The sequence below is a fragment of the Vipera ursinii genome, assembly GCF_947247035.1.
Source record: "Vipera ursinii genome assembly, chromosome: 3".
In the NCBI taxonomy this organism is placed as follows: domain Eukaryota; kingdom Metazoa; phylum Chordata; class Lepidosauria; order Squamata; family Viperidae; genus Vipera; species Vipera ursinii.
The window spans coordinates 190,155,523-190,299,701 of NC_139516.1; the positions used below are offsets into that span (position 1 = coordinate 190,155,523).

The 144,179-nt window shown below is 40.1% G+C and overlaps 2 protein-coding genes across 6 annotated transcripts; one reads left to right on the forward strand and one right to left on the reverse strand.

Moving 5' to 3' along the window:
- Positions 1-467: 467 nt before the first annotated feature.
- SPAG1 (sperm associated antigen 1) lies at positions 468-41,480 on the forward strand (the record flags this gene model as incomplete). Its single annotated transcript, XM_083360798.1, has 18 exons — positions 468-592; positions 1,147-1,306; positions 2,374-2,499; positions 3,118-3,182; positions 8,333-8,442; positions 13,351-13,456; positions 14,550-14,680; positions 17,831-17,937; positions 26,344-26,497; positions 27,771-28,187; positions 28,613-28,712; positions 31,547-31,699; positions 35,788-35,963; positions 36,609-36,750; positions 37,326-37,452; positions 38,705-38,869; positions 40,758-41,132; positions 41,242-41,480. 18 exons carry the CDS (start codon positions 468-470, stop codon positions 41,371-41,373), a joined length of 2,871 nt encoding a protein of 956 aa, XP_083216924.1. The 3' UTR covers positions 41,374-41,480.
- A 2,766-nt stretch (positions 41,481-44,246) lies between these two features.
- RNF19A (ring finger protein 19A, RBR E3 ubiquitin protein ligase) lies at positions 44,247-90,875 on the reverse strand. 5 transcript variants are annotated; one of them, XM_083360803.1, is made up of 12 exons: positions 90,678-90,875; positions 87,210-87,333; positions 72,756-73,534; positions 69,187-69,395; positions 67,372-67,516; positions 65,838-66,000; positions 62,577-62,691; positions 59,334-59,495; positions 57,932-58,142; positions 55,044-55,187; positions 54,283-54,482; positions 44,247-44,339 (listed from the first exon to the last, which is right to left on the reverse strand). In XM_083360803.1, exons 3-12 carry the CDS (start codon positions 73,349-73,351, stop codon positions 44,308-44,310), a joined length of 1,977 nt encoding a protein of 658 aa, XP_083216929.1. In that variant the 5' UTR covers positions 73,352-73,534; positions 87,210-87,333; positions 90,678-90,875; the 3' UTR covers positions 44,247-44,307. The 5 variants fall into 5 exon arrangements, with proteins under 5 accessions (XP_083216929.1, XP_083216928.1, XP_083216925.1 ...); XM_083360802.1 differs by lacking the exon at positions 44,247-44,339 and adding an exon at positions 90,025-90,111 and having other exon boundaries at positions 52,384-54,482; positions 90,678-90,779; XM_083360799.1 differs by lacking the exon at positions 44,247-44,339 and having other exon boundaries at positions 52,384-54,482.
- Positions 90,876-144,179: the final 53,304 nt, after the last annotated feature.

The window sequence follows — 144,179 nt, forward strand, 5'->3', positions numbered from 1 at the left end:
CTTTATTTATTACAGTATAATTAAGGTCACATAGGCTTCCTTGAAAACATTTGAATAAAATATGCAGTTTTGCTTGACAGTATGCCCAGAATAAAAACTGGAAATAACTTGGAGTAGTAGAAAATATTTAGAGTGGAATATGGAGCAGTCTCACCTGTTTTCCTTGATTGATAAATGGTTGTTTATAATTAATCACATCTATACAGCTGTATTTTTGTGAGAACATCAAGTACATGTCTCAGATTTAGATGGAACTACGGATGCCAAAGGGTTATATACAGCTGTTGATCTAGGTCCAAATTAAGATTGAGATCGACACCTTTCTTCTATATTTGAAAATAGTTTCCAAAAAGCTTGGCCAGATTTATAGCATTTTATTTTATAACTTGGGCAATTTCATAAATAACATTGAGAAAATATATTGGAAATAATTAAATTCTATCTTTTTAGCTATAAGTTCTGGTCAAATGTCATCCTGGTTGGGCCATGAAACGACGAAAAGATACCAAATTCCTATTGACCATCTGGACTACAAATTCATTGAAAAATGCACTGATGTTAAGTATTTAGAAAAGATTCTTAAGATATTAAGGTAAGCATTTAAATGATGTTTCTTTCCCCCCCCCCAGTAAAAATAGATTAATAAAATGAACTGATGATCCTTGTAATGAACACTTTGCATTTAAGAAGGCCATCATTTATTTTTGTAGTTTATATAAATATATATAAGGATGTAACAATTTGTAATTAAAATTGTATCTGCCGTTAAAATGATAGATTTTTAAAAAATTCTTGCCAAACTCATTCGTGGTAGTAAGAACATTTAGGTTTGTACAAGTCTTATTTTTATTTAGTATAGGTGGAAGCTTTAAATCTGATTGTTAAAAAAAAGTAAAGGAAAATGTACAAAACAAGAACTATAGCAAAAGTAATTGGCAATAATTATAATAAATCAAATAATAATTGACTCTAGATAGGTTTGTGTGTGTTAAGAGTGATGATGTTACAGAAATTCCCCAAATTGAGGGGTTTTATTCATGATTGGAAGGGAAGGATAAATATTTCATGCTGGTGTTGGTATTTATGCTTTAATTATTGGAATAGTATTGTGTTCAAATGGTTATCTAATATCCTGTTTATCTTAAGGTCGGGTGAAGAGGGGTTTTTCCCTCAGCTTAATTCATTTTGTGAAAATCGCATTGAGTCTTTGGCTCCAAATAGCAGAGTACTTCGAAAAGAAAAACATGTAGCCAATGCTTCTGATTTTACTACTGAAGAATGGAAAAAAATAAATGATGACTTGACGGTAATTCATTCTGTAATTTGAGAATTTTATTTTAGGATTTTATCTAGTCCCTTGTTCAATTCCCCACACACACACCTTGTTCTCCTCAAATGACCACCTTCAGGAGACTAAGTTCATCCATAGTGAATTACAAAACTTTTATTAATTCTTGGTCTTAAATCTTAAGATTATTGTTAAACAAAGCACTTTGTCTGAGATCCTGTTTCTTATGAGATCTAGGAATATATTGCTTGTCCTTTTATTAGCTCTCCAGCTGTATTACCTTGCAAATTCTATATTAGCCAGGGGGGTATTAGAATTGTAGTATAGAATATCATCTCTATATATGCGCACACACAAGCATAGTATTGAGTCGGTTTATGTTCTTATTTTCTCTCTTGATGAAACTGCAGTAAAAATATTAGAAAGTCATTTGTGCATCTGTAAAACATGTTACCTAGAGCAGGGGTCTCCAACATTTCTGGGTTGGCAGCCCGGTGGGAGAGGGAGGGGCAGGCACCTTACACACACATGCGCAAAGGTGAATGTGGCCATACGTGCACACAAACAGGTTGCAAGCATGAGCAGCATGCAAATGGGGCTACGATTATGTGTGCAAGACTGTCAGCGACACTGGCACCTGTGTGGGGCTTGTGGTGCCTCCACTACCAGGCTCACAGAGATGCTACCACCAGCACAAGGATCGCACTGCCACCCCAGCAAGAAACTCATGCAGCAGCCCACCTGCTGCTTGCAGTGCTGCTGCCACCCACACAAGGTTCATGGCAATGCTGCATCTGTGTGGCGTGCCACTGCCCACCTGCTTCTCACAGAGCTGCCACTGCCCGTATAAGGTTCATGGCAATGCCGCCACCCGCTGCCACCATCCACGCAACACTCGCAGCAATAGTGGCATAATGGGGGGTTAACATGTGCATATGTGCACTGCCCAGCTACTCACGCAGCCCTGTGGCCAAGAGGCCAAGGCCCGGTAGTGGGCCGCGGCCCATAGGTTGGAGACCTCTGACCTAGAGTTTTTAGGCTGCAGATCTTCAATATAGCAAATCAAAGTTATCTGTTTGTTTTAGAGCTGGATTACAGAAATGAAAGAAGATGAGTATAAAATGCAATATGCTACAACTGAAGTTGTCAAGGAAAACGTGGAAAATTTACCACCAATTCGTAGTTCAGAGAACCATCTTTCCTTAAGTCAGGTTATGCAATATCAATATGTGAACTTTATACTGTAAGGGGCGAAGGGGAGACAAAGGGCCATTCTTCATTAGAATATGTGATATACTTCTAATTTAAAAATTTTTAAAAGCTCTTACATTGCATGTCTAATTTAATACATGTATATTAAGTCGACTAGCATGCATGTGCTGGGGAACCTTTACCTTTACCTTTTATATTAAGTTGTATTGTTAAAACAAATTCATTGATTCCCCAGAATTGTATCTTGAAACAATTGTTGAACATATTTGCTTATTTATGTTAGATTTATATTCAACTTTTCCTTTATGAGCTCAAGGCAACATACATGGCACTGGATCCTTCCCATTTTTTTCCTTAACCACTAAGAGTTGATAAGTGATAACAACTAAGTTAAAGTTATTCGGTAAAATTTCAGAGGGAGAGTGAAGTTGAATCAGTATCTACCCAGTTTCAACCAATACACTAAACACTAAAGAAACTTAATTTGGATCAAGAATTACTGGCAGATGTAAGCTAGCATGACCATGTAGTAAGAGAGTTGAGCTCAACTTGAGTGAATGTGCTGAACAATAGTAAATATATATATATATATATTTAATAATGTCTGACTGTTACAGAATAAAACTGCAAAAACAAAGCAAAAGAAGAAAAATATACCAAGGGACTACAGAGAATGGGATAAGTATGTTGGATACCTTCTACTCATTACTTGGTATGGAGAGATGCTTTTAGTTATTTAATTTAATTTAATTTAATAATATTTATATACCGCCCTTCTCCCTGAGGACTCAGGGCGGTTCACAGGGCAGAATAAAATACTAAATACAAACATTAAAACAAGATTAAATAATTGCCCATATTAAAACAGTTGGAATAAAATTCTAAAACACCTAGTTAAAATTAAAGCACAAAATTAAAAAACCCCACCAATCCCCATCAGGCTAGGCCGGCTTGAACAAACAGAAACGTCTTGAGATCGCGACGAAAGGAGCGAAGATCGGGCGCCATCCGGAGCTCTACCGGTAGCTGGTTCCACAACTCCGGAGCGCCCACAGAGAAGGATCTCCCCCTGGGGGCCACCAATCGACATTCTCTGATCGGTGGCACCCTGAGGAGGCCCTCTCTGTGGGAACGCACAGGGCGCAGGGAGCTTAATGCCGGCAGCAGATGTTCCCTAAGGTACTCCGGCCCCATGCCATGAAGGGCTTTAAACACTGTTACCAGTACCTTGAATCTCACCCGGAAGACAACTGGCAACCAATGCAGCTCACGGAGCAGCGGTGTAACGTGGAAGTATCGGGAGACTCCCAACACAACTCTCGCGGCTGCATTCTGTACCAGTTGGAGCTTCCGGGTGGTCCTCAAGGGCAGCCCCATGTAGAGAGCGTTGCAGTAGTCCAGACGAGAGGACACGAGCGCATGAGTGACCGTGCATAAATCATCCCGGCTAAGATAGGGCCGCAACTGGCGCACCAGGTGAACCTGGGCGAAGGCCCCCCTAGTCACAGCTCCTATATGGTCTTCCAAAGTGAGCCGTGAATCTAGGAGGACTCCCAAGTTGCGAGCCCTATCTACGGGGGGTAATAATTCACCCCCCATAGCCAGAGGTGGAACATCCGAATAAACCCGGGATGAAGGTATGCAAAGCCACTCAGTCTTGTCGGGGTTGAGCTGGAGTCTGTTCCTCCCCATCCAGACCCAAACCGCCTCCAGGCACCGGGACATCACGTTGAGGGCATCACTGGGGTGGTTTGGGGTCGAAAGGAAAAGTTGGGTATCATCATCATACTGATGATACCCAACTCCAAAGCCACGAATGATCTCACCCAGCGGTTTCATGTAGATGTTGAACAGGAGAGGCGAGAGGACCGACCCCTGAGGAACTCCACAAATGAGAGACCTCGCGGTCGACCTCTGTCCTCCTGCCAACACCGACTGCGAACGTCCCTGGAGATAGGAGGAGAACCACTGTAAAACTGTGCCTCCCACTCCCAATCCCCTGAGACGCCGCAGCAAGATACCATGGTCGATGGTATCGAAAGCCGCCGAGAGGTCTAATAGGACTAGGACAGAGGAATATCCCCTGTCCCGAGCCCTCCAGAGATCATTCACCAGCGCGACCAATGCCGTCTCCGTGCTGTGCCTGGGCCTGAAACCCGATTGGTACGGGTCTAGATAATCCGCTTCATCCAGGACCAGAGGGAGCTGATGCGCCACCACACTCTCAACAACCTTCGCAAGAAAGCGAAGGTTGGAGACAGGACGAAAGTTGTTTAATACAGCTGGGTCCAAGGCAGGCTTCTTGAGGAGGGGCCTCACCACCGCCTCTTTCAAGACGGGGAAGCTACCCTCACTCAGAGAAGCCGATATAACTGCCTGGAACCAGCTGCGTGTCCTCTCCCGGGCTGCATAAACCAGCCAGGAAGGGCACGGGTCCAATAAACACGTGGTGGTGCTCAGCCTCCCCATGATCCTGTCCACTTCCTCCGGAGTCACAGAATCAAACTCCTCCCAGATGATATCGACAAGACCGCCAGTGTCCTGATCGTCAGACTCTGCCCAGTCAGAGTCCAGACCGGTCCGAATCCGAGCGATTTTGTCCGACAGATGTTGGTTAAACTCCTCGGCACGACCCTGCAAGGGATCCTCCCTCACCTCCTGATTTAGGAGGGAGCGAGTCACCCTAAACAGGGCGGCCGGGCGATTATCTGCGGACGCGATAAGGGTGGCGAAGTGGTTAGACCTCGCCTCCCTTATCGCAGCGAGATAAGACCTAATGTAGGCTCTTAGTCGCAATCGGTCGGATTCGGATCGGCTGGACCTCCAACCGCTCTCTAGGCCCCGTCTCCGACGCTTCATCTCCCGAAGCTCCGCAGAGAACCATGGAGCTCGACGGGATCTGCACCGGGTCAGGGGCCGCAAGGGTACAACTCGGTCAAGAGCCTCAGTGGCCGTCCTTTCCCAGGCTTCCACTAAGGCATCTGCCGAGCTGTGAGCAAGGGAGGCAGGTGGGGACCCCAGCGCTGCCTGGAACCTCTGGGGATCCATTAAGCGTCTGGGGCGGTACCATTTAATTGGTTCCAAACACCCACGGCGGGGGGTGGCAAAACGGAAGACCAGCCGCAGGAGATGATGATCGGTCCATGACAGGGGCATAATAATTGGAGAGCCCCCACCAAGATCATCTAACCACCGTCCAGATAAGAAAACTAGGTCAAGGGTGTGGCCTCCCTCATGAGTCGGTCCCGAAATTACTTGCATCAGGTCCATGGCCGTCATGGAAGCCATGAACTCCCGAGCCAACTCAGATGATCCTCCCAGCGATGGTAGATTGAAGTCCCCCAAAACTATAAGTTTCGGGAACTCAACCACCAGCCCAGAGAGGACATCGAGCAGCTCAGGCAGGGCTGCTGCTGCGTGACTAGGCGAAAGGTACACCAGCAGCAAGCCCAACTGCGCACCAGGGCCGCATCTCAAAAAGAGAGACTCACACCCGACTATCTGAGGAACAGTGGCCTCCCGCGGACACAAGGTCTCCCTCATAACAACAGCCACACCCCCACCCCTACCCTGAGCCCGAGGCCGGTGCAGCACCCGGAAACCTGGTGGGCAAAGGTCAACCAGAGGAATCCCGCCCTCTGGGCCCAACCAAGTCTCCGTGATGCAAGCCAGGTCCGCCTGCTCACCCTCGACCAGATCACGAACGAGAGGAGCCTTATTAGAGACGGACCTGGCGTTCAAATACACCAGCCGGAGCTCAGGGGGCTGCACACCCTCACTCCTGGGACCTTGGGGTAGAGCCAGAGGGTCGGAGTGCCCCACCGCTTGTAAGCAGCGGAGAGGCCTTCCCTGAGATCGATACGGCCCTCTGCTCCTCCATCTGCTGCCATTCCCTGATGTCGTGGGAATAGGTAGCCCCACGACCAGCCCTGGAGCCCCGGAGGTGACCGACCCCCGCTCCTCCCCCCTGTGATCTCCATCGGCCCTAGCCAGAACAGCGGTAGTTGGATAGCCCCCCTTATCCAAACAACCAAAAGAACCCTCCCGCCTCCCTAACCCCCTAAAAAATTTTGAAAGAAAAATAATCAGGGGCCTCTTATTAGGTCTACGTCGAAGGCCCCTACCCGTGCCCAGCCAACTCTCAGGGTCCCAATAAATGGGCCCTTCCTCGAGGTTATAATCGGCTGGCAAGGCGGGTCGCACCCAGGAGGGGGGAGCACCCCTGAGGGCGCACAAGTCCGTGGAAGAATATTTAAAAGAAGGCATAAATAGCAGTCCGGATCGCAGGCAGTCCATAGATGATAGTCCATGAGGAGGATCTATTCGGAAAGGGAGTCCCAGGCCTCCGTCCAGCCGCTGCCACTCAGCTGGATAAGCCCCCCGGGCAGGCCTACCACCGTCCTCTCACTACGGCCACAGAGCCAATTCTCGGGGGGGATGGAAGTCTGGAGCAACCCCACTGGGTATGGCCTGCCCCATAGAGCTCTCACCTCTAGGGGCAGCAGATGTAAATTCGGCCATCCTCTCACAATGGCCAATACCCAGAGTTCTCTGTCCTTTGGGGTATAAGGGGCAATGCGCAGTCGATTGTAAAAGCAAAAACAAGCCATCATAGTCAATTCTGATAACAGCCAAGTCCCCCGTTGTCTCGTCATTCCTAGAGGTTGTAACTGACCACCAGTCCATAGGCCCTCAGTTTGATAATTATTGGGGCCTTCCAGACTGTGGTCAACAAAGATTGGCTCCCCCGGGTCCATTAAATTCCCCGCCGATCTTCCAAAGTCCTTCGAAATGGCCCAAGTCCACAAGGCTCCACTGGGCTCCACCGGGATCAACCGGCTAGCCCAGGAACCTTCAGGGTCATCAGAAGCAGTGGGGGTGCCAACCCATCTGGGATATGCAGAACCAACCGGGGGGCCGGCAAACCGGCCATAACGCCATCGCTGAATCATCGAAGCCGCTGCCGCTGGGCCGCTATGGACACCGCCGCCGCCATCACCGTAGCCACCGTAGCCACCGGAACGCCACCAAGACCGCAAACAATCCGGGGAGAGCCACCGCCACCGCCGATGAAAAACGGGCCAAAAAGGCCCAGGGGGCAGCGGGACAAACGGTTCGGTAAAAGCAGGCCAGACCACAATAGTCGATGGTAAAGTGGCCCGAAAACGGCCCGGGAACAACGCCGCCGCCGCCGTTGCCATTAGGCTGATGCAGGCAAAAAGCAGGCAGAAAGCAGAGGCAGGCCGGTCGAAAAGAAAACAATAGAAAAGGCGGGCCAAGCAGCTCACAAACAGCTCCGTCGCCGCCGCCGCAGCACCACCGCCGCCAGCCGCCGGGAACTCCAAACGCCGCCGAAGAAGCCAAGACCGCCCGACATAGCCGGAAACTCCCAACGACCAGCTGAGCAGCTGAGCAGATAGCAAACCGGCAGCCCAGCGAAACGCCGGTCAAGCTGGTAAAAAACCTAGACAATTGCAAAATTCATCGCTGCCACCCTTCCCCCAACCCAGGGCATAAAGGAAAAAGCCCTGAGGGGCTCCTGAGACGCCTATCTTCTCGGACCTGCAGAGCTCAACCTCACACGGCCGCCCGCACGTCCGCCATCTTAGAGTTTCAGTTATGGGTATAACCGTAGACAAAATGTCATCTTTAAGGCCCAGATTCAGTCTCTGATGTTGCTAGTAAAGACGGCTGCCTAGGATTGTGAGGGAACATTGCTTTAATTAGTTGGCAACATGGGCTTGTGATAGATCACTGGCTTTCAAATAAAGGATGTTGTTTTGCCCTTGATTACTGTAATCCAAACATATACTAAATCATTTTGAATTTAAGGTTTGATGTAGAAAAAGAATGTTCCAAAATTGAGGACCAGGAAGACAACTACTCTAAAACCAGCATTAACAATAACATAAAATTACCAAAAGCAGAGATAGACACAACAGGTAAGTAATTTCTAAGAAATATATAGTTTGATGTTAAAGTGTATGAGGTCAAATACCGTAAGAGCAGTACTTGTTTGAGAAATAATCAATGCCCTAAAACCTATGGTATTTTTGGAAACTTTGGATAATGATATTGTATATCCAGGGCTTTTTTTCTCATAGAACGCTCAGAATGGCGTTCCGGAACCTTTTTTTTTTTTTGCAAAAACAAACAAAACCCAGCTCCCTTATTGATTTTCCTAAGCCTATTGCAGGGCTAGCAATCTTGGCTCTTTTTTATGACTTGTGGACTTCAACTCCCAGAAATCCTGAGCCAGCCATGCTGAGGGGAAAGGGAGAGTTTTCCAAGCTGAGCCATGCTGGCTCAGGAATTCTGGGAGTTGAAGTCCTTGAGTCATAAAAGAGCCTGTACTAGAGGAGGACATTAAATTTATTTACAGGATTACTTCTTTAGGAACTAAACTTTTAGAATCTAAAACAGCTAATTCAGAAAAGCCAACAGGAAAGAACCTCACATTTTTCATCTGCTTCTGTCTTTTGGAAGGTAAAATTAGATAACAAAATAATCTATTTCTTATGTTAACATCTCTGCAATGAAATCAAAGGTAACAGGAAAGAAATGAGAAACTTTTTTCTCAATGTAATATGTCTAATTTAGCTGATTCTAGAAAAAAAAATAGTATCTTTTGTACACTCTTGAAAACTATTTTGAATCTAAACAATTCTTAAGAATGAAATATTCTTAATTTGGACTTTACTTTTACTGTTTGGACTGTTGTGTGTTTTGAAAAATAGATTATTTAGAATCTAATTATGTTGCACTTCAGTCTTTGAATAATTAACCTAGTATATACATAACAATATATGATGTTTTCCCTGGTGAGCTTAACATCAATAACAACATTTATTAAAAAGGCTAAAATAATTTCTCGGGGTATTATCTGTATAGTAAAATTTTGGACAAGCAGTGATCATGTTACATATGTGCATAATCATAGTCAGTAGCATATGCCTTTTTAAAAATATCAAACATGCAAAGAAACAAAAATAAGTCCAAAATATCTGTATTACATCCAGAAATGCCAACTTTACAACCAATATTTCTCATCCATAAGTATCGCACCCTAAGGATACCTGCATACATGCAAATGTTTCTCTGGGATCAGTAATGCAACAGGGATTGCTTTTTCCTTCCAATAACATATACCTAAAACCAGTTTATTGCATTTGGCAATTGTACTAAAAAAATCTCATTCATTTAATTTGAAAACAAGTGAAAAATTGATTTAAATTATTTTATTAAAACAAATTAATGGCAATTCTTTTATAAAAAGTTGCCTCAAAGAAAATGAGTTTGACATGCCTCCTGTAGATAGTTGAATGCTCCAAAATAAATTCTAGACCAGGCCTGTACATGCAGCTTACCAAGCACCCTTGGACAGAGCACAGACTTTTTAAAAAATAAAAATAAAATCGCCACCACTGCCCTGAAAGTCATGTTGCCTAGTGCCTCCATGGCTTACCATGACCACAAGCTCCAACACTGTAGATACTCCTCTAGTCACCAAATCATTGATTAGCCCACCAGCATTCCTTTTCAGACCACAAAGATTTTTAATTTATCAGTGTGGGCCTTTCCTTTCTACAAGATTAATAATAATAATAATAATAATAATAATAATAATAATAATAATAATAATAATAATAATAATAATAATAATAAAGTTGGAAGGGACCTTGGAGGTCATCTAGTCCAACACCCTGCTCAGGCAGGAAACCCTATACCATTTCAGACAAATGGCTATCCAGTCTCTTCTTAACAACTTCCAGTGTTGGAGCATTCACAGCTTCTGGAGGCAGGTTGTTCCACTAGTTAATTGTTCTAACTGTCAGGAAATTTCTCCTTAGGTTGCTTCTCTCCTTGACTAGTTTCCATCCGTTGCTTCTTGTCCTGCTTTCAGGTGCTTTGGAGAATAGCTTGACTCCCTCTTCTTTGTGGCAGCCCCTGAGATATTGGAATACTGCTATCATGTCACCCCTCACCCTTCTCTTCATTAAACTACACATACCCAATTCCAGCAACCGTTCCCTATATGTTTTAGCCTCCAGTCCCCCAATCATCTTTGTTGCTCTTCTCTGTACTCTTTCCAGAGTCTCGACATCTTTTTTACATAGTGGTGACCAAAACTGGATGCAATATTCCAGGTGTGGCCTTACCAAGGCATTGTAAAGTGGCATTAGTACTTCACGTGATCCCTCTGTTAATGCAGCCTAGCACTGTGTTGGCTTTTTTGGCAGCTGCAGCACACTGCTGGCTCATATTGAAGTGATTGTCCACTAGGACTCCGAGATCTCTCTCACAGTTGCTACTATTGAGCAAAGTACCACTATACCTGTGCATTTGATTTTTCCTGCCTAAATGTAGAACCTTACTTTTTTCACAATTGAATTTCATTTTGTTAGATAGTGCCCAGTGTTCGAGTCTTCTGGAGTATTGGCTATTCCTGCCAGCTTGGTGTTGTCTGCAAATTTGATGAGTTCCCCATCTATCCCCTCATCCAAATTGTTGATGAAGATGTTGAAGAGCTGCACAGACCTCTTCTAGATTTTCCTCTTGCCTTTCCAAGTTAACTCCTTGGTCTGTCATTGAGCAAGAATTGACTTTGTAGGGAAGCATATTATCATTTGATGTATATTTAACATATGTTCTACTTTTATTTACCCATTATATAATATTTGTATGCAGTCCACATGGCGAGGTTTGGGGAAACTTACAAGAGAAAAAAAATATTTTTAAAATCATAAGATTAAAACATCACATGGCCCGCACCGCCTCCGCTGCCCGCATTGCACAGCCCCGCCATATAGAGTGGGCTTTGCTGCTCCCACAGCACCAGCCGCGCCAGTTCTGGCCCCAGGGAGGGGAGCCCGCCGCCAACACCCTTCGCACCTGTGACTGCAGCAGCACCGCCCCCCCCACCTCCTGTGCCCACCAAGATGAGAGTTCTGGCACCTTTTTTTAGAAAAAAAGCACTGTGTATATCTTAATGGCATCTATACATATCAGATGTTTACATTCCCATTCTCAAAAATAGGTTCCTGCCACTTTCTTATGCTTTGCCTCTGAAGATATAATAATTTAATAATTTGATTTCTATACCGCCCTTCTCCCGAAGGACTCAGGGCGGTGAACAGGGCAATACACAATAAAAATCAAATTCAAAAATTAAAAAACCATTAAAAAACCATTAAACATCATGCCCATAAAATCAATACATATTAAGTTAAAAACTAATTTTAAAAACCCAACCCCATCCCGTCAGACCAGGCCAGCTTGTTAGAAAAAGAATGTTTTAAGATCGCGCCGGAAGGAGCGAAGGTCGGGGGCCGTCCAGAACTCAACTGGTAAGCGGTTCCAGAGGTCTGGCGCGCCCACAGAGAACGCTCTCCCCCTGGGGGTCACCAATCGGCATTCTTTGATCGGCGGCACCCTGAGGAGGCCCTCTCTGTGGGAGCGCACTGGACGGAGGGGAGTTGACGCCGGTCGCAGGTGTTGCCGTAGGTAATCCGGACCCATGCCATGAAGGGCTTTGTACGTCATAACTAACACCTTGAACCTCACCCGGAGAGCAACCGGTAGCCAATGCAGCTCGCGGAGCAGAGGTGTAACATGGGAGTATCGGGAAACTACCAAGACGACTCGCGCGGCTGCATTCTGCACCAGCTGGAGTCTCCGGGTGGACCTCAAGGGCAGCCCCATGTAGAGAGCATTACAGTAGTCTAGACGAGAGGTCACGAGCGCATGAGTGACTGTGCGCAAGGCATCCCGGTCTAGATAGGGCCGCAACTGGCGCACCAGGCGAACCTGGGCAAAGGCCCCCCTAGTCACAGCTCCAATATGCTCTTCCAAAGAGAGCTGTGAGTCTAGAAGGACCCCCAAGTTGCGGGCCCTATCTACGGGGGGTAATAGCTCACCCCCCATGGCCAATGATGGAATAATCGGAATTTCCCGGGATGCCGGCACGAACAGCCACTCAGTCTTGTCAGGGTTGAGTTGAAGCCTGTTCCTCCCCATCCAGACCCGGACCGCCTCCAGGCAACGGGACATCACGTCGAGGGCATCACTGGGGTGGTTTGGGGTCGAAATAAAAAGCTGGGTATCATCAGCATATTGGTGATACCCAACTCCAAAACCACGAATGATCTCACCCAGCGGCTTCATATAGATGTTGAACAGGAGAGGCGAGAGAACCGATCCCTGAGGAACTCCACAAATGAGAGGTCTCAGGGTCGATCTCTGCCCCCCTGCTAACACCGACTGCGAACGTCCCATATATAGCCTTGATCTCAGTAAAACAAATAAACAAAAAGAAAATATTTTCTGTGATTCCATATATTTACTACTGAAGTAATTAAACTACGTAGTAGTAGAAGCCAGGTACTTTGAAAATGAAATTTTAAAAATTATTTCTAACCTTACCATGTTGCAAATTACTAGATAAAAAAATAAAAGGTTTGAAAGAAGAGCATCAGCTCTTCTCATTTCAGTCCTGACAGAGTTCACTGGCTCAAAACGTCTTAAATACCGAATAAGCTCATAGGCTTCTAATTTGCAGTTCATTGGTTGACACTGTTCTCTAATGTCTCAGGCACAAGTACGTTCCACCTTTGCTACGTGAGAGCCTTTTAACTGGAGATTCTGAGAATTAAACCTATGACTCCCTCCAATGCAAAATCTATATCAAAATCTATATAAAATCTGTAGGATTATTGAAATGCAGGATTACTGCTTGCCAGATCAGTGCACTTTTTATAAGATACCTTCAGCTATGAAAGTTAAAATATTTTTATATAAGTGTTTTTGCCTGCAAATGTTATTCCTCTCATTTATAATAAGAATTATTCTAGGGATGACTACAAAAGAAAAGACATTTGCTGCTCATCGTGAAAAAGAAAAAGGTAATGAAGCATTTGCCATAGGTGACTATAAAGAAGCAATTGCCTACTACAGTCGGTAAGTTACTGCTCTTTGAATTTCCTTTCTGATGTATTAAAATAGTTTTACTTTGTCTTTGAACAAAGTAGGAACCTTAATTTGCTTTAAAAATAACTAGTTTCACAGATGGGAGTTCTTATGTTCCATAAAGAGTATCTATCAAATTAATATTCTGAAACTGTAAAAGTTTTAGGACTGAGAAAAGGCTACAGGCTTTACTAACAGACATCACAATATATAGAATCACTGTAAAGATTAAGGGGAGATTTGAGAATTTTCAGTAAAGAGCAGTATTTTTTTTTCCTAAGTGCCAAGTGCAAAAATAGGCAGCAAGAGCTTTCCCCTCCAATCTGAAGTTGGACACAACAGTGGGAAATTTCTGCAATATCTTGTATGATGAAGCTTAGTCAAATGCCAATAAATGATCTCTGCTCCTTCCCAATTCAGTGTTGGAGATGTCACTATCACTAAATAAATTAAAGATAAGAGATGAAATGGAATCAAACTAGGTCTGTTTTACACCTTCCTGAATGTTTATTTTGACAAAGCTAGTCAGTAGAACAGCACTCTGATGTGCTTTTCTGAATTTAGTCTTTGTTTTATGGTAAGATATTACATTAATGTTTATATTATGACAGAAATTCCATTGAAAGTTGAATTTATTCAGGCTCCTATATCAAGAAATACAGGAATGCTGATTTCGCTATAAAAAGTCATTTCTATCTTCAGACTTTTATGTGCCCTTTTCAATTTGCTTTTTCCTATTAATTGTTTCACCAGAGTTGATTGCATCCACTCTGATTGTGTTGTTAATTTCTTTCCTACTAAATCTTGCCCTTGAATTGCTATGCGTAGCAATATGCCTAAACTTTTCTTTTGCATTTCTAAACTATATTGGAATGCAATAACAGTTCCTTTCAACTCGTTCTGATTCTTCTTTCTGTAGTAATTCAAGTAAGGATTTGTAAACTCTAAATAATGTTGCTTAACATCTATTAAAGTGAATTTTTGGCTATAACATCTGATACAACAGTGAAATTATCAAGCATTAAGCTGCTAGTAACTATTTATTAAAGCGTCTGGACTGATTGATACATTTTGCTTTTTGAAGAAGCATATCTGCCCTCCCTACTGTGGCTGCATATAATAACAGAGCTCAGACAGAAATTAAACTCCAGAACTGGCAGAATGCGCTTCAAGACTGTGAGGCTGTGTTAAAAATGGAACCAGAAAATACAAAAGGTAGAATTTAATATATTTCTGAACACATTAAGTGCTAAAACAGGTGTTTTATAATTATGGAAATAAGGCTAGTATGGTGTATGTGGCAATTTTAAAGAAAGGGTGAATTGTTTTTGTATTGTCTTCGAGCCTTTACAAATAGATTTGGAGAGGGTAAGTGCAATCGCAGGGGGTCTATCAGTGTTTTTTCAAAAAAGATGCATTTTTATCTAACTGTGTCAACAGTTAGCCGATCCGAACCCGACCGGTTGCGGTTAAGAACCTATATTAGGTCTTATCTCGCAGCGATGAGGGTGGCAAGGTGTAATTACTTCTCGACCCTCATTGCGTCCGCAGATAATCGCCCAGCCGCCCTGTTTAGGGTGACTCGCTCACTTCTTAATCAGGAGGTGAGGGAGGATCCCTTGCAGGGTCGTGCCGAGGAATTTAGTCAACATCTGTCGGATAAAATCGCTCGGATTCAGACCGGTTTGGACTCCAGCTGGGCAGAGTCAGGCGATCAGGACACGGACGGTCTTGTCAATGTTATCTGGGAAGAGTTTGATTCTGTGACCCCTGATGAAGTGGACAGGATTATGGGGAGGCTGAGCTCCTCCACATGTTTGTTGGACCCGTGCCCTTCCTGGCTGGTTTATGCAGCTAGGGAGAGGACACGAGGCTGGCTCCAGGCGGTTATATCTGCTTCTTTGAGTGAGGGTTATTTCCCCACCGTCTTGAAGGAGGCGGTGGTGAGACCTCTCCTCAAGAAGCCTGCCTTGGACCCAGCTGTATTGAACAACTTTCGTCCGGTCTCCAACCTTCGCTTTCTTGCGAAGGTTGTTGAGAGTGTGGTGGCGCATCAGCTCCCTCTGGTCCTGGATGAAGCGGATTATCTGGACCCCTACCAATCGGGTTTCAGGCCCGGGTACAGCACGGATACGGCATTGGTCGCTCTGGTGAATGATCTCTGGAGGGCTCGGGACAGGGGATATTCCTCTGTCCTAGTCCTATTAGACCTCTCGGCGGCTTTCGATACCATCGACCATGGTATCTTGCTGCGGCGTCTCAGGGGATTGGGAGTGGGAGGCACGGTTCTTCGGTGGTTCTCCTCCTATCTCCTGGGACGTTCGCAGTCGGTGTTGGCAGGGGGGCAGAGATCGACCCCGAGGTCTCTCGTTTGTGGAGTTCCTCAGGGGTCGGTTCTCTCGCCTCTCCTGTTCAACATCTACATGAAACCGCTGGGTGAGATCATTCGTGGTTTTGGAGTTGGGTATCATCAATATGCCGATGATACCCAACTTTTCTTTTCGACCCCAAACCACCCCAGTGATGCCCTCGCTGTGATGTCCCGTTGCCTGGAGGCGGTTCGGGTCTGGATGGGGAGGAACAGACTTCAGCTCAACCCTGACAAGACTGAGTGGCTGTGCATTCCGGCATCCCGGGACATTCAAAATGTTCCATCTCTTTCTATGGGGGGTGAGCTCTTACCCCCCGTGGATAGGGCTCGCAACTTGGGAGTCCTCCTAGATTCACGGCTTACCCTAGAAGATCATGTAGTGGCCGTGACTAGGGGGGCTTTTGCCCAGGTTCGCCTGGTGCGCCAGTTGCGGCCCTATCTGGACTGGGATGCCCTGTGCACGGTCACTCATGCGCTCGTGACCTCTCGCCTTGACTACTGTAATGCTCTCTACATGGGGCTTCCCTTGAAGACCACTCGGAGGCTTCAACTGGTACAGAATGCGGCCGCGAGAGTTGTCTTGGGAGTTTCCCGGTACTCCCATGTTACACCTTTGCTCCGTGAGCTGCATTGGTTACCAGTTGTCTTCCGGGTGAGGTTCAAGGTCTTAGTTATGATCTTTAAGTCCCTACATGGTATGGGTCCGGGGTACCTCGGGGACCACCTGCTGCCGGCTTCAACTCCCCTCCGCCCTGTGCGTTCCCACAGAGAGGGCCTCCTCAGGGTGCCTCCGGTCAGGGAATGCCGACTGGCGGCCCCCAGGGGGAGAGCCTTCTCTGTGGGTGCCCCGGCTTTGTGGAACCAACTGCCGGTGGAGCTCCGGACGGCATCGGACCTCCGAACTTTCCGTCGTGGTCTGAAGACCCATTTGTTTGAATTGGCCGGTCTGGCCTGATGGGGGAGTTGGGTTTTAAATTGTCATTTTAGATTGTATTATTGTTTTTAATTGGGCACTGATTTAATCTTTGTTTTAACTTTTGTATAGTATTGTATTTTTATTTATATGCCCTGTGAACCGCCCTGAGTCCCCAGGGAGAAGGGCGGTATATAAATTAAATAAAACATAAACATAAACATAAACAGTTGCTACATGCCTGTCCTCAAATGATCCAAATTACCTTTTGTATTTCAATCTAGAACATACACAATCCTACATTCAAATAAAATAAATGTAATATTAGTAATTTATTACACAAATCTGTAAGGTAGAGTAGAAAATGTACATGCTTATTATTTAGAATTAATGAGAAATTATTTAATAGCTGAGATTTATAGACAGTTCCAAATGAAAATTATTTTAAATATTCACAAGTTTGTTGCTTAGTTTTCACATATTTCTTTGATGAGAAAAAGCAGTGACAGCATAAAAATATTGAGTATTTCCCTATTATTATCCTATGTTCACTTCAAAAGTTTATTTTATGCTTGATCTGAAACAATACTCACTAGACAATGAAGAGAAATACTCATTTAATACACCAGAAATTCATTTTGGTTATTTGTATAAATGATTTTTTTAAATTGTCCACAGTAATAAATGAAAAAAATTGAGGCCAGATTGAAATATGGGTTTCTTTAGCTTTATGCCAATATTTAATAGTGAGATTGCAAGTTATCATTCATACTTCTTTAATTCAAATGTCTTATCTGACACCCTCATTAGAAGATGAGATGTAAATAGTCATGATATATTTATACCCAAATCTCTTTTCTCCACCCTCTCCACTACAAAGAAACCCCAATCATTTTAATGAAATCTGAGTAGTCTTCAGATTATGCATATTATGTCAAATGAGACTTTTAAAAGCCATTTGCTATTGAGACTGATTGTATATAATGACTACATAATAACTTTACATTTACAGTATATATGCAGCACTAAAATCTTGTCATTCAAAAGAAAGTGATAACTATATTTATTAATTAATCTGTAGCTCTTATCCGTCGTTCCACTGTTTATAATAATCTACAGAATTTTAAAGCGGCTGCTGAAGACTTGAGGAAAGTATTACAAATTAATCCAAAAAATGCCATAGCTAAAGTAAGTATTAATACTTAGTTTGAGAATCATAGCATTAATATGTAATGGTACTTGCGTTGCACTTGTTTATTGTTGGACATAGGATTATAGCTGGTATATTAACCTTTATTTGAGTTCTGTTAACTTAGAGCCTGTTGGCAGAATTCTGTTGGAATGTGGAACCTGGGATTTCTGATCCAGATGTATTAGACAGGGACAGATGTATTCCAGGATTCCTTGAAATTCTATTAGCCTGATAACTGTTTAGAATTAGAATAGAATAGAGCTGAAAGGGACCTTGGAGGTCTTCTAGTCCAATCCTTGCCCAAACAGGATAATCTATACTATTTCAGACAAATGGTTTTCTAGCCTCTTCTTAAAAATCTCCAGTGATAGAGCACCAACAATTTCTGAAGGCAAGCTGTTCCACTGGTTAATTGTCCTAAATGTTAGGAAGTTTCTCCTTAATTCCAGGTTGCTTCTCTCTTTGGTCAGTTTCCAACCATTGTTTCTTGTCCTGCGTTCTGGTGCTTTGGAGAATAATTTGATGCCCTCTTCTTTGTGGCAGCCCCTCAAATACTGGAATACTGCTATGATGTCACCTCTATTTCTTCTTTTCTTTAGACTAGCCAAACCCAAATCCTGCAGCCATTCTTCATATGTTTTAGTTTCTTCATATGTTTTAGTTTCATTTTAGTTGCTCTTTCTTCTCTGAACTTTTTCCAGAGTCTCAATATCTTTTTGGTAGTATGGTGACCAAAATTGGTTGCAATATTCCAGGTGTGGTCTTACTAGGATTTTATAAATCAGCACTAATACTTTGCATGATCTTGATTCTATGCCTCTGTTTACACAACCTAGGATTGTATTAGCTTTTTTGCCTGCTGCTGCATACTGCTGGCTCATATTCAACTGATCGTCCACTAGGACTCCAAGGTCCCTCTCACAGTTTCTGTTTTTAAGCCAGGTCTCATCCAGTCTGTACTTGTGTCTTTGATTTTTCCTGCCTAAATGTAAAAGTTTGCTTTTTTCACATTAAAATTCATTTTATTGGATAGGGTCCATTGTTCAAGTTTGTCAAGATCTTTTTGTATCCTGAGCTTGTCTTCTGGGGTGTGGGCTATTCCTGCCAGTTTAGTGTCATCTGCAAATTTGATGAGTTCCCCATCTATTCCCTCATCTAAGTCATTTATGAAGATATTGAAGAGTACTCAGCCTAAGACGAAGCCTTGTGGTACCTCGCTGCTTACTTCTCTTCATGTGGATGTAATACCATTGAGGACTACTTGTTGAGTATGGTTTGTCAGCCAGCTACAAATCCATCTGGTGGTGATGTTGTCTATCCCACTTTTTTCTAGCTTACTAAGCATCAGGTCCCCCTTCATGGATTACTGCCTTGTCGTGGCGAAGGGGCTTGCGTAATTCAATGAAGCTATGAGCTATGCCGTGCAGGGCCACCCAAGACGGACAGGTCATAGCCGAGAGTTCTGACAAAACGTGATCCACTGGAGAAGGAAATGGCAACCCACTCCAGTATCTTTGCCATGAAAACCCTATGGACAGTACCAAAAGGCAAAACGATATGACGCTGGAAGATGAGCCCCTCAGGTCGGAAGGCGTCCAATATGCTACTGGGGAAGAGCAGAGGGCTAGTACTAGTAGCGCCAGAAAGAATGAAGCGAGTGGGCCAAAGCCGAAAGGACGCTCAGCTGTGGGTGTGTCTGGTGGTGAAAGGAAAGTCCGATGCTGTAAAGATTTTTTCTCCATAGGAACCTGGAATGTAAGATCCATGAATCAAGGAAAGCTGGACGTGGTCAAACAAGAGATGACAAGACTAAACATTGACATCTTAGGTATCAGCGAACTAAAATGGACAGGAATGGGTGAATTTAATTCAGATGACCATCAGGTATACTACTGCGGGCAAGAATCCCTCAGAAGAAATGGAGTAGCCTTCATAGTCAATAAAAAAATAGGAAAAGCAATACTGGGATACAATCCTCAAAATGACAGAATGATCTCAGTTCGAATCCAAGGCAAACCATTCAATATCACAGTAGTCCAAGTCTATGCCCCAACCACCAGTGCTGAAGATGATGAAATTGACCGGTTCTATGAAGCCCTACAGCACCTTATAGAACTAACACCCAGAAATGATGTCCTTATCATCATGGGGGATTGGAATGCTAAAGTAGGAAGCCAAAAGATAACTGGAATAACAGGCAAGTTTGGCCTTGGAGTACAAAATGAAGCAGGGCACAGGCTGATAGAATTTTGTCAACAGAATACGATGGTCATAGCAAACACTCTTTTACAACAACCCAAGAGACGGCTCTACACATGGTCATCACCAGACGGTCAACACAGAAATCAGATTGACTATATGCTTTGCAGCCAAAGATGGAGAAGCTCTATACAGTCAGTAAAAACAAGACCAGGAGCTGACTGTGGCTCAGACCATGAGCTTCTTGTTGCAAAGTTTAGGCTTAAATTAAAGAAAGTAGGGAAAAGCGCTAGGCCAGTCAGGTATGAATTAAATCATATCCCTGTTGAATATACAGTAGAGGTGACAAATAGATTTAAGGAATTAGATCTGATAGACAGAGTGCCTGAAGAACTATGGACAGAGGTTCGCAACATTGTACAACAGGTAGCAACCAAAACCATCCCAAAGAAAAAGAAATGCAAGAAAGCAAAATGGCTGTCTGAGGAAGCTTTGCAAATAGCTGAGGAAAGGAGGGAAGCGAAAGGCAAGGGAGAAAAAGAAAGATATGCCCAATTGAATGCAGAATTCCAAAGAATAGCTAGAAGAGATAAGAATGCCTTCTTAAATGAACAATGCAAAGAAATAGAAGAAAACAATAGAATAGGGAGGACCAGAGATCTTTTCAAGAAAATTGGAGAGATGAAAGGAACGTTTCATGCAAAAATGGGCATGATAAAGGACCAAAATGGCAGGGACCTAACAGAGGCAGAAGAGATTAAGAAGAGGTGGCAAAATTACACAGAAGAATTATACAAGAATGAGCTTAACGTCCCTGATAATCACAATGAGGTGGTCACTGACCTCGAGCCAGACATCCTAGAATGTGAAGTGAAGTGGGCCTTAGAAAAGCTGAGCAACAACAATGCTAGTGGTGGTGACAGTATTCCAGCTGAGCTATTCAAAATCTTAAAAGACGATGCAGTAAAAGTGCTACACTCAATTTGCCAGCAAATTTGGAAAACTCAACAGTGGCCACAGGATTGGAAAAGATCAGTTTACATTCCAATTCCAAAGAAAGGCAGTGCCAAAGAATGTTCAAACTATCGCACCATTGCACTCATTTCTCATGCTAGTAAAGTTATGCTTAAAATTCTACAAGCTAGACTCCAGCAGTATGTGGATCGAGAACTACCAGAAGTACAGGCAGGATTTCGAAGAGGCAGAGGAACTAGAGATCAAATTGCTAACATACGCTGGATCATGGAGAAAGCTAGAGAGTTCCAGAAAAACATCTACTTCTGCTTCATTGACTATGCTAAAGCCTTTGATTGTGTGGATCATAACAAACTGTGGCAAGTCCTTAAAGAGATGGGCATACCAGACCATCTTATTTGTCTCTTGAGAAATCTATATGCGGACCAAGAAGCAACAGTGAGAACTGGACACGGAACCACTGATTGGTTCAAAATTGGGAAAGGAGTCCAGCAAGGCTGTATACTGTCGCCCTGCCTATTTAACTTATATGCAGAGCACATCATGAGAAAGGCAGGGCTAGATGAATCAAAAGTTGGAATTAAGATTGCCGGAAGAAATATCAACAACCTAAGATACGCTGATGATACCACTCTAATGGCAGAAAGTGAAGAAGAACTAAAGAGCCTGGTGTTGCGGGTGAAGAAGGAGAGTGCAAAACTTGGGTTGAAACTAAACATTAAGAAAACCAAGATCATGGCATCTGGCCCTCTCAATTCCTGGCAAATAGATAGGGAAGAAATGGAGGTAGTGACAGATTTTATTTTCCTTGGCTCCAAGATCACTGCAGATGGGGACTGTAGCCAAGAAATTAAAAGACGCTTGCTCCTTGGGAGGAAAGCCATGGCAAATCTAAACAGCACACTAAAAAGCAGAGACATCACCCTGTCAACAAAAATCCGTACAGTCAAGGCTATGGTCTTCCCAATTGCAATGTATGGCAGTGAAAGCTGGACCATAAGAAAGGCTGAGCGCCAAAGAATTGAAGCCTTTGAACTATGGTGCTGGAGAAGACTCCTGCGAGTTCCTTGGACTGCAAGGCGATCAAACCGGTCAGTCCTAGAGGAGATCAACCCTGACTGCTCTTTAGAAGGCCAGATCCTGAAGCTAAAACTCAAATACTTTGGCCACCTAATGAGAAGGAAGGACTCACTGGAGAAGAGCCTAATGCTGGGAAAGATTGAGGGCAATAGAAGAAGGGGAAGACAGAGAATGAGGTGGCTGGATGGAGTCATTGAAGCAGTAGGCGTGAGCTTAGATGGACTCCAGAAGATGGTAGAGGACAGGAAGGCCTGGAGGAACATTGTCCATAGGGTCGCGATGGGTCGGACACGACTTCGCAACTAACAACAACAACAAGCATCAGGTCATAGTCTACTTTGTCAAATGCCTTACTGAAATCTAAGTATACTATGTCCACAGTATTTTGCTGGTCTACTAATTTAGTCACTTTAATTAGGGGTTCCTGTTGGAAATAAAAACTGATTATAAAAATGGCATCTAAGGAGATACTGCCACCATTGTCCCTCAAGATGACAGCCTCATATTGATAAATATGTAATGTTTCTCTTTTTAGTGATATTGGAGTGATATAAACATACAGGAATAAGTGTTAACTCTATAAGAACTTGTTTGGATGTGTCTAAGAATGGAATCTCACTGTTAGAAATCTGAGAAAATCTCTTGTCACATTTATTTTTTTAAAAATGACCTTGCAGTCAAGACCAGTTGAAGGGTTTAGGAGGGAATAGGGGAATGCAGAATTCCAGAGAATAGCTAGAAGAGATAAGAATGCCTTCTTAAATGAACAGTGCAAAGAAATAGAAGAAAACAATAAAATAGGGAGGACCAGAGATCTTTTCAAGAAAATTGGAGAGATGAAGGGAACGTTTAATGCAAAAATGGGCATGATAAAGGACCAAAACAGCAGGGACCTAACAGAGGCAGAAGAGATTAAGAAGAGGTGGCAAAATTACACAGAAGAACTATACAAGAATGAGCTTAACATCCCTGATAATCACAATGAGGTGGTCACTGACCTCGAGCCAGACATCCTAGAATGTGAAGTGAAGTGGGCCTTAGAAAAGCTGAGCAACAACAAAGCTAGTGGAGGTGACAGTATTCCAGCTGAGCTATTCAAAATCTTAAAAGATGATGCAATAAAAGTGCTACACTCAATTTGCCAGCAAATTTGGAAAACTCAACAGTGGCCACAGGATTGGAAAAGATCAGTTTACATTCCAATTCCAAAGAAAGGCAGTGCCAAAGAATGTTCAAACTATCTCACCTTTGCACTCATTTCTCATGCTAGTAAAGTTATGCTTAAAATTCTACAAGCTAGACTCCAGCAGTATGTGGATCAAGAACTACCAGAAGTACAGACAGGATTTCGAAGAGGCAGAGGAACCAGAGATCAAATTGCCAACATACGCTGGATCATGGAGAAAGCTAGAGAGTTCCAGAAAAGCATCTACTTCTGTTTCATTGATTATGCTAAAGCCTTTGATTGTGTGGATCATAACAAACTGTGGCAAGTTCTTAAAGAGATGGGTATACCAGACCATCTTATTTGTCTCTTGAGAAATCTATATGTGGGCCAAGAAGCAACAGTGAGAACTGGACACGAAACCACTGATTGGTTCAAAATTGGGAAAGGAGTCCGGCAAGGCTGTATACTGTCGCCTTGCCTATTTAACTTATATGCAGAGCACATCATGAGAAAGGCAGGGCTAGATGAATCAAAAATTGGAATTAAGATTACTGGAAGAAATAACAACCTAAGATATGCAGATGATACCAATCTAATGGCAGAAAGTGAAGAAGAACTAAAGAGCCTCTTGTTGCGGGTGAAGAAGGAGAGTGCAAAAGTTGGGCTGAAACTAAACATTAAGAAAACGAAGATCATGGCATCCGGCCCGCTCAATTCCTGGCAAATAGATGGGGAAGAAATGGAGGTAGTGACAGATTTTATTTTCCTGGGCTCCAAGATCATTGCAGATGGAGACTGTAGCCAAGAAATTAAAAGACGCTTGCTCCTTGGGAGGAAAGCCATGACAAATCTAGACAGCACACTAAAAAGCAGAGACATCACCCTGTCAACAAAAGTGCATATAGTCAAGGCTATGGTCTTCCCAGTTGGAATGTATGGCAGTGAAAGTTGAACCATAAGAAAGGCCAAGCGCCAAAGAATTGAGGCCTTTGAGCTATGGTGCTGGAGAAGACTCCTGCGAGTTCCTTGGACTGCAAGGCGATCAAACCAGTCAGACCTAGAGGAGATCAACCCTGACTGCTCTTTAGAAGGCCAGATCCTGAAGCTAAAACTCAAATACTTTGGCCACCTAATGAGAAGGAAGGACTCACTGGAGAAGAGCCTAATGCTGGGAAAGATTGAGGGCAATAGAAGAAGGGGACGACAGAGAATGAGGTGGCTGGATGGAGTCACTGAAGCAGTAGGCGTGAGCTTAAATGGACTCCAGAAGATGGTAGAGGACAGGAAGGCCTGGAGGAACATTGTCCATAGGGTCGCGATGGGTCGGACACGACTTCGCAGCTAACAACAACAACAAAGGGGAATGCAACACTAAAATTCTGTCCTGGTCCTACATATGGTAGCTTTAGCTGCTTGAAATTTAAATTAAGGTGAGAAGACCAGGACTTTCCAGACCCAATCTAAGTTAGCTCTAGTTGCTGTAATGTGTCTTTGGATCTGAATCTTGAACATAGGAAGAGTGAGCTAATAGAATATTCCTTTCCTGGTGTAAAAGCTTATTATAGAGCAAAGTAAAATCAAAACTTCTATAAAATTAGCTCTATCTACCAAAAGGATTTCCTTAGTCAAGCCTTCTCTAGCTGCCATTTTATACAGTTTTAAATCCAATGTTTTTAGTTACTAAAATTATTTGTGTATTTTTAATACTTTTAAGTGTGTATTCTGCTTCAAGATGTTTTTGACTTGGAAAAGTGGTATAAAATATAATAAATAAAAAAGCAATGAGATTTGTTCCTGTGGTAACCTGGTAGAAACTGACACAAAGGACCATATTTTGACTTTTTTTGATTTGGAAAAAAAACTGGGAGAAAGTGGCTCCCAGATATTGATGGTTTATGCTTACTAGCATTGTCAGACAAATGGCTAATATTGAGAATTGTACTTCAACAAAATTTGGAGCCTTCAAATGTAATTTTGCCTAAATTAAATGGATTTTTGGGGGGCAGGGAGCAGCATATAGATTTATTTTTGGTAACACAGAAAGTGGCACTAATTACATAGTAACTGGATTTTAATGGATTTAAGACAAAAAGTACAAAGCACATCTTGCTTTTTATAAATAATGGATTTTACCACCATGGTATGTTACAAACATTACAACTTTTTGAAAAAGGGAAAGCAAACTAAACCAAATTATAAAATATTTATGGAGGAACTAAATAGCTGTATATTGTGAGAAAAATTATAGAAATTCCATATTTTCTTGTAAAATACCGTACTGGCAGTTAATGGAACTATGATGTCTTATTTACATTAGTCGGGGTACATGTAGCTAAACATTGCAGGAGATTGTTCAACTTAATATTTTTTTATTTTCTTCTTGATGTTTTTGACTAATAACAAAAAAAATCCATCCTTGCTCCACCCAGAAGCAAAAACAAAAAATGCTAGTACCCACTTCCATTGTTCAAAATATCTATGGTTTGATGCAAGGAGAAACTATCTGCTTATGAAGATGTGATCTTTCTGGTTATAAATTTCCATCAGAGGTTGCTATGATAACTGCTTTTCTTGATGGCAAAGCTTTGGATTTGGGTTGCAAAATAAACTTTGTGTCTGTGAAAGAGTGTTCACTTTAGCTCATGAGACTGGCAGACAAAGTGAAGCAAGAATTCAGAATTGATTATACAGAAAAAAAGAATTGATGAACAGGTGCACTATAGAAATTGAAAAACCAGTTAGAAGTACTAACAATTCTGTCATGATTAAATGACATGGATCCAGATCTAAATTATGCTTAAAGAAACTCCATTAAAAGAAATTAATGTATTTTAATAAGGACTCCTACAAATTACTGGATTTCTATGGGCTTATAACCATAACTAAGTTTAAATCCAGTCCATACTAAGATTTGTACAGTTGAAAGTACAAATTGTAATATTTTGCACTAGTTAACTAAAATATTACTATTATTCTACAGAAAAAGCTATCAGATATTGATAAGAATCTGAAAGAATCAGAACCTGTATCTCAGACCCAAAGCAAAGGAAAAAGAATATTCATTGAAGAAATAGAAGAATCAGAAGAACAAGAGAGAAATGAAGGAGAATTTGTAAATGGTTCTAGAGATAGAAGTAAGCTTATTGAATGTTTCATTTCAGAAGCAGTGAGTAGATTGCACTGTGGTTTTTAAAACACTGTCATTTAATCTAGTTTAGGATTTTTACAAAGAGTATAAGAACTCTCCAAGATTTTGGAAATTTCTTTAAACCCTACCTAGTAATATCAGGGATTTGAATCTGAATGTTGCTATGTGCAAAGTATTAATCTCTTCTTGATCTAAGCTTGCGAAAATGATCACATGCCTATCGCTTTGATCTCCTTACAGTTTCAGTATCAATAGTTTTCCTTTGATGACTGTTCACATTGCTTGAATAACATTTGGAATATAATCAGCCCACTGCCTTGGTGGAGCAGTGGGCTAATGCCTCCTTAAGTAACACCAGCTGCCTGCAATTAGTGCAGGTTCGCATCCCACCAGGCTCAAGGTTGACTCAGCCTTCCATCCTTCCGAGGTAGGTAAAATGAGGACCCAGATTGTTGGGGGAAATTAAGCTGACTTTGTAATAATGCCGCTTGGGGTGTGTGTGAAAGCCCTAACAAGCAGGCATATACATAGAATGAAGGCTACTGCTAAACTTGTAAGCCGCCCTGAGTCTTCGGAGAAGGGCGGGATATAAATGTAATAAAAAAAATTAAAGCTAAGGGCAAAGTATTTCTGTTCACATTGGCATATTTAAATAATAGCTAAAAGTGTACAATTCAAAGCAATGATATTGATATATTCAAGTTTAGTGTTTTGTGCAAAATAATATTTGAAGGTGATGGTTCGGAATTTTTTTTTACTTTATAAAGCTTTTAAAAGCAAATAATTTATCAATAGTGGTATTTTCTTCAATAGAAGTGGGGAAAAACCTAGATTTTACAAAATAGTATATGTATTAAAATTGCCTTTTCTACTTGAGATAGTTCAGTAATGACACACAGTATGTTTACTAATATAGTTATGACTAGCTAATCCCATATAATCCAGTGAAGTATTTCTTTCACTGAATGCCTAGTATTTAGATAGTTAATTCCAGGTGAATTGGATGTCATTCAAAAACAGGGTCCCACTCATCTTGAAATAATAGCAGACTTGACAGTTTTAAATTTCTGTCAATAGCAGTTGTTTGGATTTTTATATTCACCTACAAGGGATACAAATGTTGGGTTAAGTGCTTTTCAGTAAGCTAAATATATTGTGAACTTTCTGATGAACATTTCGGTTCCCCCCCCCTGTTTTGTTCCGACAATTGTTCCTTCCGATGATGCACAGCCTAACCCAGCTGATTCACTTCCTCGTAGAGACTGCAGTGCTGGTGGGAAGGGAGAGCGCAAGCAAGCCGGCAGAAATGGGCAATGTACAAAAGAAGTTCAGTAGTCGAGGTGCCTGGAAACCAGACCCTAAAGAAGCCCACAAGCCCAGAGACCCTTCAGAGAAAACTATTAAAAAAGGCATATCGGAAGAAACGACACAGGAATCTCTGCAAGGTGGTGAAAAGGAAATAAATGGCTACCTGAGCAGCTGTATAAATGGAAATGAAATTGGGGAAGGAAAACCAAAGGATGTAGAATCATCAGTGGCTGGAATAAACAGTTCTACTCTGCTGCCTTCTAATGCCGCAAAACTGAAAACTGAAGGAAATGAATTATTTAAGACTGGGCAATTTGGAGAAGCTATGCTGAAATACTCCAGAGCAATTGAAAGTGTGCTCAGCTCAGGTGAGATACATATTTTATGTATAAATTTTTATATACAATGATTGGCATTTTTCCAGAGGTGATTTTCAAAATACCACTAAGCTTTTTTTTTAATATATATATATATATTTCCTCCTTTTTTGTTTTGTTCTAAGAACTAGCAGATGAAAGGGAACAGCTAATTATAAAACTGAATTCAAATTTGATAAGTGAAAGCGATTTTGCAATGTAGATTTCCTAGAAGCTGAATTAGGGTTACATATTTAAAGTTAACTGCATAAATAAATAAAAAAAATTCCTTGGGCCAACTGAATTACTGCAATTGTGCATTTTAAGCACAACTCTATTACTGCAGTGAAACTTGGGGACCTACTGAAGCATATTTTTATGGTATCAGCAACTGCATTTCACTAACCAATTTTCCCTATAATTATATGTAATTCTAGGAATCCAAACTCCAGAGGATTTAAGTATTTTGTATTCAAACAGAGCTGCATGTTACCTAAAAGAAGGGAATTGTGCTGATTGTATTCAGGATTGTAACAGGTAAATAACAGTTGTTAACAGGGAAAAAGAAACCTCATGATTACGACAGTATTTGAAGTAGATTTTTAATCTGATAATTTTTTAATAAATTGAAAGGTGTAGCCTGTATTAATGCTATCACACATTCCATTGGAATATATTGCATCTAACTTTTTTGTAAGGCAAAAGAAGGAAGATGATGAATAAGCTAGTTAATATTTCTTCCAAATTGCATCACAATGCCTAAAAGGTTTTAATGTTAAAGGAAGTTCATTATAGAATTTGGATGGGTATTTATGCATGAATTTCCTGTTTCATATTTAAACCTGCAATCATGTGCAGGGCATCTACAAAGAGTTGTATCATAATTACAACATAGTTGCAAATTATGTAGAAATGTTTCCTGATACACTAATACAACCATGAAGTCGTTGCTGAAAGATAGTGCCATTAGCATCTCCTCTACTCTCGAACATCCTGCCGTGTTCTTCCTATTTTTAAAAAATCTTCTGTTTTTGTGTTCTTAATTGTTGTCTAGTGAATCAGATCTCATGAGGTAGACATACATCAGGGGTGTCAAATTCAATTTCATTATGTGCCGCATCACCATTGTGTTTGCCCTTGAGCGGGGTGGGTGTGGCTGGGGTGGGTGCAGCCTACTGGGTGGGCATGGCTGGGGTGAGTGTGGCCTAGTGGGTGGGCATGGCCAGCTCGACATCACTTGCATCAGGGGTGCCTGTGGGGGCCTGGGCAGGACTGGGGCAAATCTGAGGGTCTCCAGCGGAGGGGTGGGTGGGACCGGGGTGAGCATCGGGAATGGTCCACTGGAGGAACTAACCTGACCACCCCCAGATGACCTCACCTTCCCGCTGGCCTTCTGCAAACTGCCTGGCATCTAGTCTTGTCATCTTGCTTCTCTTCCCTGCCGATGGCCATGGCTTTCCCACACAGGGGCGAGGAAAGAGAAGCACTTGCAGGCTGCGAGGCCGGGCAGGTGAGCGGGCCATGGAAGTGCTGGTGGTGGGGGTGGCACTGATCTAAACTTTGTGTCGGCCATCCAAAACATGATAAGTTTTAGATCCGCAGGGCCACCCTGGAGGAGGACCGAAAGAGGGGGCCCAGCCCACCCATCACCCAGCCTGTGGGACAAAAGGCAGTGAGATCGTAGTGCGCAATGGCACAAGCCAAGTGTTGGCTGGTTCCTGGTCGCACTCTCTGCTATGTGGTAGGGCCAGAGAGGGGACCGCTGCACTCACACCGGATGCAAAGCTATTTACACACAGTCTACCATATATTATTAAGAGCAATAGGCCTGCTAACATGAAAATTTTTAGTGCTTTGCTATATCATTCGTAAGTAGAGCAATGTAATGGAACTAGGATATGTGAATTCTTGTTTGTACTTTGCAAATGCAGTCACAGAAATGCTATCCTGTTAATATGCTGTATTTCAAAATATATACTAATGCCTTTATGGATATAGTGTACATTTAATTTAATCATATGGTAATTAAAAAAACATTGAAAATAAAGAAACAAAAAATGAAAACATAAAAGATGGAAAGTAAACAAAAGAAAAATATAATTTGGGAATGAGTACATTGAATGAATGAATGAACCTTTATTGTCAAAGTACAACATGTGTACAGTGAGATTGGCTGACCCTCCCTTCGTGCCCCCCCAACTCACAGTGACAACAAACCCGCCATCTTGTTACACCATGTGAGCTAATTGCACAACACACTGGCCGATCAGGAGCATGACAGCCCATGGATAGAAATTGTTCTTCAGCCTGCTGGTATGGCTGGCTATACTTCTATATCTCCTACCGAATGGTAGGAGAGTAAAGAGGTACTGACCAGTGTGTGAGTCGTCCCTGAGAATTTTCCTTTGTAATCTTGTTATATTTGTAATTTTAAATATTTGGCATGTTACTCTAAAAGGTGGAGTAATTTATTAAGAACAATTTTGCTGATGTAACTGTAACAGGAAAAAACAAATGTGAATCCAAAATCTTTAATTAAAGGCTTCTTAAAGGCTTTTTGTTGCAGTGTGAATTTTTTAGCCATGCAATTTCACACTTTAATTTTCCAATGTATCATTATAAGAAACTCTGGTAGTTAGCAACAAATAATTAATTTCCTGTGTTATATCATTTAATAAATCCTAGGGAATAACAACAATAAAGCTAGATTAGCATTAATAGCTGAAAATCTATTGTGCAGTCTTTTTATCCAGAAAGGGGAATTTCCAACCAAAAGGTTTCAGCGTCTTTATACAGTATACTAGCCGACAGAGTTTAGAACTTTGATTAATATAATTTAATGTCATATGGTAACCATAAAGAATTTATCTTTAGAAAATATAGTTGACTTGCCAAAATGCTTTTAAAAATGTTATTCTATAGAGTTTTGAGCTAATTCATCTGCTTCAAATTCCTAAGCTTTATTTTATGTAAGATTTTTATTAACTGTCAAAGGTGTTTCTTTGGTTTAAAATTCTATATAGACACCCCATTCTTCAAACTTTTTTAATGTACTTTGGTAATTTTAAGAAGAAATTATTGCTGCAGAACTTTACTGACTAAAACAAGAGTGGGCAGTTCTGCATAGAACAATTTTATCTTGTGAATAGAGCTCAACAAATTTCAGTAAGAGTATCATGTGAAATGGTAATAACACCATTTACCAACTGGTAAATCATTGTGCTTATCCACCCTCCCTCCCTCCTAAAATTTATTTCATTAGAATCTTGTGATTAAGATGAAATTAATGTTTAGAAAAGGTTAAACTCTGCATCTTTCCTATATGTTTTTTTTTGTCCCTGCATGTAATAATTTTAACATTTGTTCTTTAGTGCGTTGGAACTTCATCCATATTCTATTAAGCCTCTTCTACGTCGAGCAATGGCCTATGAGTCAATGGAACGATACCAACAGGCATATGTGGATTATAAAACTTTATTGCAAATAGATAGTGGAATCCAGGTTGCAAATGACAGTGTTAACAGGTAAATATTTATAATGTTTAAAAGAACACCAGTCTGGAGCACTTTGATAGATTATGTTATATACACACATTTATACAACAATTACTGTCATTATAATGATACGATTTCTTTTTTTTTATGTAGCTGTCCTGTCATATTTTTCTTTTAAATTTATTTATTTATTCTTGAGATTTGTAAGGCTGCCTAACTCAAATACTGTGACTTTGGGCAATGATACTTTTAGATGTTGGTATTCAGGTACTTAGCAATTGATTTTACACAAAACTGGGAATGCCTATCCATCTATATACTGACATATTAATGCATCTTAATCTGCAGAAGGTTAGCCAAGAAGCATTACTTGCAGTTTCTAAACATCTGGTAATAAAAAGAGAAATGTTGTAGCCAGTTGAATCAGTAAAGATTGTATACTCGTAATATGTATACCCCTGAGTATCATCAAGCCAGTGGCAGAACATTGCTTTTGTTATTTAACATGTCCCATTTTGTGTACTACAATATCCCCTTTGGCATCAGTAGTAATCTAGTATTCAAGAATAGACAATCAGAGTTGCATTAGCCTCTGATGCCATTTATCGAATGCCATGTCTGCCAGTAGTGTATATATTTTCATGAAATAGATTCTATAATAGAGAGGAACTGTTTTTATGGTAATAGTCTATAGCAGGCATGTCAAACTCGTGACATCATGTGGCGTCGCACGATGCATCGGGACTTTTTCCCATTGCCGGCAATAGGGTGGTGCGGTTTCGGCGTCACACATCCAGCCCATGGGCCGGCAGTTTGACATGCCTGGTCTATAGTGATTGGGATGGCAATACATTCTATCACAGTCTGCTCAGTATAGCTTTGGCCCATGGAGCTGTTATATCTGATTAGAATCCTAGCATTTCTGCTCTGGGAAAAGCAAATGAACACCTGGTAGGTTTTACAAAACCTTTCATGGATTATGCTGTAATTACAGAAATTTCTGAATACTTCTCTTAAGGTGTATATCATGATATTTTTTAAGTTCATGTCAGTTTAAGAAAGTATGTAGAAATATAAAGCAGTCTTTTCCATCCTTCCTAATTTAAAGAGCTAGAAGTATGAAAGTTTGTTAGATATATGAAAAAGTAAGTAGAAATGCATAATACTGTGGTGAGACTTTGCTTAAAGGCCATCCTTAGATACTACCAATTTGGACCATTTTTGGATTCAGTTTACCACAAATGGTATAGGTTTGACGTAAGAATATACTAGTCAGGTATTCCTGGATGATAGATAATCTGTATTATTAAGGACAAGTATCAAATAAAATAATAATCTCAGTCTCTTAATTTCCAGTATGATTTTGAGTCAAAGATAGTCTAATTTTCCCTGGTGGATGACAAGAGGGGATAATGTCTCTAGTGATTCTATGGAGTCTCTAGGTGACTTTTGATACTATGGACAATCACATTGTTCTGAACTGTCTAGCTGAGATATGATGGAAAAACAATGGTGTAGTAATGCTTGAAACATAGATTCTGAAGAGGGTACTAATAGTCTGCTTTTCAGTTTCACAATTATTGGCTAATGAAATTGTTCTCCATTCTACTTAGTATTGCTATAGAACAGCCTGAAGTAATCATCCAGCAAATTGGATCTGGGTGTCACAAAATCCCAGTGAGACCCATTCTCCATATTAATATTAGGCACCTACAGAGACTGTAGAAGTCCTGAACTGTTGCCATTTGGTAGCAATGTAATCCAGACATGATGACAAAATGCTAGTTGTAGAAAAACTAATCTGCAGTGAAATGCCTGGTTTGTGTGAGGTGGCACTTCTCTCAGCAAACCTGTTATTTAGCCCGGGAGCGCTCCTCAGCAGTGCTCTTAAATGTCTCAAGATACTTGCTGCTAAAAAGTTTGGCAGATCAGGCTGGGGTGCCAGGCACACCCTTTCTGGAGTATGCGAACGTATCCAGTGTTACACAAATGCTAATCATATCCAGGTCGAATGCTTTGCTGGGGATTTTGAAACATCAATTGGTGAAAAAACGCAATAGTCAGAATTCTGATTTTTTTTTTTCTGAATTCATGATTTAGGTTATTATTTTTGCTGTCTCGGTAATGTAAATGGACTCTGGGTGAAAGTACTTTTAAATTTGAATTTTTTAGTAATAGGATGCTTGAAAAATATCAAGTATCCCATATGATTCTGATGCTACTGCTGAGTAGAATGGAAAGCTTTTCTCAGGTGGGTTTCCAGCCTTTGAATCTTTGGGCCAGATAGCATTTGAATTTTTGTTTTGCTTTCTGTTGTTACAAACAAACTACAATCTGCTTTTTAGACTAAGGGGAAAAATATTCTATTTGCTATCATCCCATGGCATCTGATCTCTATTCCCTACCTTCCCTCCCAAAGACAATGTGAATAACTGTTAACTGATGCTAAAAATGATAGGGGGGGGGAAGAAAGGAAGGCGTGCAAACAACTTTTACATGGATGTTTGGTAGGACAAGCAAAGCAAAAGAATGGCTTAGCTATATTTGTTTTATTATGTAGTATTTTAAATATCTGGATTTAACTGATATTTAAATTTTGAATTTGTTGATTTAGTAGAATATAAATAATAAATACATTGATATTGCTTAGTTGTCATTTCAATGTGAGTAGTTATTTTTAAAGGATTTGCATTTGCCATAGTGGTAGATTAGGTGGCGTGTTTTTTTTTTGCTGTACACTAATCAATCAAGTTGTATTAATATTATACCACATCCCCCAAAATTAAAAGAAATTGTTATAAGCAAATCCAGAGCATCACTTTCTTCTTATTTCCACATATTGAATGTTGGAGATTTAACTGTCTTGACTAGAAAATGTGGCTTCCACCGTCCCCATGATCAATATAGTCACACCTTACTATTAAGTATTATGTAAATAAAGAAATATGCTTAGTCAGTATTTCCAAACAGCATAACTAATTTATATTGAAATAACTTTAAATTCTGGGCTTAGATGTGGTCATTAAGCGAGCACTACCTCTTGTGCCTTGAGATGCACAACTGAAATCGCCATTTGACTTAAATATAATGAAATGATAGATGACTGACTGCATACAGGAATCACATGAGTGAGATACAACATTATCCATCACCTTTTGAAAATATATTTCAGACTGACCTTTAAACAAAGAAAATGCTTTCTTTAGCATTTGCTCTAAGATCTCATAGCGTTGTGATACAAACTGAAAAATCTAAAGAACATGAATTATGATTTCCAAGTTTTTTTATTTTTATATTTCAATATACATGCTTTCAGAATTGTCCAGAACAGCCTAACTCCTCGTTTATTGACTGAGTTACATTCTAACAACCAGGTCATTAAACAAAATGGTGGCTAAGTGAACAGTAGATGCACTGTGAAGATCCTTGGTTCAGATATTTCCCTACAGCTACACCAGCATTATTTTCACTCTGGTCTGTGCTGTTGTCAGGCATTTACATTTGTTGTAAATATCTACATTGGTCAGAAAATGATTTTTTTTATTGCTGTCATATTTGCAAATAGTAATTGCTAAATGAAGAATGGGTATATTTTTGGTTTCTGGCTTGTTATTTAAAATTGTTTCTGTCTGTCGTGCTTAACCCAATGACTTTTTCCCCCTTTCCAGGTCTTATTTATACTTTTCCCTTCACTGCTTATTACTCTTTTCTTCCTGGCAACCCATCTCCTTATTTCAGCTGCTTCCTTCTCTTCCTCTTCCTCCTGCTGGTAATTCTTTTTTTTCAGCTTGCTAAGTATTTGTTTCTGGACTTTGTTAAACAGACCTAAATTAAATTGAAGTGACCTAGGTATCTCATTATGTTTAAAGTTTTTGAACTGATGTCTTATGATGTTCTTAGAGTTTCTTAAATGTTACTATTAACATTTGCACACCTAGTGAGAAATGAGACTAAGCATCTTAAGGATAGCATAATCTAAGTGGCCAATACTGATCTGAACAAAATAAAGGTTGGGAAGACTTTAAATTTGTACATGTATAGATCTGAGGTAACACTGAGTGTTGTGAGCATTTTAAATAAAATCAGTATTGTATATAATAAAACTTGTTTTACTTTAGGATAACGAGAACCTTAATAGATCTGGATGGTCCAAATTGGAGAGAGAAGATACCAACAATTCCTGTTGTCCCAGTTTCTGCTCAGTTACACTGGTGGGATGGAGAAAGCTTTACTTCAGAGTTAAAACAAAAGAAAGCTGCAAATATTTGCAGAAATCAACTGTCACAGATTCCAAGTATGTGCATATTATTTTAGTATATCAGTAGAATCGTTAGTGAACTATTAAGGAAAAAAGTCATATTTGAGATTTTGGTTCCATATCCACAGAGATTTTTATGCAGTGTTTCATTGTTTATGCTAAGGGATTCCTAAGCCGCCTTTTCCCTGCAATTTCTCATGCTACAAAAAAGCATCTCAGAAAATCAGAACAAGTTCTGGAGCTGACCAAATCCAACATGCTGTAGTAGTTAGAAGAAGTAGAAATTAAAACAATCTGCTAAATGCAGCATTTAAATGTAGAGTTTTTCGGGATCGCCTTCATATCTCCTTCGTTGGAAGTAAATGTTTACTACTGCACTCCGATTGATCACACACCACTTTTCAGCTCATATATTGTTTCATATTCCTCACGCAGCATTGGGAAGAGTGGCTATATGTATCTGTTTTAATATATCTTGAAAGTGTGGTGCTTAGTTTGACTTTTTGGTGGCAAAGAGGTCTTGTGAGATCATGAGGTTAGCCACACTGATAAGAGAATGTGAAACTCCCTTATTTAAGTAATCAAAGGAATGTTCTGTAACTATTTGAACTTGCTTTCTGACGGTAAAAATAGGTATAGATATTAATGAATGGGCATCTATTTATCTTTATTGGCAAATAGGTGATAATGCAGAAGAGAAATTCAAGCTATTTAAGAATCAAGGAAATGAATTTGTGAAAAAGGGTCAATATGAAGAAGCATTACTGAAATATGATGAGTGTATAAAATTAAATTCACAGGAAAAGACTATCTACACTAACAGGTAACAAGATATCTAACTGCATCCAAATCCTAGCCAGCTTTGTTCAGATTGTTAGGCAGTTATCATTAGTTTTAGTGGAGAAAAGCTGTTTATAGCTGTTTCATTTTTGTTAATGAAATTTAATTCCCATTTTGTAGACACCATATTTTATATTTCCTGCAGGAGCTCCAAGTAATATACATGGGTTTACTTTATCATTTTAATATCCCTTATAAGGTCAGTGAAGTAAGAGATAATAATTGGCCCAAAGCCATTGAATGGACTTCATTCTCCATGTAATATACTATCTATTATATTGCACTATTGCAAATTGTATATTCATATTACCTATAGCACCATATATCAATAGGAATATGGTATTTAGGTCCATAATTTGTTCAGCTGAAAATACTCTACAGAGTTGGGCAAATGACCACAAAATGCATTCTAATTGGAAATGTGACACTTAAATTCTTGCTCTTGAAATATACACATATTTATTTTTAGGTATAAAAAATAATAGGAGTATAAGGACCAAGCTGTTTTGAGTGTTGTAACACGATCTTACCCTCTTGTTTCTGATTGTACTATATTAGGGCTCTTTGTTTTTTGAAACTACTTAAGTATGAAGAAGCCAAAAAGGATTGTGATTATGTTCTCCAGATAGATGGCTCTAATATAAAGGCTTTATATAGAAGAGCTCTAGCATACAAAGGATTAGAGGTAAGAACAAAGAGTAATATATCTGTTAACCCATCAAATGTATGTAATGGATATGATAATAAAAATAATGCATTGAACATAGGTGATTATATAATAAGTAAACTTAGCTTGAAGATTTAAGAATGTCAAAATGAATAATGCTGAATTTGGGTGCCCAAAACAGTAAGAACTATTTTAATATAAACCAGGTGGGAGACATTTTTAAGGAAGTATTGGGAATCAAATATCTCCAGGACTTGCCCTTTCATTGGCAGGAAGGATTTAAGAGGCATAGCCATTACAGGTTCAATTGCTAGAGTTCAGTAGAAACCAAAAAGCAGTGGATACATTTGGCTGATTATATATGAAGAATTCCTGCAAATGGAGCAGCTGGAGTCCATAGGAGTGTAATCAGAGGCATGTAATCGGATTGGAGGCATGCTAGATAATAATTCTCAGGATGTAAAAGCCAAGGAAAGAGAGCATAGTGACAGGGCATTATTTGTAGAAATAATTGCTTCTACTTTCACATTTTTAATTATTGCTCTACAGGTAGTTCTCAACATTTGACCACAACTAGGAATGGAATTTAAATTATAAGTTGTTACGTATTTAAGTACCAAGTCACGTGGTTGTAAGTGGAAATCCAGCTTAGCTAATAGCACTTTTCCCTGGCAAAACTAGCAAAAAAAATCACAACCACATGACAGTAGCATGCTACAATCAGTGATAAATGCATGCCAGTTGCCAAGTGCTCAAATTGCAATTGTCACCATGGGGGCAGGGCAACAGTCATAAGTTTGAGCTCAGGTCATAAGTGACTTTTTTTTTTGCAGACTTCTGTTAATTCAAACCACTAAGTGAATAGACATGTCGAGGACTATATTGCTTTTGGAATGATTGTTGGAACCCTACTTAAATAAAATGAACCTTTAATATATTTGCCAGGGGACCTGGTATATATTTTTGTAAATTCCATGAGGTTTTGGTAAGAACAGAGATATGTATCTTCCTCCTTACTTTGATAACCAAAACCTTGTATAGCAGATCACTCATCACAGTAATGGATTCTTTAAGAACATAAGAATGCCCCTGCTGGATTAAAGATTAGTCCAGCAAATAGTTATAAATATAGTAACATTTAGAAAATGTTTGGAAAAAATAGAAAACATGAAAGTAAGAATCCAGTTTATTTTTTTGACCATTAAGTAAATAAGGTAACTTTTCCAACAATTTCTTATTTAAGCCAATGTTTGATTTTTCTAACTTTCAGAACTATGAAGCTAGTATTGAAGATCTGAATAAAGTCCTTCTAATTGATTCCGGTATTGGTGAAGCACAGAAGGAGCTAGATGAAACAACACAACTATTTAAACTTAAACGTGAATTTACAGCCAACAATCAGCCAAAGCAAAGGAAAAAAATTGAAATCCAAGAGGTATTTAAGAAAAACCACAGAAACTTAAAAGCTTTAAATTGCTAAATTTTATTCTTAGCTTTATTTTTAGCTTATACATTCTCTGAATACATTTGGCAGTTTGGAGATATTTTGTAAGAATGTACAGCATGAAATATAGAAGTTAGTTTGAACTGCACTTTTATGATTTTCCCCACCTTGTTCATGCTCCAGACCTACTGTGTTCAACTAGTAAAATTCTCCACTGGGAAATAAAATCCCCATGAAGAGTGTACAACTTTTCTGTTGTGAAATAACCCCAAAACAAATTTTCAGTGATAGAATGTTTTAAACACATTTAGATGATACAGCTGGAGAGCATTCCTGGTTGGAGACACTAGTAGTTGACTAATGACCTTGATAAGATGTAAGCAGAAACTGCCCTCCCTTCAGTCTGATTTCAGAAACGTGGTGATGGATGATATTAGTCATTGGTCTATGATGTCTCTCAGGATAATACCTTGCCTTTGTTTCCCTGATATTGTTTAATGTTTATTGAAACTGGTAAGTACATTTTGGATGTAGTATTCCCCATATGAAGGTGACAGTCACTTCCATGTTTTTTTACTGAAATTAGTGAGGCTATTCTAAATTCTGCTGCAATGGCTGAGATTAATAATGGACTAGATCAGGGTTGTCAAAGTCACAATGTCATGTGACATGTCATGACGTATTACTTTTTTTCCATTCCCGGCAAATGGGGTGGGCGTGGTTTCACAATGACGCATCCAGACCACGGGCCGGCAGTTTGACACCCCTGGACTAGAGGAATGCAAACAAAATGCATCCTAATCCTGATAAGACAGAATTTGCATATAGCTGGTCATGAGGGATTCTATCTATTTTAGAGGAAGTTGTACTTCTCTTGAAACCTCTTTCATAGCTAGGGAGTCTGTGTCTGGACACCCAATTTTTTATGGTGTTCAGGAGTCCACACTAAAACTAGCATGTTTATTCCTGTGCATGTGAGATTCAGTCATAATGTATAGATCCTGCTTACATTCCAGTTGTACTATTTTAACGTACTGCATGTGAGACACACACCCCCTCGAGAAACTTCAGTTTATACATAATGCAGGCTCAACTGCTAACTATAGCCAGTTATAAGCAGCTTATACTCTGTGATCAAAATAGGCACTAGTTTGTTTCTGATCTGGCATGATTCAAAGCTGATGATGCTTTTTATGACTTGGGAACCAGACCTTTTCAAATATCATATTCTAACCTACTAATCTGCCTAAGATTTAACATCTTTGAAATGGTTGGGTTGTTTTTTTGTTACTGTTATTTTATTCCTGACAGAAACAAATTTGGAGGAAAATAATAGATGGCCTCTGATGATTTTACCCAGACATTGATCTTTATTAATGCTCTGTCTATTCCTCTGAGCAGGACTTTGGCAACAAAACTGCTGAGTTGATTTTTTGGTTTGGTGTTTTATGGATGCTGTATTTATTTTTAATGTTTAGCTTTGCTTTCAATTAATTTGTGTATTTTTATTGTTATTATTGTTAGCCTCCTTGATTGACATTTTTGGAGAAAACTGAACTATAAATAAGTGACTACTACCAAGTCACTTGAGACATATCATATGGATCTTTTCCATGAAATTAGAGAATAATACAGTCAGCCTCTGTGTGATCAGCTGCAGGTTCTATATATGAGCAGGAACATTTTGGAAGATAATTTAGGAAGGAATAAATGAAAATCTGATCATTATGAATGAAATTTTCTCCAGAGACACATTTAAACCACAGTGGTGGCTGCAAAAGTTCTTATGGCTTGCCTCCTGCTTACTGTAATTATGAAATATTTTATGTTGAGTGTATTTATCAAGGCTGACCAAATGCATGGCTATTTCTTTGTGAAGGTAAACGAACAAGAGGAAGATGATACAGAAACGTGTTCTTCGAAGAATACAGCAATACACCCTTGCAGAGCTAAAGAGGAGCTTGAATCAACCGTGCCGTTGAATAGCTCAGAAAAGCTAATCATTTCTAAGCCATCAAATGCCTATGAATTTGGGCAGATAATGAACATTGTGAATGCCAATAAGGACATTGCTGCTTGTGCAGAGCTCTTAGCAATGATTGAGCCAAAAGATTTGCCAGTATTACTAAGCAACAAACTAGAAGGAGATGTTTTTCTCATCTTTATTCAAGCTCTGCAGTCTGATGTGTTCAGCCAAACCCCTAATCTGGTATACCAACATCTTTTCTACCTAAGTAAAGCTGAAAGATTTAAGGTAAGCAGAGTAATGTCTTCAGTGTAAATTATTTTTCAAATAACAAAGGTATTTAGATAAATGTTATTCCAAGTACTAATTAAGTGCACATACTTTTTTCCCCCCTTAGGTGGTGCAGACACTTCTTGGTAAGAATGAAATTGAACAGGTTCAGCAGCTCCTGGCTTCTCTGTTTAATGCGCAAGACCAACAATTTTCTTTGAATGATCTTGAGAATCTTAAAAAAAGCTTTGAACTGTAAACAGTTTTTTTTAAATTACTCCATGCAAATATGCATAGTGTTTATGTCCATCTTACACCAAGGGAAGGCAAATAGTTTTACCTGGGTTGTTTAATATGCTGCATATTTTACATACACTTCGATAATCAGCTCCTTCATCTTGTTGTAAATGTTTAATTCTACAATTATTTTATTTATGAGAATGTTCCCTACTCTTTGGCACCTGCACTTATATCAACAAATAGATTAGAAGTAGGACTGGGGCTTGAACAACTCATTTAGATAGGAAAGAAAAAGAATGAAAAATACTCTCGGTTTGCTTGAGAAAGAAAACCTTGAGCCCTAAAGACACAGTCCCAGAAGGCCAAGCAAATAGTCTAAAATGTTCCTTTTATGAAGGGATATAAAGCAAATGATAATACTTATTTGAAAAGTGTTCAGACAGTTATCTGTAGCTGTTTTTGATTTGCTGTTTTTGTTTCATTTTCTTCTAGCATAGGGGATTTTTCTAAAGAAAAACAATGTTCAAAAATGGTGACTGACACTGCAATGAAAATGTCTTTGAATAAGCCCCATTAAATAAGGAATTGTGATCTTATTTTAATTGGGCATGTGTTGAAAGACTTTAAAAGTGTAGCATGGTGATAGCACTTTGTTTTTGCAGCTGGAAAAAAAAACCTACAGCATATTTCAACTTCGGTTTTGCTGTTCCAGACAAATTCATCTGGCTTATATTGAGTATGGCTTTCAAGAAACCATGAGTCATTTCTTGTCTTACTCTTACAGAATTAACATGCTGGAGGGTTCTGAATGTGTACAGCTGTGTGAACCTTTTAGCAGCTGGTTGCAGCAGGAGATGTTTGAATCTCCTCTGAATTCCTTCCACTGAATATAATGGAGATTTCTCTGAGCTAGTGACTTACTACAGAACAGCAAAGATGAAGCAAAATATGTAATAAATAATAAAGTAATAAACGTTTTGAAGCAATACAGCTATTATATTTTAAACTGGAAACTAATTTATTAATAGTATGCAACCCAAATTATATTACAGGAAGTCTTATTTGGTACTTCTGCTATTTTGAATTAAATGTTTTCTTGGATTAGAAACTATAAAAAAAGGTTAAGAGTTTATCCACTTGAATTGTTTCCTTGAAAATTTTTTGTAATAAGGCATTGAGCTGATTGATATAAAAATACTTGTAAAGAATAAATATTTTAAAAGAAAGATATTGGGCATATTTTTATTATTTGTTAACAGCTTTGTTTTCCACAGTGCCCCAAATTATTTTTGTAAGATACTGCAGTTCTACAGTTCCTCTGAGGTGAACATTTGGCCTCTAACATAGAAACTGGTTTTGCTGCTTATGGATTAAAATATAACTTTGCTTCACAAAAATTGGTCACTTTAATTTGATACGTACCAGTTGTTTGCGGGGTGGGCAACTATGGCCCTTTTATGACTTGTACAGTTCAACTCCCAGAATTCCTGAGTCAGCCATACTGGCTCAGGACTTCTGGGAGTTGAAGTCCACAAGTCATAAAGGGGCCATAGTTCCCCACCTTTGTTTTAGGGGAGCCATCATAACCTAGTAAAAACACAATATGGACTATTAGGATTACTTCAAACTTGGCCTTGGCTATAGTAGTCTCTCCTAAATCAATGCATCTTTGATGTTCCATACATTAACATTGTGGCTTGTGAAACTTGTCTTTCCAAAGATGTCTTGTCTTAAGGTAGTTAAATAGGCAATTTTATTAGTAGCAAAGTTAGAACTTAGTATTCTTTCAAAGGCCCCACCATGGTTATGAGCAAGTTGGCTAATCCCAACATCTCCTGGTGGTCAAATCTATGGAAAACCTCTGTCCTGAGGTTTCCTTGTAAGAAGGAGTTTTCTGGAACACACGTGGGTGATCTCCTGTCTTCTCCGTCTCCAGAGAGGTTCCAAAAACAAGTATACTCGCTGTTTTTTGTTGTTGTTTTCTCTTGCTGCAGTTGTCATCTCTGCTCTCCATGGACAAGTACTGCTTTGCTTTCAAAAATAATATTTCTATCCTAACAGCATCCCTAAATCTTTCAGGCAGAGCTCAGCGAAGTATCAAAACCCAGAGAAAAATGGTTTCGGAAACAGCTAGCAGTAATATCCAATGTAATTCATTACTCATTCCTTGATTTATTAGATGCCTTTTGGGTTCATGATCATAGCATTTTTGATCGGTTGGAATAGAACTCTGTGCTTATTTTTTGTGACTGCTGGAGAAGAGGAGAGAGTACAATATTTTCCTTACATAGTTTACAGTATAAATCATCTTATTTACATATCAAGAATATCCAGATCTTAGCATTTTACATTTTAAAAAATTCAGTTGCTTTAGGCAGCATTTCTCAACCATCATCTTTAAGCTGTGTGGATTCCAACTCCCAGAACTGTCCCCAACATGCTGGCTGAGGAATTCTGAGAGTTGGAGGCCATGCATCTTGAAGTTGAGAAACACTGCTTTAACGAGTCCATTCCTTAAAGTTGATATGACTCCTCAAAATAGCTGCAGGAGAAACTGGAAAGTAGAGGGGCACTGTTAATGAATCACAGAATGTTGCCGTGCTCACATGAGATCTGTCTCTTGTTTTCAAGGTATGCACACCTCAACCACAAACCACAAGATTCTTTAGATAATGCAAACTATAAATATTGGCTGACCAAATACAGCACTGAAGCAAGAATAAGTTTAGGAGCCAAACCTGTACTTGTTCTAAAACATGACCTTACCAATCCAAGGTATTTTCAGAACAGCAGTTTTAATGTATAGCTTTGAAAAGCATGGGATGGAAATAATTGCTTAAAACAAATCCAAATCAAGAGCTATAAATTCAGACTCAATGCATTCTAGCACAAAGTCACGTGTCCTTCCATTTCGTCAGAGTAACAACGAAGAAAATACACAAACGTTTTCCAATTATGGCAGCAGCTTCTTTCCTAGCTTGGATCCTGCAGTCACATAAAAGTATACGTTTGTTTTAATAAAAATAAAGATATGTACATTTTATGATATCAAGTTAGAGATCAAAAACTAGGAATAAATAGCCAATAAATACCAAATGGGTGGAAATTTGTCAAAAGGAAGCCAATTCTTTATTGATATTCCAAGCTGCTTTCCAAACTTTCCAAATTATGTTATTGTATTAACTTTTTTATGTGATAAAAGAAGACTAAAACAAAATTCATCAGACCAGCTTGGGGCATTTAACAAAGGAACAATTAGAAGAAGCCTTGTTATTTCAAAGAGAACAATGGAACAACTCTTGGAGGAGAGATTCGCCAGAACAAGTTTGACTTTATTAAGTTCCTAATACAATTATATACATGAATTGTATTGAAGAAGGAAGCTGTCAAAAAACTGAGGAACTTTGTTGAAATTGGGTGACAGGTAAGTGAAGTAATATAATTGGTCGGTTTCCATCTGCAATGGATTCAAAATAAAGACTTTTTTTTAAAATCCCATTTATATCCCGCCCTTCTCTGAAGACTCAGGGCGGCTTACAATCTAAAGCACAAATCAATGTGCTTAGCAATAGCCTTCATTCTATGTATATGCCTGCTTATTATTAAGGCTTTCGGGGGGGGCAAGCGGCATTATTACAAAGTCAGCTTATTGCCCCCAACAATCTGGGTCCTCATTTTACCTACCTCGGAAGGATGGAAGGCTGAGTCAACCTTGAACCTGGTGGGACTCGAACCTGCACTAATTGCAGGCAGCTGGTATTACTTAAGGAGGCATTAGCCCACTGTTCCACCAAGGCACTAAGATACTTCCTTCTTAGTATCTAAAAGGCTTTCTCAAATTATAAATATCTGTTACAAAAATATGTAATATTTTAAAACGATGAGAGGATGCTGTATGGAGCCTGGAAAGATTACATATTAATTCCCCAAGATTTCACTTAACAGTAATATTTGAAATGTATATATTACTGGGTGACAATAGTCATTTAGCACAAACATAAGGCTCTATAGTCCATAGATGTTAAATTAACTACAACCTCAAGTGAGGGAGTGTTCCTAGAAGGCGAGGTATTGCCTGTTTCTGACTGACAAATGATTGTGGCTTCTTACGTTTGCTGTGAAGTGAACTTATACAATCAGGACAGGATATTACTTGAACACCAGGAGGCACTGTGCAAAGCAAGATGTGTCTAATTCAGTGTTTTTCAATCTTTTTTGGGCAAAGGCACACTTGTTTCATGAAAAAAATCACGAGGCACTCCACCATTAGAAAATGTCAAAAAAATTAACTCTGTGCCTATATTGACTATATATAAAGTAATTCTCTTGAATAGGAATCAAATAAACACAAAGAAAGTATTTTATAATTACTTTTCAATTTTCCCCACGGCACACCAGGCAACATCTCGCGGCACACTAGTGTGCCGCGGAACAGTGGTTGAAAAACACTGGTCTAATTGCATGCTAAGCCTTAGTAGCCAAACAATTCTTGGTCACCAAAAGGAGCCAATGGAAAAGCATTAATGGCATCTTTTCTAGTTGAATTGTGTGTTATTTTCTGCCCCTTATCTATTTCTGCCTCCTAAAAGGAGCAACAGTTTATTTCTTGGCTCTACTTTGAGGACCAGGAAAAAAGAAAGAACTGTGGCCAAGGAGTTTCAAGTACATATCCAGAAGATGGATATTCTGGCAGCCAGAAAAGTTACAGAAGCCATGTGGGCAAGCCCAGGCAGGCAAGTTGCAAAGTGTGTGGGAGATGTGCCAAAACATAAATGTCAAAGAACCAGCACTACAAAAATCACCAGGAATGCAGACAACAGACTCTGTCAATTCCAAGCACCTAAAAGGTGTGGCAAGTGGCATGCAAGAGGGACCGAAACAGAACAGCCCCAGTTGACCAATCCAGCAACTGTTTCCAGACACCAAAGCAAAACAATGGTCAATGTACCAGCTGGTATCAACTGCAGTGGCTTTCCAGCAAATATGAACATTGGGCAACATCAATAGAGGAGACCCTTACACTTTGGTTCGTATCAATAATGGCAACCATCTTACAACAGGATTCCTTGCAGAGGTTAACAAGACAGCATAGGAGTGGCAAGGATATGAGTTGGATCCTCCCTCTTCTTCTTACTAGAATGGCAATACTAGAATTGCTGAATATCAGGGATGGTGAGAGCCCTTTGGAGTGTAGACACAATCCAGCTTGATGGCTTTCATGAAATAAGTTCCTGTTGGGCACATCTACTCACACAAGACATGGGAAATTTCACCTTCATCTTTCTCCACAAGTAAGGCAGTTTCAACAGTAGCAGTATAACCAATTAACAGGGAGCAACAGCTGTTCCAGAGCATACAGGAAGAAAGGCAAGGAGGCTGTGTGCAGAAGCTCAAGTGGATCCGGCCCTTTTGCTACCTGTGCCTACCTGCAATCCTTTTCATTCTCAGCCTTTGTATTCAATGGGAAAACAAAGGAAAGAATCACAAGAGACATCAGAAGCCTAATTTTCATGACGCTTAGACCAAGAGGAAAATCCATTTACAGGTGATGATCACACAACCGGCACCTTCACATCAGTCACTGTACTAGTACTAGAATATTTGGAAGGAATCTTGGAGATTATTGAGTCCAAAGTCCTTCCCTGTGTAGGAATCCACTACTACAGCATGCCCAAGAAAGATCATCCATCCTCCATTCAAAGCTTCCAGTGAAACAGCCTACCACCTTCCAGAAATTCTATTCCATCATTCATTTAAAAAACTTTACGTCCATACAAAATCTGATTGGTTGTCATTCAAACATGTTCTAGTTTGTTAATGTGCATTCTGAATTTCAGTGTTCTAAACCGGTCACTATTTTAAGCAGGGAGTAATACAAATTGAAAGGAGCAATGGTTTCTTTTGATCTTTATATTAAACTCTATGCAGGCTTGGATTTCATTTCCCTTTCAGGAAACTGCATCATTCTATTGGCTCATGTTCAGCTTGTGATCCACCAGGACACCAAGATCCCTTGCGGCATACTGTAAACTGCTGCCTGGTATGGTTTCTGCCAATCCATTCCATTCTTGTCTTTTGATTTTTTTTTCTTCAAACACAAGATTTTTTGTTTGCCCGTTGAAATTCATCTTGCTAGATTCTACCCATTGTTCCAGCTTGTCAAAGTCCTTTTGAGTTTCCTCTGAGGGGTTTGGTATCTATATTTTTGTGTCATCTGCAAATGTGACTATACTTTTTAACCCTTCATCCAAATAATTTATAAATATGTATTGTTGTTGTTAGTTGCAAAGCCGTGTCCGATCCATCGCGACCCCATGGACAATGTTCCTCCAGGCCTTCCTGGCCTCTACCATCTTCTAGAGTCCATTTAGGCTCACGCCTACTGCTTCAGTGACTCCATCCAGCCACCTCATTCTCTGTCATCGCCTACTTCTCTTGCCCTCAACCTTTCCCAGCATTAGGCTCTTCTCCAGTGAGTCCTTTCTTCTCATTAGGTGACCAAAGAATTTGAGTTTCAACTTCAGGATCTGGCCTTCTAAAGAGCAGTCAGGGTTGATCTCCTCTAGGACTGACCGGTTTGATCACCTTGCAGTCCAAGGGACTCGCAGGAGTCTTCTCCAGCACCATAGTTCAAAGGCCTCAATTCTTTGGCGCTTAGCCTTTCTTATGGTCCAACTTTCACTGCCATACATTGCAACTGGGAAGACCATAGCCTTGATTATACGCACTTTTGTTGACAGGGTGATGTCTCTGCTTTTTAGTGTGCTGTCTAGATTTGCCATTGCTTTCCTCCCCAGGAGCAAGCATCTTTTAATTTCTTGGCTGCAGTCCCCATCTGCAGTGATCTTGGAGCCCAGGAAAATAAAATCTGTCACTACCTCCATTTCTTCCCCATTTATTTGCTAGGAATCGAGGGCTGGATTCCATGATCTTGGTTTTCTTAATGTTTAGTTTCAGCCCAACTTTTGCACTCTCCTTCTTCACTCGTAACAAGAGGCTCTTTAGTTCCTCTTCACTTTCTGCCATTAGAGTGGTATCATCTGCAAATATGTATTAAATCAACTAATAGGCTTGGTACAAAGTTGGCCACAGCCATAATAGTAGTAGGGACTGCAAAGTGGTATGGCAAGCTGCAATTGTATTTTCTTATCTAAAATCTCAGTGTCATGGTTCCGATTAATGAGACAGTTCAAACAGCATTCAGGCATTGTTTTTTCTAAAAGTCTATAATAATGAGAACGAAGCATCGGGACTCATGGATGCCAGAATCTGAATTCTCCTCCCCTTAACACATCATATCATACAGAATTCCCTCCCTTAATTAGACGTCATGAATCACATTCACCAATTAGTTTAACACACGAAGTTTCACTTCCCTTCTGAAGCGCACTATCCCTTATCTTCTCAAAACATCCGGGTTGAATCCCTCCTGCGCTTTAGTGATTCTAAGCGAAACAGTTAAAGCAAAAGGCTGCCTCTTATATTGTCAGTGCAAAAACATGTCAATGTTTCCAGCATTGACACTCAGATTTAGATTGTCAGCCAACTAGATGGATTGGGGGAGTCATATATTCAGCTGGAGCTTCCTGATTTCCCTAGAAATTTGGAAGCAGGCAAATCTGCCTTTTATTGTAAGATTTCTTAGAAAGTTTTGTGCTTTGGAATCTGCTACAGATGCATCATTAATCTCTACTGGCCCTCTCTAGGGATGCTATTGCAGAACATTCCTTTCCTGACAATTCCATCTTTGGTGATTGAAAACAGTAGAAGAACTTACCATGATCTACCATTCTGATCACTGAATGATAGACCTATTAGTCTGATCCTGCAGGAGAGAGAATTCATCAATGCGAACATTAAAAATCCACATTATTCAATCTTTCTGTTTTATTTTTATATATTATTTTTTCATTTTTCTGATGTTTTGCTTTAATTTTTATAAATTAAATTTAAACAAGTAATCGTCATTGAGCAACTGCCTCATTTAGCAACTATTCAGTTGTAGCAGTGATGAAAAAGTAATTTTGCTATCAGTCCTCATGTTTACAACTTTTGCAGGTCTGTAAAGCAAGGAAAACTGAAGTAAGATCATAACCACAAATGCAGTTTCACTTCGCTCCCACTTCATTTAAGATTCCAATCCCAACTGTGATCACTAAATGAGGACTATCTTGTCCTAACTCAGTATTCATGAATATAAGGGACTTTCCTTCTTAGAAGGATTTTTAATACCTGTCTTCCAGATCCATCCTTTAGTGATTCCAATGGTACTTCCTGTAACTATTGTTTTTGCTGTTTAATTTGATTTAAATTAGTTGCATGAATTAGTTCCATATGCAAATTAGAGGATGTTGTACAGACAGCTGGAACTTACTTTGATTTCTTGTTGAAATAGCTCTTAATTCTCAATACTTACCGTATTTTTCGGACCATAAGACGCACTTTTTCCCCCCAAAGTGGGGGGGAAAACAAGGGTGCGTCTTATGGTCCGAAGGTGATCTGTATGGCCAGCCCCAACCTCCGCAAATGAAAGCAAGGGAGATTGCAATTGGCTCCTGCAATCTCCCTGTGGCCCGGATTTCTCTTGCAGAAGGCAGGCTGAAACGGAGCAAGGAATGCGAATCGGCCAATCTCGCGCTCCTGCATTCTCCTCCGCTCGGTTTCAGCTTTTCTTGCTACAAGAGAAAGCAGGCTGAAACGGAGCGAGGGAATCTCCCTTGCTTTGTTTCAGCCTGCTTTCTCTTGTAGCAAGAGAAGCTGAAACCGAGCGGAGGAGAATGCAGAAGCACGAGATCGGCCGATTCGCATTCCTTGCTCCGTTTCAGCCTGCCTTCTGCAAGAGAAAGCCGGGCCGCAGGGCTGCCTCCGTAGGTACTGCTCTAACGCGGAGAGGGAAGGACAAAGAGGGAGGAAAGGAAGAAAGATGGAAGGAAGGAAAGAAGGAAGGGACAATGGGAGAGGGAGGGAGAAAGAGAAAAATAGAGAGAAAGAGGGAGAGAAGGAGAAAGAAAGGGAGGGAAACAGAGGAAGAGGGAAAAATAGAGGGAAAGAGAAAAATAGAGAGGGAGAGAAAGAGGGAGAGAGAGAAGCAGAAAGAAAGAGAGGGAAATAGAGGGAGAGAGAGAAAGAAGGAGAGGGAAAGAGGGAAAGAAAGGGAGAGAGAGACAAGGAGAAAGAAAGAGGGAAATAGAGGAAGAGGGAGAAATAGAGGGAAAGAGAAAAAGAGGGAGAGAAAGAGGGAGAAAGAGAAGGAGAAAGGGAGGGAAATAGAGGGAGAGAAAGAGGGAGAAAAAGAAAGGGAGAGAGAGACAAGGAGAAAGAAAGAGGGAGGGAAATAGAGGAAGAGGGAGAAATAGAGGGAAAGAGAAAAATAGAGAGGGAGAAGGAGAAAGAAAGGGAGGGAAACAGGGAGAGAGAGAAAGAGGAAGAAATAGAGGGAAAGAGAAAAATAGGGAAAGGAAAGGGAAAGAGAGAAAGAAGGAGAGGAGAAAGAAAGAGGGAGGGGGAGAGAGGGAGAGAAAGAGAAGGAGAGAGAGAAATTAAATTAGTAACATGATTGTTAAGTGAATCTGGTTTCCCCACTAACTTTGCTTGTCAGAAGGTTGCAAAAGGCAATCACATGACCCTGGAACAATGTGACCATCATAAATATGAATCGATTGCCAAGCATCAGAATGTAAATCACATGACCCTGGGGATGCTGCAACGATCATAAGTGTGAAAAATGGTCATAAGTCACTTTTTTCAGTGTCGTAACTTTGAACGGTCATTAAATGAATCATTGTAAGTCGAGGACTACCTGTACTTTATCATTTTTTCCTTTTTTAGGGGGGGCGTCAAGTTTTTGACACGTTGCTGGGTGACATTGCCTTGTCCTAAAAGTGGTACAATGGATGAAAAGGTTGAAAAGCCCTGTTTTAGTATACTGGTACCATTTGGTTCAGAATATTTTTTTCTTGTTTTCCTGCTCTAAAAACTGGGTGCGTCTTATGGTCAGGTGCGTCTTATGGTCCTAAAAATACGGTAATTCATTTATTTCTTTGGATATGGGAGATGTTGCAGAGAAATCATAATTAAGTCTGAATTGTAAATGAAACTTGCATAAAATTACATGTGACAGCAACCTAGTATATTAAGATGCAAAATATATTGTTCATTCTAATGTTGTTTCTGAAATGTGTTTAGATAGGGATATTTAAGAAGTTAGCATTTTATAATATTAAAATATATTATTGATAATTTATAATTTACATATTATAAAATATCATTTATCCTATGACCGGAAACTAGTACAGAATAGTATTTTGGCCCAGATTTATTGTAGTTAGCAACTTTTTAAAAGTAAAATACATTTAAAATGTGTTTTTTAACCACTTTATATGTTCAGCTGGTATGACACAAGCTGAAATTTTGCTCTACTTTTTCTTAACTTTTTAACACAGCAAAGAAACTTTTGAAAAAATATTACTTTCCAAATCAAGACAACCAAATATAAGACGTAAGATAAAATAAGACTGGCGGACCTTTTACAACAGAATGGATCTGGAAATACGGGCAACTAGTGAAAATCGTCTTCTCCCTGCAGCCAAATTTCAATTCAATTGCACAAAGAAAAGGGTGGTGATGTACATAGAATGGCAAGTCTGGATCCAATTAATTCCACGTCTTATGAGAATATACTTTGTAACAAGTATATGCACTCATCAATTCAGTTTGGCAAACTGGGTAGTGATCTTTTATTACATCTAACAAGGCATCTTCATAACACTAACAGTGGACAATTTTAACGGGAAAGAACTGGAATCTGGGCTCTTTCACTTTGGAAAGCTTATGTATGCTGAACAATCCTTCCCCAATACGAAACCTGATTCTTATAGAGAGGTTCTGCTCTTCTGACACCAATAAAGTAGATGTGAAAGATGTCTGGAGGAGAGAATATAATTCAGAACAATGCAACATAACATCAAAGTCTACAAGTGTTCCGTGCATTGTAAAAAGCCCTTTGTTCTAAGGAGAGAAGACAATAAAATAGTACTCAGACATTTATTTCAGGTATGTAGTTTACACACTCCACTGAGCAAACAAAAAATAGCAAATATACAAATATCATAACAAGCATTACCAAATAATGTATCTGACTCTAGTGTTATAAGCTGATTAAAGAAAATAATCGAGGAAGCCAGAGAAGATGGCTGTGGCCCATAACAACCTTCTTCTCGTAAATTTTCAGTAGCACCATAATGGCAATACTTACAAAAAAATGCCTCATTCACACATAGACACACAAAACCAAATTACTGAAGGCTTCTGTGCCAAAATCCAAATCATTTTCTCTCTCTCTTGTAGGAGGGGAAGAGAGCATACATCATTATGACTTGTGTGGCAAACATTTAACAGTGCAGGCGCTTAAGTGAGCTTCAACTCATGTGCAGCTGAACCATAAGCAGGACATGTGGCCCACCCCTTGCTGCAAGCCAGCCATTTTTAGAGCCCATTTTCAAAGATGTGCAAGCTCTGCACTGTGCTTTTTTTTCTGTGCATGTGATTTGCAAAATGATGTCAGAAAAGTTATCTGCTAAAAGCCTGAGTGAATCTTTGGTAGGCTAATACTTCAGTATTATGAATCCTATTAATCTACCACAGTTAGTTGATTCGCTGCAGTTTTCCTCCAGGTTCCAAGAAGGTGGCAACTGACAACATTCTAGAAAACTTAGCAGTGAAATCATGAGACCAGGCACTTATAAACCCAGTCTTTTTTCAAAGGCACCAAGAATTAAACAGCATAACTGAAGTCCCCTGGTGAAGGTGACTATATCAGGTTCTCTACCATGATAACAAATTAATTGCTCTTACATTGTACAAAAACGTTATACACCTTATATCGTAAACCTTTTATTTTGCTGTCAATTGCAAATATAATTAAATTACCCCCACTTTCTGATAAGGAGACGTCACTTTGCTACCTATTGTATATCAAGTACCAATTTCTTTTTAATTTAAAGTTATGCTATATGTCATAACCTTGCTTAAAGAATGTGTTTCAACATTACTTAACATAATGATATTCTTCTCCACACAAAATTATCAGAATGTATTTTTTGGTATGGTTACAGCAACTCATTTTGACAGAGATTGGTTTTTGTGCTGTATACCTGAAATCCATACTGAGGTTTTATATGAAGCCTACAAGTGGCCAATTTTTCCCATTCAAGTTCACCAAATACAGACTTTCAGCAAAGTTATGGCAAAAATACAAAACATCAATATAATGTTTTATTGTAATGCACTTGTTATAATCTTCATGTCACTTCACAAAGTGCCACGCAAGCCTTAATAGAGACATATATCCAAATGTATGTTACGCTGAGGCCTCGCTTCTTAAAGTGGCCTGGCAAGGCTCTTTAGTGGTAAATACATTTCTGCAGCACATAACAGGTTTAAATCTCAGTCTGAACTGAAGTGCTTAACTCCACAACCTGGGGTGAATGGTTGTTGTTTCTTTCTTTCAGTGTTTCACCATGATTCACCCCTGCACTATTGGAAGTCCCCTTGCAGGTGCATTCTTCAGCAATATAACTCAGCTGGGGAACCTCTGAGTATGGAGGAATTGGTGTAAACAGCAAACTGCTCCCCTGCTGAGGAGAGTTTTCTAGGTGGTCATTTTCAACCTCTGGCAGAATGCTCACGGTATTAAAGCGGCTGTGATAATCGCTGGAACCGTGGCTGCACGAGGTTTTCATACTCTCCAGATCAGAACAACTAAACTCAGAAAAATGACTTGAGTGAGAGTCAGCTACAGATGGGACACTATCACTGAGAGAGGGAGAGTCAAATTCACTGGAGTTGGTGCTTTGCTGCTCCAACAACTGAGCATCCATGTCCTCTCTCGTTTCATTTATCTTCATGCTATTCTTTTTTCTGAGTTTACCTTTGCATTTCTTCCCTGCTGATGATTCTTTGGACCACTTGGGAACACTTGATTTGTTATCAGACAAGCAGGCGGAAGAGCTACAAGTGTTACCGCGGCCTGCAGCACAACCTTCATCCACGCTGCTGCTCCCACTGTTGTGTCTGAATTTTGCAGGCTTTGATTCAATGTCTACTTGTACCTCCATGCTGCTACCATCTCTAAGTAAGAAAAAAGGATAACAGTTCTGTTTTAAGGTAGAACATGTCCCAACTCATAGTTAAATTCAGTTATAAACAGCATTTTAAAACATATGTGCAACAATTAATCCAAAGTTTGAAAAAAGATGCCATATCTTGCTAAGTATTCATCAATACTACTTTTAATACTTCTTTTTCAGAAACTAATCTGCAATGATATGGGGATGCTATATTATAGATCTGACCAGACTTCAAGGCAAATTTTGACTTTCAAATCATGATTTGACTTCAGAAGTTGACAGAGCTGAAATTTCATACAATATGATCCAAGATGCCTGAACTTCTGCATGCTATTAGACAAAATGCCTTCCTAGATAAATGGATGACAGAAGCTCATCAATTAAGTTAAATTAAAAACCAAAATATACTCTGCACTTGACATAGTTATTTATTGCTTTTACCAATATCTATGGTCATTTAAGAGTCAACATCAACTTGACAGTAAATAATCAATTATAATCATACCAGAAATTTCTTACACAGCATATAAATACTGATTTTACCAACATAGTTCAAACTTACCTGTCCAATGGGACATATGAATTTATAATGGACCCAGCCATTGCTTTGGTGCTGGCATTGTCACTCGCTGTTCCTAAACTAACAGTGCCAGATTCGCCACTCAAACTGCATCTTTCCTTCTGCACATCTGCTTGGACTTCCAACCTTGGTGAAAATTTAAGATTAAGATAAAGATAAGATAAACCTTTATTGTCATTTTTTTACTGTGGGCATGGCAGACATCAAAAATGAAAAGTAGTATTAGCTCAATAACTAACTTGCATTTTTCTTTTTTTTTTTTTTTATTGAAAAGTTTTATAAAATACAATTTTCCTTTAAAAAAACCCCCCTTCCCCCTCCCTCCTCCCCTCCCTACCTCCCCCCTATCTCCCCCCCTCCCCCTCCCCCTCCTCCCTCCCCTACCTCCCCCCCTCCACTTCCCCTCCTCCCCCCTCCCCCCCCCCCGACTTCCCAGAGCAAAATACAAGGTATATATCTAAAAGGCAATCATAAACAATCATATACTAACAATTATAAACTCTAAAATCCATCACTCTCTAGCTTGTATATAGTAAACCAATCCTTAATAATACTAAATATATATAAAAAAACTAAAATAAAAGAAAACTAGCATCATTCCCATCTATGTTCTTCCACAATTCACTATTACCTTAACATATTCTCATAGATAGTTCTTACACAAATTAACCCACATTAACCCACAAAACTTTCTTCCTCTTCCTCTGTAGTAAGTTGTCCATTAATTCCAAATTAAAAAAAAAAAATCTATTACCATACATAGCATCCCAAAACTTTTTTTTTTTTTTTTTTTTAAAAAACACAACTACCACTTAACTATAAATATTTTGTGGAAGTTCCATAGATTTCTACTGGTCTTATTTTTTTTCCTTTTTTGAGCGTTTTAAGGCAGCACGCGTCACTCTCTGTTCTCTAAGATCATCCAAAAGAGTTGCAGCTTGAACTCCTCCTGTACCCTTCTCGTCTATCTGTGCATCTTCATCCTCTTGATGTTCTCCTTCTCCAGATCCCTCTGCAGCTTCCAGAAGTGTTGATGGGGTTACTTTCAAGACATTATTATAAAAATCATGCGCTTGCTTCACATTACTCAAACAGTACCTTTTGCCATCATACATGAAGCTCAACCCAGCTGGGATCTCCCATCTGAACCTTATATCTCTTTGCTTGAGCTCTTGCACAAGAAATATAAAATCCTTCCTTCTCTTTAAAATCTTTGGAGGAATTTCTTTTAGAACCAAAACTTGTTGACCAGCAATCACAACTTTAGTATCGTAGGCAGCTTGTATAACTTCATCTCTAATTTCCCTTTTTACAAAATAAACCACCACATCTCTAGGCAACTTTCTCTGTTTAGCAATCCACGAATTCACACGAAACACTTTGTCCATACCTTGTTTTAATTCAGATGCTGGATGGTTCAATACTCCCTCAAAAGCCTCAGAAACCAGCTGCTTTAAATCTTCCTTAATATTCTCTTTTAGGCCTCTAATTCTCACAGCAAACTGCATCTGGTAAAATTGGGCCAAGCTCTGTTCACTGTCGATTTTGTCTTTTAGATCTTCAATTTCCAATACTTTTGCTTCTAATAATGCATTCTTTTGAATCAAATCTTGCACTTGATCATCCAGCACCTCCACACATTTAGCAACTTTTTGCACTGAGGACAAAATGTCTACCTTCATTTCTCTAAGTTTCTGTTCCATCCTTTTTTCCATTCTCTGCTCCAATTTCTCCAATTTCTCCTCCATCTGTAGAAATTTAACACCCATTGACTCCAAAATTAACTGGGTATGTTTTTCAAGATCCTTCGATGTCAATACATCAGGAGAATGCAACGCCTGCAGCAATGATTGTTGTTGCACCGGAGAATTTCCAGCACTCCGAAAAGTTCTAGGGGGAGGTTTAGCCGCCATCTTTTACTTACAATTGTGACGCACTTTCACTTTAAGTTTTAAGCAAAGTCCATCAAGCTTGAGAGTAAAATAAAATCTTCTTCATCTCTTCATCTTTCCCTCTTGTACTGCTCTGCCTGCTCTTTCCCTTTCATAGTCTCTCCTTCAAGCAGGGATGGTCGCAGACGCCTGGCTCTGCTCCATGAAGTCCGGAGCAGAGACGCTAGCCAGCTGGGAGCAGCCCAGGCTACGGGGGAGTTCAATCCTTCAGCCGCCCAAGCTCCAAGCTCAGGCGGCCCCGGAGAACTCAACCCCCACCTGGGGGCTCACCCCCTCCTCTTCTCCCGAGGAGGGGGCTTCAGATTCGCCCGAACAGCTGATCGGCGCTGTTTCGGGCGAAAAAACACCAGCTGAGCCGCGGGCAGCCCGGGAAGGCTCCCTCCGTCGCCGCGGAGCCACCGGAAATTTCACTAACTTGCATTTTTCATATCATATTGAAATCTTTTAAATGTTTACCAGCCACCCAGTGAAGGAAATAATTCTCACAGCAAATTAAGTGAAATACCCCTTTAAAAAGTATAGTAATAAATCCTCAAAAAATTACATATGAGAAATAGCCAGGATTAAATTATTTCCTTCTAAATAATATAAGCAGTTAACTTCTAGTGTAGTAGCATATTTACAACAATCCCATTTTCATGCAAGAATGTTTTATCCTAAACCATAATCCAATACTAAATATAAAAACCAAATATGCTAGAATTCCTATCCCTCCACACAGATTGCCATCATTGGAATTGGAGTTCTCCTTTAGTCCAATTCAATTTAATCACTGTTTTCAGACCCACAAACGGTCAAAAGACAGATATTAGAATTTACCACAACTGGCTAAAATATATACTTATTATTCCATTGTTAATTACAGCTTATGCATCAAATAGTCAATTAGAGTTTAATACCTGGAATGCATTATCTTACCGGTTGTAGCAGTTGACCATTGCACTTCCTGAAAGACTTCCTGTTATGCTAGCTCCAGCCAAGGCCATGGTGCTGGCTGTTTCACTCAGATTGTCTCGAATGGCTCCTATTCTGTCCATATGGCTACCACTTGCACTTAGGCTTCCAGTCAATCCAACACTTTCTTCCCCTATACTAGGATTGTGACGTGCCTCTGCTACTGATGTAGTGTCTAAAATGGAAAAGGAGAGGTAATGGAAGTCACTAAGGATTTATCATTTACTAAAGTTTCACATTATAGAAAGCTTTGCTTTTATGGAAGCTATAGTAATAAAAACTGTAGTTTTTCAATTGTTGAAGAATTGATGGGATGTTGGTCTTGGATTGATACAATTATGACAGAAAGAAAAAATGCTGTCATCTTTTGATTGTAGGCCTAAGCTAGTATAATGAGGAAATTGTATAAAATAATTTCCCAAATAGAATCGGATTTTCTCTTGAACAAGAAGAATGCCAACTGCAACATAATGATCCTTAACATTTTCTAATTCTATTGTTATTCCAGAATTGCTACTGGGAAATAATAAAGTTGTTCTCTAAAACTAGATTACAATTTGGGTCAATTCTATTTTCTGTCAGGAAAGTAACATTTCACTAGTTAACGTTATTTTATCCCCCACTTTCAATCAAAAGTTACAAAAACAAAATCACAGCATGGCAAATGACAGTAATATTGAATCAATGGCATTAGAACATTAAGAGAAGAAATAGTATCTAGAAAATGATTTTATCTATTAACTTTCCTGATAAATTAATACCAGGAAAGCTTAAGATACCATCAATAAAGGAAGGTATCTTTTAAGGCTGCTACTAACTGGTTTTTTTTTCTTGGAAGTGTAGGATTATGCAAATCACTATAAAACACAGCACACACTGCAAATAAAAAAAAACTCTGGATATTGACTATCTGTGAATAACAGTGAATATATTTTTCAAATATGCACATTTACATTCAAATATATTTTGAGCTGTGTGTGTATGTGGGTATACACATACACACACACACACACACACACACACACACACATACACACACACACACAAAACAACATGGCTATCTGTGAATTATGCTCTATGGAAGCCTGAAACTGGCTAATTCTAGCGCAGCAACTATCAAAAACATAAATATGCAAAATATTTCAAATCTGAAACTCCTCATTTCAAGGTGTGCTCTTTTTTGGTAGGATAACAAGAGCACAAGAATGCTTCCTATGATATCAAAAAGCTATTTTAAGACTGAATTATTTTCAGTTCGAAATGTTTTCTACATCTCTCCGAAAAGGTCTCTACACACTCCAAAATGCTTTTGTAGATAGAGCGAGCCAGACGAATGTGATAACTAAATAAAGGTCTTCTTTCTTACCTACTGCTGCATTTGTTCCACTCACAGTTATATCATTTTCATCATCAAATTCTATTCTGACACCCTTCCCATTGCCAGCTGATACTCCACAACCTCCACTTCGACAGAGAGAAATGGGAACTACTCCATACACATAGGCCAGCATAATAGGGACTCCTATGCCTACAGGGAAACAAAGTGTAATATTGTGATTAGCACAACTGTCTATTTTTAGTGATTGTATTTCTTAACTGCCAGTTTAGCAAAGATAGAACAATAGAACAAAAAGGTAATTCTTATCAAAGAAATTTAATTTTCATCACGGTTACAAAAAGATAATCAACCCAATTCTGTAAATTTATCCTGGTCTCAAGAATTCATATTTACACTGACGTCTTCTGGTTCTCTATTCATTTCAAACGCAATAAGGTCTGCATTCACAGTCTTTTATCCATGGATCAAGACTTTTAGTTTACATTAATAAGAATATAGATTTAAACACTACACAGACTCTAGTTTTCCAGAGAGGATTCTACCAAAGTTACACACCCACCTTCTAAACCAGTTACCCCAAACCTGAGCTCTGGGAGGCTTCTAGGTCTTAGACTGCTGTTGATCAATGCTGGATCTATGCAAAGTAAGATCTCATCCAGCCATAATATGGTGATAGCGAGACCTGGTTGGGCAGAGTTGGGAACCAGCAATGTGCTCTCCTGGGTCTCAGTCACAATGCTGAGGTTGGAGAAAATTTTATTTAAATTTATTGGTAACCGAACTTCCAGTGAATTCTAGATGGAGGATTGTGACTGGTTATAAGCAACCATGCATGAAACATAGTTGCAGAGATAAGCTAGGGCTGGTTATAAATACCATCTTGGAGTGATGTTGGAAGCCTCCCAAGGCTTTTAGGTGACCTAAACATGGGAAACTAGGGCAGTTTTAGAATTCATAGCTTCCGTGGGGGTGGGGGAATGCTTTTTTTTTTTTTTACTTTGGAGCAGATAAGATGGAAGACACTGAAAATCTGTCCCTTTACCATGGTCAGATCACATCGTGGTCAATCACAACAAAGGCAATGGGTTTATGAGAATGATCCAACACAGGCAACTAATGGATCCAGAAACTTTCCAAAGGGCACTTATTATCTCCCTGACAATTTGGTGGGTAGTTCTATCTTATGCCTGGTCATTTCTAGAATGTAGAGATACGCACATCGGTAGTTTGAACTTGTATCTTCAGTTTTACATCTCAAGCAGTTCCTTACTTTAATGGTTTGCTGAGGGAAATAAAGTGATTGAAAAGTCACCTAGAACAACTGCACACAATCTAAAGTGGAAGCAGTTAAGCACTGCCTAGACAGCGATGACAGAGGCAAGCATTGATTCTTTTCTATATTTAGTGTGTTTATAAATTCTTGCTAAGCAATTTTATTCATAATTACACAGATCCTTCTTGGGAAGAATGGGTGGAGCAAAATGCCTGAAGGCTCCTGGGATGGATTTACAGGTTTCCTTGCAGATGAAGTAGCTTATACCCTCTCTGATTTTGATCCCATTGGGCAGAGAGTCCTCTAAGACGAGCAAAGTAATTCCTTAGGATGTGATCTTGTGGAACATGATTAAGTGGAAAGGTTTCCTGTAGAGTGGGTCCTGAAATATCTATGGCCCTCCTGGCTTCTTCAAGCTGCCAAGCACTTCTAGACGTCTCCCTCAAGAAGATTCTGGATTTGCCAGATTCAAGAGATAGGTAATGCTTCTTACATATTATACTGGCTGGTAGCACTGTTTCCTGAAGGCGGCTTTGCATTGTTGATGGGGAAATCAATTACAAAAGATTCTAGGGGAAACAGATTTATTCCAGGCAGGTTCAGGTCCAAAGCATGAGACAGAAATGGTATCAAGTCACAGCATGTTAGGACCTTGGTGAGGGATGCTCCCTTCCTCCACGTTCCTAAAAGATTCTTTAGCAGTATTCAGTACTATTTAGTTTCCTTCTCGGTCACCTGTAAGAGTTGAGTACTACTTTTTTGTGGTTCCACTCCTATCAACGTGGACAGTTTCAAATGGTAGTCGTGGGGAAGAATCAAATCATTTAACATCTGTATGAAACTACTAAAACAGGTCATTCATCCATTTTGTGTGAGGCAAAATTAGTATGCAGATGGAGATGCCACAGAAATCCTAAATCAATAATTAGAGACTGTTAGGATGAGGCGAACCAGTAACATGGAGTTCCTGTGAGTCAGTCCTGTGGGGCACCTGAAAATTTTGGTACTGGCAGTTATTCTTGAAAGATTAATGCTTCCCTTGAAAGAACTGATCCACGTCTGGGGTTTTCTTGGACTTGCAGCTATTGCTTAAGATGTCCCTACCTAGAGCAAGAAGACTTGCCAATGATAATTCACAATCCAGTCACCATTCAGGTGGACTACTAAAGCTACCTTTAGAAGTGCATATAATACAGAAGCCAGAATGCTAGTAAAACAACCCTGCTATTATGGGGTAACTTTTAGCCCTACATAGCAGAGCACTGGGTTACAACTAGACATTATCTTCTAAAATGAATTCTGCCTGTCTGGTCTGAACTTCTGGGGAAACTCTGTTAAATGTCCACCACCAATGTGAAGTTAATGGGATCTGGATCTACCAGCCCTTGGAACATGTTCCCTCTGCACAGCCATAACTGGGTTTTTCAGCCCTTACATTCTGCAAAGTACTTTAGACCATTTTATTCTACTTTGTCTTTTGTTCTTATTAATGCTTAGGGACCATAGTTAGGATGTTGCTGCTGCTTTTGCTCTGGTATTTATTGCTGGTTGCTTAGCCACTCAGTTGATAGTGGTGATTGGCAAATATCATGAAATAAACAAGCAAACTTTGGAGGAAGAATTGCATTTTTTAAACTATTCAAACAAAAACTTTAAAAAATAGTGTCACTGGTAGTCCTGAATTATTCATCACTAATATTGTTATCAGTAATTTTTTAGTAAAATATAATGGTTTTGTGGTGATGCAGTAGTTAGAATGCAGTATTGCAGGCTAATTCTGCTGACTGAGGACTGACGGCAGTTTGGCAGTTCGATTCTCACTAGCTCAAGGTTGACTCAGCCTTCCATCCTTCCGAGGTTGGTAAAATGAGGACCCAGATTGTTGGGGGCAATACGCTGACTCCGTAAACCGCTTAGAGAGGGCTGTAAAGCACTGTTAAGCGGTGTGTAAGTATATAAGCATTGCTATTGCTAGACTTTTCAGAAACTATACTTACCCACAGTGACTGCAGCTACAACTGGTGAAACAATTACAGATAAGGTTACACCACCTGCAATGGCTAAGTTCCTCTTATGCTTTGACATGTCTTTGCCTTCGTAGCGATTATGAATCTTTATGAGAAAGAGGAAAAATGAAGATATTTTAGAGCAAATTCCATTTACCGTATATACTTGAGTATAAGCCGAATTTTTCAGCCCACTTTTTGGGCTGAAAAATCCACTTCGGCTTATACTCCAGTGAACAAAAAAAAAGAACTTCCACCCCCCAGTTTGGAGAGCTGCTGCTTTCATCAAACATGGACGAAGGCAGCAGCTCTCCAAACGGGCTGCGGCGGTTTGGAGAGCTGCGCGCACAGCTCCGCCGCCACCTCTGCAAGCCTCCGCTGAGAGAATGGGGCGGGGAAGCTTGCCACCCATTTTCTCGGCGAAGACTTCTTTCGGGGGATGCAGCCTCTGTCACCCCCTTCTCTCAGCTGCCTGGGCAGCTGAGAGAAGGGGGCGGCAGAGGCTGCATCCCCCGAAAGAAGTCTTCGCCGAGAAAATGGGTGGCAAGCTTCCCCGCCCCATACTTCGCGGAGCGCTCCAACGCCTCGTTCTGTCGTCTCAGCGGAGACTTGTTTCGGGGGATCCAGCCTCTGTCACCCCCTTCTCTCAGCTGGGCAGCTGAGAGAAGGGGGCGACAGAGGCTGGATCCCCCGAAACAAGTCTTCGCCGCTGAGAGAATGGGCGGCAAGCTTCCCCGCCCCATACTTCGTGGAGCGCTCCAACGCCTCGTTCTGTCGTCTCAGCGGAGACTTGTTTCGGGGGATCCAGCCTCTGTCACCCCCTTCTCTCAGCTGGGCAGATCTTGCAGATCTTGCCCTGCCTTTCCCCCCACGGTTACCTTCTGTTCTTGATGAGCTCACGAGTGCTCAAGGACAAAATAGGGCAGGGCAGAGCCGGCAGTTAAAAATAGGATGCAGATAAAAGGAAAGGTAAGGAGGGGTTCAGGTTGAGAGGAGAGGCTGCGTAGCCTTAGTGTAACTCCTGTTTGGGCTGATTGGGTTGCCTCCGATGGGCTCTGACAGTGGAACAGAATGGAATAGAAAATATGGAATGGAATGGAACAGAACGTAGAACAGAACAGAACAGAATAGAATAGAAATATAGAAAGTGAATAGAATAGAATAGAATAGAATAGAATAGAATAGAATAGAATAGAATAGAATAGAATAGAATAGAAATATAGAAAGTGAATGGAATAGAATAGAATAGAATAGAATAGAATAGAATAGAAATATAGAAAGTGAATAGAATAGAATAGAATAGAATAGAGAATGGTAATAAGAATAGAATAGAATAGAATAGAATAGAATAGAATAGAATAGAATAGAATAGAAATATAGAAAGTGAATAGAATAGAATAGAATAGAATAGAAATATAGAAAGTGAATGGAATAGAATAGAATAGAAATATAGAAAGTGAATGGAATGGAATAGAATAGAATAGAATAGAATAGAATAGAATAGAATAGAATAGAAATATAGAAAGTGAATGGAATAGAATAGAATAGAATAGAATAGAATAGAATAGAATAGAATAGAATAGAATAGAATAGAATAGAATAGAAATATAGAAAGAGAATAGAATAGAATAGAATAGAATAGAATAGAATAGAATAGAATAGAATAGAATAGAGAATGGTAATAAGAATAGAATAGAATAGAATAGAAGAGAAGAGAAGAGAAGAGAAGAGAAGAGAAGAGAAGAGAAGAGAAGAGAAGAGAAGAGAAGAGAAGAGAAGAGAAATATAGAAAGTGAATGGAATGGAATAGAATAGAATAGAAATATAGAAAGTGAATAGAATAGAATAGAATAGAATAGAATAGAATAGAATAGAATAGAATAGAGCTGGAAGGGACCTTGGAGGTCTTCTAGTCCAGCCCCTTGCTCAAGCAGGAGGACCTATACCAGTGGTGGTGAACCTATGGCACGCCTGCCAGAGGTGGCACTCAGAGCCCTCTCTGTTGGCACGTGCACCACCACCGCTGCCAGCAGCAGGTCCTTGTCGGTTGGTGGACTGGAAGAAAAGGGAGGGGGAAGCATTTTACATGCGTGCATGCGCGCACGGGGCCACGAGCAGGCACATGCTGCAAAGGGGGCAGGGCTAGTGCCTACGTGATACTCACTAGCCCAGCCCCGTTCTCACGTGGTGCAGTGCCTTGTATCTGCACCCTGCGGCGCGGAGGTTGGCGTTTTTGTGCCTTGCGGTACGGTGGCCCATTTTTTGCTCCCCCTTTTTTTTCGTGCCAGAGGCGGCACTCAGAGGCGCCTCCCTGTCCCCTCCCCCGAGGGCACCAGAATGCCGATGCTGCCTTGGCACTTTGTGATAAACAAGTGGGTTTTGGCTTGCGGTTTGGGCACTCGGTCTTTAAAAGTTTCGCCACCACTGACCGATACCATCTCAGACAGGTGAATGTCCAGTCTCTTCTTAAAAACCTCCAGTGATGGAGCACTCTTGATTTCTGGTGGCAAGCAGTTCCACTGGGCAGCTGAGAGAAAGGGGCGGCAGAAGCTGCATCCCCCGAAAGAAGTCTTCGCCGAGAAAATGGGCGCTGAGATTTTCTCGGTGAAGACTTCTTTCGGGGGATGCAGCTTCTGCCGCCCCTTTCTCTCAGCTGCCCTGGCAGCTGAGAGAAAGGGGCAGCAGAGGCTGCATCCCCCGAAAGAAGTCTTCACCGAGAAAATGGGCGCTGAGACGCCTCATTCTCTCGCTCAGCGGAGACTTCTTTCGCGAGATCCAGCCTCTGCCGTGCTGCACCGAGAGAACAGCAAGCTGCCCCATTCTCTCGGCGGAGCACTCCACCGCCCCATTCTCTCGGCGGCTTGCCACCCCGTTCTCTCATCTCAGCAGAGACGTCTTTCAGGGGATCCAGTCTCCAGCTGCTGCATTTCCCAGCCTCGGCTTATACTCGAGTCAATAACTTTTTCCAGTTTTTGGGGGTGAAATTAGGGGTCTCGGCTTATACTTGAGTCGGCTTATACTCAAGTATATACGGATAATAGCTGGTAGAAGAAATGATATACAGGAGCGATCAATATTATCTTTATCTATTTACTTGCCATTTTAAATTAATGAATTTAAAGATCCAATTGGTATAATTAAACAGAATGAGTAAACAAAGCAATGTAAAAAAATCTGATTTGGATTTCTTTTCCTTTCCTGTTCAAGTCCCATTGAAAAATATGCAAATTTCAAAATCAATTCGGTTCTTACCTTACGTCCCACATACACAGGAATTCCAATAATCATTGCTGGAATAGCAATGCCTGCTATTAAGGCAATTCCTACAGGTGCACCTACAAGTGTCCCAAGTTGCCAAAGAATTTTCTTCTTCCGACTCCATGGTTTTTTCCCCCAGAATGTACAGCCTGATGGACTGAGAATTTTCCAATATAAGATTAACCAGTGAACAATCGTACGTAATCAAACCCTTTAACTTAGACTATTACTAACCCACATGCTAACATATGAATATCCAATATCATCTCGATACGTAAGTTCTCAGAAAACAGCATTTTAAAATAGGGACATCAAATCATATTTTTTTGTCAGCTACACCCATTTCCAAAATTCAGCCCAAAGGTAGATTTTTTTAAGTCACATTGGCCTTCCTCTCTCTGGTGCCCAAAGACACAGGGATTGCAATTTTCAAAACTCTCGCCCAATATTAGGCAGGCTGGTTTGCAACCTAAATAAAAATCTCTTTAAATCTGGATAGTTAGTTAAGATTGGATTCGTCTAAAATTTAACCAATAAACAAGTGGCATGTTCTCAACCAATTCTCAAAATTTCTAATACTGCTTCTTGAGGGATGAGATAGGGTGGGGAGAATGGCCCTGAGTCAGTGTTTACTCCTGGCAATTGCGTAGACTAGATCTTGCAGGGGTTTTTAGGTACAATTTCTGGATGTGATTTGCCATTGCCTTCTTCTTAGGGCTGAGAATGAATGACTGGCTCAAGGTCATCCCGCTGGCTTTGTGCCTAAGATAGAAATAGAGGTCATATCCTCAGTTTCTAGCCCACTGCCCCAACCATTAGACCAAACTAGCTCTACCCCATGACCTCAACATTGCCATAGTCTGTTAACAGGAAGAATGACTAATTTGCAAAAGATTTCTCTGAACATGCAGAACAGGAATTTGAAGGGAAAGTATTGTGACGTACCGTATTCCCCTGCAGGAAGTTATTTGCGTATGTTCTGCTATAAATAGATGGGCCTTTCTGCATTTGCTCATCATACTATACAGCACTTTAATACACACAAAATCCTCAAAAACCACCATGCTTCATTTTACTAAATGCCTATGCAAAACAGATTTAAGAGACTTAAGAGGCCTTGGCCTTTTGCACCTTCTTGCAAGCTGCTAAAACCTGGCTTTCTCTCCAGGCATTAGGGACAGGATATTAGAAGAACCCAATATTACATATATATTTCTGTCAGCCTGATATAAAATGGACAATTGTACAAATATTTTAAATAAATATGTTGCCTCTATTAATTTTTTTGTACTGAATTATTTTAACTTTGGTATTAGAGTTGCTATGGGAGAGAAGCTGTAAATTGGTTGTTAGCTGCCTCGAGTTATGTATTAAATGGGCAGCCATAAAAGTTTTCTAAATAAATATTTTATCTAACTTCAAAAAAATAGCAGTTTTGAATTAGCCTAGCGTAGCTTCTATTACAAATTGGAATAAAAAGCATGTTAAACTTCTGTTACCAGAAAAAAGAATTCTTTCCCATATATACCTTAAGTAATGCAAGTCTGAGATCTCCTTCATGCATAACCAACAGAATTCACAACCACAGACAGCACAGGTCATGTGATTGCAACTTCCATCATTCATCTTTATTATATAAGCAGCACAGCGGGGGCATGGCTTTATGTCATCAGCTGTTTAAAATACAATAGCAATATTACTCCCTAGAAAAATAAAAACTGAAAAAATATCTCATCAGAGATTCAACAAAACCAAGAAAGACCCAGTACAGAAAGGTAATTAAGTGTACATAAATAAAACAAATGTAAACATTACACAGAACTTTACAAATTATTCTGCTTTAAAATAATAATCATTTAATGCAAAATTACTCTGATGAGATTTTTCAATATCCAATGTAAAAGCATAAAAGTTACAAAGGTGATAGTGCAAGCATGAAAAAAACCCTCTTTAAAAACAGTAAAAAATGCTTCTCATTCTATTTCAGTCAGGCCAGATAACATCAATTAATAGCGATTTTAGAAGGGAGTTTCAGTTCAGGTTATTTCCCATCTTTCACTCATTCATAGACAAAAGATTCTCTTAATGTCTTATTTCCTTTTCTTCATAGAGAACTTCTGCTGAGTTATATACAAAGTAACTACTCCCTCTTTTCATGTTTTAAGTGGGAGTATGCTCAGTGGGTTAGGACACTGAGCTTGTCGATCAGAAGGTCGGCAGTTTGGCAGGTCGAATCCCGAGTGCCGCGTAACAGAGTGAGCACCTGTTACTTGTCCCAGCTTCTGCCAACCTAGCAGTTCGAAAGCATGTAAAAATGCAAGTAGAAAAATAGGGACCACTCCGGTGGGAAGGTAACAGCGTTCCGTGCGCCTTTGGCGTCTAGTCATGCAGGCCACATGACCACGGAGACGTCCTCGGACAAGCGCTGGCTGTTCGGCTTTGAAACGGAGATGAGCACCGGCCCCTAGAGTCGGAAACAACTAGCACGCATGTGCAGGGGAACCTTTACCTTTACCTTATAAACAGATCAAGGGACTAGATTAGAAGTATGTGTGTCTAGTGGTTCCTTATCTCAGCTATAATAGGCTCTATCTCTTAAAATTCCTTCTTATTCTTATAGTTTAAACAACTCACTCCCCCATAACAAAACTTAAATTTGGGCATTAAGAAACCATAATTTTTTAGATTCACATAATAAATGAAGAGTGGGGGGGGAGGGGAAAAAAGGCCTGATATTCATATCCCTCCACTATAAAATGGTTTTCTTTTCAGCTTCTGGCAGAGTTTAGTGGACAAAGCCAATGCCTTAAGCCTTCCAGATAATTCAGCCACACATTTTAAGGCTGAAAACATTTCCTCCAGTAGAATCTTCGTCTTGCCTCACCTGTTGAATATGATTACTATTATGCTGTGCAAAACCTAGGGGTGCCTGGGAGCTAACATAAACTTTGCAAGCTTGTTCTGAATCAGAAAGTATGTTTTATAAACCTTCATGCTGGATTTATGCAACACGATAAGCCAAAACTAAGCAAACCATGTGTTTTATCCTAACATCTGAAATCAGCCAGTGTGTGGTCTGTTACTAGACATTTCAGACCAGGAGTTCTATCAGCAGTCAGATCTTTTCACCAACTGCATAAGCTAATTATATCCACCATGCCAAATACTAGCAGCACATTATTTCAGTACATTCTACATAACTGTACAATTTTGCATTAATATCAACATACGGAAGAAAAGATTTACATCTTCCTTTTTTCAGGGTCAGTAACTGATGAGTAATCTAGCAACTCAAGATATAATATAAAAATATTTCTAACATTTAGATTGAAAGAATAAATACCTGCAGCTCCAGATTCCTGACTATAGCTAATGGATGAAGAACGAATGGTTCGCAAACGTAGACTTTGTGCTCTTTCCTGACGAGCAGCATCACAAGTCTGGTTAGGATGCCAAATCTGCTTACAGTGGTAGCAAAATTCAGTTCCACAGCCTTCACGCCCACACATAAGTTTAGGACAGCTTGCACAGCCAAAAGCAATGACTGCATACCTTAAATATTCAAAAATAGATGGAAGAGTATTTATTCTCTGTACTAAGATAAAGCCTCCCTCAAGTCATTCTAGACATCTGGCAATTATGTGGGTAGATCCATGTTTTCTTGGCAACAATGTATAAATAGTCAAGAACTGCCTTCTTCTAAGATTTCCCCAAATCCCTAGTCTTCTCTAAGCTTGGAATTTCTTTGTAGTGTCTTATCATTATTAACTAGTTTTTTTCTTCTTAACTCTTCTGAAAACAGCCAAAGTCAACCAGATATTGTCGTACGCTGTGATTTTCTCAGGTCTACATATTGCTAATTAAAATAGCTGAGTTGCTATTAAGACACATCATCCTTTATAAAAGTAGAAACACAACAACATTTATAGAGCTCTAGTTAATTTTGTACGGTATATTTTAGGCTTAGATCCTATAGTAGAATTTAGCAAACTTCAAGTAACAGGCATCATTGTGCTATTCTGCAAGATTGAATCCAACTCTATTGTTTCAAATAAAATAAATTGAAATACAGTCTTCACTTAATGAGGGGCTCATAAAAACGTATGACCTGTTCTTGAAATTACACAGCACACACACCCATGGTCAGCACCATTCCAAAATACAAGGGCTCATTGAATGGTGGCTATGATCATTCCTTGGAGTTTCAATCCCCCAAACACCCTCCCAATCACATGATTGCAATCTGGATGCTTGACAACCTGTTTGCATTTATGACCAGTTGACATAGGGCCTTGTAAACATATGATCACAATCTGCAACATTCCCAGAAAGTCAATGTGGAAGGTCGCAGGTCACCGGGATAATCTTCCTCATCTACATACCTTCCCGTAGCCCTTCTGCTTGTCCCAGCCAAGCACACCTTCATACATCTCCCTGACGTTCGCTGCAGCTTCCTTTCACCCACTCTGGCCTGCACAGCACCTCTTGCATACCCCTCACACCCTCACCAACTCACATGGCACCTCTCATGTACTCTCACCAATGCATGCCTCTTGCATACCCTTCACACAAACATGCACCTTCTCCAACTCATGTGGTGCCTCTCATTCACCTACTTACATCCTCCTTGACTCACGGCTCTTGCATATCTCACATCTTTACCAATTCATGCCATAGCTTTTGTGCACCGGATCATATCTACCCTCACCCTTCCTCTCACCTTGCACACCTTCCTTCCCCACTCAGCAACAGCCATTTATCCACTTGTGGGCCTGGGACTCACTAATTTTGTAGGAAGCTGGCCGGAAGTTGCCTCACCTAATAACCAGGGGATTCAGTGTTTGTAACCAGGACTTCAGGAAAGGTCATCGCTAAGCAATGTGGTCATGTTTTATGGACTGTTATCAACAGATTCCAATTGCGGTTATAAATCTGGTTATAAATCAAGGACTGTCTGCAATCAACTTCAGCCTTGTCAATGACAATCCAGTATATTTGTGTATTAGTGACTGCATAACCTCTGTAGATGCCACTGGCTAAATAAAACCAAAAACTGAGAATTCTCATACAGGCATACCTGGTATTGTTATTGGTTGAACTTTAATTAAAAGTTCTATGAAAATATTACACAGTTCAACATACTAACAATAATGCATACATACATGCATTATTATTTATAAATGTCTTTACTGAAATGTGTTAGATAGCAATTATATTTTATCTACACTACAGTAGTAGGATTTTGCCTTAAATGTTATATCAAAATAAAATATTAAGGAACCACAATACTTTGGAACAAATTAACAAGTTCTCTTATAATTGTGTGCATGTGAATGAAATTCTGTGAATAAATTCACATGTGGTATTAGAACCATACACAAATGATAAAAGCACATAATTGCAGATCTGTGCAATATTTTGAAACAAGTATGATTATCTGAAGAGAAACGTGGTATACAAAATATAGGCAGCATGGATATGAATGTAATTTAATTGCTCTATTCAATCTCAAAATGTATTCTTTGTCATTCTGTATTTAAAAATCCTAACCTTCCCAGTTATCAATGTACTCCACATTTTATATACTTCTTCACATAGCTTCAAGAATTTTCTTTCCATATTCAGCTACACTTATCTTTGATCATATGGTGCTTCTGGACTTTACATGTGCTTTTAACATAGGTTAGATTAACAAGTTTCTTAATAAAAATGCAAAAGTGCGTATAGTCAAGGCTATGGTCTTCCCAGTTGCAATGTATGGCAGTGAAAGCTGGACCATAAGAAAGGCTGAGCGCCAAAGAATTGAAGCCTTTGAACTATGGTGCTGGAGAAGACTCCTGCGAGTCCCTTGGACTGCAAGGCGATCAAACCGGTCAGTCCTAGAGGAGATCAATCCTGACTGCTCTTTAGAAGGCCAGATCCTGAAGCTAAAACTCAAATACTTTGGCCACCTAATGATAAGGAAGGACTCACTGGAGAAGAGCCTAATGCTGGGAAAGATTGAGGGCAAGAGAAGAAGGGGACGACAGAGAATGAGGTGGCTGGATGGAGTCACTGAAGCAGTAGGCGTGAGCTTAAATGGACTCCAGAAGATGGTAGAGGACAGGAACGCCTGGAGGAACATTGTCCATAGGGTCGCGATGGGTCGGACACGACTTCGCAACTAACAACAACAAAGTATGTTTGAACTTGGTGAAGATAAACATGTTCTTTTAAAAAAAAACCTCTTAAGTGGTAAATTATATAATTAAGACCAAAAAAAGTTGCAACAATATGTAATATGTTTAATATTTAAATAAATTCCTCTGACATTAAGGAAAAAGCAGATTATGATCTCTTACATTTTTACTCAGAACTAACAGTTGGCTCTTTTATATGAATTTTTTTGTTGCCAATTACAATTATACCAACTTTCACAATTTATATTTAAAAAACTTTAAATTTACTATTTAAAAATAAAAAATGTGAAGTTAAAAATGTTTAAGCACTAAAGGTAAGCTAAAATACCACACAGATGAGGAGGTGGGTTGGTACAGTATATGAAGTACAGGAGAGGCAAATCCCTTTTTATGTGCTTAGTGTAGAAAGGCCTTCCTCCAGAATGCACCAAGTTAACAATCTGCATTGAAAGCTACCTACTTTGGAGGCTGCATTAAAACTTGACAACCCCCTTTAATATTCTGGAGCGTGAGGTACTGGCATTTGAGAAGATAGGAGAAGACAGGAATCTGTTTCTCAATTCTCTAATTTTTCTGCTATTAAAGTAACAACAAACTATTTTTGAATGTCAAAAGAGACAAAAACCTGAAATAAAAAATAAAACCTCTGGTAAAGACATTATATACTGTACAAGCAATTTAATAATCAAGAAAAGATAAAACAGGGCTATGGATACAAAAACACATCACTTACCCGCAGTCTGGAGCAGGACACCACCTACAATCAGGGTCTGCAACAAGCCACCGTCTAAGCATAAACTCTTCATATTTTTCCATCAAGATGTCGTCATTTAAAATTAGTCGAATGTCATGGGGATTAAATCGCTCAGAGCATTCTGGACAGCTGATATTAACTCTGCTCTCTGAGATTTCTATCCGGAGATACTGACGCAAGCAATCCACACAAGATCTATGGTGACAAGTCATTATTTCCGGAAACCTCTCCTTAGAGTGCCGCAAAAGGCACAAGGGACATTCTATGAAGTCTCCCATCTGCTTACTACAGATCGCAGTTCCACTGTCTGATGACATATAGGCAGATAAAATAGAGTTCATGTCTGGGCATATTTCTGAGTGTATAGTTTCAATACTTGCAATCCCATCAACGCCACCATTTGCATCCTTGGCTTTATGTTTCGTATCTCTTTTCCTTCGAAAGAGAGATCCCAGTGAGATTCTTCTTTTCTTTGGGGCCTTTTTAATTGAAGGCAAGCTTACAGAGGAGGCAGTAGATTGCAGATCCCTATCAGATCCCATTTGCCGATGTAAACTCATGGCCATAACATTCATCAGAAACGGATCAAAGAATACATGCAGCTATGACCGTTGTAAAGACAAAAGCACTATTGAAAAGCAGCATATTTAAGTCACAAAAGGAAAGGCAGCTTAAGTCTTGTTATGCATGGTCAGATCTTGTTCATTCAGCAAATTCTTCACAATATGTAATCCACCTCAAAATGCTCCTCAGCAATTCTGAAAAAGATGGAAGAGATACATAAAAATGACACCCCATTCATTCAGACCCATTATTTGCAAAGGACTGGTGTTAGTCTGCTTATTCGTTTTACAATTACCTAATATTCAACTACATCTGGTTTGCTTCATACACCTGTTGCATTTCGGTCAATTAGCAAGAGAGCAAGTAAACGTAATTTCCAGATTCCCAGTTGTCATTTTTAAAAAGGAAACCTATAGTTTTGGGCCAACATATATAGGTACTGTTCTATTTTGTAAGAAAAGGTTGCTCTCACTTTTCAGGATTTTTAACCAGTGAACTGCCAATCCTAAAACTGATGCTATCAGAGGAAGAAAAAAATCCAGGGAGACATTTCTTAAACTTTATAAATGGGAAATGTTTGCAGCATTAATTAAAATAAAAAAAAATCTAGTGTTCTGGCGATATGCCTAAAGTTAAAGACATCTTCAAGATTTCAATACTGCACCAATGCAGTATTCTTGGTAATGATATGAAAGTGGGTTGCCACAGCTTTCTCTCCAAAACTGAACAGAATGGGACCAAGTTTGGTGCAAACCAGAAAATGAAGACTTGGGGGGGGGGAGAATCTCCTAATATGTTATTATGTGACAGGCAGTTGAGCAATGGATCAGAAGCCTAGCAGCTTTTCAATCTACCCCCCCCCCCAACCTGCCTAACCCTTCACTTGGACAAAAGCAGAACACATGTAGCCTATCTTTCATTTACCAGTACCCACATATTAGCAAACACTTAGAAGTCATGCAATAGGAAACCAGAAACAAACGCGGAGACAGAATAAAATACAGATGTATTTGATAAAGAGGATGGAAAGAATTCCAGAAATTGTGCCCTGCATTATTTGAGACTTTTTGACAGTATAATTGTTTTTTTTAGGTGCTGCTTTCCTGAAAGATTTTCCACAAACTTACACAAAGTAATGTGTACATTTTTAGTTTCTGGCTTGTGGCTTTTCAGGTCAAGCTATCATTATAAGGAAAAAGTGATGTACAAGAAATAAATTTAATAGTGCCATCTAAAATGTCTATCATATAGTGAAAAAAAATTAAACTACTGATTTCTTCTATTACTCCTTCCAAAACAAAACCATAAAAATGTACAGCTATGAATTTGTGAAGAACAAATGTTTAGTTTAATTCTCTATGGAGGAAGGAAGGTAATTTAGAAATTCTAAGACACAACATGCTTCTAATCTAAAACAGTAATTAATCTTTACTTCTTACACCTAAAAATAACAGAAAATGTTTCCCTGCATTGGGATACAATAGATTACTTAAAGAAGTTAAACTTCCAAATAGTTCAATTGTTACAGTAGTAGTAATTGAAGTTCAGAAGTAAAGGGAGGAGACTACCATAATACATCCTTCCATACTATAGCCAAGAAATTACAAAAGCAATAATAGATAAATCGTATTTTGTGCAGGAACCAGATTCAACCTGTGAGAACATCTCCACGACTACAGAAAAGCTATTTGGCACTTATTTTAAGCCTGTAAGCCATGAAGGCTTGTTATATTTTCAGGAATAAATTGCACTCACACACACACCCCATTTAAAGTTGCATTTTAAAAGACCCCTTCATACACAATACATTGAATGTTGACATTTAATTATTATCTTAACATGCAGCATTTTAGAGTCCCTGAAACAAAATCAGAAAGGCTTCCATAGAAATGGGATGATGCAATTATTTTGATTCTTAACAGGCAAAGTGTAATTTTAAGAAGAATCTGCATTTAAATGTTCCTGTTCAAATTCAATGCAGCAGAAGCCACAATTACTAAGTGATAATTGTTTTAGAAATCACAACAATTCACTTAATACATTGGATCAGACATGTCAAACTCAAGTCTCGGAGCTTTTCTCCCATTGCTGGCAATGGGGTGGGTGCTGTTTCCTGATGATGCATCCGGCCAACAATTTGACACCCCTGCATTAGATTAAGTCAAAACCAAACATGTTTCTTTGTATTCTACAGCTAAAGAACTGAATAACTAGAATTAAACTGAAATCTGAAACTGCTGTAGTGAAAAAATAATTTTATTCAAATTGGAAGAATTTAAACAAGAGGGGTATAAGAGAACCATGTGGAACTCCTAAACAATAGTTAAGATATCTAGCATCTGTATTAAGTAAAAAGGATAAACATTAACCAGGTATATTCACTTAAAGAACATTATTCTTGTCTTTTGGCAGAAAAAGTTCTAAAAGAGTTTAGGAGCTAAAATAGTTAAGATGGGCTAATAAATCTGCTGCAGGTTTATTATTGCTGTTTTATATGGTGATTAAATATGAATAATTTTACTGTATTAATACAAACAAGCCTGAATCAGCTCAAACCCTTAGAATAGATCAAAAAGAAAAGCAGATACAATTTTAAGATATTTATTTTTAAACAGTGTTACAAAACATGAATCTTGTAAATATGAGTCCCTATTTAGGAAACTTAAATTCAAACCAATGTAAATATTGAGAAATTAGTACAGGCAAAAGAACAAAATTTTAAACCATTATTCAAATCAGTTTAAAAATCAACCATCACAAAAAGGAACATGAAAGGTAGACACCTATACTAAATAACTAAACAACCGTGTTATGTTATTTAGTTAACATAAATGCTTGCACATTAATAGAAACTATTCAATAAGAACTACGTTGAATGGATTGTAACTTATGAAATACAATGTCCCTGTGATGTCATATATATTTTTAGTAAAACAACAAATAATTTTTCCCCTTAGGAAAAAAAATTAAGCAGAAGGTAATTGAATATTATGCTTCTATTTGTTGAGTTCAAACAGATAATACAGATAATTCTTGAAATAAAAGTTTATCTTTCAAATTGGTGGATAAATCAAATGCCGTGCAAATACAACAGAATTTTCTCCTCTCCTGCCAAATTTATTTCCAATCTTAACCCGTGAGGACATGTTTTGAATTGCAGCCAGGGGGTGCGATTTACAGAATGCAACTAACCTGATTCTTTTTTATAGTATTCTACTTCAGTATATTTGCTAAAGTGATTTAAAAATTTAAAATGGTGATATCCCTTCTCTTAAAAATCTACTATGTGCAACTGTCTGAATATTTAAATTTTTTATATACCCCAGGTTCTTTTAAATGATTGGAAAATCCTTTGAGCAATTCAAATGAACAGTTTATATATCCGCTCTATGTAAACAGCTTGAAAACATCATATGCAATTGAATTCTATGACTAGCTAAACCTCTCTACTTGTGCAGTATAGATCAAAGAAACACAGTTCTCAGGCTAAGCATATTTCAGTAGTATGTGATAATCCTTTGGCTAATATGAACTGAGATTATTTGATATTAGAATACTCTTAAATTACAATACATAAAAAGTTTAGAAAGCTTTGCAAGCTCTTCTATCTAGATATTAATTTAAAAGAAAATCTTGAATTATTAAATTGCAATTTAAGAAACACTCAACAGCCAGCTATTATAAAGCAAGATTTTTTCTTAAAAAGAAGAATAAACCAAGTCTTTCATTTATGAAATTGTCTTGTGAAGGAAGTCAGGGCTGCTCTATTCCTAACTTGATTTTGTCTTTGATTTTAATATTAGTCTTACAGAATTATAGAATTGGAATGTTCTTTAGAGGCTATCTAATCTAACCCCAAAGGAACGCGGTGGCTCAGTGGGTTAGGACGCTGAGCTTGTCAATCAGAAGTTCGGCAGTTTGGCGGGTCGAATCCCGAGTGCCGCGTAACAGAGTGAGCGCCTGTTACTCGTCCCAGCTTCTGCCAACCTAGCAGTTCGAAAGCACATAAAAAATGCAAGTAGAAAAATAGGGACCACTACGATGGGAAGGTAACAGCGTTCCGTGCGCCTTTGCCGTCTAGTCATGCCAGCCACATGACCATGGAGACGTCCTCGGACAAGCGCTGGCTCTTCGGCTTTGAAACGGAGATGAGCACCGGCCCCTTGAGTCGGAAACGACTAGCACGCATGTGCGGGGGAAACTTTACCTTTACCTAATCTAACCCCATGCTTGGAGAATGTGACACTAAGCATCTCTGAGAGATGATTATCCAACTTATTTGAAGACCTCTGGTGAACTTTCATGTACAACCTCTTACACCAGCTTGTATAGCATTATACTATTGTTTTGGCTTGTTTAAATAATGCTGTTTTTATTTGTGCTTTTTTGTATTGCTGATTTGTTAGTTCTTATTAAATTGCTAATTTATTAATAATAATGTAGCTCAATTATTATGTGACACAGGTTACTGCTGTAAAAGTACATTCTTACCTTTTCTGTGCATAGAAAAAAATAGGTGGAAGATGGTTGTGTACTCAACTACTGTAGTCTACTATTAACACCGGGTATGATTACTACATAAAGGATAGAGCAAGCTACAAATTCTGCACATTCATCATAACAAACGCTTTTGAACTTGAGGCTGCCAGACAAATAAAAAGTCTGAAGTTTAATAATACTAACAAAGAATTAGGCATTCAGAGGTTAAAAGAATACTTTTAACAAAAATCAGGCTTCTTTGTTCTCATCTACTTTATTCTAATTTTAAGATTATTAGTTGGCACTTCTAGTGAATCCCATTTTAAGCAACACTTCAAAATTAAAAGACAAAACAATCATTAGAAATTCTGTTCACAATTAACAGTACTGTATTACTTGTAAGGTCTTTAAAAATGGCTGACCAGTCAGTTTCTACTCCTGGCAGCATAACAGCAGAAAAACAGGAAATGGCTCAGACTATAACTATTAAACCTAAAACACATGGATTGGAAAGTATGTGATCAGACATAAAAAGAAATTACTTTTATAAGGAAAGTGTTGATTATGAAAAAAAATACAGACAAGTGATCTATGAGTTATTTACAGTCAGATGCTGCTAAATCAATAATTAAGAAATAGTCTACTATAGATTGTTTCAGTCTTGTCTTTAAACCCCTGCTTCAGAATTCTACAGTGGGGAGCATTTGAAACAATGTAGTTTCTGGTAAAAAGAACAATCCAGTTCACCTTTGCAAATTCACTCAAACAAGCCACATAAAAATAACATTCTCATCTAGGACAGAAGGTTATTTCAGCTTTGTCAGCCCAAGCAACCTCTGTAGTATATATGAGTATCACATATTTTATGTTCAAAGGAAAAATGAGTTATGTACTGTAATCCCAATAATTTCTTACAATGGTCACACTGGAAGCAACACAACTAAAATGAATTCCTGCCACAGGAGAAATGGTTGCTGTTGAGGCAGTCAACGATAGTCTTCTATAAAGAAATGTTGATAGTATAGCTGCAAATACAAGGCAGAAAGCTGGAGGCTAAAACATATAGGGAACGGTTGCTGGAATTGGGTATGTGTAGTTTAATGAAGAGAAGGGTGAGGGGTGACATGATAGCAGTGTTCCAATATCTCAGGGGCTGCCACAAAGAAGAGGAAGTCAAGCTATTCTCCAAAGCACCTGAAGGCAGGACAAGAAGCAACGGATGGAAACTAGTCAAGGAGAGAAGCAACCTAGAACTAAGGAGAAACTTCCTGACAGTTAGAACAATTAACCAGTGGAACAACCTGCCTCCAGAAGTGGTGAATGCTCCAACACTGGAAGTTTTTAAGAAGAGACTGGAGAGCCATTTGTCTGAAATGGTATAGGGTTTCCTGCCTTAGCAGGGGGTTGGACTAGATGACCTCCAAGGTCCCTTCCAACTTATTATTATTATTATTATATTTAAACATCCCTGGTCAAACTATATGTTTCGATGAATTCCCGAGTAGCAGAAGGTGACACAACTTCTGCATGCGACAAAGCTAAACACAACTTTCTATACATTAAAATGCATATTTATTATTATATTTGTGTTTACTTGTTTCAAGATTCAAAATAAAAAAACCAGTGAATAAGGTAGATGAAGAGATTTATACACTCTTTGAGTGCAATACTTCCTTTGGAAAAAATAAGAGGTTCCAAAAATTTCCTTCGGACTCTATATTTTTTTTATACTTGCTTTTGAAAGTTTTCTTCACTGTTCATGTAAAAATCGTCTAGCTCTGAAAAATTCTTAGGTCTCATGATGTCAGGCAACTGGAAAATCACCTACAGCTCTTTCTATTAAATTTGTCCCTTATACAAAGAGTATGGCCTCATTGTCAATTATAATGATCAGAGTATAGCTACTTTGATAATCTTATATGATGCCATTATTGGAAAAGTGGTAGTATTGATAACAACCAAACTAAGTAATTCAAATACCTTGGATTTTCTTTTAAAACTGACATCTTAGAACAAATAGCCAAGAATCATCTATCTTCAGATGTGGTAGCTAATCAGGACCAGCTCTAGAGAGCTTCCAGTGTTTTCAAAAGAGAATATGCACCCCCACCACATATGTGGCTCAACAGAAAACTAGAAGATTAGGCAGCCACAAGCAGTAGCGAGCTTCTGGCAAACAGGAGGCATGCCGGGAAGGTAGATAAGATCATCACCCTCAATAGCAAGGCAGGTGAGGAGTAGTGATATTTTGTATCGAGATCTCATACATGCATGAAAATGGGTATTGCTAGTATACCTTTCCTCCTTGGCAAACTCCCTTCCCAACCAAGCTCCCTCTACCCCTAAAAGTTCAACTAGTCTCGATATTATTGGGATTCAAGAGACCAATTAAAACTTGGCTACCGTATTTTCCGGCGTATAAGACGACTGGGCGTATAAGACGACCCCCTACATTTCCTGTTAAATTATAGGGTTTGGGCTATACTCACCGTATAAGACTACTCCTCTTCCAACGCACACCAAATAAAAATTAAAAAACATCAGATTTGATTTTAATATGGTAATTTTAATTCAAATGCTTATGACATGCAGGTACTTAGTAGGAAAACTGCCACTTAAACATAAGGCTGTTTGTCATCAAACATGTAAACATAAAACAGTGCAAGTGGATTAAACATAATAATAATAATAATAATAATAATAATAATAATAATAATAAGAAGAAGAAGAAGAAGAAGAAGAAGAAGAAGAAGTAGTAGTAGTAGTAGTAGTAGTAGTAGTAGTTGGAAGGGACCTTGGAGGTCATCTAGTCCAACCCCCTGCTAAGGCAGGAAACCCTATACCATTTCAGACAAATGGCTCTCCAGTCTCTTCTTAAAAACTTCCAGTGTTGGAGCATTCACCACTTCTGGAGGCAGGTTGTTCCACTGGTTAATTGTTCTAACTGTCAGGAAGTTTCTCCTTAGTTCTAGGTTGCTTCTCTCCTTGACTAGTTTCCATCCATTGCTTCTTGTCCTGCTCTCAGGTGCTTTGGAGAATAGCTTGGCTCCCTCTTCTTTGTGGCAGCCCCTGAGATATTGGATCACTGCTATCATGTCACCCCTCACCCTTCTCTTCGTTAAACTACACATACCCAATTCTAGCAACCGTTTCCTATTTTCCTAATTCAGTTTTTCACTTTTCCTAATTCACTCTAAAGCTTTCCCTGCAATTAGTGCAGGTTCTCATCCCACCAGGCTCAAGGTTGACTCAGCCTTCCATCCTTCCGAGGTAGGTAAAATGAGGACTCAGATTGTTGGGAGCAATAAGCTGACTTTGTAATAATGCTGCTTGTGTGTGTGGGGGGGGTGAAAGCTCTAATAGGCAGGCATATACATAGAATGAAGGCTATTGCTAAGCACATTGATTTGTGCTTTAAATTGTAAGCCGCCCTGAGTCTTCGGAGAAGGGTGGGATATAAATGGGATTAAAAAAAAGACCAAATGGGAGATCCGCTCCAGGTTTTCCAGCCAGCCCGCCCAGTTCCTGAGTCAAATGTGTCCTTAGAGCTAAGCTGCTGCTCTTCTACGCATTCCCCACCTGCCTTTCAAATTGCTCTTGCATTCCCCACCTGCCTACAGCTGCTCTTCAACTTTAGAAGGAAAGAAGCCCAGACCCCAGCCTGTAAAAAATCACAGACTGCAGCTTCTACTCCAATTGGTCCCGCTTTCCCTGCGCAGACTAAATGGGAGATCCGCTGCAGGTTTTCCAGCCAGCCCTATCCCTAAAGTTTCAGCACCCGCGTATAAGACGACCCCTGACTTTTGAGAAGATTTTCATGGGTTAAAAAGTAGTCTTATACGCCGGAATCTATGGTACTTTAACAAGCCTCGTGGGAGATGATAACACAGTGATTTCTTTTATTTAAGAAAAAGCTCATATCTGATCCTACTCTGTGACAAAGCATTAATATGTCTCTATGCTGTTCCCATTGATATTTCTTTTCAGAAATTTGAGTCCAGAAGATCCTACTGCTGGACAAAATTGCTCACATTCTGTTATGAGTTTGATGTTGGATAACAGGGATCTCAAGAGATGGCTGAGGTAAGATCATATGAACACTTTTTTTGAACATGTGACAACTGAAGAAGTGGACAGAGTCCAGCCATCTGAATGTTACATTCATGTCCCTATCTAATATAAATGACCAGCAAAGAAAGTACAGCATGGATAGAGAAAATGACAAATGCACCTTTAAAAGAGGGATGGCACTGTCAGTCTTGAAGGAGGTAATGGTACAAAGCTCTTCAGGAAATAAATTCAGCTATCCTAAACAATTTTCAATCACTTCTTAAAGTTTTAGAGAAACTCTTTGGAATACACTCTTTAAGATGCTCAGAGGTTTGAGGAGTCAGGTGGCTTATAAATCATACAAACAACAACAAAACCCTAAATATCTAAAGAGGCCCCAGATGGCCATGTACATCATTCTTATTCAGAGTACAGATTGAGGCATGCAGTCTGAGCAGAAAATGCAATAGAAATCTTAGCTCGGTGCCCTGAAAATTGTGATGAACTGGTGGGTGGAATAGAATCATACAGAAACTCAGCAAAATAGATATGTTATTAAGAGAAAATCCAAACAGTTCCATGGAAGTTCCATTTATTACTGTTAATAGGGTTGCACTCCTCTCAAAGAGAACTTTGATCCGGGAGTCCTTTCAGACTTAAGATCCTGATAGAATAGCAAGTGGAAGCCATGCCCAGAAGATGCTTTGGCAGTTTCAGTTGCTCAGCCATTTCAAATTTGTCCTGGAGCAGATGATGATAAAGACACTGACTCAGACCATTGTCATGAAGAAGACAATGACTCATGCCCTTGGGTCAGCTTAGATTAATGCAATTCATTCAATATGGGACTGCCCTTGAAGATGACCCAGAAGTTGCAAATGGCACAAAATGCAGCTGCTCACCTACTGGCTTGCATTAATCAATTCAGTAGAATAATCTCTACTTTGGAGAGGGTATATCCGTACTAGCACTTAGATTTATATACCACTTCATAGCGTTTTACAGCCTTCTCTAAGTAGTTTACAGAGTCAGCATATTGCCCCCAACAATCTTGGTCTTTAATTTACCAATTTCGGAAGCCTGGAAGGCTGAGTCAACCTAGAGCTGGTCAGGATCGAACTCCTTGCTGTGGGCAGAATTAGGCTGCAATAATGCATTCTAACCACTGCACCACCAAGGTTCTATTCAAGGTGTTACTGGTTACCTATATAGGTTGACATCACTTGGGATGGTACCTTTTCGAAAGATGTCATATCAGTTGCATCTGCCTACCTGACATGGTTTAAGCCAGAAGAAGGATTGTGGGCACTTATCCAAAACATGAAGGAAACAAGAAACCAGAGGACAGCTTTTTCATTATCTCTCATGCATCTTAGTCTGCCCATTAAAGTCAAGATACCTGCTAACCTCATTTAGATGTGACAAAAACAGTTCTTTGTTGTAGTGCTTTTAGACTGGAAGGTCCTCAGTAGTTGACAGTAGGGAAAGATATTTTGGATAATACCGTATTTTCCGGCGTATAAGACGACTGGGCGTATAAGACGACCCCCCAACTTTTGAGATGATTTTCAAGATTTTTCATCTTATACGCCGGAAAATCAGCGAGCCCAGGAAGGCACGCCCTCCCCTCTCACTGTGGAGGAAGCAGGGCAGGCTGGTGTCTGGCGGGAGCCAGCAGGGCAGTCCTGTGCACGCGCGGGCTCCCCGGCTCCTAAGGAGTCCTCGGGGAGCCATGGCAGGCGCCTCACGCTCTTCCCTCTTGAGGCAGCATCGGCAGAGCCATCCGGCGTCGGGCGGGAGCCAGCAGGGCAGTCCTGCGCACGCGCACGCTCCCCGGCTGTTAAGGAGCACTCCTTAGCAGCCGGAGAGTGCGCGCGTGTGTAGGACTGCCCTGCCGGCTCCCACCCAATGCCGGACGGCTCCGCCGATGCTGCCTCAAGAGGGAAGAGCGTGAGGCGCCTGCCATGGCTCCCCGAGGACTCCTTAGGAGCCGGGGAGCGCGCGCGTGCACAGGACTGCCCTGCCGGCTCCCGCCAGACGCCAGCCTGCCCTGCTTCCTCCACAGTGAGAGGGGAGGGCGTGCCTTCCCGGGCTCGCTGACTTGCAGCCAAGCCGGAGCCAAAAGGGGCTTTTCCTTCCACCCACCCTTTGGAATAGACGCAAGAGCTCCCGGGGTCTGGCGTTTGCAAGGGGGAGGGGAAGGGGCTGAGAGGCTCTTGGGGGTGGGAAGGGAGTGTCACGTTGGAGGGGGGACTGGACTAAGGAGGTTTGAAGTTGCTTTGCAAGAACGGGGGCGCTCGATTGATTTATGTACTATTTTCCGGCGTATAAGACGACTGGTCGTATAAGACGACCCCCCAACTTTTGAGATGATTTTCATGGGTTAAAAAGTTGTCTTATACGCCGGAAAATACGGTACTTTATTTTATATGGAATTGTTTTATTACATTTTCTACACACACAGAATTGGCATGCTCCAGGTGCCATTCATTAAACAGAATCACCTGATGGGCCTAGGAAGGATGCCTTCTGTTAAAGCACCTGCCCTCTAGTCCTTCATGGTACTTAATGGTACTACATCTAAATGGAGGGAAGTAAGCAGTGGGGTACCACAAGGCTTCATCTTAGGCCCAGTACTCTTCAATATCTTCAAAAATGACTTAGGTGAGGGAATAAAAGTAGAACTCATCAAATCTGCAGATGACACTAAGCTGGAAAGAATAGCTAACACCCCAGAAGACAAGCTCAGGATCCAAAAAGATCTTGACAGACTTGAACAATGGGCTCTATCCAACAAAATGAAATTTAATGTGGAGAAAAGCAAGGTTTTACACCTAGGCAGGAAAAACCAAAAATACAAGTATAGATTAGGCTAAACATTGGCTCAAAAACAGTAACTGTGAGAGAGACCTTGGAGCCCTAGTGGAAGATCACTTAAACATGAACCAGCAGTGTGCGGAAGCAGCCAAAAAAGCTAATGCAATCCTTGTTTGTATTAACTGAGGCATAGAATCAAAATCACGTGAACTATTAGTACCACTAATACTTAACTAAATCCTTAGTTAAGACCTCACCTGGAATACTGCATCCAGTTTTGGTCACATTACAAAAAAGAAGTTGAGACTTTGGAAAAAGTGCAGAGAAGAGCAACTAAGATTATTAAAGGCCTGGAGACAAAAACATCTGAAGAACGGTTGTAGGAATTGGGTATGACTAGTCTAGAGCAGACATGTCAAACACAAGGCCCGGGCCAGATCCGGCCCGCGAAGTGGTTTCATGTGGCCCGCGAAGCCATCCTGGAAACAGTGAGGGAATGGCCCCCACTGCCTTGGCCCTGGCCCAGAGACCCTCCTTCTGCCAGAGACCCTCAGATCTATCCCACTCCTGCCCAGGCCCCCATAGGCACCCTTGATGCGAACGATGTAGAGCTGGCCATGCCCACCCAGTAGGCCATATGCACTCTAGCCACGCCCACCCAGTAGGCCACGCCCACCCAGGCCATACCCACCCGGTCCCCTGAGGGCAACTGCAATGCTGATGCGGCCCTCAATGAAATTGAGTTTGACACCCCTGGTCTAGAGAAAAGGACTAGGGGTGACATGATAACAGTATTCCAGTATTTGAGGGCCTACCACAAAAAAAGAGGGGATCAACTTATTTTCCAAAACACCAGAAGGCAACACAAGAAACAATGGATCGAAACTGACCAAAGAGAGAAGCAACCTGGAATTAAGGAGAAACTTCCTAACAATTAACCAGTGGAACAGCTTGCCTTCAGAAGTTGTAGGTGCTTCATCACTGGAGGTTTTTAAGAAGAGACTGGACAGCCATCTGTCTGAAATGGTACAGGTTCTCCTGCTTGAACAGACAGGTCGACTATAAGACCTCATCCTTCCGAGGTAGGTAAAATGAGGACCCAGATTGTTGGGGGCAATAAGCTGACTTTGTAATAATGCCGCTTGGGGGGGGGGGGCGAAAGCCCTAATAAGCAGGCATATACATAGAATGAAGGCTATTGCTAAGCACATTGGTTTGTGCTTAGATTGTAAGCCACCCTGAGTCTTCGGAGAAGGGCGGGATATAAATGGGATTAAAGAAAAAGTTCCCTTCCAGCTCTATTTTGATTGACTTATACTTGCAAATCCTATACCATCAGTTCTTAACTTAGGACTAGTTGTTTAACAACTGTTCAAAATTACAATGGCCACTAAAACAGATTTCGTAAAATCTCGCTCCACCAAGCCCACCATGACCTGACATTTTGGGCGCTTGGCAACTGGTTCACATCTGCAACCTGTTCCCAAGCACCCTGAAACCATGTGATCGCCATTTGCGACCTTCTCTATCAGCTTTCCCAGGAATTCAATGGAGAAACTGGTAGGGAAGGATGCAAGTGGAGGGGACCTGAATTCTTTCTACAAGCTACAAAAATAAAGTTCAAATCTTGTGAGGAGGGGAAATTCTTGGTGGGCTGGAGGATCAAAACTGAAGTCCTGAAGATTTCAGCTGGTTCCTGTAGCCCCATGAATGATGTTTGCAAAGAGGGGAAGGGAAATCCTTCATGGAATTGCAGGAACATTTCAGGGTGAAAACCTCTGGCATGCAGCTCTTTCCTCCATCTGCTTCACTATCCAGGAGTGGTAGGATTGTGGTTGCTGAGCAAAGCAATGATGCTTAATAACTGCTTTGCTCAACGACTAAGATCCTGGGCCCAATTATGTTATTAAGCAAGAACTACCTATAATGCTATAACCAGACTTGATAAGATGTTGATAGGGTTGAAAAGAGAAAACAGTAGGTTATAGGTATTTTATTTTTTACAATTTTTATACAATTTTACAATTTTTATACAATTTACCTATAAATATGCTAAAACTGTTTCACTTTGGGCATTGAATGAAATGCATGGTTCTTGTTGGATATAAAGGAAAGCTTGAGTACAGGACTTAAGAATTAGAAGAATGCTTGCTCAAAGCACCACAGTTGCTTTTTGATCATTTAGCTTGTGAGTTGGAAATCTAAATTATGGCTCTATATAGAGATTATGAGAACAAAGTGGTTAGTAAAATTTTGTTAACAATTTATTTTTTTTCTAAACTGTATTATTTATTCTATGTTTATTCTATGTTTAATTACTATATTATCAGAGACCTTGAAAAATGTTAAATTACAGAAGAAATTTGAATGAGAATAAATTTCATGTGTTTTGAACACAAATGTGTCACATTTTAGAAAAAGTACATTTACTCAACATATATCCTTTATTTCAAAACAGAAAATATAATATTTCTACATTCATGAAAATTAAGTATAATTAATATAATTAAATCAAGATATTACCTTAATGAATGAAATAAGCCTCCATGTGTCAGCCAGCAATAGAATCTTAAAGATCATGCTCAAATTTGTAGTGCAGCCATCTAATAAATTAGTTGGTTGTGTTTTAAGTTAACAAATCTTGTATCTGAAACAAAAACAAAGAAGTAAAATAGAAGTTTCCTTCTATCATTAAAAAATATTTGGATTGCTTTAAGAAAAAACCTGTCAAGTTACTGGACCTGTCAAAAGTTTGCTTTTTTAAAATTCTATACCTTATTAATTTTCCAAGCACAGACTGCAAGTGAAAATAACTATTCAGATAAAGAAAAAAAAATCCAAACAATACTGAAGCAATAACTTTATTGGTCCAGTTGGATAGCATTCAAGTTTTGAATAATTCTCTATCAGACAATATAGTAAAAACAAGGCAACAAATGCACACTGAAAATATGGAAAAAGTCATGACTGGTGTTCAAATAAACACTAAGTAAAACCTTTCCTCTTTTTTTCTTGGCATTTAATAAAAATGAAGATTGTGCTCACATTATTTTGAAGAATGGAAGTTTGAAAATGAGGCCTAAAAATAATCCTATCTTTCTGCAAAGTTGGCCATCTTCATCCAATCAAGCAAATACCTGTCAACAACCATGGAAAGCTAAACAATTAAGAGAAAGAAGGCCATAAACAGATGTGGACAATACAATCATGTGTCACATCAGAAAAAGATAAGAAAATATGCTTTCTCCCATTTGCCAATCACCTGATAAGGCTGCAAAATGAAGGAAGAAAAGAGAAAGACTATTCCATCTCCATATTGCAAACACCCAGCTTTGGTTCTCCATCAGCTATTACCTATGGACAATAATTCTAACAGACTACCTGTTTCCATATGTGGCCAGAATAAACACTGGTATCTAAGCTTCATTTCCCCCCTCCTTTCCCATTCATTTAACATTGTCATGTCTTTTAGATAAGCATTACAGGAGGGGCAGTCATATTGTACAGTGGGCATTAACCAACTAAAAACACTCTTTAATAAATGTGCAAGCAGATTTATTGTGCAAGTAGAAGGTAATACAAATTTAAAATAAAATGCATATGTCTCCAAAAAGAGATGTAATCAAATAACTGCTTCCAATTCAAACTTCACAATTTCAGTATTTTAATTTCTTTTCATAAGTCTTTTGTATTGTAGTTCTTAATAATGTAGTTCCAAAGACAAAGCACAGAAACATCCACCTTAAGAACCTCTTGCTTACATTTCCTTACAGGCTATGTAGGGAATTCTGACCACAATGACTTAAGTACAAATCCCAAGTATTTAAGACAATGTTTCTCAACCTTTCATTTCTTAAATCCCACCACCAATATCACTGTCGTCAGAACAAAAAGCCACTTTTCCAAGAATGTTAACATTCTGTTCTTATACTTATTAGTTACACTAAGTTTCAAGGGCATTTGTGTCAACAACTTACCCCCATTATACCGTTTTTTTAAGCCCATCTGATTATGCGTGCCACCAACAAACAAGGATTCTGAGATGTAGAGTTGATACTACAAATATGCTAATTCTGATTTAATTACTGTATTAACATATTATGACAAGTATAAATAACTAGTTTGTAGTTTGAGACTCATGATAGAATGTTTATTCCTGGGTACTCTTAAACTATATAAGCGTATGAATCCCACAGGGAACTGGAATAAAGAAATGATACACACTTGGCTTCAGTTCTACTATAGCAATCTGACAACAATCACTACTGCAAGGTTGTCTCCAAACCAACTACAAGTTTCCCAATTAACTATTCAAATCAGTAACTTGGTTTGAACCAGGCTTTCCACTTCTATTTTTCAACAATGCTTTGTCACTTTTAAAAAGAATGACAGGAACAAAACCATTTAAGATTCACCCTCACTCCCACATTTCTAGTCCTGTACAACCACCTCTGACTTTTTTTTTACCCACTTCTTTTACTCTCTTCTCAGTGACTATCAAGATGACCTATGTTGAGGAATTGACGCAATACACCAAAACTTACATTTTAAGGTGGTAAGGTTGATCTGCCAACAATAAGTTATACAATACCATTATGTGGATTTTCTCACTTACTCATACGCATACTCCTCCGATCACTGAAGGTACTTTCCTTAAACTTAGGTTCCTAACACAGAAGCTAGCAATAATTCCATTAAGCAGAACAGTCAATAGCTAACAGCTGTTGACTAATGAAAAGGAAAGGAAAATTCCACCTTATTTTATGCTGACATCCTTTGAATTTCAGAAACAGCTTTTTTGACCTAAGCTTTAAAAAACATTTACTGTAATAGTAGCATTAAAAATTCCCACACTGCATAATCTCTCTTGCCTTTTCAACGTCTGCTAGCCTGTCTCTGTAAAGCAATTTGAAACCACTACCATCTAAACCTGTGAAAAATATATTCAATTAACAGCATAGTAAAATGTCAACTATTGCAAGGGCTGGTCATAATCTATTTGCCTTTTGAGCACCAAATATTTCTCCATTAAAGTGTTACTGTACAATTACAGGAAAATATCGTTACTTAAGCATGCCCATTAGAGTTTAGTTTTCCAAAGAAATTACAACGACGGTTATACGTCGTTTTTTTAATTGGGAAAGTACCTGAATTCCTTTCAAGTAATTGTATTTTGGGGGGAGGGGAAGGAGAAGCCGTAGTCTTACAGCCTTTCTAGACATAAATGATTATTATGTCTCGCCCCCCCCCCGCCCATTAATATCTGTGGCTGAATGTGGAAAAAAACATTTTTCCCCCCGTCAGTTGGGAATGGACTTCCTTTTTTGGCCTGGGTTACCTTTCTATTTTGTAGGAAGCGCGGCTTTCCCACTTACTCGGAGGCTTCGGTTTAAGGTGGCGCTGCTTTACGCCGCCCTCCTCCTTTCTAGAGAAGCGAGAGGTGCCTCAGAGACTCGGCCGGGAAAAGAGGGCGTCGATTGCTGAGAAGTTCTTTCCGGGAAAAGTTATCGGGGGACTCCCGCGATCCGCAGGGACTGCTCGGTTTCCCCGAAGAGCCCCCTCGCATGCTCTGAGGGGAGGGTCGGGGCACAGCCCGAGGAACCTCTTCGGGACGGTCTGGGGGGATCTGCCCGGCGGCTTACGGCTAACAAGGCTGGCCCCACGGTTCGCGGCTGGTCCCCCCTCTGGCCGCCCAGCGGGCAGCTCAGGGGAGACAATGGCCACGATGACTTCACTCCCCAGCAATGTGAGGAGCCGCCGCCGCCGCCTAAGCCAACTCCGCGCCCGGGAGCCGAAAGCCAAACGTCCCTCCTTCCCAGCCGCCGCCGCCGCCGCCCGTTGGCTCGAGCAGCCCTCCTGCCTTCGCTGCCTGCCAGGCGGCTTCTGCTGGACTTCCCCCACCGCCCCGCGCCACCGTCAGCCCCGGACCACGGTGCAGCTAAGCCCCCGAAGCCCCGTCGGCATAATCCCTCCCGCCGCCCTTCCCGGTACCTTGAAGTCGGCGGCGGCGAGCCCCAAGCGGCCGGGCCCTCCTCGGCAGACCCGCGCCGCACAGGAAGGGCCTTTGAGGGGAGAAGAAAGCGAGCGTGTGAGGAAAGGAGGGAGAGCGGCGGGGAAGGGGGAGGAAGGGGAGGGGGAGGAGGAGAGGCTGCCAGGCCCCAGGCAAGGAAGGGTTGGGCTTGGCCCGCAGAGGGGGAAGATTTCCGCCTCGCTCCCCCGCTGAGCTCACAGCCGAGGCGGGGCCGCCTGGGGGGTTGAACCCGGTGTCTGTCCGCCGCCGGCGGCGAGGAAAGAGGAGGCCTGGTGCGCAGGGGAGGTAGCGCGGGCGGCATTTTCTCTCAAAGTTGCCTTCTCCCTGCAAGGCGGCGCGTCCAGGGGGAGGGCTTGGGGCCCCTTCGGGAACCAGGCAGCTCCGCTTTGCTCCTCAAGGAGGAAGGGGACTCGGGTGAAAGCGACTCCCTCGCGGAACACGGCCCTTCCCGTTGCCGACCGGCCGAGGGTCCCCCCCCCCCCCGGGCAAGAGCAAAGCCCTGCTTAATTCTTGCGAAGATCAGAGAGAAAGTGCCTTCCGGAGACCGTGGCTAGGCTTGTCTCCGCTCGCATAAATATAGCTAGGAGCTTTTGTGGGTTTAATCCAGGGGTCTTCAAACTTGGCCCTTTTATGACTTGTGGACTTCAACTCCCAGAATTCCTCAGCCAGCTTTGCTGGCTGAGGAATTCTGGGAGTTGAAGTCCACAAGTCATAAAAGGGCCAAGTTTGAAGACCCCTGGTTTAATCTTTGGCCAAGAAAAGAAGAGGGGGGCTACAAAGGACGAGCTGGCCCGGAAGCGGAGGCCTTTGGGGCCGCTCCCGCTAGTAAGTTGTGTGGTAATATTTGCTCCAGGGTGGAAAAACCGACAGGCAGCGTGAAATTTCCTGGGCCCTTTGCACTTGCTTTCTGATTTTCTTGGATCCCAGCAAGGGCTGGTAGCCTGATTTTCTTCCAAGATAAGGAATGACAAAGCCTAATAGATTTTAGAGAGCGTGGAGCAGACCTTATGGATGGCACCTGTGGAAAATATTACTTTAATCCAGTGTTTCTCAACCGTAATAACTTTAAGATAGGCGGACTTCAACTCCCAGGATTCAAGCGATATTGCTGTAATTCATGGGTTGGGACGAGAGGAAGGCAAGATCATGGAGAAATGACAAAAAGGTTTTAACAGGCCAGTTTCTGGTTTGGTAAAATGCAACTAGAGATGCAGCCTAGTACACATGTCTACTTATCCTACATTAGAATTTGTTCACCTTTTAAAAATATATACTAAATATGTATATTTTATACCCTGGCAACTTTGGCTTTAATCTGTATTATGTTAATATATTTATAGTAGTGTGATCCTATATATTCTATATGTATTTACAAATAAATCTTGTAGTATCTTTACAATTGCAATTGCAAGATTAGGTATACTGAATGCCAAGGACCATCTTGTCTCTTGGTAAAAAAAATTGGAATAATTCTCTCTTCTTTCTTACCTTCAGCTTGAATAAATTATTTTATCACTTGTTATCACTTATAGCTTGAATTTTATTTATTGCTTGTTCTCACCCAGCTGGATGAGAAGAGAAAAAAAGGAGCAAATTATAAATTGACACTTGAAATAGCTTGACTGTATTTTATTTAGTTATTAGCTATACTGTTACACTAGTAATTATCAGTTTTGGAACATGTTATAGAAACTTTCAAAACAGTATTTTCTCACTTTGATCTGAAATTGTGTTGCTTTTCTCATAAAAATATTAATTCTATTTAGGTTCTGCCTTTCCCTATCCTGAACATTTTCTCAGGAACTAAAAAAATCCAGATTATAAATTAAAGCCTGAATACTATTCAAGTCTAAATTCCCAGTACTGGGAATTGAAGATTTGAAAACACATTTGAATCCTCTGATTTATGAATAATCAACTATACAAGAACCCAATAGCTTCTGATTCTTTATCTGGAAATAAAGTCCTAGTAGGATTTGTGCTGAATTTACATTTTTAGACCAATTCTCTTATTGGCAGGGCAGCATCAAATTTCTTCATATAAATTAATTAAAATAACATAGTCAAGTAGCAGATCAGCAGTTTCTTATCTTATATCCAGCATAACTATAGTCCTGCCTCAACTCTCAGTTGCATAACAAATAGGGTTTACAGAATTTTTTGCCAAATTTTCTGTTTTTATTCCTACTGAAAATGATGGAGTTAAAGATTCCTTTGTTCATTTTTCATTGTCTTAGCCCTTCAACAATACCTGGAGTGGCCATATGCCCTACTTTCCTGAAGGCATACCTCTGCTGGAGAGTCTTTAGAGAACTGTCCTTTATTTGACAGCATTTTCTATTTTGAGTCCTGTCTGAAGTCTTATATAAAAGCATAGGCAGCAGATTAAGGAAGCACCAAAATGATCTAGTCACAGTCTTCCTCCACAATGGTGAGTTGTATTATATGTAAGTTATATTTATTCCTCAATTTGCATCTATACACAATAAATATTTGCAAATTAGGTAGAAATATGTGTCTTCTTTTTGTTAACCCATTTCCTCTTTGGCAAAGCAATTTCTGTTTTAATTTAGTTCAGTTAAAATGGTGGTTCAGCTGAAAGTTAATTGTGAACGAGTCATCTGGATAATCCCCCAAAATTTAGCTGTCAGTTGTTTTTATGGAATAAGATGATAAAGGTAATTAGATATTTCTTTCATTAGAACAGCAAAGGCAGTTTAGGAGATTCTAAAGATGGCTAACTTTATCTTGCCAGGTTAGAATTAATATATCAAATTCAAAGCCTGTATTTGGTTCTTACTACACTAACATATTTCAAACTATTAAAATAAAGGGAACATTTTCCTCCATTCCGCTTCAGCCCTCCTATTGCTGCTTTGAGAGATTTTGAGAAATGTTGATGTTAGTTAAATATATAGCTTATTTGTTAAACACAACATTACCAGAGATAGCAAGAATTCAAAGTAGCAGAGATTATTTTATGGCTCTGTCCTCTGAAATGTAGAAGCAGGATTAATTATTGATACACTTCAGTGAGGCAGCGCATTTCTCACTCAGGGCAACTCCATCTGGTTGCATTAATCCAGACAATCATTCGAGGGCAGAAACATAAAAAAAAACTTTCTTTGCTGTCATCTAACAGTCAGTAGAATTACTTGCAACCGTATCCAACCTACTGTATTTTCCGCCGTATAAGACGACCCCCCAACTTTTGAGATGATTTTCAAGATTTTTCATCTTATACGCCGGAAAATCGTGCGCGCGTGCGCAGGACTGCCCTGCTGGCTCCCACCCGACACCGGACGGCTCCGCCGATGCTGCTTCAAGAGGGAAGAGCGTGAGGCGCCTGCCATGGCTCCCCGAGGACTCCTTAGGAGCCGGGGAGCGCGCGTGTGTGCAGGACTGCCCTGTCGGCTCCCGCCAGACGCCAACCTGCCCTGCTTCCTCCACAGTGAGAGGGGAGAGCGTGCCTTCCCGGGCTCGCTGACTTGCAGCCAAGCCGGAGCCAAAAGGGGCTTTTCCTTCCACCCACCCTTTGGAATAGACACAAGAGCTCCCGGGGTCTGGCGTTTGCAAGGGGGAGGGGAAGGGGCTGAGAGGCTCTTCAGGGTGGGAAGGGAGAGTCACGGAGGGGGGACTGGACTAAGGAGGCTTGAAGTTGCTTTGCAAGAACGGGGGCGCTCGATTGATATATGTACTATTTTCCAGCGTATAAGACGACTGGGCGTATAAGACGACCCCCCAACTTTTGAGATGATTTTCATGGGTTAAAAAGTCGTCTTATACGCCAGAAAATATGGTATTTTTAAAATTCTAGTTGCATGTTGTATTATATGTCACTTTTTATTCTTCCGAATTATATTAGTAAGCAAAACATTTCAGAATTGTTCTGAAAGCTTGTTCCTTTAGGATTTTACTTGGACCACAGAATCAGATTTAATAACAAATATAAAAAGAATCAGATTTCTCAACAAAGGTTAGTTAGAACTATTTTTCCTTAATAAATGAAAAAAACATACAAAAACTAGGACTAATGTATTATGGTTAGATTTTAATTTTCATTTCACTGCAAATAAAAGCAATTGTTAAGTATAGGAATTAACTGATAACATGAATATGTACTGTTTTAGAGCTGGTGATGTACATGAAGGGAGAAATAGCAAGATAAGGGATTTTTGAGTAAATCATGCATGATTACACTTTGAAATAATTAAAATCAGCCAAATTTATATTTCTAAAGAATGAAAGAAGGTTTAAAAGAAAGCCCAAATAGTATCGAGACAAAGCAGTAGTGTAAGGGCAGGATATTACAAGCCACACAATATTTTAGAAACTCAAAAATAATATAATAAATACCTTGTATTTAGCTCTGGGAAGTCCGGGGGGGGAGGGGGGTTGGGGGGAGCTGGGGGGGGAGGAGGGAGGGGGGAGGGGGGGGAAGGGGGGAGGTAGGGAGGGGAGGAGGGAGGGGGAAGGGGGTTTTTTAAAGGAAAACTGTATTTTTAAAACTTTTCAATAAAAATAATATAAATTCGTTTAAAAAAACATTATAAAGAGAAGAAAGTAAAATCCTAAACTGCATTGCAGAATAGCTATAAGGGAACAAATAAAGCAGCAAAACAAGTAAACATTCACTCATGTTTGTAATCAGACTGGCATGTTTTACAAAGATACAGGCCATCACAGATTTGTTCGCAATCCATTGTATAACTTATTTCTGGATAACATGGGACTGCATGGTGGCAATGCAATTCTACCATGTTGTTGTTGTTGTTGTTAGCTGCGAAGTCGTGTCCGACCCATTGCGACCCTATGGACAACATTCCTCCAGGCCTTCCTGTCCTCTACCATCTTCTGGAGTCCATTTAAGCTCATGCCTACTGCTTCAGTGACTCCATCCAGCCACCTCATTCTCTGTCGTCCCCTTCTTCTATTGCCCTCGATCTTTCCCAGCATTAGGCTCTTCTCCAGTGAGTCCTTCCTTCTCATTAGGTGGCCAAAGTATTTGAGTTTCAGCTTCAGGATCTGGCCTTCTAAAGAGCAGTCAGGATTGATCTCCTCTAGGACTGACCGGTTTGATCGCCTTGCAGTCCAAGGGACTCGCAGGAGTCTTCTCCAGCACCATAGTTCAAAGGCCTCAATTCTTTGGCGCTTAGCCTTTCTTATGGTCCAACTTTCACTGCCATACATTGCAACTGGGAAGACCATAGCCTTGACTATACACACTTTTGTTGACAGGGTGATGTCTCTGCTTTTTAGTGTGCTGTCTAGATTTGCCATGGCTTTCCTCCCGAGGAGCAAGCGTCTTTTAATTTCTTGGCTACAGTCCCCATCTGCAGTGATCTTGGAGCCCAGGAAAATAAAATCTGTCACTACCTCCATTTCTTCCCCATCTAATTTGCCAGGAATTGAGAGGGCCAGATGCCATGATCTTGGTTTTCTTAATGTTAAGTTTCAACCCAAGTTTTGCACTCTCCTTCTTCACCCGCAACAAGAGGCTCTTTAGTTCTTGTTCACTTTCTGCCATTAGAGTGGTATCATCAGCGTATCTTAGGTTGTTGATATTTCTTCCGGCAATCTTAATTCCAACTTTTGATTCATCTAGTCCTGCCTTTCTCATGATGTGCTCTGCATATAAGTTAAATAGGCAGGGCGACAGAATACAGCCTTGCTGGTCTCCTTTCCCAATTTTGAACTAATCAGTGGTTCCGTGTCCAGTTCTCACTGTTGCTTCTTGACCCGCATATAGGTTTCTCAAGAGACAAATAAGATGGTCTGGTACTCCCATCTCTTTAAGAACTTGCCACAGTTTGTTATGATCCACACAATCAAAGGCTTTAGCATAGTCAATGAAGCAGAAGTAGATGTTTTTCTGGAACTCCCTAGCTTTCTCTATGTTCCAGCGTATGTTGGCAATTTGATCTCTAGTTCCTCTGCCTCTTCGAAATCCTGCCTGTACTTCTGGTAGTTCTTGATCCACATACTGCTGAAGTCTAGCTTGTAGGATTTTAAGCATGACTTTACTAGCATGAGAAATGAGTGCAATGGTGCGATAGTTTGTACATTCTTTGGCACTACCTTTCTTTGGAATTGGAATGTAAACTGATCTTTTCCAATCCTGTGGCCACTGTTGAGTTTTCCAAATTTGCTAGCAAATTGAGTGTAGCACTTTTACTGCACTGTCTTTTAAGATTTTGAATAGCTCAGCTGGAATACTGTGACCTCCACTAGCTTTGTTGTTGCTCAGCTTTTCTAAGGCCCACTTCACTTCACATTCTAGGATGTCTGGCTCGAGGTCAGTGACCACCTCATTGTGATTATCTGGGACGTTAAGCTCATTCTTGTATAGTTCTTCTGTGTAATTTTGCCACCTTAATCTCTTCTGCCTCTGTTAGGTCCCTGCCATTTTGGTCCTTTATCATGCCCATTTTTGCATGAAACGTTCCCTTCATCTCTCCAATTTTCTTGAAAAGATCTCTGGTTCTCCCTATTCTATTGTTTTCTTCTATTTCTTTGCACTGTTCATTTAAGAAGGCATTCTTATCTCTTCTAGCTATTCTCTGGAATTCTGCATTCAATTGGGCATATCTATGTTTTTCTCCCTTGCCTTTCGCTTCCCTCCTTTCCTCAGCTATTTGCAAAGCTTCCTCAGACAGCCATTTTGCTTTATTGCATTTCTTTTTCTTTGGGGTGGTTTTGGTTGCTACCGGTTGTACAATGTCGCGAACCTCTGTCAATAGTTCTTCAGGCACTCTGTCTATCAGATCTAATTCCTTAAATCTATTTGTCACCCCTACTGTATATTCAGCAGGGATATGATTTAATTCATACCTGAGTGGCCTAGTGCTTTTCCCTACTTTCTTCAGTTTAAGCCTAAAGTTTGCAAGGAGAAGCTCATGGTCTGAGCCACAGTCAGCTCCTGGTCTTGTTTTTACTGACTGTATAGAGCTTCTCCATCTTTGGCTGCAGAGCATATAGTCAATCTGATTTCTGTGTTGACTGTCTGGTGATGTCCATGTGTAGAGCCATCTCTTGGGTTGTTGGAAAAGAGTGTTTGCTATGACCATCGTATTCTCTTGACAAAATTCTATCAGCCTGTGCCCTGCTTCATTTTGTACTCCAAGGCCAAACTTGCCTGTTATTCCGGTTATCTTTTGGCTTCCTACTTTAGCATTCCAATCCCCCATGATGATAAGGACATCATTTTTTGGTGTTAGTTCTATAAGGTGCTGTAGAGCTTCATAGAACCGGTCAATTTCATCCTCTTCAGCACTGGTGGTTGGGGCATAGACTTGGACTACTGTGATATTGAATGGTTTGCCTTGGATTCGAACTGAGATCATTCTGTCATTTTGAGGATTGTATCCCAGTATTGCTTTTCCTACTCTTTTATTGACTATGAAGGCTACTCCATTTCTTCTGAGGGATTCTTGCCCGCAGTAGTATACCTGATGGTCATCTGAATTAAATTCACCCATTCCTGTCCATTTTAGTTCGCTGATACCTAAGATGTCGATGTTCAGTCTTGTCATCTGTTGTTTGACCACATCCAGCTTTCCTTGATTCATGGATCTTACATTCCAGGTTCCTATGGAGAAAAAATCTTTACAGCATCGGACTTTCCTTTCACCACCAGACACATCCACAGCTGAGCGTCCTTTCGGCTTTGGCCCAGTCGCTTCATTCTTTCCTGCGCTACTAGTACTAGCCCTCTGCTCTTCCCCAGTAGCATATTGGACGCCTTCCGACCTGAGGGGCTCATCTTCCAATTCTACCATATGTTTACTCAAAAGTAGCAGTTATTAAGTCCAAGATAATTTATTCTAAAAACCATTATAACATTGATTTTCCATTTTTTAAAACTAGTAAATATATTATGAGCTGTATGGAAAGAAATTGCCATGGTTTGGCAAATCCTTATGTACCATCAAACCAATAATAGTAGAAAAAATTCAGAACAAAGTGGCATTGGTTAGCCACAATTTTAGATTATAGAAGACTGCCATAGTAATCAAAGTATTCAATGAAAAATGTGATTGGTTGATTATTGTATTTTATTTTATTGTATTGTATTGCCCTGTACACCGCCCTGAGTCCTTAGGGAGAAAGGCGGTATAGAAATTAAATTATTATTATTATTATTATTATTATTATTATTATTATTATTATTATACAGTTGAAATAATTTGTTGGATTCATAATATTTTAGACTATTTTTGCAGATTAGTTTTAAAAAGTTGAGTGCTAAAAGAAAAGATAAAATACATAAAATTTTGAACAATATTGTAGTTCTGTTGTATTATAATAGGGTTGTATTATTAACAGGAATTTATATCACAGTCATGTTTCCATATTCAGCAAGATTTTACCCACACATCCATGACTTCTTGACTATTTAGGCTACTGTGCAAAGATTAAGATATAGCTGGAACAACATTTTTATTGCTCATTTATCTAACCAAATAAGTAAGATTTACCGAACCTGACCATTGTAAGTTTTACCAGATTTTTTAAAAGTATTAAAATAAAAAAGTGGTGAGGGGGAATTGTGAGCCAGACCACTACTACAAAATTAGTGGGACTTTAAAGCAACTAAAATAATTTCATTCTAGTAAACTGGGTAAGGTAAAACCTTTTCTCATGAATTAAAATATGACTCAGCATATCATACAAACATGTACAGTATTGTAAAACCTTAAAAAGAATACACCTTGTTTCAGTTGCCACAGCATAAATTCAACAGCAGCTAAATAAGAGTAAGGATATTTTTTTACCATGAGACGCTACTTGAAGTAATTTCACAGGAAAAATTGCTAGTATGAATCTAGAAAAAGGAAAGATACCCTGGCATATATCTTCCTGGCATTCACCTTTCTATAGCAATATAATAAGAGGAAATTATAGATGAAAAAGCCCAATGTAAGGCATTTAATTAAAAATGGGTAGGGCACAGGAAATCCTTCAAGTAACTTGTAATTAACTTGTGAAGTAAATACACTGCACTGGCCATTGTATTCATTAATCAGATATTTGGAGACATATATAAAGAACAATCTTATCCACTCCTGCTTTGTGTAAAAGCTAAAAATTGAAACACTGCTATTCAAATATCTATCTGGTCACTAGGAGTCAAAAATGAGCTGATGGCATACAATACTGATTCAAAACTAAAAGATAGTAAAACTAATATGCCACGTTTTGTGTAAGAACAAACTTCCCAGATTATCCATAATCACACAAATATGTATCTATGATCTTCTGATAAAAACAGCTAATTTTAAGGTCCACTGCTATTGTCTCAAAACATTGCATTAGTTAACTCTCATTTATTTCACCCCAATCAAGTCTTGTGCTTCTTTAAAAAAACATATGCATCATTTCTGCCATTCAGACTAATAAGTTTATATTGCAGTCTGTAGTAAACAAAAATTCAAATACACCAGTAGAATGTATGGGTGGAGTCATCCATTATCCTGAAGTGCATCCTTCTGGATATCCTATGCCCTAGATATGGAAACAATTTAAATAGTGGCTTATTTTCTAGATTCATTCATATGCCTTACTGGTGATTAAAAACAAGCCCTGAGGTGATTCATTCACATACCCAACAAAAGGAATGAAATTTACTTGAAATGTCCATGAATTTTGAAAGCATGTTTAGTTTGCAAATGTGCAAAAGACAATTGGCTTAGTCATATTTCATATTAAACTGTAACAAAGATTGTTTGATTTTGGCTTCATGCTGTGAAAGTCATAAGACTGTTCAACTGCTAGACTAGGTAATTGCTTAATCTTTATTGCTGTGAACTGTTTGGGAAAGAATTCTATTACATGACAGTCTGCAACTGTCATGTTTCCTGCCTACACATTTCATTATGTTCTTTCTGCAAATAAAGAGTTATCTTTCTTAAATTCATACATTTCTCAATGACTTGAAAAGTAAAAAATCTAGCCTGCACTTCTGCTATACATGTTGCACTTTCTAACATTTACTGATTGTTACTCTTATACCTTTTCAATCAGAATTCTACCAAATATCTTCTCAGGTTCAGCTAAGAAACGTCACTTTATTTTTTGCATGCACTTTAGCTATCTTTCTTTTTCTTAGAAAACAGTAAACTACATTTATGAAGTCTTCAGGTAAAGATGCAGCCTGCACACATATGTTAAAAATTAGTAAAGCCACTCTATTAGCAAGCCGTAAACTTATTTTAACAATTCTTCAGTTACACCATCTACTCCTATAGCCTTATTACTGTTCAACATTTCAGTATTTATAATTTCCTTTTCATCCATTTGGACAACATTTATAGTATTCATTTCAACCTTTTCACATTTCACAATCATTCCCTTATAATTTCTAAAATACTTTACCAGCATTTGTTCATTCAATTTCATCATAAATAATTTAATCACTTTTACTTTCAATTCCATTTGAGTTGCTAGAAGTTCCTTATTAAGGCATGTTTATCCACTTACAAAAACACTTTTTATTTCAATCAAATAATCAAATGTTCTGTATTTTTCACTGCCTTTTAAAATAATCAGTCTCTTGCTCTTACTGACTGCAACTGTTTTTTCCTCTACAATTTATGCAATATTATTCCTTTATCCTCACTTTTTGTAGTATTCTCTCTCTTACAGTGATTTTTTTCTCATTGCTAGTCTCTTTAATTCTCTCATTCCACACAGCATCCTTTTTAAAATTTCCATTAGCATAAATCAGCACACTTCTATGGCATTCCCTAACATAATTATTTAAGAAGCTTTTCTTATGACCACTTTCTATTAATTCAATTGGGTGATTAATCTGCTTCTACATATAGGATTGGTACTTTCTTTTTCTTCAATAATTTTACCTTCATTCTATTTTTTTAAATTCTTGCCCTTATTCCATATTCCAGTTATTTCTCCCAAGACCTTCTCCTGACACTAACAAAAAATTATCTGTCCCATATTTAGAACCTCTTACATTGTTCACTAATTCTCTCACTTTCACCATAAACAATCAAATCAGTTGTGCTTTTGTATTTACACCCACTAGTACACTAGTATTATGAGAATATGCCAAACAAATCCCATTAGAAAAGATAAAGCACACAGTTCTTTAAAGGGGGAGGGGGGGAGAGGAAACCAGAAAGTGTTCCTGAATGTATTAGTAAATTTAGCTAGAGGGCTATAATTAAGAATGAAAAAGGAGAAAGTCCTTTGTGTGGGAAGAAAATTCTGCAGGAAATGAGGGGGGTCTTGGGGGGAGATTGCTGACAGGTTTGATTGTTTTCCACAGTAACACTTGCTGTGGGCAACATGGATTAGTGCTATCATACTGTGTCTGCACCCGCTTTAAAATGTTGGCACTGTTAAGTACTAGTTCAAAACCGTCTCTGAGCCAGCCCCAATAATCTGCACTAAATCATGAGACAATTATGCAGTGAATATGTGGTGATGTGCAAGTTGATCCCAGATTGATGTGATTATTACTGCATGCATGACACTAAAGCCCAGGGTGTAAGGCTGTCCACAATCTGTCAGCTAGCAAAAATATCATAATTTGATCCACACATTATATTACAAAAAAGGTCCTGGTTTTGCTTGCTGTTTTTTTAGCTTAACATGTTGAATGAACCTACGTGTAACTACTGTGGGGGTTTTTCTCCACAGAAATTGATTTATGGATTAGGATTATGTATGAACGCAGTCAGCTGAAATGTAACAGAGCTGTCTTTAAAGTCAACTTGGAAGGTACAAATGTTTCAAAATATAGCTGCCCGCTTGCTAATCATTCATTCCAGTACAACAGAATAACACCAGTTCTGCAAGAGCTGGTAAACTTCCATGTCAAATTCAAAGTGCTATTCATTGTTGTTGTTAGTTGCGAAGTCATGTCCGACCCATCGCGACCCTATGGACAATGTTCCTCCAGGCTTTCCTGTCCTCTACCATCTTCTGGAGTCCATTTAAGCTCACGCCTACTGCTTCAGTAACTCCATCCAGCCACCTCATTCTCTGTCGTCCCCTTCTTCTATTGCCCTCAATCTTTCCCAGCATTAGACTCTTCTCCAGTGAGTCCTTCCTCCTCATTAGGTGGCCAAAGTATTTGAGTTTTAGCTTCAGGATCTGGCCTTCTAAAGAGCAGTCAGGGTTGATCTCCTCTAGGACTGACCGGTTTGATCGCCTTGCAGTCCAAGGGACTCGCAGGAGTCTTCTCCAGCACCAGAGTTCAAAGGCCTCAATTCTTTGGCGCTCAGCCTTTCTTATGGTCCAACTTTCACTGCCATACATTGCAACTGGGAAGACCATAGCCTTGACTATACGCACTTTTGTTGACAGGGTGATGTCTCTGCTTTTTAGTGTGCTGTCTAGATTTGCCATGGCTTTCCTCCCGAGGAGCAAGCGTCTTTTAATTTCTTGACTACAGTCCCCATCTGCAGTGATCTTGGAGCCCAGGAAAATAAAATCTGTCACTACCTCCATTTCTTCCCCATCTATTTGCCAGGAATTGAGAGGGCCGGATGCCATGATCTTGGTTTTCTTAATGTTAAGTTTCAAGCCAACTTTTGCACTCTCCTTCTTCACTCGCAACAAGAGACTTTTCAGTTCCTCTTCACTTTCTGCCATTAGAGTGGTATCATCTGCATATCTTAGGTTGTTGATATTTCTTCCAGCAATCTTAATTCCAACTTTTGATTCATCTAGCCCTTCCTTTCTCATGATGTGCTCTGCATATAAGTTAAATAGGCAAGGCGACAGTATACAGCCTTGCCGGACTCCTTTCCCAATTTTGAACCAATCAGTGGTTTCGTGTCCAGTTCTCACTGTTGCTTCTTGGCCCACATATAGGTTTCTCAAGAGACAAATAAGATGTTCTGGTACTCCCATCTCCTTAAGAACTTGCCACAGTTTGTTATGATCCACACAATCAAAGGCTTTAGCATAGTCAATGAAGCAGAAGTAGATGTTTTTCTGGAACTCTCTAGCTTTCTCCATGATCCAGCGTATGTTGGCAATTTGATCTCTAGTTCCTCTGCCTCTTCGAAATCCTGCCTGCACTTCTGGTAGTTCTCGATCCACATATTGCTGGAGTCTAGCTTGTAGGATTTTAAGCATAACTTTACTAGCATGAGAAATGAGTGCAATGGTGCGATAGTTTGAACATTATTTGGCACTGCCTTTCTTTGGAATTGGAATGTAAACTGATCTTTTCCAATCCTGTGGCCACTGTTGAGTTTTCCAAATTTGCTGGCAAATTGAGTGTAGCACTTTTACTGCATCGTCTATTCATTACATAGTACCATAAACCTCTTTATGACTCAGAGTCTTTATTATCTTCAAGACCATCTGATCCCACCAGATTCTTCCTGCCCTCTTCACCCTAGGTAAGAGGACAGACTGAGAATTCCCTCACACAAGATGTGAAGGGGAGGGAATCCAGAAACAGTATGTTCAGTAGCAGACCCCTTCCTTATTATCTTCTTAGAGAGCAGTTAGAAACATGCTTTTCCAATGGAACTTTGGGATGGAGGATGAAACATCACTGGAAGGAAGTGCATCTAAGAGGTACCATTTTACATTTAGTTTAGAGGTCAGTGTGTTTTATTTTGTTTGAGAATGTTTTAATGTTCTCATTGTTTAATGTTTTAGTGTGAGCCACCAGAGTCTTTCAAGGAGGCAGTATATAAATATACAGATAAATAAAATAGCATTCAGTTAATGTGAGTTATATCACCTATGACTCTAGGAGGCTTACAGAAGGCTAAAAATAATAAAAATAAAATAAGAACAATGAGGGGTTTTTTTAAAAAGACACATAGGAAGGGATGTGGGAAATAGAAACAATCTTAAATGGTAGATTATTCCAGCTGAAGGCCAGTGGAAACAGTCAGATCTTTAAGAGTCTCTTGAAGGCCACCAGGACATATGGCCTTTAGGATGATGATACTCCAAAGGGCAGGTATAGTAAAAGAGAAGGCCTGTCTTCTGCATCCCATGAGATGAATAACAACAATCATGAGACAATTGAACAAATCACAGTTTAAGTGATAGGAAAACAGATTGATTAATAGGTATGATGGTAGAAGGTAGATGGTTACATGCATTGTCTCCTTTAAAATAAGTTCAAGCAGCATTGAGTCTTGGGTGCACAGCGTAATGATGGCCAAAGATACCGTAAGCCCTTCAGAGATACATGGTCTGAATGAGTAAGGAAATAATTATGGGCAAAGAGAAGGCAGGTGAGATACATGGGCATTGCATGAGCATTGCACTTAGCAGTATTGCTGAATAATTCTTGGTAGTCTAAAAAGATCCCTCATTTAGACAACCATATATTTTAGTGGAAATATAACACTTTATTTTGCAGAAAATCATTAAAAAATCTAAAAGCAATAAAATGGATTATGGGTGGTTATCATCCAATTCATGGCTATAACCTGTCTTTTTAAATAAGAAAGTAAGGTCTTTAGCAAGTTTTAGACTCACTGTCAGTTAGCATATCTTCACATTCTCATAGTATTTTATAAATCATAGTGCTTCTATGTCTTTATAGTTATCAGTTATCTGTAGCATTCAGACTATTGATTTTAATTTTATACATCTCTCCCAGGTTTTAATCCCTGTATCTTGTAATTTTGTGTTAATGATTTTATTTTTATTTTATTTGATCTATCGTATGTGGGGTTTTTTATTTCTGTTGTAAAGTGAATGTTATGTTATTACAGTAGTTTTATGCTGTGGTCTGTGACCAAAACAAATAAATAAGAAAGATACTGAGGCAAAAGTCCTAAAAGCCCCAGCATGTTCATATTACTCCAGGTTTCTAATCACTTCTGGTGTATGTGTGGGGTGTCTGTCATTGTTTACATACTAAGTGCACCATTGATTTCAGGAGGTTTTCTGGAAGTACCATGTCAGCTTTTGCCAAGAGATATAAAAGTAACAAAGTGCAGTAAATAAATAATAAGCCAAAAGAGTCTTGGCTCAGAGTCTGCTACCCAAAATCGTAACCAAAATGTATCAAATGATCTCAAACAAAAAGGCATGTAATTTTAAACAATTGTCTGAATATCAAAGCAATCATTGGATCAGATGATACATCATACATAGCTGTTGGGTCCAACCTATGTTGATACAAATAATTGAAAACAAAACAAACTAATCAGTATTTGTTTGATTTTTGTCTCAGAGTGATACAGGCAATTTATTTTAAATGGCATTGTGTTATGTGAAAAATCTTGTCATAGTGTCCTGTTTATCCATAGTATGATGCATAGTGCATGGATCTTTGAATGACAGGCAATTGATCTTTGAATAGTACGCAGCTGACAACATTCCAAAAATTAAATGAGGGCATGCTAAAGAAGTGGGCAGGGTAAAGTAAAAAACTAGATTTGACATCACGTGACATCGCGAGTTTTACATGTGTGCTCTAAAATGATACAGTACAATAAACTGTGTTAAGACTGAAAATCTAATTTAAAAGCAAGTGCAAATCAAAGGATAAAAACAAGCTTTTCTAGTGCTCTTCCCCCAACCTACCAGGCCAAAAGGAAGAGATGCAATTTTTGCAAATAATAGTAAATAAAATAAACCTGGCATTGTAAGAAACATTTAACAAGGACAGACTAAGGTACTCAAAAATTATGTTATGCAATATGTGTGTCTTGATGTGTGAACCTGTGCACCTGTATTCTGTATTCTACTTTCGCAGCTGTTTCCATTATTGCTTTTTTCTAGCTGAAATATATTTATTCCTCCTCCATTCTCCTAAACCTTGACACAGCAGCTGAAAAATTTGGGGGAGGTTATCATGAGTCAGAATATAACATTTCAAAAGGACAATAATTATTCCAATAGATTGCTGGATTTTTGGAAAAAAAAACCTTCAAGGTTTTGATTCTCTTCCAATAAACATTATTGTTGCTTTTAGATATTACTGTATTACTTTGTGAAGTGGAGTCTACAAGGTCAATGATAGGATCTTTTTGCAACATGTAATTGAAGTCCAAGTTAGTTGGGAAAGGCTGCCGTATATGCAGGACCCATTCAGCATACAGTAATTAGTTTTTTAAGGTTTGAAGCAGCATGCCAAACACTGCTTGTCTCAGTAACAAAGCAGCAAATGGTTCTGTCCATGCAGTTTCATGTGGAATAGATTAAGGAAGGTAATTAGTGGATTCCCCAACTGTTTCCCCACCCAGCAAGTGTCACTCTGGTAGGAAAAACTGCCCAATTATATGCCTTAATATGTGATGGAACAGGATTGGGGGAGTGTAGACAGCTGCCTGTGGGTCCACATCTCCTTTACTGGGGGGGAACAAGAAAAACAGAATTATTGTTGATTTCATCTGAGCCCCCTTCACCTGGACATTTATGCATACTGGATGGTTGATCTGCACAGAATAAGAAAACTCAAGAGTAATTCACAGACTCATCAAACCCTAGAATGTTGCAGCTGGAAGGGACTTTAAAGATCATCTAATCAAACAATCTTGCCAATGAAGGAATCCAGTAATAAAGCAGACAGCAACCTCTCAAGAAAAAAAAAGTCTTATCACTTTCCAAGGCAGTTTGTTCCATTACTGAACAGCAATTACCATTAGGAACATTTTCCAGATATCCAACAAAATCTTTTTCCTTATCATTTAAACCCATGATTTCTTGTCCTGCCTCCTGAAACAGGTTCTGGACAGTTACGCCTTATCTTCTGCCTGACAGTCCTTCAAATATTTGATGACAGCTCTTGCCTCCCCACAGTTTTATCTTCTCAAGACTAAACATACCCAATGCCTGTGCCTCCAACCAATCCTCTTTTCTTTTTCTCATCTTGACTTAAATCTTCCAGACTTTCTTGAGTTTCTTGATGTCCTCCTTTAAACACAGTGTCTACAACTGCATGTAATATTTGTCATTTGACTTGAACAACAGAGAGGAGCACTGTCTTATTTTCATTTTGACAGTATACTTTTGCTGATGAAGCCTGATTGATTTTTTTTTTGAGAAGCTGCTTCATACCATTGGCTTCTGCATTCAATCTAGAAAAGAATCATATTATTTTTTTTAATGTAAATATAGGATTTTGCATTTTTGCATTACATTTGCTGGTTTCTGCTGAGCTTGTCAAGATAATCTTAAATCTTGACATTCTTCTTTATGATGTTTGCTATCCCCTTTGTCTTTATGTTATCTGCAAATGTGATCCTATATTTTCTAATCTATCAGCAAAGTCATTTATAAATGTGTTAAACGGCACAAAGCACTGAACGGAGCGTGTGACATACCATTCAACCTTTGCTTCCAGTTTAACACAAAGTCACTGGCATTGGTTAACTGGATACACTTTTTCAATAGTTCTCTATTCATGGTGGTATCTTACCATTTTTCCTACCAAAAATTCATATGAGACTTGATTGAATGTTTTACTGAAGTTTACATCCACCATATTCCAGTGGTCGGTTAAAGTGGTCACTCTGTTAAGGAAGAAAAGTAGTTTGCCATGATTTATTCTGTGGAGTCTTTGATGCTCTCTGAATTTGGCTGTTTACTTCTATGCATTTCATTACCCAAGTAGGTAATATCCTCAGTTCTACTGAGTGTGGGTTTTGCTGTCTATTTATATATACAATAACCAAGCTCAGAGAGCATCAAGGACTCTACAGTTCAACCCTGAGCCACATATATTTTCTTCTATTGGATGATTTATTCTTCCTAAATCTATGCTAGCTTTTGCCAGGGAATGCATTCTTTTCTAAATGCTCACAAACTATCTGTCTAATAATCTGTTCCCGTAATGAACTCAAGATGAGACCAAGGCAACTTCAGGAATTTATATTATTTAAAAACACTTCATAGAATTTTATGCTCTGGTAAGTGGGACATGGAGATGAGCATTATTTCAGCACTGAAGCTGCTTAGATTTCTTCTGTAAAGCAAGCAATAGACTTTCTCATAGGCTTTCGTTGAGATGACTGTCCATCCTACTAGGTTAGATAGGGTGAACACAGTTCAGATCCCTTCCCCAAGCATTGTTATTTTGTGGAACCTTGAAGCCATGCCTCCTCTATGGCCACTCCAGTCCTTTGGAACCACTTCCCACCTGAGGTCTGAGGAGCCCTACCATTTAGCCTTCCAGAAGACTATGAAGACCTAGTTCTTTACCCAAGCATTGACTAGGATAGGAATGAATTAAGAGGCTAGTGGTATGGGTTGCCATGGTGTCTTAGTGAAAAGTTTACGTTGTGTTTTATCTTAAATGTTTTTGTTTTGCTTTGAGCCATCCAGGATTAGTCTGTAAGATAGATGACCATATAGATTATCTAAATAAACAAATACATGTGTAATTATTTACTTGAACTACCCTGTTAAACATCACTATCTTGCTCATTAACAAGCTTTCTCCCTCACAATCCCTGGTACAGTTGTGGTGCTTAAAATAATAATAATAAAAACCCAGGAGCAGTAAATATGCTGTAACTAGAACAGATCGGTTTTGTGGCTAGTCTAGCCTCCTACCTTTCCCTCTTTAGGTATGAATCATAAATCACAAAAAAAAGTTTGCATTGACTACAAATTGGAACATAACATTTTTAAAAAAAATAATGAAAATGTTAAAAGAAAACCAAAACATGTTCGTCATATAACTTACTCAAAGCTAGCTCCCAGTGTGGCTTAGATACTGTGTGAAAACACAGTGAGGCTCCTTCCACGTAGCTGCCAACAGGCTTTGCCATTTTAATGGTAAGCCACGTTTTCTCACTGGTGAACTAGACTTGGCAGGTGTCCTCACCTTCTTTTCCCTCAGTCTGGTTCAAGCTGTTCAGATCAAGGGGGGGGGACATGAAAAGCAAGGGGTGGCCTCTATACCTATACCTGCTCTTTTTCAAGAAGGAAGGAACCTCACATCCCCCAACAGTTGGCCTCTTCCATTTGGTGAAGAATGATAGGCTAGGACAGGGGTCGGCAACCTCGGCTCTTTTATGACTCGTGGACTTCAACTCCCAGAATTCCTGAGCCAGCATAGCTGGCTCAGGAATTCTGGGAGTTGAAGTCCACGAGTCATAAAAGAGCCGAGGTTGCCGACCCCTGGGCTAGGAGAAAAAAAACAAGGGGAGGTGGAGACAGAAGGCTTCTGTAAGAGGAAAACCATAGAGAAAGAACAAGGTGGGAGATTCTGGGAATGGGATCTCCCCACACACACCGCCAGAAGTGTTACAGATTGTATCACACGTTTTCCTCTGGTTTGAAAGCTAAGCCTGTTACTTTTTATGGCATTTACCAGCTCAGCTGTCATTGAGTTCTTAAAGTCCTGCTGCTTCACGTGGACACACAGAAGGTGGCAGATTGTTGCATTTCTGGAGTGTGACAGAATCCTATGTGGATGCCTTTTGCACTTGGCTCTAGGTGGCAAATTCTGGCATACAAATAAAAAAGCAGTTTAAATCTGGCACAATTAAAATCAATATATCCCTAGAATTTTGTAAAGAGAAAAAGACTAAAAGTGGCTTTGGTCATGTATGGAAACAGTTCTAATGTGGAAAAGTAGCTATGAAAATACATGTTTGTTCATAGATGCTCCTTGCATAATTTGTCCCAAAAGAATGAATAATAATTAATTTTAATTAATCACAGCAGAAACACCTATAAAAAATCATGTAGCCAGCAGTCACTTATCCTTGGTCTTTCTACAAATGAAAATGGGGAGAATAATATGCTGACAACATGCTATACTCAAACCACAAATTACTGTTCAATACCTCTCTGCCTCAAGAGCATGCATTGTTGTATTATTTGCCTGTGTCTTGCTGGGTTCTGAAGCAAGAAGCAAATGCTGAGATGTGAAATCAGCTGTAGCTACAGAACAGGGGGAAAACTGATGGAATCTGGTATCCAGAATTCTAGGCTAAAAAATAAGTTCTCAGCTACCCTTTAAATAGTACTACAAGGAAACACAAGAGCAAAATGCAAATGATTCAGGTAATTAGCTGCTATGGTCCGATGAATCATAATCAATTAAATTATTCATTTCAGGTTGTGAGTATTTGTGTTTGTCCATACCCAGTCTTGAAATTCCATATGTGACTTTTCTTCCTGTTCAAAATTCAAAGCTTCCTCTTCTGGCAAGCTATTACGTTGCTCAGGGAGAAATTACTGTAGATGAAATATCTTGAAACCAAATCTGGTTCACCAAGTACAACTCGTTAATGTGTGGCCTACAGAAAATGAATATTTTGCAGGAGTTTTCCCCTATATATCCTTTGAAGACCAAGAGCTTATGTGAAATACAAGCATTTTGTAGAAAATAGCAAGAGAGAGCAGGGAGTTCTGTTTCAAAATAGTGGTTGTAAAATGAATCCACATATTTTATACCCAGCAGTGACAATTAGCAGGCTGTAGAGATAGCGTAAGGCAAAAACTGGACACAAGAAAACAAACTTCAAGAGAAAGGGAATTGTGCACAGTTGTCAGGGTTGTAACTGGCAATCTGGGTAAAAGAACTAATTATGTCCAAACAACAACTTAGAAGGATTCAGGCTATTCTAGTATAATGGAGTCATTAAATCAGATTTTACAGCCCATCTGAGTATTTAAACATAATTGTGCTGCAACAGATGTTGATATTACAAATCCATAAGGAAAACACAGATATGATGAAGAGATATTAACATCAAATAAACACTTTAGCCCTGAAGCTGAATTTGATAGGAATTGACCCTGAAGCTAGATTTAATTTTCCCTGGGCACTGCTCAGATTCGGACCGGTTTGGACTCTGACTGGGCAGAGTCTGATGGGGAGGAATCGAGCGGTCTTGAGAGTAGTATTATCTGGACTGAGTTTGATCCTGTGACTCCCGAGGAGGTGGACAGGATTATGGGGAGGCTGAGCTCTACCACCTGTTTATTGGACCCGTGCCCCTCCTGGCTGGTTTATTCAGCTCAGGAGGAGACTCGAGGCTGGTTCCAGGCAGTGATATCTGCTTCTCTGAGTGAGGGTGTCTTCCCTGCCGCTTTGAAGGAGGTGGTGGTGAGACCCCTTCTCAAGAAGCCTGCCCTGGACCCAGCTATTTTGAATAACTATCGTCCGGTCTCCAACCTTCACTTTTTGGCGAAGGTTGTTGAGAGTGTGGTAGTGCATCAGCTTCCTCTGTTCCTGGAGGAAACTGATTATCTTGACCCGTACCAATCGGGCTTCAGGCCCGGGTACAGCACGGAGACGGCATTGGTTGCGCTGATGAATGATCTCTGGCGGGCTCGGGACAGGGGTTGCTCCTCTGTCCTAGTCCTATTAGATCTCTCAGCGGCTTTTGATACCATCGACCATGGTATCTTGCTGCAACGTCTCAAGGGGTTGGGAGTGGGGGGCACTGTTTTACGGTGGTTCTCCTACCTTCTGAGCCGTTCGCAGTCGGTGTTGACGGGAGGGCAGAGGTCCGCCCCGAGGCCTCTTGTTTGTGGAGTTCCTCAGGGGTCGGTCCTCTCTCCCCTCCTGTTCAACATCTATAAGAAGCCGCTGGGCGAGCTCATTCGTGGTTTCGGGGTGGGGAATCATCAATACGCTGATGATACCCAACTTTTTCTTTCCACCCCGAACCAACTCAGTGATGCCCTCGACGTGATGTCTCGTTGCCTGGAGGCGGTTCGGGTTTGGATGGGGAGAAACAGGCTCCGACTCAATCCTGCCAAGACTGAGTGGCTGTGCGTACTGGCATCTTGAGTGAACCATTCTTCTCCATCTTTAATGATGGGGGGGTGAGGTGTTACTCCCCATCGATAGGGCTCGTAACTTGGGCGTCCTCCTGGATTCACGGCTCAGTTTGGAAGATCATATAGGAGCCGTGACCAGGGGGGCTTTTGCCCAGGTTCGCCTGGTGCGCCAGTTGCGGCCCTATCTGGACCGGGATGCCCTGCGTACAGTCACTCATGCGTTCGTGACCTCCCGGTTAGACTACTGCAATGCTCTCTACGTGGGGCTGCACTCAAGGACCACTCGGAGGCTTCAGCTGGTGCAGAATGCAGCTGCGCAAGTAGTAATGGGAGTTTCCCGATACTCTCATGTAACACCTCTTCTCCGTGAGCTGCATTGGCTTCCAGTTGCCCTCCGGGTGAGATTCAAAGTGCTGGTGATGACCTATAAAGCCCTAAATGGCATGGGTCCGGATTACCTTAGGGAGCACCTGCTGCCAGCATCAGCTTTCCATCATCCTATGCGCGCCCATAGGGAGGGCCTCCTTAGGGTTCTGCCGGTTAGAGATTGCCGGCGGGTGATCCCCAGGGGGAGGGCGTTCTCTGTGAGTGCGCCTGCCCTTTTGAACGAACTGCCGATGGAGCTTCGGACTGCCCCCGACCTTCTCTCGTTTCGCTGAGATTTAAAAACTTGGTTGTTTGAATTGTCTGGCCTGGACTGAGGGTTTTTAAATTATATTAATTAAATTAATTTTAAATTTTAATTTTTAATGTTATCTTAATTGTGGGCTGTATTAATTTAATTTTATTTTATTCTCTCTTTTGTATTGTTTTTGACTTGCCCTGTGAACCGCCCTGAGTCCTTCGGGAATAGGGCGGTATATAAATTCAACTAATAAATAAATAAGATTCACCACCACCACCACCACCCATCATTTATGGTTGGATGTAGATTCTTACAATGAAAAATATATAGTATTCATTTCTTCAAAATATTGCTCTGGCACAATTCTTGTATTTGCATTGAAAAAGTCTATTTCTCATTTCCAAACATTCTCTAGATTTACTTTTAAATATATTTACCGGTATTCATTAGATTTCTCTCTCTCCTTTCCTCTAAGAGTTAAAAGTGGGTGCATACCATCTCCAACATTTTCCCCTTCCACAACAGTATGAGGCACATTTAGTTGAAAGATATCCATTGCCTCTAGTGTATTTCCACCCCACAAATGGCCCTGAAAACCAATTCTTCCCAGTCCTCCTGTAGAACCTTAACCATTACAATGGTTCTCTATCACATTCCTCCAGAATTGAGCAGCAACCAATGTTCAATTTAACCACTGTGAAATCAGCAATGTTTTGTAAGGGCTGAAGTCCATTAACTTATATGGGCTTCAGCAAGTAAGCTGGCAATGAGCAATCCTGTGAAAACGAACAGCTGCATTATGGAATTATAGACAGGTGCTAAATGCATGTCTTTATGTATTTCAGAATACTTTTTCCCTTCAAATCCAAAGTACTGCATACTTATAATTTGCAAAATGTTGAATCCTACAATTTTAGAGAAGGAGGAAACCATAACAATGATCTGGTAGTCTAACCTCTTATTTATGCAAAATGTGTTATGCAGGACTGACCTATGATAGTCCTTCACAATCTGGTTTGCTCCATCTGTGGTAGACCTCAATCCCCTTAATCTCCAGATAGCATGATACTAACTTCACAGCACTTCTTTCTCTGCTTCAGCTAAGCCAGAAGTCCATTAGTTCAGTTGCACAATAGAGTCAAACATGGACCACAGCAGTGAGAAGCTGATCCAACAGTAGTCCAAATGTGTGTGTGAAGGTACTCAATGTTTTTATATAATCATTTCATCTATCCATTCTATCCATAACCCTTCAGCTAACAAAATCAGCATATCAAGCAGAAGGAGCCTAAATTGCTTCGAAGTTCCAACCTTCAGAAGCACTAGAGGGTGATCCACCATTGCCTTCACTTCTACTTATTAGACATGCAGAGAACAAGGACAAGAAATTAGTATACTGTGTGTGAGAGAAAATAGCAGGACAGTTTGCACCATTTCTCCTACACTAAACAAAAGAAAAAATGTCTCATTTGGGCTAATAATGGGGAGCTGCAAAGCACTCAAATTAGCTGTCTATGGAGATTCTCAGTCATCCAAGTCATAATTGTCTCAAAGGTGCTTTTTCAAAAGGCAACTGGACTGCTTTTTCCTTGAAGAAGAAGAAGTTTGACTTCTCATCTAAGAAGCTTCATCAGTTGTGACTGGATGGTGGGGGGATGGAAGCAAAATACCTTCTTCATCATCCTCAAGGCAAAACAGTCCAGTTGCCTTGTGAAAAAGCACTTTGAGACACTCAAGTTAGCATTTCCCTTGAAGGACCTGAAGCTTAGAAACAGGAGGAGAAATGAGATTAAAGTTCTGTCAAAACAAAAACTCCATGTTCTTTTTGTTTTACTTCAATTTCAATTATCCAGGAAATGTCTCAAGTGAAACAACAATCAAGCACATGTTAACACGTGCACCCTACTTCAAGATATCTCTTCAAAATTCTCTAGTTCCTGCTGCTATCTGCATAATCTGTCAGTTTCATATTTTTCCATTTGTTAACCAAGTTCACTCTGTGTAACTACTGCAGCTGAGCCATTAATAAATTTATCAGTTCTCCACTCCTGCTTAATATTGTGGCAAAACAGAAATATATTCAAGCACTGTGGCAGCAACTGAAAAATCTAGCAATACACTCTGAGCCCCACATAATGTAGTCCAAGGGACATTCCTGGAAAATGATACATGGTGGCTTACTGTCCATATTTTCCATAATTAGCTGGATTGTTAGTAGGGTTGTTCACATTTGTGTGAGGGAGGGAAGGATCGAAAAATTTAAGATGGCAGCTGAAATCCCCCAATCAAAGCCCCACCTCTTTTTTTATAAGTGGGACATTAAAAAGTGACAGGATTTTTATTGCAGGGTGATAGCAACCAGCCCCACCTCGGCATAGATGCTGCTGGTTGTTAGAGAACTGAGTGTGCACTCTAGAAATAAAGAGGAATTGGCAGAAAGCCATCAACCTCTCCATCTTGTGATTAGCCATGACTGTGTAAGCGTGTATATAACTTGCTCTTAAAACTCCAAATGAAGTTGAAAGTTACCAGCTACTCTTGGATTCAAACAATTCCTTTCGGCAGTACTGACTTTCACACTTTGGACTGATTAAATTTGCTTTTCTGGTTATTGTTATTTTAAGATTGCTAATATTTCCTTATACTGAGAAATTACAAATAGTTTTTAAAATATATCTGGTGTGGGGCATGAAAACTGGAGTCCAATGTCTCCTGTTCAAATGTAAAAGATTCACGGATGTGTTTATATCACAATCAGTAAGAAACTGCAATCCAGTTGTAGTTTGTTTATTGATACTGCTATCAGTTGAATAGCTTTTATGTCCTCTGGGACTTTTCCAAAGCATCTTTATAAATGATGGTTGCTATCTCTGGGGAGTATTTATTGCTTGTGAAATAGTTGTGTATCCAATTCAGCATTTACAAAACTAAATTTAATGCTTGTTATTGTGGAACTATATTTCTAGATTAGATGTGGCCAGTGAAAAATCATGAACACACTTGTCTAATCTGTTGAGATAGATGATGAAAGAAAGAAAGAAAGAAAGAAAGAAAGAAAGAAAGAAAGAAAGAAAGAAAGAAAGAAAGAGGGAAGGAAGGAAGGAAGGAAGGAAGGAAGGAAGGAAGGAAGATAACTGGGCAACAGTCAAAATACTTGCTATTATTTTTGTTTGATTGTAAAAAAATAGTTCACTATTTTTTCCTTTCTCCTCGTGCTTAGAAAGAATAAGGCTGGGGCACAGTACATACAAACATTGGTTTGTCTCTGGTTTAGTGTTTTGGATGAATCTATCCATTGTGATCAATGAACATCATTCGTGGTGAAATATGTTATATGAATCAAGCCATTCACAGCCTTATTTATGGAAACAATGGCTTATAATGTGAATGCACCCTTGTAAGTGAAGGAATATTTTTTTTATTAAAGAGTTTTACAAAAAACAAAATTTTACAAGTGAAGGAATATTAATATCTGTTAGTAAAACAATTTTAAAAACCCTTCATAATTATAATCTGAATTCTGAGAGATGAGGGGGGCACAGTTTAACAAAAACATAGGCAAATCATTTAATTTAGAAGAGTTATGGCTTAGTTCATGTAACATAGAATATAAAAAACAGTGTTGGCTTCTTCTATTAACCCCTGAAGTGACTGGTTTGATGTATTGGGAGAAGCTGGTCACTGTTTGTAACAGATTGTGTAAGGAGTAGTTTATTCAATCATCCAAAGTTCCAAAAAGCAAAGAATAATTAAATGGGTTTTTTTAAAAGACCTTCCAAACTATGCAGTTGATTATTAATTTATTAATTTATAGATCTTATAAGCTGTACCATTCAGCCAGCTCTGTGAGGTATACAATTCCATAATACATAACTGTGCATTAAAGCAATATAAATAAAATTGTATGCACTATAGTAACCTAAAACAAAAACAAAACCATACATTCTAATAACATAAAACCAGGAGCTTGATGTATTGCTTAAGGCACCAGGCTAGATACCAGGAGACTATGAGTTCTACTCCTGCCTTAGGCATAAAGCCAGTTGGTGACCTTGGGCCAGTCACTCTCTCTCATTCCTAGGAAGCAGGCAATGGCAAACCACTTCCAAAATCTTGTCAAGAAAATTCAGTTTTACAATGTTTGATACCATAAATTATTTTATCTACTTTAATCTTTAAATCTTTCTGATGCAAAGAATCCTTCTGAACTGCATAGAAAAATAGCTGTGCAGGAGGGAGCAAGAAAGATGTAAGGAGAAGCGAAATGTGCTGACAGGAACCAGAGGTGCCAAACCGTATGATCCAGTCACCTCGAGGATGCCTGGCCTGGAATGAATGAAAAAGCTCTTCAAGACATGCCTGACGTCAAAGCAGTTCTCAAAACATTGCACCAAGATGCTATTTCACGTGGGAATACTCAGATCTAGCCTTACTTTTGCTGCAACCACTAATCCTTAGTAAAATAACCTATCACTTCAACCAAACAGAGTCAAGTCTTCACCTTAAGGGCTGATTTTGCACAATATTAGCAAGGAAAACAATTTCCTCTTGAAAAAACACCCTAGGAAATCTAGGGGGGTTTTGTAGTTTACACCCAGCAGGGAGAACAAATGAGAACAACTTCTTATCTACAGAGCAATAGAGAAACAGAATGTCATGCAGGTATAAAAGTACCCCCCCCCCAAGGCTGGAGATTAGTACTGTCAATGTTTATGCTTGTGGTAATTCCTATATTATCTCTCTCTTGCCATGTATTTCCTGGGTATTAGGTCAGGAGAAGCAAAGAGGTGCCAGACAGTGTGGTCCAATCCAGAAGAGATCCAAATTCAAGATGGTGGATGCAACTATATTGGTTGAAGCTCCACCCTCTTTTTACACCTCTCATAACATATCTTAAAAGGGGGCGTGGCTTCAATCATGCAGTCACAACCACCATCTTGACAAATTTTAGCTTCTGCCTTTGGTACAGTGTGAGGGGAATTAGGGGGTATTTCAGTACCTGAGCCTTTGGGAAGATCACACAGTTGTTGAAGCCAATGAATTTTCTAAAACTTAGTTTAGTTATTCCCTTATTTCACATAATTAACAAAGCTTCCTGTTTAGAGAAGATATATTTTTCCACCAAACTAGTTTACAAAAGTAAAATGAATGGCCATGTGTACTCAGTGCTGTCTTGGCTTCATATAAAATATATAATATAGTTAATGGATATCAATAAGCTTCCATTATTATTATTATTATTATTATTATTATTATTATTATTATTATTATTATTATTATCTTGTGGAGCCGCATTACTAGCTGTTCAGGGCCACATGTGGCCTGTGGTTTGCAGGCTAGACATGCCAAGCTTAAGTGCTCAGGTCAAGCTCTTATCCAAAAGTATTTTCTTTTCAAAATCTTATGTTTCAGTCTGCTCAAACAGAGCTCCAAAGAAAAATCCAAGGCTTCCTTGTCTGTGGCTTTCTCTAAAAGCTGCTTCTGCTTTTCTCCCAATATCATGTCTGTCTGGCACCACAAATCGTAAGGAATGGAGAAAAGTTTGCAATAACCAGCAAGGAAGAGACCCACTTGCAGCAGCTGAAAGTAGCCTGACGACCCTGCTCACTGTCACACAGCAAGCTCAATAGCAGGAGAAAAGGAAGCTAAGCTTGTAAGCCGCCCTGAGTCTTCAGAGAAGGGCGAGATATAAATTGAATTAAAAATGCTACTTCCTCAGAGCATCAGAAAAGCACTCTGGCCTCAGCTGTGGGCTGGGACAAAGGGGAGGCTAGGTCTTGCAGCAGTTTCCTTAAAACAGTTAGTGAGAAAATTTTGGGTTGAAATTAGTGGGTCACATGGATGCACCCCAGTCCCAAACTACAAACTCAGGACTGAGTGAGGTATTCAACTGAGGAAGAAGGTGAAACCAGTATTTTTTAGTGAAAAGGTAAGGAACTTCAGCACAAATAGCTGTATTTTATGTCTGCTAACAACAACTAGCTACTCCCATCTTTTCTTAATATTCTTATACAAGTACGGTAGTTCTTAATTTATTACAATTGAACCTGAAATTTATGTTGCTAAGTGAACCATTTGTTGAGTTTTGCCCCATTTTACAACCTCTCTTGCCACAGTTGTTAAGTGAATCACTGCAGTTGTTAAGTTAGTAACATGGTTGTTAAGTGAATCTGCCTTCCACATTGACTGCTTGGCAGAAGATTGCAAAAGGGGATCACATGACACTGGGACACTGCAACCGTCATAAATATGAACTAATTGCAAAGCAATCACATTTTGATCACATGATCAATGGAATGATGCAACAGTCATAAGTGTGAAAACAGTCATAAGTCACTTTTTCAGTGCTGTTGTAACTTTAAACAGTCACTAAATGAACAGTTGTAAGTCAAGGACTACCTACTTTTGCAAATGGTGGGAGCCTTCTAATTGACTTTTGTAATACTTCCAAAATAGCCATAAATGACAGATCCCTCCACGTGATAGTTATTTAATCTACATTCTGTTCAGTTAGGTGAACTGGCTGCAAACTGGTTTTTGCATTGTTCCTATTTTACCTTCAGCATGAAATTGCTGTCTTTGCAAGATCTGTTTATCTACTGTTGCCTTAACCATAGTTCACTAGTTTCTGATTTTACATTGCATACTGAACCACAAACTAGGAAACTACATTAGCTTAGCATGTTGAGCAAATCCAGTCCATCTAGTAATTTATAATTCAAGTATGTCATGTAATAGAAAAAAAGTGGAATGAACCATGATTAAGTTAACCATGGATAAGTGGTATGTGAATATACAGTAGTCCGCAAGATAGTTCTGACTAGCATGCTAGGTTCAAATGCAGCTGGCCAGTTTGGGGGTCAGAATATATCCTGTGTAAACCTACCTGATCTCAAGCTGCTTTGAAACCTTTGCATATGTTGCTTCTTTTGCCAAGCCCCATTGGTTGATGGAAATGTTGCTCAGACAGGGAAATGCATTGTAGGACAAGATATTTCATTAGCTTCTTGTTATGCAAAGCCAATTTATGATTAATCTTGCAGAGAACTGAAATTCAATCTGCAAAAAAGTTTCTCCTGTCAGATCTTGCCTCTTTTGACCTCACTGAGTATGCATTGGACATATCGTCCATTAATCAGTAGCCGATCTATCTTACTACCTCCTGTGCTCTCCCAATCATATAAAACAGCACAAATGAGTAAACTAATTGCCAATCTTCAAGAAAAGCTTTGATTAAAGAAACATCACATCCACACTTGTATCTAATCCCGGCCCAATATACCATGGCAATATCTTTTTTCTACCATGTCTCCATGAAGTTGCCTTCACCTCATCCCCAACCTATGAGAAGGACAGATTGATATCATAATTAACTGTTTCCATGTTAAAATATTTACATCTTATCCTGACAGGCAAAAAGTACTCTCAAAATATGTGTATGTTTGGCTTTGTCACCTAATTTTAGAGTTTTAGGTATCTGTTAATACCCGACCACAGAGGCACTAGAGCAGACATGTCAAACACAAGGCCCGGGGGCCGGATCCGGCCCGCGAAGTGCTTTCATGTGGCCCGCGAAGCCATCCTGGAAACAGTGAGGGAATGGCCCCCACTGCCTTGGCCCTGGCCCAGAGACCTTCCTTCTGCCAGAGACCCTCAGATCTGTCCCACTCCTGCCCAGGCCCCCATAGGCACCCTTGATGAGAACGATGTAGAGCTGGCCACACCCACCCAGTAGGCCATACGCACTCTAGCCACGCCCACCCAGTAGGCCACGCCCACCCTGGCCACACCCACCCGCCCCCCTGAGGGCAACCGCAATGCTGATGCGGCCCTCAATGAAATTGAGTTTGACACCCCTGCACTAGAGACACAATGGGGATTATCAATGTCGACCACAGACTTTATGCCACTTTTGTTTTCCAATGACTAATGTCTGGGAATGTCAGTTAATATCAACTTGATAGTAGAGAGAAGAAGCCCATAGAGCAGTGGAAGTAGAGAAGATGACATTTCTGTCATTGTTGTGATATGGCATAATAATGGAACAGGTGATATGGGAAAAGGCTATAATATGATTGTAGGTTACTCAGAAAATCATAGCTAAACGAATCCTGGCTTAAATATATGATTTAGTCTTGGCCAGCCTTTCCCAATGTGATATCCTCTAATTATGGATGAAAATTCTCATCAAGACATGTGTCCGATCCATATATTCAAACAAAGTGCCATGATTTCAGACATTAAGATATTATAGAGTTAATTGTAAATATCCTCTTTATGGTTGTAGAACAGGTTCAGTGTCTTGGAGAGACTGACTCAGCTTGTGGAGAATGCAGGGCTGTAGTTAGTTCCCCAAATATGTACTGTGCCTCATAAATTGCTCAACCACATATATATATCCTTGTGAAAGTTAACAGTAACAGATCATAGGGCCATAAAAACTGTGTGTGCTATTCTAGGAGTACATATAACTGCTGCATTTTGGATCAGTTGGAGCTTCTGAATACTCTTAAAGGGCAGCCCTGTGTAAAGTGCATTGCAGTAGTCCAATCTGAAGGTAACTCGGGAATGAGTGACTGTAAGCAGGGCTCTCTGATCCAAAACAGACAGAACTGGTGGACAAGACAAAAATGTGCAAAAGCTCGTCTAGCCATGATTGCCACTGACTCATCAAGCAGCAGTCATGAACCTTGGGGGAACTCCTGGGTTACACACAGGTCTGCCCAGGATAGCACAACCCCATTTAGCATCAAAGATGGCATAATCTTGAAATTAGTGGGCCCGAAAACCCAAAGCCACTCAGTCTTGTCAGGGTTCAGCTGAAACTTGTTGTTCGCCTTCCAGACCCTCCCAGCCACGAGGCACTGGGATAAGACAGTCATAGCAACACTTATTTTGCCAGGGGTGGAGAACTACTCCTCCCCAATCATCACTGACTATAATCACCAAAGGAAGGAGGCAAACCAGCATAGCATGTGCTGCCAACTCCAGCCATCTGAGTCTATCCAGAAAGATACCATGGTTGTTCATATCAAAAGCTACAAGAGGTCAAGAAGGGCAAGGATGGATGCACTGCTCCAATCCTGTCCATACCAGAGGCCATCCAAAAGTGCAACCAATGTTTCTATCCCGTACCTGGATTTGAATCCTGACTGAAATCTGGATCTGCTTCCTCCAAAGCCCTCTGAAGCTGTTGTGCCACCATCTTTTCTACTGCCTTTCTCAAAAAAAGGAAGGTGAGATAGTAGGTGAAAATTGTCCAGTGTAGTGGAGTCCAACAATGGCTTCTTGAGAAAGGAAAAAAAAACATGGCCTCTTTAAGAGATAGAAAAACAACTCCCACACTCAAGGAAGAATTAACCATTGCCAGAAGTGTTCTGAACCAGCCCTCTTCTCGCACCCCTAATCAAAAGAAGAGACTGGAAAGCGTCCAAGGCTAAAAGGCTTCTGCCAAGATTTAATAGTAAACACACAAGAGCTTATCTTCTCAAGCAAAAGAGTTGCTTTCAGCAACCAGCCCCTCCCCAAACACTCCTTTTATAGAGAGCTCAGGGCGTGGTCTCCCTGTGCCTCCTCCCGAGGAGTCCCATAGCCTTTCTTTGTTTGTCCCTGCTCGACTGCCTCCTGCGTCGGGCGTCCTTGAACAGGGCCAGCTGTGGGTCATCATCCTCCGCACTCTCGGGCTCACACAGCTGAGCAGAGGTTCCCGGCTGAGGACTCTGCAAAGTCTCCAAATCATCATCAGCCGGTTCGTTTCCCTCCTCCCCCACATCTGAGTCCTCCGATACATCGGAGCCGGCTGTCGGACCCACAGGCTGACCCTGAGTCACAACAAGAAGTACTCACACAATATTTTCCAGGAGGGACATGGAACTAAAGAGCAGGTGCTCTGCTCTGCTGTGCTCAGACTCCTGAGTACCCTGTCTACTTTCTTATTCACATGTCACATAAGTTACATTAATGGGCGTAACATCCTTCTTGCATTACCAGAATAGCATTATTTCTCAATAAACTTGAATTATTTTGCTCTTGCAAAATATATCCAAGTATTTAATTTAATTTAATTTAATAATTTGATTTCTATACCGCCCTTCTCCCGAAGGACTCAGGGCGGTGAACAGGGCAATACACAATAAAAATATTATACAAAAATTAAAAAGCCATTAAACATTATGCCCTTAAAATTAATACATATTACAATTAAAACTATTTATAAAACCCAACCCCATCCCATCAGACCAGGCCAGCTTGTTCGAAAAAGAAAGTTTTGAGATCGCGCCGGAAGGAGAGAAGGTCGGGGGCCATCCGGAGCTCAACCGGTAAGCTGTTCCAAAGGTCTGGCGCGCCCACAGAGAACGCTCCCCCTGGGGGTCACCAATCGGCATTCTTTGATCGGCGGCACCCTAAGGAGGCCCTCTCTGTGGGAGCGCACTGGACGGAGGGAAGTTGACGCCGGCCGCAGGTGTTGCCGTAGGTAATCCGGACCCATGCCATGAAGGGCTTTGTAAGTCATCACTAACACCTTGAACCTCACCCGGAGAGCAACCGGTAGCCAATGCAGCTCACGGAGCAAAGATGTAACATGGGAGTATCGGGAAACTCCCAAGACAACTCGCGCGGCTGCATTCTGCACCAGCTGGAGTCTCCGGGTGGAAGTATGTGGGGGGAAAATATCTAAATCATTCATTAGATTAAGAGACACTAAATAGAGAATGGTTTTGGAACTGCTCTATGGCTTTTGTTCCGATTCTTGTTCAATGCAAGTAATTAGGCTTATTTCAAGAAAACTCAAACCTCACTGCCAGATTAAAAATCAGTACATTTTAGGGGAGAAATAAACTGAAATAAACATGGTAACAAGGCAACTAAAATGACAAATAGGATTATTGAAACTATATACTTAATTGTTGTTAATTAAAATAATGAGAATCTTAATCTAATGTTTTGCAAAGAAGGATACTTTGGGGAAAGGGGAAATCAAATGAAATTAACATATGGAATATAGATTATGGAAACTAATTGTTAAGGACTGTTTTATAACTGTTACCCAGACAACATACTGTTTACAAATTACTGAATGACTTATGTTATGTTAAAACATTCTAATAAAATATTGGGGGAAAAATAAAAATCAGTACATTTTCAGGTACATTTTATTTAAAGAGATAAGCTTTGTAACTATAGTGCACTGCATCAGATGAATATGGCTAAACTGTTGTAGGATTTAAATTGGGATGAGGGAAGAAAGTAGAAGACAGGATGGTTATGTAGATGCTGGTTATATGCGAGATAGCTTACCAGTAACTTATCAAATAACAACTGTAATGTGTTAAATATCCATTATGCTTGTGAAGACCTGAGATGTCCTGGAATCCTTTGATGTATATGAGTTCAGCATCTTATCATTTAGTTGTGCTGTAGTGTTTCTTCATTCGAAAATAGCTACTGGAAGATATGTAATGGAGTGTCCTGTGAGGTTCAAATGCTCTGATGTCTTTTTGTCCTTTTGAATCCTGATGTCAAACTTATATCCAAACTTTTTCATAAAGATTGGGTTGTTTGTCCTACATAGAATCTAGAATGCTTATAGATGATGGCATATATCACATAAGAGATAAGTATGTGAAGGCAGCTCTAATCTACTGTATGAAGTGATTGAATAATGGTAGTGTTGGTGTAAATGTGGAAGCAAAGTAGATCCCTGGATGTTGTTACAAGATCTGGTTCCCATGTTGTCATCATTGTTCTGTTGTTTCTTGATGCTTGTGAGAATCTGCTTCAGGTTTTGGGCCATCAGAGCTGAGAAAGCAACGTTCCCAGCCACTGCAGGACAAGAAGTAATGGAAGGAAACTATACAAGGGGAGAACCAACCTAAAACTAAAAAGAAATTTCCTGACAGAACAAATAATCATGGGAATTGTTAAGATACTGGGTTCGTTGCTTGATTGACGAGACGAGGTGAGTGAGTTCAGCAAGATCATTGTTTATTTGGTTGCAGGAACTGAACTGAGAAACAGGGCTGTGAATGCAGCATTTTATACCCTGGCCTCTAGGCGGCGGCCAGTAGGTTTAAAGCAACCTATTGCTGCCCTAGAGGCAGCCAATGGCGGCGCTGGGGACGGGTTGTCTGAGGAGCTGAGAGCCGTTAGCCAGCTTCCCTGCTTAAGCAACCTTCCAGCAATTAACTCCACGTGATATTCTTAAACAAGACAAAGCCCAATACATTACAGGAATAACTTGCCTCCAGATATTGTGCGTGCTCCAACACTGGAGGTTTTTAAGTTTTTTTTTTTGCACAATCATTTGTCTGAAATGGTGTAAAGTTTCCTGCTTGAACAGGGGGTTAGACTAGAAGACCTCCAAGGTCCCTTCCAACTCTGTTATTCTGTTATTGTGTTCTAGGTCAGTCATGAAGATATGCATGTCCATGGCTGTGACATTAATTTACAACTATAGGTTCTTGCCAAAGGTAAAAGTTATGAGTGAATACAGTCACACACAATATAGTAATGATATTCCTAATGTTTTAGGTCCATCTTCGTGTGAAGTGTTGATGTATAGGGTCTCAGCATCCATGGTAGCTAAAATTGTGTTGTTGGGGAGACTGCCATTGGATTTCAGTCGTCTTAGGAGGTCTGCTAAAGCACTGGATCCATCACAGTCAGATCATCAGAGTTCACAGACATGGATCACCAGCACTCTCACGTAATTGGTGTATAAGGGCTACCATAGATTATCCTAGAAGACTGAAATCCCGTTGCAAACCTCTTTAACAATAAAGGTAAAGGTAAAGGTTCCCCCGCACATGCGTGCTAGTCGTTTCCGACTCTAGGGGCTGGTGCTCATCTCCGTTTCAAAGCCGAAGAGCCAGCGCTTGTCCGAGGACGTCTCCGTGGTCATGTGGCCGGCATGACTAGCATGGAACGCTGTTACCTTCCCACCGTAGTGGTCCCTATTTTTCTACTTGCATTTTTACGTGCTTTCGAACTGCTAGGTGGGCAGAAGCTGGGACGAGTAACAGGCGCTCACTCTGCTACGCGGCACTCGGGATTCGACCCGCCAAACTGCCGACCTTCCGATCGACAAGTTCAGCGTCCTAACCCACTGAGCCACCGCCTGTTTAATACCATGCCTGTTTAATTGGGCCTCAAATAAAGCCTGCAGTTTTGTTTGAGGTCCAAACTCCTGTGGTTGTTAATTCCAATCCAGCAACTCAAGTTTGTCTATTATGAATAGTCAATTTATCAACAAAGAGAAAGCCATTTACAGAAAAAAAAAGACAACTTTGATAAAGCAAATTGTGTTGTGGATTTAATTTGGGCAGTGTTTCGTTCATCACTCATTTCAACCTTGGAGTCTGTTGTTCATTTTTCTCTTTTCCTAATAGAACTTTATTTTGATTTGTAGTATTTTGCTACTGTGCTCCTCTGACAGCGAGAATCCTTTCTCTGGAAAATTGAATCACTCTCTACTTTAAGTCCTCTCTTCAGTGACCTTTCCTAAATTCCCATTCTCTGAAAGTAAACTGTATAGAGTACTACTATGGTGAATTGTGTTAATTAAAAATAGCCATTCCTCAAGCTTTTATAAACTGTAAAGCAGTTCATTATATGGAATAGAATTCACCAATGCAATATTTTCTTTGACCTGCTATATTTCTGGTGCTTCTAAATAGGGAAACAGTCTTTGACAGTGGTTTAGGATTTTTTTTTTAAAAAAACTCTCATTCTGGCTGGTGACAGATAAATCCAATTTGTTTTCAGATTGTTCACTGTGCATATCTATACATGAATTAGAAATAAGGACCTGCAACCAATTTTAATGAATAGGTTTTAATGTAATGAAGAAATGTGTAGCCTTCAAGGGAAGAGACAAATACCTATTAGCTGGTTGGGTCTATGAAAATTCAGATTTAATCCATGCCTGTCCAAAGAGCAAACTGGATCAGTCACTCCTTCTTAGTTTGGCCTACATTGCAGGATTGTTAATGAAGAAAAATGGAAGAGGAATGAAGGTACTATGCTATCTTTGTCCTTGGATGAAAAGGCAATATATAAATATAATTAATAAATGAGAAAATCATGGGGCTTTAAAACCAAAAATGTTGGCAGCCAACATTGCTGGCAGACTTGATAATACATTCAAATAATTATAAACCTTGAGTTTCATAGTTTCTAGGCAGTTATGTTTTACTTAAGAATAATTTTTATTGAATATGGAGAGTTAAAGTGTGATAGAATTTAATGTTTTATTATTGTTGTTAGCATATTTTAGATTATGCTTGTTTGTATTATTATACCCTGTATTCAGCTCTGGGAAGGGGGAGGAGGGTTTTTTTTGTATTCAAAAATGTATTGTAAAACTTTTCAATAAAAAAGAAAATTTTTTATTTTATTGCAGAAAATATTGATATATTTTGAAGTGTAATACAGAGCATCTGAAACTGTATGCATGCTAATTCAGGTATCCTTTTTTATTGTTTACAACTGAATAGAATTTGAGGGGGGAAAATACCCAAGGGCTCAGGACTTTGTCAGTCTGTCCATCCATGTCAGTCTGTTTATCTGTCTGTCAGCAGGATAATTTGCCAAGAAAAGCACAGAATAGAACAAGATTTGATTTGGCAAGAAAAGCCAGCGAAAAAACAATTATTAAGGGTTGGGGAAGAGAAATCTTGTACAGTATGTTTTCCCTACTTTTTTATTCTTTCCAACTCAGCAGAACACTGGAAAGAAATTATATAAAGCTGCTCAGAAGAAGGAGGAAGAGGAGGAGGAGGATGAAAAGTAGGTGGAGAACTTCTGAGGGAGAAGATAATCAGAAATAAATCTCCCATTTCATCCCTATGGGAGACACTGCTAGATAATGGCTCAGAACTGTTGACTTCTCCATACTCAGCCTTCTCCATTCTAGTCATATGACTCCTAGCAGTGAGGATGCATCCAGTTTCCACTTTCCAGTGTACACATTCACATTACCAAGCAAGATGAGGGAAGCATGGATACATATGTACACAGGCACCATACACATGTACCAGTGGTGGAATTCAAATACCTGAACAACCTGTTCTCTGTGTGGACACCACTTCCAGAAGTCTGCTCGGAGCTGGGCAGGCCTCCCAGGCATGGAACGGTCCACCAGAAGTGCATGGATGCCACTTCCAGAAGTCTGCTCTGAGCTGGGGAGGCCTCCCAGGCACAGACCGGCCCTCATACTTCCGGTGGTCTGTTCTGAGCCAGGAAGGCCTCCCTGGTTCAGAATGGACTTCCGGAAGCGGTGTCCATGCACTTCTGGCAGTCCGTTCTAGGCCTTGTGAAAAAAGGCTAGGGCATCAGCCAGTTCACCAAAGTCAACAAAAAATTAGCTATCAGTTCTACCAAACTGGTGTGAACCGGCTGAATCCCACTACTGATATGTACCCATTCTAATTAGTCTCTCTTTCATTCCAGCCACACCTGGAATACTGCATCCAGTTTTGGTCACCACGATGTAAAAAAGATGTCGAGACTCTAGAAAGGGTACAGAGAAGAGCAACAAAGATGATTAGGGGGCTGGAGGCTAAAACATATAGGGAACGGTTGCTGGAATTGGGTATGTGTAGTTTAATGAAGAGAAGGGTGAGGGGTGACATGATAGCAGTGTTCCAATATCTCAGGTGCTACCACAAAGAAGAGGGAGTCAAGCTATTCTCCAAAGCACCTGAAAGCAGGACAAGAAGCAACGGATGGAAACTAGTCAAGGAGAGAAGCAACCTAGAACTAAGGAGAAACTTCCTGACAGTTAGAACAATTAACCAGTGAAACAACCTGCCTCCAGAGGTGGTGAATGCTCCAACACTGGAGGTTTTTAAGAAGAGACTGGACAGCCATTTGCCTGAAATGGTATAAGGTTTTCTGCCTGAGCAGGGGGTTGGACTAGATGACCTCCAAGGTCCCTTCCAACATTATCATCATCATCATCATCATCATCATCATCATCATCATCATCATCATCATTATTATTATTATTATTATTATTATTATTATTATTATTATTATTATCACACACTGAGGCAATATGGATGAGCCCCTCCCTGATTAGTGTTTAGGGAAATATCATGTGCATACATATGTGCAGTATGCATACAACTATATTGATGCAACTTGTTATTACACTGTTTCCAGTGTTAAAGAAGTGTAAAAAGAGTTCTGGAAGCTGTTCTTTGCATGCTTTCCTTCCTTGCTAAAAAAAAAAGGGGGGGGGGAGATGTGTTGCTGAGGAGCATCAGATCTGGAGGCCTGCCATGTTCACACCAGTATTAATAATGGGTCTGCTGTTTCAAATCCCCCATCAACCGTTCTCTGGTTTTAATTTGGGGATCCAAATTAGAAAAAATTGGGATTCTTTGCCAATGTCACCATTAGGCGTATTGCATTTGGCAAGAAGAGTTGTGAGATTTGGGTTCAGCTCTTCTTTAAGTCTGAGTTACATTCAGTCCATTTGATCTTGGACATATTATAGTTGGGAAGTCTTTTTTAGAAGCCTTTTGTTTCTGGCCATATGCCCGAAGTGCAGAATCAGGATCTGATTTCATCCCTAGCATTGGAAATAAAATAACTATTTTAACATGCCTCCTGCAGGAAGAAATGGCTGCCAGTTTAGCCCGCAGCCTAATTTCTGCTATATTGTTTTTTTTTTATTTTGAAATACACTACATTGTGCCTGGTTAAATTATGTTTCTTGAAACATTTCTTGATACTAGAGATTTTTGCTTGATATTTTCAAAAATACTGATCATAAGAGAGAAGGAAAATAGGGCTGATCGAAGTAAAATCCTTTCAACTGCTAATGCATATAGCATGTGCAAAATAAGGTGTAGAAAACTCTTACAAAATAAGATGATTCAGAGAAAAGCAAATATAGAACAATTGATATGGTGGTACTAGAGAATCTTTGTACTTTATGACCAGAAAAGCACTGACACACTTTTAAAGCAATTAGGTTTTAAATGTCAATTTTGCTTTGCCTGAGTAAAGTTAATGGAATGAGCCTTTGCTCTCAAATATATTTCAACTGCATCTACAGATAGTAATTGACTTACAACCATAACTGAACTTGGAATTATGGTTGTAGGTCATGCTGGTCTTTAAGCAGGTCATCACATGTCTCACCCAATTTTACAACTTTTCCAGCAGTCGTTAAATGAACACTAAGTCATTAAGCAAACCCATTGTTTGCACTGAGTGTTTTTAGCTGGAAGTCATGAATTGTAGCCATGTGACTGTGGGACACTGCAAATGAGGGCTGTTTGCTAAGTACCCAAAATGCAATCACACGACCACAAGAATAGGGAACTTCAAATTGGTTTCTTGAGTATCTTTTGGGAATCTTTTGTAATTTTGAACAGTTGCCAAGCAAGTGATTGTTAAGTGAGGACTACTTCTAATATCCCCTTCATGGATTACTGCCTTGTCGTGGCGAAGGGGCTTGCGTAATTCAATGAAGCTATGAGCTATGCCGTGCAGGGCCACCCAAGATGGACAGGTCATAGCAGAGAGTTCTGACAAAACGTGATCCACTGGAGAAGGAAATGGCAACCCACTCCAGTATCTTTGCCATGAAAACCCTATGGACAGTACCAAAAGGCAAAACGATATGACGCTGGAAGATGAGCCCCTCAGGTCAGAAGGCGTCCAATATGCTACTGGGGAAGAGCAGAGGGCTAGTACTAGTAGCGCCAGAAAGAATGAAGCGACTGGGCCAAAGCCGAAAGGACGCTCAGCTGTGGATATGTCTGGTGGTGAAAGGAAAGTCCGATGCTGTAAAGATTTTTTCTCCATAGGAACCTGGAATGTAAGATCCATGAATCAAGGCAAGCTGGACGTGGTCAAACAAGAGATGACAAGACTGAACATTGACATCTTAGGTATCAGCGAACTAAAATGGACAGGAATGGGTGAATTTAATTCAGATGACCATCAGGTATACTACTGCGGGCAAGAATCCCTCAGAAGAAATGGAGTAGCCTTCATAGTCAATAAAAGAGTAGGAAAAGCAATACTAGGATACAATCCTCAAAATGACAGAATGATCTCAGTTCGAATCCAAGGCAAACCATTCAATATCACAGTAGTCCAAGTCTATGCCCCAACCACCGGTGCTGAAGAGGGTGAAATTGACCGGTTCTATGAAGCCTTACAGCACCTTATAGAACTAACACCAAAAAATGATGTCCTTATCATCATGGGGGATTGGAATGCTAAAGTAGGAAGCCAAAAGATAACCGGAATAACAGGCAAGTTTGGCCTTGGAGTACAAAATGAAGCAGGGCACAGGCTGATAGAATTTTGTCAAGAGAATACGATGGTCATAGCAAACACTCTTTTCCAACAACCCAAGAGACGGCTCTACACATGGACATCACCAGACGGTCAACACAGAAATCAGATTGACTATATGCTCTGCAGCCAAAGATGGAGAAGCTCTATACAGTCAGTAAAAACAAGACCAGGAGCTGACTGTGGCTCAGACCATGAGCTTCTTGTTGCAAAGTTTAGGCTTAAACTGAAGAAAGTAGGGAAAAGCACCAGGCCAGTCAGGTATGAATTAAATCATATCCCCGTTGAATATACAGTAGAGGTGACAAATAGATTTAAGGAATTAGATCTGATAGACAGGGTGCCTGAAGAACTATGGACAGAGGTTCGCAACATTGTACAAGAGGTAGCAACCAAAACCATCCCAAAGAAAAAGAAATGCAAGAAAGCAAAATGGCTGTCTGAGGAAGCTTTGCAAATAGCTGAGGAAAGGAGGGAAGCAAAAGGCAAGGGAGAAAAAGAAAGATACGCCCAATTGAATGCAGAATTCCAGAGAATAGCTAGAAGAGATAAGAATGCCTTCTTAAATGAACAGTGCAAAGAAATAGAAGAAAACAATAGAATAGGGAGGACCAGAGATCTTTTCAAGAAAATTGGAGAGATGAAGGGAACATTTAATGCAAAAATGGGCATGATAAAGGACCAAAATGGCAGGGACCTAACAGAGGCAGAAGAGATTAAGAAGAGATGGCAAAATTACACAGAAGAACTATACAAGAATGAGCTTAACGTCCCTGATAATCACAATGAGGTGGTCACTGACCTCGAGCCAGACATCCTAGAATGTGAAGTGAAGTGGGCCTTAGAAAAGCTGAGCAACAACAAAGCTAGTGGAGGTGACAGTATTCCAGCTGAGCTATTTAAAATCTTAAAAGACGATGCAGTAAAAGTGCTACACTCAATTTGCCAGCAAATTTGGAAAACTCAACAGTGGCCACAGGATTGGAAAAGATCAGTTTACATTCCAATTCCAAAGAAAGGCAGTGCCAAAGAATGTTCAAACTATCGCACCATTGCACTCATTTCTCATGCTAGTAAAGTTATGCTTAAAATCCTACAAGCTAGACTCCAGCAGTATGTGGATCGAGAACTACCAGAAGTACAGGCAGGATTTCGAAGAGGCAGAGGAACTAGAGATCAAATAGCCAACATACGCTGGATCATGGAGAAAGCTAGAGAGTTCCAGAAAAACATCTACTTCTGCTTCATTGACTATGCTAAAGCCTTTGATTGTGTGGATCATAACAAACTGTGGCAAGTTCTTAAAGAGATGGGAGTACCAGAACATCTTATTTGTCTCTTGAGAAACCTATATGCGGGCCAAGAAGCAACAGTGAGAACTGGACACGGAACCACTGATTGGTTCCAAATTGGGAAAGGAGTCCGGCAAGGCTGTATACTGTCGCCTTGCCTATTTAACTTATATGCAGAGCACATCATGAGAAAGGCAGGCGTAGATGAATCAAAAGTTGGAATTAAGATTGCTGGAAGAAATATCAACAACCTAAGATACGCAGATGATACCACTCTAATGGCAGAAAGTGAAGAGGAACTGAAGAGTCTCTTGTTGCGAGTGAAGAAGGAGAGTGCAAAAGTTGGGTTGAAACTAAACATTAAGAAAACCAAGATCATGGCATCCGGCCCTCTCAATTCCTGGCAAATAGATGGGGAAGAAATGGAGGTAGTGACAGATTTTATTTTCCTGGGCTCCAAGATCACTGCAGATGGGGACTGCAGCCAAGAAATTAAAAGACGCTTGCTCCTGGGGAGGAAAGCCATGGCAAATCTAGACAGCACACTAAAAAGCAGAGACATCACCCTGTCAACAAAAGTGCGTATAGTCAAGGCTATGGTCTTCCCAGTTGCAATGTATGGCAGTGAAAGTTGGACCATAAGAAAGGCTGAGCGCAAAAGAATTGAGTCCTTTGAACTCTGGTGCTGGAGAAGACTCCTGCGAGTCCCTTGGACTGCAAGGCGATCAAACCGGTCAGTCCTAGAGGAGATCAACCCTGACTGCTCTTTAGAAGGCCAGATCCTGAAGCTAAAACTCAAATACTTTGGCCACCTAATGAGGAGGAAGGACTCACTGGAGAAGAGCCTCATGCTGGGAAAGATTGAGGGCAAGAGAAGAAGGGGACGACAGAGAATGAGGTGGCTGGATGGAGTCACTGAAGCAGTAGGCGTGAGCTTAAATGGACTCCAGAAGATGGTAGAGGACAGGAAAGCCTGGAGGAACATTGTCCATAGGGTCGCGATGGGTCGGACACGACTTCGCAACTAACAACAACAACTTCTAATATGGATGTGTGCAGTCCAGTATATGTTATATATTGAAAGATGTAATGAGTGGCAGGATATTAACACTTTAAAAAAAAAGTAAATCATTAGTTTTCTCTGTAGACAAAACCTGGCTTTAATTCCCCTCTCACTATGAGAGTTGCATTTGGACAATGCTTACGAGATGAGTCATAAACTTCAGCCTCTTTTGAAGAAAGCTAAGACTCCATCCTCTTAACAGAAGCTACAATTGTGCGTATGATCACGCACTGGGGAGTGGAGATTCATCAAGGTTGGGGATCCACTATCTTCCCCTCTCTCCAGATAGAGATAGAAATCATAGGGAGACTTCTTCGCTGAAGATGATTATTGGCAACCAGATCCTTGGGCTTAAGCTCTGTTCAGATCAGATCACAGACCCTGATCATATGGGAATCTAAAGACAATTAGTGACATCTCGACCCTTTTCGATCAGGATTTAGACCCAGGTTTAGGACTAGGATGGTTCTGGACACTGTTCTGAATTACTTTTATTGGTACTTAAAGATAGGGATAGTTGTTTTAATTCTTTTCTCTGCATATTGTATAAACCAGGGGTAGGTACCTTGGGTCTTTCATGACTCGTGGACTGACTCCCAGAATTCTGGGAGTTGAAGTCCACGAGACATCAAAGAGCCAAGGTTGCCTACCCTTGGTATAAACTATTGAAAGTTGTAATGCTGAAGCAAGATATAAATTCAATCCATCAGTCAATTATCAAGGTAGGCCAACTCCTCACTGTAGGGTTTGGCCATAGAGAAGATTTTGACCAGATGTTGGGAAGATTCTTCTCACAGAAAGAAGTTATAATGGCAAACATCTCAAGCTAAGCTGTTTTGAAGCTCCCACCAAGCAGTGGTGAATCAATTGACTCATGAGTTGCTTCACTCTTCCCTCCAACTTCACCATCAACAGAGGGGATGGTGGGTTTCTAGCAGCGGGCCCGTGGACTCCATTTCTTTCCCAGGCTCTTCATCAGAGAGAAGAGAAGCAGTAAAGCACATGGACATTAGTGGGGGGGATGGGAGAATGGCTTCACCCCACTTTGTAGAGCTTGCAATAAGTTGTAATGTAGGGAATGGAGATCTTGCCAAAGTGATACTATTTTGGGCAATATCTCATCAGCAAAGTGGGGCAAGTATTCCGTAATTTCTGCCACTATTAAAGCTTCGGCTCAATTACTTCACTGCAGTGTTTTATTTGAGAAGCAGTTTGCAGCAAATGGATTCTTTCCTTTTAATATAATGCATAACATCACAGAGACTTTTTAAAGTGTATTTCTGGGTTTTGACAGAATTACTCTTTTACATGTGGTAAGACTGCTTCCCATAGAATTGAAACCACAAACGTGTTTTATTTGGTCTTTATAGACTCAGAAGTTAATGCTTAAGAAATAATCCCATTTGTTTATTTAAATACATGAGAGGCTCAGTTTTGGCTGAATGATAAACAGAAACAGAGCGGGAGTGCACATTTCATTTTTCAGACTGTGCAACTGACCCTTTCCAATGGAACAGATAAGCACTATTGAAGAACACGATGCTTCTTTTACTCTTAAAACAGGACTTGAATAAGCCTTGTTGGAGCAGTGGGTAATGCCTCCTTAAGTAACACCAGCTGCCTGCAATTAGTGCAGGTTCGAGTCCCACCAGGCTCAAGGTTGACTCAGCCTTCCATCCTTCCGAGGTAGGTAAAATGAGGACCCAGATTGTTGGGGGCAATAAGCTGACTTTGTAATAATGCCGCTTGGGGAGGGGGGGGGCGAAAGCCCTAATAAGCAGGCATATACATAGAATGAAGGCTATTGCTAAGCACATTGGTTTGTGCTTAAATTGTAAGCCGCCCTGAGTCTTCGGAGAAGGGCGGGATATAAATGGGATTAAAATAAAAAATAAAAATAAATAGATACTTATGAAACAGATTTCGAGGGCATGAAATGGGTGTTTACATTTTTCTTCTGTGCTTCTTATTCTCAAGTGAAAGCAGTTGAACATACTTTCCTTGGAGAGACAAACTAATTATAAAGCATTCCTGAACAGAATGGGCTAAATAACGCACAACTCAAAGACCAAGGATAGGTTCTAGGCACAGCTATGTAGGGAATTCCCAAGCTGAGTTCTTTTAACTCCTCCCTTGATCAACATGACAGATGCCGTCTTCTTTTTCTAGCTGAAAAAAAAAATAGTTCAACATTTCCTGGAATGTACAAAAGAAGAATAAATGTCTAACTCTTTCCAAACAGAACCAGACTTTAGCATTCTCTCTCATTATGGAACAATTGTCCAAATTCTGGAAGAAACTAGAACTGAAAATGAATGTGCTGTATCCTGAAAGTTAATTTAATTTAATTTAATTTAATTTAATTTAATTTAATTTAATAACATTTATATACCGCCCTTCTCCCTGAGGACTCAGGGCGGTTCACAGGGCAGAATAAAATAGCAAATACAAACATTAAAAAGAGATTAAACAATTGCCCTAGTTAAAAACAATAGAAGTACAATTCTAAAAACCCCAAGATAAAATTAAAAGACCAAAGATAAAACAACCCCACCGATCCCCATCAGGCTAGGCCAGCTTGTACAAACAAAAATGTCTTGAGATCGCGACGAAAGGAGCGAAGATCGGGCGCCATCCGGAGCTCTACCGGTAGCTGATTCCACAGCTCCGGAGCGCCCACAGAGAAGGATCTCCCCCTGGGGGCCACCAATCGACATTCTCTGATCGGTGGCACCCTGAGGAGGCCCTCTCTGTGGGAACGCACAGGGCGCAGGGAGCTTGATGCCGGCAGCAGATGTTCCCTGAGGTACTCTGGCCCCATGCCATGGAGGGCTTTAAACACCGTTACCAGTACCTTGAATCTCACCCGGAAGACAACTGGCAACCAATGCAGCTCACGGAGCAGAGGTGTAACGTGGGAGTATCGGGAGACTCCCAACACCACTCTCGCGGCTGCATTCTGTACCAGTTGGAGCCTCCGGGTGGTCCTCAAGGGCAGCCCCATGTAGAGAGCGTTGCAGTAGTCCAGACGAGAGGACACGAGCGCGTGAGTGACCGTGCACAAATCATCCCGGCTAAGATAGGGCCGCAACTGGCGCACCAGGCGAACCTGGGCGAAGGCCCCCCTAGTCACAGCTCCTATATGGTCTTCCAAGGTGAGCCGTGAATCTAGGAGGACTCCCAAGTTGCGAGCCCTATCTACGGGGGGTAATAGTTCACCCCCCATAGCCAGAGGTGGAATGTCCGAATAAACCCGGGATGAAGGTATGCAAAGCCACTCAGTCTTGTCGGGGTTGAGCTGAAGTCTGTTCCTCCCCATCCAGACCCGAACCGCCTCCAGGCAACGGGACATCACGTTGAGGGCATCACTGGGGTGGTTTGGGGTCGAAAAGAAAAGTTGGGTATCATCAGCGTACCATCGTATCATCAGTTCATGAAGGAAATCAGAGGAAAGTAAATAGAATAGAGAAAAAATGAAATGTAGTTATATTTAATTAAAGCTCAAGTTACGCTAAAATAACATGCTATTATTTTCTAGAGTTGTATGATGTCAGTTGCATTGATCAAAGAGAAAAGATTTCAGTCACTGAAAATAAAAATGCTACCATTAATTTCAGTTCCTGAGAGAAAAACTGAAAGAGTGAAATGGCTTTCTAGAAATAAGATTCAAGAAACAATAAGCAAAGAAAGCTTGCTCCTTAATGCTAAAGCTTGGCCCATCTTTCAGGCTGAGGTCCAGTGTACTATGCCATAGTTTGCTTTTGCTATACCTAAATTCAGTGTAGTAACTTGTACTGTACAGCATGACTTATGCAGTGGTGGGATTATTTTGCCTTAATCAGGAGGCATCTTTTCATGCTTCCTAAGAGAAATCTGATTGCATGTCTTTGCTTCTTGTGAGGCTTACTGGAGGTGGGCCAGGCAACAGGAGACCTTGGAGATATGGATGGCCCCTATTCTAGAAATATTTCAAAAACAGACCAACACAGCATTGTTCCAGGAAGAGTTTAGCCCTAAGGTGAATGGCAGTGATGGGATTCAGCCAGTTCTCACCACTTCGGCAGAACCGGTAGCTAATTTTTTTGTTGCCCAGGCCCAGAATGGACTTCTGGAAGTGGCATACACACAGAGAACCAGTTGTTCACATATTTGAATCCCACCACTGGACTTATGGCTTGGTGTATTGGTCAAACTGAGCTGATTGTGGTTTATTATGAGGAAAACAGAATCATGGAGTTGGAATGGAACAATGAAGACCAACTCCCTGCTCAAGCAGAAATTCAAATTAATGTATCCTGAACAGATGGATGTTTAGTTTTTATTGACACATTGAAAGAAGACCTCACCATTTCTTAGAGCAATTGGTTCCACTGTTGTTGAACGTTGCACAATATTTATTTAATCGGTTTACATAGTCACCTTCTCACAATTTCAACTCTGGGTGGTGCACGTAGGTTAAAGAAAATAAAATACAGTAAGAAAAATAATGATGGCCCAACTAAACTTCAGTCTTGAAAGACAAACTATCAATGACAGGCTCACCATCCATTCCAGGTTCCATGACCAAGCAAACACCCAAAATGCTAGCAGAGCTGTACTTCCTCAGGGAAGGTGCTGCAACAGAGAAGCCATACTCTTCTTGGGCCCTGCCAGTTGGCAGTGCTTAATAGATGGAACTGGATCCAATGGAATGGGCAGAAAAAACTGGAAAGAGGAGGTCCCCTAAATAACCGCATACCATGTAAAGATATGCAGGTGATCTTTAACTGGACATGGAAATCCATTGGGAGCCAGGGTAGTTCACAAATCAAGCATGTAATATGAGGAGAGCAAGGTATGCTCATAACTGCCTACATCAGTACATTTTGGACCAGTTGTAACTTCTGAGTGATTTTTGAGGGTAGCCTCATGTAGAGCATATTACATTTGTCCTCTTGGGAGGTAGCAAAACATGAGTGAAGCTGAGTAGTGTGAAGAGTCTTTGTCACTCGACCTATCAAAGCAGATTTCATATATTCCTATATTTTCAAGTTAGTAGAATCCTGCCCTTCACATTTTGAATTTTTATTTATGCATTTGAAATTGAGGTCCCTTATGCTTGGCAACATTGCTTTACTTTAGCGGACGTCCAATGTGAGCTTAGTTTGGACACTCACCAACTTTGGATTACATTCTAAATGCATGTAAGCTAATAAATATATCATAATGATATTCTGTGAGGTATGAAATGTGACACATGGACAAATACAAAATACAGTTGCGTATACTATGCTACTAGGGACTAAATACTAAATAGTTAAATAAAAATATTGAAATCAAAAGCCAGAATATTAAATTTAATTATATTTAAACTTAATTTTTCAGAAAATGTCTGAAGCATATTCATAAGGACACATGGTTAAATGCTTCTTCAAACAGTTACACTACAGTGGATGCAAATCTGAGCTACTCTGTTCCTGAACTCTGTACTCAAACACACAGCACAAATTTGATCCTTTCTTTTTTCAGTTCAAAGGTAGGGAATATGTGGTCTCCCGCTTATTGCTGAATTACAGCACCCTCTGTCAGTCTTCATTTTAAAATGAAGAGTTATATCTTATACATACACTGCCACTCTTCTAATCACATCTCAAAAGTAATTATTCAAACTTACTCTAAGTTTTTGAGAAAGAAGGCTTATTTTTCCTCATAGGTAGTTGCTACAGACCTTTTTAACAATCAAACGTTTCAAAATTGTGGTCACATCAGAGTTGAGTCTCAGTTTTTTCAAAATAACACCTGGAGTTCTATAAAAACTTGCTTGACCAGAGGCTTTTCAGAGGCATGAGAAATAAAGCATGTACTACACCTGTCATTACTCTGTAACTTTCTCCAGAACTACTATCTCTGTCCAGCTTATGAAATATAGGGCTTTCTCATGTCTCTCTAACTATGGCATGAACATGATCCATAACCATTTTTATATTATGTCCTCATGAGGTTACCTTCATCACAATGCCAGCTGAGGTAGCTTTATGTTGTCCTAGCTGTTTCCACTTTGCAGTCATGCCTTCTCGTCTGAAAATAATAATTATTTTTTTGTTGTGGTCACAACCTAGAACATTTCATTAACTGGTTGCTACCACAATCAGGGCTGGAATCTGCCCAGCTGTGATTAATGCAATTAATATGATTATGGGGGCTCCCGATACTCCCATGTAACACCTCTACTCCGCGAGCTGCATTGGCTCCCGGTTGCCCTCCGGGTGAGATTCAAGGTGCTGGTGATGACCTATAAAGCCCTAAATGGCTTGGGTCCGGGATATCTGAGGGAACACCTGCTGTCGGCATCAAGCTCCCTTCGTCCAGTGCGCTCCCACAGGGAGGGTCTTCTCAGGGTGCCACCAGTAAGAGATTGCCGGCGGACGACACCCAGGGATAGGGCCTTCTCAGTGGGTGCGCCTGCCCTTTGGAACCAGCTGCCAGTGGAGCTTAGGACTGCCCCCAACCTCCGTTCATTCCGCCAGGACCTGAAGACCTGGCTCTTCGAGGTCTCTGGCCCAGGCTGAGAATTTTAATTTTAATTTTAACTGGGGTTTTACTTATTCAGGGACGAATATAATTTTTTTTAATTTGTTTTTAACTTTTGTATTTTTGTTTTTAATCACCCTGTAAACTGCCCTGAGTCCTTTGGGAAAGGGCGGTATATAAATGTAATAAATAAATAAATAAATAAATAAATAAATAAATAAGAAAGCTAGTTTTACTTGGTTTTTCATTAAAGCTAACCCACAATTCAATCAATCCAACTATACAAAATACAAAAAACAAGTTAAAGCAAAAACAAACCATAAAATATTAGAAAAGGAAGTAGTACTTTACCTTTCAAAACCATTACTCTGGCTTATGATAACACTGCTTTTTTTGCAAGTCACTCCTGATGGAGTCTGATGTCATCCTTGCATATGCAGTGTCTGGACCAGACAAATGAACAATATTGACATCTGCTCTGGTTATCCCAGAAGCAGCCATCTTGTTTCCTACCTCATGAAGTGACAGTCACTGTTGAGACTGTCATTTCTGTTTTGTTTTTTTTACTATTTAGATAAAAAGTGATAACAATATCAATGTGGCTCACAAAATTCTGGCGTACAGTGGGATCGGGGGGGGAGGCAGGTATGTCTTGTCACATCACCCATCTATCCTGCTTTGTTCTTACTCCCCATCTATCCAGAACTCTACCATACGGAGATCCTGTCTCCATTAATAGACCTAAATGAGAGGGGATAAGATCAGAATAACCCATCTGAGTCCAGATGAAATAGGAAGCCCAAGATGAAATAAGCTACCCAAGAAAAATCCCTAAGTAGCAACTGTGTTTAAGATAGGTGCCAATTTCAAGGTTGCACAATGCACAGGTCATAAGAGAAAATAAATTCAGACAGTAATTCTTAAATGTATGAGTATTTGGAAACTTTTGAAGGAGAGATGGAGCTGGACCATCTTAGAAATATAAGACTAAACATGAGACTAAAATGGACAATCTTAAACTTGAGCTGGTCACGAACAAAGAGTGTATATCGGAGGTAGTGACCCTTTGAGAGCTGTATGCAACAAAATTTCATTTTGATGTATGCTGATTGGTGTACATTCAAAGTGACAATAAAGTTGTTTTTGTTAAACTCTACAGAAGTATTGATAATAGACTCTAGAGAAGTATTGACTATGGCTTTTATATCTTCTATCAATTATCTGTCCATCTCTCTTTATCTATCTACCTACCTATCAATCACATTTCTATCTATCCATCCATCTCCTGGCCAAATCCTGTTATAAAATGGATGATAAGGTTTCTGGAAGATTCTAGAGTATTTTATCTAATATCCTTCTCTAAGCCCAAAGGGAAGTCTCCTGACACAGTGAAGACTGGCTCAAAACCAGTTTTGTGCCGTGTAACAGAGTGAGCGCCTGTTACTCGTCCCAGCTTCTGCCAACCTAGCAGTTCGAAAGCACGTAAAAATGCAAGTAGAAAAATAGGGACCACTACGGTGGGAAGGTAACAGTGTTCTGTGCGCCTTTGGCATCTAGTCATGCCAGCCACATGACCACGGAGACGTCCTCGGACAAGCGCTGGCTCTTCGGCTTTGAAACAGAGATGAGCACCGGCCCCTAGAGTCGGAAACGACTAGCACGCATGTGCGGGGGAACCTTTACCTTTACCTTTACACGTTCAGAATTAACACAAGTTGGCATCTTGGTCAAGGCATCATCCAATAGCAGCTTCGATTGCCAGTGTTATCCCTCAAATTCAGCAAGGTGTGTGTTCTGCAAAACCATTTGCTTCAATTCAGCTGTGTTACAATTGTTACCATCCATTTGCATTCACTCCATTTGCATTAACAGAGAAGGCAGGCATTTTTAGATAGGAAAAGAAAATGCTTTCTTGGTCAAGAAATAAGCTATTTGAGACTTTCCCAAGAGTCTATAAGACAAAACAAGCATGACTCAGCTAGCAGAATTTGTTCTTATCCCAGGCATGGAGCCAGGTGAATCAATGGAAAAGGAAAGGAATTTGATTCTCTTTTAAGATCTAGTACAGTCTCAGGGAACAGTGGAAGAATTCACTACTAAAAACTAGGCGCCTCTTCTGTTTCTGTTTTGTAGCACATAATAGCTAGTAAATTATGATGACTACCAAGCTGCTCTTATATTTCCTGTTCTACCTCCTTATCCAAGCAAGATAGGCGGTAAGTGAGCCAATGGCTCATCCAGATTTTATTTCTAGAGGTTGAAGAAGTCTTGTAGATCTTGTAGTCTCTGTGCATAAAGGCTGTTAACAGAAAATTGATTTTTATTTTTCCTCCAAAGAGTAGAATATATAAAAGTAATAAGAAATAATGGATTAATTTTCTGAAGTATTTTCAGTATATAATTCAAGTACTGGTGACTTCACAGATACCACTCTGTAGTTTTCTTGATAATCACACACGAGGGGTTTGCCATTGCTTTCTGGATTTTCAAAAATTAATATCCAGCTTAAGAAATGAACAGACATCTCCAGCACTGCACATCAGGGAATATACAGTATGCGTCTGTTGTTTGGGTATGGTTGCATTTATATTTCTGCAAATGTAACATTCTGGCTAAGGGTCACTCAAACAGCAAAGCACAGAACAGGAAGTCAGATCAACCAATCAGCACACAGGGTGCACACCTCCAAACAATGCCCAGTTGGAATTTGGGAGGTGTGCATATCAATCCATTTGCAATCATCTGTAACCTATGCTTACCCATCAACCCCTTCATAGTGTAGGTATGCGGTGACGCCTATGTGCAGTTGTGGACAATTGTAAATCAACTGTAAATCAAATCAACAGGGCTTTAACCAACAGCCCTATTCTTTTTTTTTTTTTGGCGTATCCCCATCCAAATATCAACCAAGACACATGTTTTAGCCTCCAAACTTCTGTCAGTCAAGTCCTCAAATTATTCACTTCTAACCTGGAAGGGTGTTGTGATTCAGGGTCAGCCTGTGGGTTCGGCAGTTGGGTCGGATGACTCAGAGGAGGAGGGGGGTGTTGAAGATCTTGCTGATGAGAGCCCTCAGCCAGGCCCCTCCCACTTGGTCACCACGGAGACCCAGCTGTGTGAGCCTGACAGCGTGGATGAAGATGACCCACAGCTGGCCCTGTTCAAGGACGCCCGTCGCAGGAGGCTGTCAATTAGGAGTAAACAGAGGAAGGCAATGGGGCTCCTCGGAAGGAGGCAGAGAGAAGCCACGCCCTGAACTCTATATAAGGGGAATGTGTGGGAGGGCTGGTTTGCTGAAGGCAACCGCTTGGATAGTTCCTGTTTCTTAAAGCTCCTGTTTCTTGGTTTGTCTTGTTCCGTTTGTTTTTGTAGCAATAAATTTGGCAGGCGTAATTCCAGCCTCTTGCCTTCTTGTAAAAGGGGTTGTCCCTGCCTTTTCTGCAGGGCCGGTAGCAGGCTGGTACAGAACAAAGGGAGAGAATTTTTATGTCTTGGGCTTATATGAGTTGATTTTGAATTTTGATGCATTGATATTCAAAATAATTCACATGTCAAAGATATAAGAGTTATTGTCTTCTCTAGCTCCTCTCCATAACTTAAGAGATTATGCAGAAGCTGGAAAATGAATGGAAGAGAAAGCAGACATAAATAGGCAAGAAGTTGTAGGTTGTTAGCAAGAAATCTGGGAATATTCAAAATGACTCCACCTGGATAAACTCTATAAATGGAAGTAGGGAATTCTTCTTATACAGGTAGATCTTGGCTGGTCACATAGTGACTGTTTAAAGTTGGAACAAATCCCCCAAAAGGTACTTATGACTAAGTTCCAAAGATCCAATGGCCACTTCCCTCCATGGTCATGTCACCGCATGTTGGGCACTCGGCAATTGGCACACATTTATGGCTGTTTGCAGCACCCCATGGTCACATTACTGCAATTTACAACATTTTTGTTAAA

What these genes read in the sequence shown, in the direction of transcription:
- RNF19A (XM_083360799.1), bottom strand. Translation starts at nt 73,351, where the DNA reads ATGAATGTTATGGCCATGAGTTTACATCGGCAAATGGGATCTGATAGG. An exon ending in TCAGGAATCTGGAGCTGCAG is followed by an intron (nt 67,517 to 69,186) that starts GTATTTATTCTT and finishes TATTTTAAACAG; the next exon opens with CTGATGACATAAAGCCATGC. An exon ending in TGGAACAAATGCAGCAGTAG is followed by an intron (nt 58,143 to 59,333) that starts GTAAGAAAGAAG and finishes TTTCCATTTTAG; the next exon opens with ACACTACATCAGTAGCAGAG.